This window comes from Notolepis coatsorum (genome assembly GCF_963971535.1).
Source record: "Notolepis coatsorum genome assembly, chromosome: 15".
Classification (NCBI taxonomy): Eukaryota; Metazoa; Chordata; class Actinopteri; order Aulopiformes; family Paralepididae; genus Notolepis; species Notolepis coatsorum.
Genome location: NC_140179.1, coordinates 5,635,154 through 5,779,283, shown reverse-complemented (window position 1 = coordinate 5,779,283; position 144,130 = coordinate 5,635,154). Strand labels below are relative to the sequence as shown.

Genomic DNA, 144,130 nt, shown 5'->3' with positions numbered 1-144,130 from the left:
TTTCTGTGACATGGCGCCTTCGGACAAGTCCGACCAGCCACTGAAAGGATCTCCTAAATGTCATAATGGCACACAAATTCTAAACTTATGACCATTTACGAGCAAGCCTGTCGACCACCAGTCAGCAAACCAACCAGTGATCCTCTCTAAAATATGATTCCAGAGAGTATATAACAGGTCTGTAAAACACTTCTCTGGACCCACTTTGGCAATAATTGAGCTCTCGTGCGTGAGGGCGTACAAGTCGAGGGGGTCCAGATCTGCAATTGGAACTTCTCGTGTGACTTCAGAAACCAGTAAAACATCCTTTTGCTATATTGCTACCAACGCAATCCAACTGACTCCGTCTCAACATCTGTTCAGCCGCCGTTTACAGTCAACTAAATAATTGGTGGTTAGGAGACCCTTATCAGCAGATCTGAGGTTGATCTGAGATACCCTGCCATTGGTATAGGGGGTGAGGAGGTCTGCTAGGTAAAGGGGGGCTTATGTTAGGGTGGCGTCTAGGCTTGAACCCAAGAGCAGAACACAAGGTACAGGAGAATGAGGCGGTTTAGGGTGTTTAATGGGTACCAGGCTTGACAGGGTTGAATTTACTAGAATGTGCTGACCTCTATACAGGTGAAAAGACTCATTTTGGCCGGCCTCACAGCCGCAAAAAAATTGATTGCCTCACGTTGGTTTCACCCAGACAAACTCTGCCCGAAGGTATGGTTTCTCACCTACCTTGATGTGATCTATTTGGAGATATCCACCGCACGTGTTGTAGGGGTTAAGGAATCTAATATCGCAATTTGGTTGGCTGCAGTGGCAAAGTTAAAAGAACGCATATAAGTTTGGGAATTTGTTTTGATTTGTTTTGATTTTAGTTTTTTTCTTTTTCTTTTATTGAATAATGTAATGTGAGTGTGACTCATGTTGAGGTCCTTGGGTGAGCGGGGGGGGGGGGGGGGGCGAGCGAGTGTCCATGTATGTAGGATGATCACTGTACAGTCTGTATCAGTTATTGTCTTGTCATGTGGTGTTAAGTTATTGTCTTGGGAAGTCTTTTTATGTATTATTATTGTATTGTTTGTGATATATGTTTTGTTTCATGTTGGAAAAAAAAAAAAAAAAAACATATTTGATAAAAAGAAATTGAATGTGCAATAAGGGTGAGGAAGGTCACTCCATGTGACCCCAGGCAGTGTCCAGGCTGGAGACGTCCACGGGTGGATCTGAGGGGGTGTGATCCTACACACAGAGAGAGAGAGAAGTTACAACAGGGCAGGTTCAATGACAGAGGAAGCATACAGGTTTAGAGTCCTAGTACCACGGTAGTTTTTTTTTAAACAATATGTTTATAGTTTTTTTTGTTTTTTTTCAGTTTTACAGCATCAGTTCAACAGTTCAACAACCATACAAAAGGAAATACTGCCAACTGCCCCCCCCCTCCCCCCCTCCCCGAGTTACAGAAAAATAGATACAAAATAACCCCCCCACCCCCCCCCCTGAAATAAAAATAAAAAATCAATATAAACAAAAATAAAATCCTCTAGGCCAGACCCCCCCCCTCCCCTCCCCCAGACTAGGACCTCAACAAATTCAGTTTTTTCTTTTGTACACATTTTGAGAATTTTGTAAACCCAGTTACACCCGTCTAACAGGTGCCCATACTTCTACACCAAACAAATAAATATCTAACGTTACATCTTTTCTCTTCAAAGAGCAACTAATAACATTTACAGTATCATTCATTGCAATATATACCCATCAGAAAGACAAAAGGGAGCTTCAATAATCAACCTACTATGTAATCTGTTCTAAGTATTGCCTAAACCCAGCCCAGCATTTAGTACCACGGTAGTTGAAGCAACACTCGGACGGGGAGTTGGCAGGGGCCCACCCTGCAGAAGTCCCTAGATGGGTGCTACACAGTTATGTAGCTGAATGCGTTCAGTGAATGATCGTTCATGAACTCGTTCATATTTTGGGTGAACGTGAACTGAACGACGTACTGTATTTCCGCTAGATGAACGTAAATTGTGAACGTATTCATTCTCTTCTGCACTCTATCACAGTATAACTTCGTTCAAAAGTGTGCCAGATTTGGGACGGGCACGCACGGGCACACACACACACACACACACACACACACACACACACACACACACACACACACACACACACACACACACACACACACACACACACACACACACACACACACACACACACACACACACACACACACACACACACACACACACACACACACACACACACACACACACACACACACACACACACACACACACACACACACACACACACACACACACACACACACACACACACACACACACACACACACACACACACACACACACACACACACACACACACACACACACACACACACACACACACACACACACACACACACACACACACACACACACACACACACACACACACACACACACACACACACACACACACACACACACACACACACACACACACACAATGGTGTAGGGAAACGCTGATGAATAATCACAGTGTGATGGTAATGCCAGTATTCTGATTGCTGTCTGTTGTTCTATATGGGTTGTGTGGCAATCATTTTTACAAATAATAGCTTGCAGCAACGTATTGAAAAAAATAACTATAAACTAGTTCATTTTTTAAACCATGAACTTTAGTTAAACATTTTGAATTATGAACTGTGAACTGAACTAGTTCATGTAGAAAGTGAACTTTCCCAACACTGGTGCTACACCAGAATGATGAGTGTAGCACTCAACATCAACAAGGATGAGCATGTCACCAATGCAAACTTGTATGGGGGGGGGGGGGGGGGGGGGGCGCTAAGGGTGAGCGAGAAAGAGACACCAAGAGCTGCCAGCCAGCAAACTTGTGCTGTGGGAGCCAACATACAGGCATTGATCACGAGGACGTCCCACACTAACATACGTGGACGTACTCTGGAGAGATGCGGGAGCAGGAAGTACCGGCGAGCTAGCCGGGTGCATGGAGGATTGGGATGACTGCGGAAGCACCGATGGGAGGGCCCGTCCGAGGATGACCTAGTAGTAGTACTAGTAGTAACTCGTGTCTGTCCTCTTCGCGGTGAAACACAGAATTTGCCAAGAGCTGCTGCTAATGATGATGCTGTTTTCTCCATGGCTTTTCTCCAGAAATAGAGCCCCTGTCACAGTGTTTATGGAGATCAACTGTCATCGAAACTGTGGACCGAAACTACTTAGCCACTCCCCTCAACAATTGTAGTTCTGCTGCACTATCTAACAATAATTAACATAATTACAAATCGTATTAAGTTGAGCAAATAAGGAGACAGATAGAGAACATTTCAAAGCACTCAAAATTATCTCAATTTCTACCTATTTCTGAATTGTGCAATATTAAGCCATTTTCGGAGGAATCGTGAGCTCCTTAACAAGGCAGGTTAGACGGTGCAGAGTCACATATTAGTCCATAATATCTCCCTTCGTTGATTATATCATAGGCCGTTTACATAGCTTCTATCCCCAGGTCATCAGGATGCTCAATGACTCTATGTAACACCATCAACCCATCCATCTACACTCATTGCACACACATCCACATGCACACACTCACTTTAAACAAACACTCACCTTAACACTATATTATATTCATCTATTTATTAAAGAGATTTGCACTACATTCATACCTCATTTGCATTTGCACCTTGCCTTAAATGTTTTGTACCTCATTGTCTGCATTTGTACCTCATTGTCTGCATTTTTACTCACTGTACTCAGATTGTACTTAGGTTGTACTTTAGCTTATATATTGTATTGTATATTGTATAGTGTTATTCCTCTTTTACTACGTTTTTACTGTATGAAGCACATTCTCAGGGGCTCATACAGAACCAAGCATTTCACTGTAAAGTACATGTACGTTATATGTGACAAATAAAAACAAACTTGAACTTGAACTTATAGTGTCAGAAGCAGATACTGAGCAGAGAGCAGAATGTGTGAATAATCTTTGCTCCTTACAATCCTCTCTTTTCGTGTATTCACACATCCAACCTGTCATCATGTTCTCATAACAAATTAGCAATACATTTCATGTGTTCAAAATACAACCAAGATTATATCTGTGGGTTATTAAGAACTTCTATGGGATAGCTCATTCACAAATTCTGCTCCTCTCAGTCACTATAGAATCAACCAAGATTCCATGTATCAATTCACCAATTCACAGAAGTTGTCAATCCCATGATCTCATAAGACAAACCTCTCCCTCCACACTTGACTAGGATAGAGTAAAAGTACTTATTTATTTTTTACATTGCTTAGTGTGCACATCGTAAGAGCCAGTGGAGAAACATTCCACTGCTCATCTTACTGTTCAAAAGTTGAACCCACACAGATGACAACAGACAGGATAAGTTTAACGAATTCCATATAAATCTATAGTTTATTAACGATGCAGCAGCCTGATGCAGGCGGCTTGGTGAGGATGCAAACTGAGCTGCACGCTCCTGGGCAGCTGCGCTTAGCGCGCGCACACACACACACACACACACACACACACACACACACACACACACACACACACACACACACACACACACACACACACACACACACACACACACACACACACACACACACACACACACACACACACACACACACACACACACACACACACACACACACACACACACACACACACACACACACACACACACACACACACACACACACACACACACACACACACACACACACACACACACACACACACACACACACACACACACACACACACACACACACACACACACACACACACACACACACACACACACACACACACACACACACACACACACACACACACACACACACACACACACACACACACACACACACACACACACACACACACACACACACACACACACACACACACACACACTACTGGAAGCAGTGTTGTAGTCGAGTCACTAAATCTTGAGTCTGAGTCGAGTCTCGAGTCCCCGGTGTTCGAGTCCAAGTCCAAGTCCGAGTCACTAAAGAAGAGCCAGAGTCGAGTCCGAGTCCAAGTCCCCATTACCCTAGTCTGAGTTTAAGTCATCAAGACTCCACTCTGGCAGTCAAAGAGCTGACATACAAATAAAAAAAGGTCTACATTAAACATAAATGACACAGCGGTCACCATTTCAAAGGGAGTTTATTTACTTTGTGACACAATAGCTAAACAAATGGACTAGCCATCAATATATTATGCCAAATGATTAGGGTCTATTACAAAAACTAATTTTATATATGTATTTATCAATGAACAAGTCCTCGTCTGCACCTTCCGAGTCCGAATGCAGTCAATGCTCGAGTCCAAGTCCAAGTCCGAGTCATCAGTGCTCAACTCCAAGTCGAGTCACGAGTCCTGAAAATCAGTCCAGGACTCGGACTTGAGTACTACAACACTGGCTGGAAGATATCACTGATCGTGCACTGAGGAATGAGCGCCAGTATCGTGATCATGCGGACCTAGAGTACCAAGACCTGTGCAATACCCTGGAGCCAGCACTGAGGAGCCGGACCAGACACTCAAACCCTGTGCCACCACACGTCCAGGTACTGTCCACCTTGGGCACGTGCGCATCAAGGCACCCTCTCCAGATGCGTTTCCATATCTCAACAGAAGGCAATACCACTCCATCAACGTTCACATCATCTGCAACACCCCAGAACCACCTGCTCAACGTGGTCTCCCGCTTCCCTGGAGGTGTACATAATAATAATAATAATAAAATGTATTTGTATAGCACCTTTCATACAGAAACTGCAGCGTGCTTCACAACAGAAAAAAGACAGGCATAAAATGAGCACATAAAGTGAAGACATAATCACAGTTTTTCACATTAGGATCTAACATCCCAACAGGTACATCCCTCCTACATCTTACAGAACAGCTCTGTGGGTGTGCACCTCGAGTGAGGAGACGCTGGAGACGCATGGCTAATTGGTACTTATATATCGCTGCTGTCGGGACAAAACCTCATAACTCCATTTTTTAAATTTTCTTTTTGTTATATAAATCAACTCCGTAGATCATCCTCCATGTGCGGGTTTTACAAAGTTTAAACAATGGGAAAGCATTAAACCGATCATCTGTCTAAACCTCCTAACTCTATTCACCCTCAAATCTGTGTTCGTTTTTTTCATCTGCTGAAAAGTTGGGTTTTTGGAGTTATGAGGTTTTGTCCCGACAGCAGCGATATGTGCCTTGTTTTATTCGGAGATTGCAGATATGCGCCGGGCCCCTGGTTGATTATCCCACTCGACAACCCCCAGACGGAGCGGTTGGTGGCCTACAAGGAGAGCCACGCTGGTCCTCCTCCAGTGGCCAGAATCTCTCTCCTGTGTTTTGCAATCCTTTTTTAGGACTCTGATTTCACATGAGCCCATTTCTTTTTCACTTCAGCCACTGTGCGCACTCCTCTCCTGACACCGTGTTAACCTCACCTGTTATCTCGCACTATAGACTCTACTACAAGGGCATCACATTGAAATGACCCTCCCACATGGTGAAGGCAATTAACACAAAACTTTAGACCCATATCCAGCTGGACTTTCAATTCTGGGCCAATCGACACAACAACAACATATGTCAGGTATCTGACCATGGCTGTAAAATGATCATTCAATATGGGATGTAATAGGGAGGTGTAGTGGCTACGTCATTGGTGTTTTCCCGCGCGGTCCACCCTCCTTGAAATGGCAATGTATTTCCAATGGACCCATTTCTAAATTGTCTCGTTTAAAACACATAAAGCATGAACATTGGCATGGTGTACCTTTCTGTGTGTATTCATCCACAATCTATAGCTCAGCATGAAAAAAAATCGCAATTAACCGTAAAAGTAGCAAAATAACAACGTTTATGTTTTCGTTCACTGAGGAACTACACTTCACGTTGGCGCTGCTGACTGACGTCACCACAGAGTAGACTCCATGGCTTTAGCAAAGTATGCTGCCAGGGAACTTATGGACACGACAGTAGACATTGCTAACGTCTAGTACGTTTAGCTAGGTAACGTTAGCTATGGGTAAAGTTAACGTTAACGTGCGTTAGCTTGTTATCAGCGCAACTGTCAATGCCCGTGACGTATATTAGGCGACAGCACTGAACAACAGGTAATTGTAGTTATTTTTTAACAACAAATTAAAAACCTTATAACTAACTTTATTTCAACCAAAAATGCTTAAACAATAATGTTAGTGATAGAAGGGAACTCACTTTGTGCAAAAATGAAAAGCATGCCAATGTTCATGAGGCAGAATTATTACAATAGCCAATAATACATTTCCCCAATAATAAATCCCTATACGGGTGGACCGCGTGGGAAACTAAAGTGATGTCAGACTACACCTCCTAGTGCCAAAACATGTGCTCTAAAACTGCTCCTGTGCATGAAAATGTACAACACTTTGTACACAGGTTCAGTCCCATGCCAAACTGTAACATTTGGGGTTTTGCTCTCACCTGGGAGCAAAAGCCAAAAGCCCTGGCGTTGCCCAATGGTAATTACCTGTCTTTCTGCCCTGATTACCCTAATTAGTACCTAGTGTGTATAGTTTACTCTGCTTTATATGTCCTCCTTGTTTACTATTCAGATTGTCAGTTGTTCACTGAACATTACCGTGAGTAGACTTTCATGAAGAAACGCTTATCGCTCCCGTCTTGGAGGATAAGTTAGTTTGCAGTAGGGCTGTCCCCGACTAAGGATTTGGATAGTCGACTATGATTGGCCAAAATTTGCCGTCAGTCGACTATTAGTTCATTTGGGCTGTGGGGGGTGCTTAATGTCTGAAGGAGTCGACTGAAGGCTTCTTGTCCTCTGCAAAAGCATGCAATTGGTCCACTGATGGATACATCTTGATATTTGTCTGTGTTCATTAGATGGGTGAAATCCTCTTTCAGTGCCTCCGTGCCTGTTTTCGTAGGCAGTTAGCCTCTGGTGGTATGCGTGCCATTAGCATTAGCCACGCTTCTAGGCCTCTTTTCTTTTGGAAAGAATGATACAAAATAATAATAATAAAAAAAAAGGTAATAATTCTTTTTTATTTACATAAAAGTTGGCAGTCGACTACGGCTCCTTTCGACCGATTAGTCAACTAATCGACTAATAGGGGTCAGCCCTAGTTTGCAGTTGATATTATTACCTTGTCTTGCGTTCTCGTTTGGATGCCCTGTTATGTGCTTATGTAGCACCGTCGCCCGACGTGTTTTGTGTTACGATTCCTGGAGCGTTTCGCTGGCATGTCAATGGTAGAGAGAAGTAGAACCCGGTATGCAGATTTAACACGAGGAGAGGTAGTGCAGGAGGAAAACAGATGAAGCACGAGTCGTGGATGAAAGTAAAAAAGCACTTTACTTTAACGTGGCAAACAATACAAAACTGACTCACTGATAAGAACGAAGAAACAAAAGGTTGACAACAGGCAGGACGAGGGTAACATGAACAATGACCGAGCCCAGGAGAGCAGGGCCAGCAACACTATATACACAGACTAATTGACACAAGAGGGTGATTGGAAACAAGACCCAGCTGTGTGGGAAAGACTGAACAGCCTGGGGTAACATACTGAAACATGAGGAGACTAAATAACACATAGATACAAACAGGGGGAGAATACACTAGACTAGTGTGGTAATATTGCCTTGGAATTTCATAATTAATATGTGTGAATAAATTAGAGAACCATAAATGTAAAGCCAGATGTACCTTTCAATAGCAGAGTGGACTCAGTGGCTACAGTCTCAACTGTCAGTTGAGACAGCTGCATCAGATAACAGCTGCAACAGTCATTTCAACCCCCACTCAAGCAATGACTAAATTAAGAGAACAAACAACACCTTCTCGAACTGACTATATGTAAATGCTGATCAGAGAAAGCTGGGTTGACCACAAGGCAGACCAGTTTAGACTTGTTGAAGAATGAACACTAACTCACAGACAAAGTAATCTATTAATCAACTGTTTAGTATCAAAAGGTATAATATGATGTCTGGTATCAGTCTTAGAAAGCACTGACTGTACTTGGATGATATTAGACAGCTATAGCCATATAGAAGGAATGTTAAAGTTATATATTATTCATTTAAGAGGAGATTTCTGTAGGGACAGACCCAATCAGGAAGACACTGACGGGGGCCACTAGCGTCCCCCTCTGGGTATTGAGTCAAGATCCACACGGGAGATCAAAGGGGGGGGCAGCCAGCCTCCCCCCAGAGAAACCCAGAGGGAGGGGCTGCCAGCGCCCACAGGACACCCCCCACAAGAAGACGCTAGGATTGGACCAGCCATATGTATTATTGGCTAGAAATGATAGTATATAGGGCCCTACACAGGGTTATTCAGGAGCTCTCGGACCCAACCGGGGTCTGGGGGCTCCCCCACCGCTTCGAAACCACCCAGAAACAACCGTGAGCTGATGCATTGTACGTGAGTAACTCATGGGAAACACCAAATGGTTGTTTATAGATTAGAGTAATGTTGTACAGATCCCTGATCTGTAAACCAGATTTACTCATGTATAATGTGTACAGTAAACCATGTATGTTCAAATTATGTTAACCAAGTGACTGTTTGATGTGCAGTAGTTAGGTTTGAAGATGCAAACCTGATTGTGATATTTCTGTACAACAGACAGCTGTTAAATATTCTCTGATCATCTGTTGTATGTAGAAGTCAACCTTCTATTCACCTTGAACTCCTGGCTCTGATCAAATAAATCAGCTGAGTTGAACTACAATTCTGGTTTGTCTGGCGTACACGTTTTATTCTTCATCTGCATTAAGCCAGATGTGGAGACCAACCATTCTATCAAGTATGAATCTTTCCTCCTCCTTCCAGATAATCAATCTCATTGTAATTGTGCTACAATAACCTCAAATTATTGTAGAACGTCTGTGGGAATTTACTACAGAAATGGTGCCGTTTTTCCCTACCCTTGGTGTCTCCCCCTGAAAAGGTGCGGTAGGGTCTTGTTATATGTATCATATCTGGACCGTGCGGTGTGTTGGGGACACGGGGCAAAAGAGCTGGGGTGCTGCTGCGTTTGAAGTAATTAACGATGTGCTTGTTGTCTGAATGGGGGAGGGGGAGGTGGAGGTTGGTTGTGTACGCCACTGTTGGGGCCCACGGTGAATATGGTTTCTGCATGCAGGGTTGGGGGTTGCGGTGGGAACAACTGGAGCGGTAAATGCAATATTATTAAAAACAGACTGCTTTGTTTTGTCAGCCAGGACAACAAAGAACTGCTTTATACTGAAAACAGACTATATCAACAACAACAATATTTTAGCTTGTGTGTCCGGAGGTATGACGATCGCGCTTGTTGTGCAGTGAACATGCAAACGTAGGCTTTTTGTGTTTGTGTGTTCATTCAGACACAGGAGGCCGGTCTCGGCCCAGCGGGCCACGGGGGTTAGTTAACTCGTATGGAATGTACGTTATGAACTATACGGGGGAGTTGCACCAAGAAGGGTGGTGGCGCACAGACTATCTGGTCATGTTGTGGGAGCTAGCGTCGCATGACGGCAGGTAAAAGGCTTTTCTTGCTAGGAAGCACGGTTATTCTGTTGTATACGACAGGGGCGCGTTCTGAGTATATGATTGCCCTAAAATTATTCTCAGGAAGAGGGCGCAGGTAAGACGAGGAGATTTGACTGTTCTGAAATGGAAGGGGAGCTGGGTCCAAGGTGCATTGTGTCCCTGCTTGTAGTCACAGATAGCGGGACGGGGACCGTGAGTGGCGGGTCAGTATGGGCATAATTGCGTCGGGCTAAGGGTTCTGTTACTATTTCAGAACATACGAGTCAAGTATGGTGAAAGGTTGTTGACCCTGGCATGATCAGCGCAGGGGTCTGTGCGATTGCAGGATTAAAACGTAGTAGTTAATGGAAATGTAGGGTGCCGGCGTGTTCAGGGTGCGTAGTACGTCCTATAATAGGCTTATAGCATTAATTAAATGTAGAAATATTTGCCGTCCTTAGGCATAGTATCCTTTTTAAGCTTGAGCGAAACCGGCCTGTTGATTAATTGCGTTCGCTGTGATACAAAAACGATTCGGTCGAACTGACTGATAAGTACTTAATGGTTTTGTTATGATATTTTGATGACCAACGGACATATTATGTTTGAGGCGAGTCCTACTGTTGGCTGGGGCTAGCTAGCTTAGCTCTGTGGAAAAGTCCGCGGTGAAACTGGGGACGTTACAATGGCGTTATGAGAGGATTGATTAAACACTGTGGCGGCGATTACAAGTAAGAGGCGGATTGAGACGCAGGGTGGCGAAATTGTGGCCGTTTTGAGGGTTATTATTAATGCGGTAACGATTGTGTACGATATTAAGAAGTCGCTGCTTGATGACGTCATGGTGTTGCGTGGAGAGTGTGAAAGCGCCCATGGAGCCGGAAGAAGAGAAGGGTAGGAGAAAGGATTCGTGTTGACTATATGTGCGGCGTTGGTTGGTGAGAATGTTTTAAAAATTATTCTTCTTTTATAGGGGTTGGTTATTTTAGGCTTGTGTGAGTTGTTTATGCTTTGATTGGTACTGAGCGAATTGCGTGGATGAATGGATCTTGGAAAGCACGGCTTCCGTGAGGGCCTTGAACGTCGCATCAGAGCTGGCTAAGCTAGTTAGCTTGCGGGCTGTTGTTGTGTGGCGTTTGCGGGCGACATATGTTACGTTTCGAGTTTTGAGAATGATGTTTGGGGAGGGGTAGAGAACGTGGCAGGTTATGAATGTCGGGGCATGTTATGAATGTGTGGCGGAATTTGGTTGTCGTAGCAACGTTATGGGGACAGTCGCAACGTTGGCCACTGCGCATGCGCGGTACAGCGTGGATCCATGCATTCGTGATTCATAATTCGCTCGGGGCCAGGGATAACGGGTAATTGTATATTGTACATTATAATGGACTCTGCATTATGTAAGATGGTTGTATTAAGTATATTGTACATTCTGTGGGTTGTAAACAATGTTCTGGGAGTGGGTTTGGTGGTGTTGCTACAAATTATATAGGTGTAAGCATGTGGTGGGATGATTTAAAATACATGCCCTTAACTTACTTGTAATAAATGGGCAGTAAATATGTTACACAGGGGGAGTCTTATCCAAGGCATATCGCTTGCGTCATATTTTGATTAAAGCGTCTACATTATAGTCACATGTCATCTGTATACAGTGGTAGGCGTTCCCAGAATATCCTGTTTACAGTTATCGGACATAGCATGGTGGGAACTTAACTGATAAATAATGTGCTTTTTAGGATGTACAAATGTGATTAGATTATTTTAAGATGTTTGTATGAGGGAAATCTTTAGTACACTGTTATTATGTGGACACAGGTCTCAGTTTTAGGGGAGATTATAATTTGTTGGTGGGGCCTTGTTGTCTGTGTAAGAAAGCAGTTTTGTTAGTACATTGGCGATTTAATACAAGTGCACGGGCTAAGACACATAACATTGTTAGTGGTTGGTTTACGTACGCACATTTTGACACGGGAATATTTTTATCCAAGGGGGGGAGTAGTTGATTGATTAAAAATAGTCACGTTTGTATATAGGAACATTCCTAAACCTGTTTACAACAATTGAGGCTTGGTGCACATTTAGGACTAACCACTATAATGTTATGTTGAGATGAAACATGCTTACATGTATGATAATTAGAGTTGATGGACATTTCCAGTTTTTTTAATTTGTGTAACGTGTACAATGGTAAGCTTGAGGATAATAATGTTGTGTTTTATGTAGCTTGATGTAGGATACTTGTTATAGCTTTAATAACGCTGGAGATTTAAATAGGATAATGTTTATATTATTTACTAAATGTTTTTGTAGTGGAATTTGATACAAGCCCGGTTGTGAAATAGGATAATTTATTGATGGAGGCTTGCTGAAGATGACAAATTTTGACATGAGTGTTTTATTAATCCTTAATAATTTTATATTAATTCAAAAACCTGGGGGCGCTTGCCTTTGGGAAGATGAGAAGTGTGATTAACCGTTTAATGATTTACAGATGAAGGGTTGTATTACCCAGGGGGGTAGGAATCCTTTTGAGGCGGGCCAATAGGCCCAAGGGGGGTCAGGATGTACAGCTGTTGTTTACAATGACTGTTTGTTCTTTTATGACAGGATGAGTGAGATTAGATGCAACAGGAGAGAGAGGTGAAGATGCAGGAGACAGTAGTAGTGTGAGAGAACAGTTATTTTTATGACAGGGGAAATGTTGAGACAGGAAGCGTGCTAATACAGAACACAGCTGATGGAGGAGTGAGCACAGTAATTGAATTAGGATAGCCAGCTCAGATGAGGTTAATTACATTGGGGGGCTACCTGTTTGATTAGAAGGATTAGCTTTGGCTCTCAGGACACTGGGTATGTTTTGGGGTCTATCGCTGAGGGGGTTCCCAGACTTCCTCTGGATGTGAGGAGTAGAAGATACAGTGAGAACTGTATGGTGAGAAAGTGTGTGTTGTATTAGCCAGGGATGAGTGTGTAGCCAGATGAGAGAGTAGAAGAGATGAGCGCAGGGGAACTAACCCATTGTCGGTCTGTGGTTGATTAATGAGTGTATGAGAGAGATATATGTTTATAATATGAATGATTACTGGAGCTCGTAATTTTGGTTGAGCTGGTACAGATGGTATTTTTTATTTAAATTTAATTTTTGTATGTATGTGTGAGATTGAGATGTCCTTTAGTGAATGATTGAGCGGGGGATGGGGGCAAGGAGGCTTGTCTACCCATTCACACACAGGCACACACACACACGCCCATTCACATTCACACACACACACACACACACACACACAGACACGCACACACACACACACACGCGCACACACACAGACACACACACACACACACAGACACACACAGACACACATTCACACAATTTGGTCACACATGTATGCACACACGCAACTTAGCTTTCACTTAAGGTGAGACTAGTCTTAAAAATAACAAAATGTGTTTAGGTAAGGAGTGTATCGAACCACTTGGGTTATACCATTATCATTTGTTTCATATCATTTGTTTTACTGCATTTGATTTGATTTCTGTTGAATGTTTTGTAGGGATGAGGTATTGAATTTAAATTTTTTGATTTCTTTTCTATTTTTATCTATGATTGTGTGGCCTGAATGGGTGTGAATGGAGCCTGTAGAGGGTGACTGTGCTGGCTTGAAAGGTGTCAAAATCACAATGACAGATGTGATGAGGCTGGCTTGGAAGGTTTTAAATTTCTTTTCTTTTCTTTTTAACCATTGAAGTGGTCTGCATGTGACATCTGTTGGAATGTTTTTTTTTGATTATTTGCGTTTTGTTTGTTGTTTCTCTATGATCTGGGGAGAGGACGGTTGGAGCGTGAGATACATTGGATCAGATCAATGGCAGTTAAGGGGTCCCATTACGTTTTGCATAATGATTAAACATTTGGTTTCTCTTGAGGAATATTTGACATGTTGTATAAGGAAAATTTGTTCTGTGTTTTTGTTCCCTTGCAGTTCGGTCGGAGAGGGAGGATGGACCATCACGAGTGGGGGGATCATGGGGAAAATGTGTAGGGATACATTTCATTAGATTATGACACGATGGTGTGACCCGTTCAGTCAGTTCCTGTGGGAGATTGTTGGATTATGAAGAGAGGTCGCTTGGGACTCTACCCCTCCTTCAATATAAGCCCCGAATACAAAGGCCGGAGGTTGAGACATACCTCCAGACTGACGGAGTCGTTCGTCTGTAGATCCATGGAAATACAGTCATGGGACGGAAAGGACGAGGTCCAGGCCTAAAAACAGTGGCTTCAGCTGAGGCTGGCCGGCATGGGGTGGAGGGGGGGGGCGCGAAAACGGTCGGAGACTGTGCAACCAAAGCGTTGAACAAGGGCCTCTGTGTGATTGATTGGTGTGTTGGACGGGAAGTGACTGAACGGTAACGACTGATATAGATTATGACACAACGCAAGAGTACTAAACTAAACACATACACAAAGGTAGAGTAAAAAGTAAGGTGTAGGTTATGGATTACATTGTTTTAATTGTTTTCAACAAATAAGCCTCTGGCTGTGAGCCCAGAGGAACAGAGCCTGATGATAGTAGGTGGTAAACACTGTTTCATCAAAGGCAGAATATGTTAATTGGGGAGCTGGATGAATGGGTCACCAGGATTCCCCGGGAGGGGGCCATAGTCAGGGGAATGTGGGGGAGAAAAGAAGAAGACAAGAAGAAACTAATTGATGATATGTACCAAAGAATAATGAAAAAGAAAAAATATGAGAAAAAAGAAAAATTGAGAAATTCGAAGAAAAAATGATTTTTATTATTATATTGTATGGTTAGTATGTATAGAAAATCAAGTCAATATACAGTATGTGACAATGAGAATTGTCAAAGTGGGGAAATGTGGTAATATTGCCTTGGAATTTCATAATTAATATGTGTGAATAAATTAGAGAACCATAAATGTAAAGCCAGATGTACCTTTCAATAGCAGAGTGGACTCAGTGGCTACAGTCTCAACTGTCAGTTGAGACAGCTGCATCAGATAACAGCTGCAACAGTCATTTCAACCCCCACTCAAGCAATGACTAAATTAAGAGAACAAACAACACCTTCTCGAACTGACTATATGTAAATGCTGATCAGAGAAAGCTGGGTTGACCACAAGGCAGACCAGTTTAGACTTGTTGAAGAATGAACACTAACTCACAGACAAAGTAATCTATTAATCAACTGTTTAGTATCAAAAGGTATAATATGATGTCTGGTATCAGTCTTAGAAAGCACTGACTGTACTTGGATGATATTAGACAGCTATAGCCATATAGAAGGAATGTTAAAGTTATATATTATTCATTTAAGAGGAGATTTCTGTAGGGACAGACCCAATCAGGAAGACACTGACGGGGGCCACTAGCGTCCCCCTCTGGGTATTGAGTCAAGATCCACACGGGAGATCAAAGGGGGGGGCAGCCAGCCTCCCCCCAGAGAAACCCAGAGGGAGGGGCTGCCAGCGCCCACAGGACACCCCCCACAAGAAGACGCTAGGATTGGACCAGCCATATGTATTATTGGCTAGAAATGATAGTATATAGGGCCCTACACAGGGTTATTCAGGAGCTCTCAGGCCGCAAGGGTCTGGGGGCTCCCCCACCGCTTCGAAACCACCCAGAAACAACCGTGAGCTGATGCATTGTACGTGAGTAACTCATGGGAAACACCAAATGGTTGTTTATAGATTAGAGTAATGTTGTACAGATCCCTGATCTGTAAACCAGATTTACTCATGTATAATGTGTACAGTAAACCATGTATGTTCAAATTATGTTAACCAAGTGACTGTTTGATGTGCAGTATTTAGGTTTGGGATGCAAACCTGATTGTGATATTTCTGTACAACAGACAGCTGTTAAATATTCTCTGATCATCTGTTGTATGTAGAAGTCAACCTTCTATTCACCTTGAACTCCTGGCTCTGATCAAATAAATCAGCTGAGTTGAACTACAATTCTGGTTTGTCTGGCGTACACGTTTTATTCTTCATCTGCATTAAGCCAGATGTGGAGACCAACCATTCTATCAAGTATGAATCTTTCCTTCTCCTTCCAGATAATCAATCTCATGGTAATTGTGCTACAATAACCTCAAATTATTGTAGAACGTCTGTGGGAATTTACTACACTAGACAATGGGGCACAACAGATACACAGACAACAAACAAGTGAGCACAACAGATAACAAATTAATAAACATAGATAAACACAAATGCAGTGGTGTAATGTTCATGAGAGGTGCTGCAAGTCCAATGACCGGTCCCTTAGGACCGGGGGCGTGACAGTTTTGTTTTGTACCATGTTTTGGAGACAGTGTTTTCTGCCCCTTGCTTTCCCCGTTTTGAAGTATAGTTTAGTTAACGTGTTGACACGATAACGTGTTTTGGAGACAGTGTTGTCTCTCCCTCGTTTTCTCTGTTTTTGGAGACGAGAGTATCTCCCGTTTTCTTTGTGTGCCGTTATCGGCGTGTATGCCTTTTTTGATATCTTGCAACAGCAAATAAACATTCTTTTGTTTGAGAATCAACACCTGCCTCTCGTCTAGCCGTTCTGTCCTGCACTTGGGTCCAACACACATCTACCCCACTGTAACACAAACTGAAAATGCATTAAAGATCAGCAACAGGTCTGTGACTTTATGAGGTCATCTGCCCAAAGATGAGCAGCCATTTTGGCCACACACTATTGGCAAACCTCCACAAACATAATTCTGATTTAGATTTGACCAAAGATTACATCCACACTGCATGTAAAGTTTAAACACTGTACGTATTTACTGTAACAAATTGTCTTAAATCTTCATAAGAATCTTTATGAATCTTCATAAAAATTCAATATAATGTATTTGAATAATTCATAAAAATACATTACAAATATGTAGATGCGCAGTAGCTCAAGTATGATATGAAACTATGATATCTTTGATAGTAGCTCAGGAGGTAGAGCGGTCGTCTGGTAATCAGGAGGCTCCCGGTTCGATTCCTGCTCCTCCCGGCAGCGTGTTGAAGTGTCCTCTAATCTCCCGATGTGCAGGTTGGCAGTTGGCACCTTGCCTGGTCGCCTCCACCGTCAGTGTGTGAGTGAATGGATGAATGAATGTGAGGAACAAATTGTAAAGCGCTTTGGATAAAAACTGATATGTAAATGAGTCCAACTATAGAGATGTTGAGCAATCTGTAGATACCATGCAATGTGATGGTATAGTTCAAGGGAATCATTGATACTGGCAGCCAGAATATCTAGAATATCTCCAATCAAGAGGAGCAAAGATATGTACAATGCTTGCTTCAATGCCCAATATGCCAATGCTTGGACGCCTGTTAATATGCACTTTTTTTCTTACTGATTTAATCACACTTCTTTTTAATTGTCTTGTGAAGCACTTTAACTGTTATAAAACGTGTTTTATTATTATTGTTACAATTTAATCAATGTCTTATTTACATTTACATTTAGTCATTTAGCTGACGCTTTTATCCAAAGCGACTTACAAGTTCTGTACGACAAGTCATCAGGAAGGGCACAACTCTATCAGCGAGCTGAGTAACAATGTTCATCAAAGTGATGCGTGTTACAGTGTAGGTTATTATTAGGACAAGTGCATGACAGTAAGGTTAGTTAGGGTTAGATAAAAAAATTAAAAATAAAAGAATTTAAATTCCGATAATGGTTGAAGAAGTGCGTCTTTAGTCGACGGCGATATCCTAATGTGAAAATTGTGATTTTATATGTCTGCACTTTATGTGCTCATTTTGTGCCTGTCTTTTTTCTGCTGTGAAGCACTTTGAGCTGCAATTCTTGTATGAAAGGTGCTATACAAATAAAGTGTATTATTATTATTATTATTATTATTATTATTATTATTATTATTATTATTATTATTATTATTATTATTATTATTATTATTATTATTATTATTATTATTATTATTATTATTATTATTATTATTATTATTATTATTATTATTATTATTATTATTATTATTATTATTATTATTATTATTATTATTATTATTATTATTATTATTATTATTATTATTATTATTATTATTATTATTGTTGTCTGTCCGTGTTCTTTTTGGCCTTTGGGCCAAAATGTGTTGGCTGTTTTTTTTTTTTTTTGTGCCGTTATTATAGTTGTTTCTAAACTTTCTTTGTCCGTAACACAAACAAACATCTTACATCCTTTCCCCAAAGAGCACCCTCACTTATTATATAAATCAATTACGTTTTTATGCACCTTTTTACTGATTACTGTGTTTTCCTCAGTGGCTATAGCTATACCAAATGTTAGTCATCTAAACTGTAAGCCAGTTACAGTAGGCCTACATGGATTACTACCCCCAACAATGTCCCAAGAAGCCCATCTACAATGCATACAATTTGATACAAACTCTTCAAGAATGTGTGCAAGTACACTGGTACATTTGGTCAAACAATTCCTTTTGGATTGGTGCTTTAATTTATTAAATGGGGGACCCTGATGTAAACAAGACGAAAGTCTTTCTCTGGTCTGCATCCCCTTAACAATTGTGTGTATTGAGCTACTGTATTGTACCCATTCTGCAATCTGTTAATAACATTTTCAATTAATCAATCAATCAATCAATCAGGTGAGCGTTTCCTTATATAGTTTTAGATGTTTCCGTTTTATTTGACTACGGTTTTCCACTCCGACTCAATAGGCGGCAGTGTGTGTGTTGTTGTAGCGCGGAGGGGGGAGAGGGGGGAGAGGGGGGAGTGTGTCGATGATGCTGGTGCTGATGCTGATGCTGGCGATGCGAATGGCGAGCAGGAGGAGGAGGAGGAGGATGCGATAGAGAAATGGTGGTGGTGCGCGACCACGGGGCGACCCTCTTGAAATGGTGCTGACCGCCAAACAATGCCCCTCGTTAAAGCCTTCAAGGCTTTCATGTCATCTCGACGGAGGAGAATAAGGTAAGAAGAAAAAGCTCTCTGTGTGCTATACGCCCTTCGATATGATGTCAAATGTGTTTTGGAAAACCTATTGTGTTTTCGTGTGCTTGCTTATATATAGGCCCAGCCCGGCCTATATTATAACCGATGTATTCAGGCTGATAGATGAGGCATTGACAATAGTGCGACATGTTATGTTATAATAGTTATGCATTATCGGCTCATCTAGCCGTTTTGCGTGAAACTGCTGACACACTGGAAGCGAGCCGGACGCGGAACGCACTCTCTGGATGGATGGCACCGACTTTACGTGTTATCATGATGAACGGTGTTGTCCATCATCATCACACCGGACGCGCCCACGGTCCACGGAGGAGTCGTGGTGAAATCCGCGTCGACTCGAGGCCATTTTCTCAGCACGCCGGACGCGGACTCCATATATAAATAGGCTACACTTCTGGGAGATTCACTCGTAGTAGCGACTCCATAACATAATACAGTCTGTAGAATACATGCTTGGTGCGTCTCCTCTAGTGCGCGTCTTGTCATGTCGGGGACTGATGCGCGCTCTGGCCGCGCCAGCAGAACTCGTCTCATCCACTATTAACCTGTATGATGATGATTGAGAGCTTATTATAATAACTGTAAACTTCACATAATGCGCCCCCAATCAATATACTCAGTCATCATCGGGAAGAAGACTTTCTGCGAATCATTTCACGTGGTGGTGGGTGTCAACTGCGCCACCTGTCGCCTAGAAGGTGTTAGGAAAAGGTGGGTCTGTACACGCGAGTGTTCGCTGCAGTGCGGACAAACCGGCGGAGTGGGGTGGACTGAGCCATTACGCAGAGCGCAGCCGCTATAGACACAGCAGGCCTGCCGATCCAAACATCTGTGGGCTGCTGATCCAAACATCTGTGGGCTGGAGAGAGAGAGAGAGAGGGAGAGAGAGAGGGAGAGGGAGAGAGCAATGGACTGGAACACGACTCGCTGGGCGTTTTGGGCGTCGACTGTGCATTTTGTAGCTGATCTTCTTCTTCTATGACCGCATGTTTTTAACCAGGAATCTGCGACCTGACATCATTGGTGAAGAAAATGCTAACGCTATATAATGCTAAAAACATAATGCTAACGCTATATAAGCCAGATATTCTCGAGGAGGCAAAAATACTTGAATAGAATATGGAGAATTGGATGAAAAGGTGATTAAAGATGTGCGCTTAGTTAAAAAAATTGCATGATGCGTCCTTCTCCAAAAAGACACCTGCCGCCGCCTGTTCTCCTCGTCATCGGACGTCAGAGTTGAAGTTCATGTATAGGCGGCCATGCATGTATGTTCTTGGTGGTAATGGTTTCTGGCTAATTAACATAGTCGTGGTTTCCTGACCCGAGAAATGGCAGTGTAATCCTGTTCGTTGAGGCCATATCGGCCACATTCATTGGAACAGTGGGCTTTTTGGTCAGAGGACGTTTTATTGTGCCTGCACCCTAAAATCCCAAATGAAGATTCCAAAGAGACGGAAACGGTGCCGCCTCTGCCCCAGGTAGGTGTCCAGTTCAGGCCGAGTGTTGTGTACAGCGCCACACTTCAGAGCTGTTGTAGAAGTTACCTTGCTATGCATTTTATTTAAATATTGTATGTATACTCACACTAACGTTACAGCAGCATTATTGTTCAATAAATTGTTAATTGGATGCGGCATATAACAATTCCTTTGCATTTATAGACTCACTGCAGTCAGCTTTGCCCTATTGTAGAATACAATAAATTATAAATATATGTTAAGCTATATAGTCTTCCTATACTGCTGCAGTTATGCTATGGTTCTGGGGTAAAGAAAAAAGTATTTTCTAAGCATCTAAGCATAATGAACATGTTTATTTGTTCCATTGTTTATGTATAACCATCCCTAATTCACACATTCAAAGTTGTGTGGTAGATTTTCAGTAAGTGGTAATGTGCTGTCAATTGTTGAAACTCACCTAAAATGCCCTCATGTCCCTCTTGAGTCTCAAGCTGGACGCTCTAGAAAATGTGGTTTCTTCCTTAGAAAACATGTGTTCCTTTTCCAGAGAGCATCATATTGATTTACATATAAGTGTGCCAAGTCAAAAAAAAATTGTTTATTAATTAACAGGTGTTCTTAATGTCATTATCATTGGAGTAGAGATGCAATACACGTTTAATTCTGAGGAGTTATTGAATTCAAACATTTTGTTTGCTAAATAGAACTGCCTTGGTGAGAGGCAGTTGCAACAGCTCTTCTGTAATTTTTTTACCTTTTTTTTTTGGCTTGTAGGCTAACAAAGGAAGGGTTTGGCATCGACTTAATTTGACAAACTCAGGATTTGTTCTAAGACCTCAGGTTTTCAAGGAGGTTATAACGATGGTGAGAGTTTATGTACTTGCTGCTAGCTGCTGCACCTTTTGCCCACCGGATTGAACACAAAATGGCTGTGGCAGCTTGTGGGATTTTCAAGGAATTTCATGGTTTCGCCTCAAAGATCCGGGAAACTTGAATGCAAACCCTTGGCTTTTTGCAAAGTATATACCCCCCCTGCCCCAACACTCTTCATTAAGTGATTAGTAGACAACAAACATTGGTTAAAAGAGGATATACTTTGTCAGCCTTTCACTATTATCAGAGTCTGCACTGTTTTGCTTTTTCTTTTTCTAGCTATATGGCAATTGAAGCCTGAATTGATCACAGCTCTGAAGGGCTTGTGAACTTAAGAAGACTGATGTTACAGAGATTTCACTGAGAGGCGGGGGGGCACGTTTGCAGCATTTCCCTACATTACTGTCCATGCAGTGAACAGACACGGAACATGCTTTATAGTAAAGATGACACCAGTCAATTGTGTTGGTATAGAGTTTACGTGAAAGAAAATAACTTTTCCCTCTCAAAACATGGACCTCATTCTCGAACATGTATGTATTTCATAAGTATCTTCGTAACTATCTTCATAAAAAAGTTTGTACAAACAAATGTACGAAAATTCCTCCACCGGATGCCTGAACGTGCGAAACGGTCTTCGCAATTGGGCAAACTTATCGCAGCTATGGGTTCCCAAGAAGAATGAAGAACGTCACTCATTCTTAAACTGTAAGCGCGTTCTCGTACACCTGAATTTGCATACAGACACGCCCCCCCAGCTCCGTATAAGGAGAGGCTAACCTTTGCATCATGGTTCGTGTTGACCCTTATGGGGGAAATATTCATGTCCCCTGCATGTTTTCAGAAGGCAGTTATTGTCCCCTGCACTTTTTTACCGTCCAAAACAATGTTACACGATAATAAACGGAGACGTACGCGGCACTAGGACCACACGGAAAACGGCTGCTTGTTCCCTCTCTGAGCTCAGGTCTCTGACGACCTGAGCTATTGTTATGCAAAGACGAGTAGCCAGGTGAGTACTTGGCGAGGGACGAGTCGCGTTTTTGTGTGCACGTGCCAAGTACCGACCTGGCTGCGTGTATATTTTCCCTAACGGAGTTGCACTTCCGCGTTCGGTTTGCGCGATCTGATTGGCCACTGACGTTTTTTTCAGCGCCAATCGCGTTACTCCTAACAAACTGGTTAAGCTTGGCGACTCTTTCGAAGTTGGTTAAGGTTAGGGTAACTTAAGGTTAGGGTTAGTTGGTTAAGGTTAGGGTTAAGGTTAGGGTTAAGGTTAGGGTTAGGGTTAGTTGGTTAAGGTTAGGGTTAGGGTAACAGCCTGCTGGCACGATTGTTAGGAGTAACGCGATTGGCGCTGAAAAAAACTTCAGTGGCCAATCAGATCGCGCAAACCGAACGCGGAAGTGCAACTCCATTAGGGAAAATATACACGCGACCTGGCTACTTGTCTTTGCATAACAATAGCTCAGGTCGTCAGGTGTGTTAAATACATAGGACGGAACACACAGAGCTCCCTGCCCCCTCCCCTCAAAGTTTGGTGTGAACGATGGTCTGTGTGATTGCCATGAAATGCAACAGCATTGCTTGGTGTCTGTGAAATATCTGTCTATGACCTCGTTGTATTTAAAAGTCTCTCTAGGCTGTTGTTTTATACATACAGTATGTTGTCTACTTGACCCTCAAAGTGCACCAGATTGATGCATTTAAAATTCTAAATGTTCAAAATGTTCCCCGGACAACACCCATTAAAACACAGTGCAACTAGGTATGAAATCACCAACGCACTACTGACCACGCCCCCAAATGTGTCCCCTCCACCATTGAAAACAAAGTTACGCCCTTGAGCACAAGTAGGTACAATACGAAAATAAGTTTGGCATCCAACCAGAGTGCAAATGTAACAGTAACATGCAATAGTAACATACAATGCACAGGTGATTAAACTGGCTTCATTTCGGATAAATCATGGTGATTGCGACATCCTCGGAATTAAATAATTATAATAACCATAAATACAAAGTTTTTGTATCATTACCAATTACGTTTTACATTTATAGTCATGACTCAGCGAACCATGTCCGATAATAAATAAATAAATAAATAAGAACTAAACCCAATCGCGCGGATTATGTAACGGATGGTACCGTGAAGCGCAGTCACGAAGGGCTGGGGTGAGTAGCGGTGCTGTGGGTTAAACTCACTCTCACCCTCAAAAGACACATAGACACGTTACAAAGCAGTGAGTTCACTTCTTGGTATAGCGGTCTGTGCTGTTGTGTTCGAAACTCCCTCGGGGCGTCAAAGTTTGAGGTGACGTTGTCACAACCGTTACATATAGCTATAGTGGAATAGACTGTATTGATATTCCATATACTGTCTTGTTCTCTATGATATTATTTATTGTTGGTTTTATTTATTTATTACATTGCTTGTTATTGCGCACATCTAAGAGCCAGTGGAGAAACGGCTTGGTGAGGATGCATAAGGCAGATGTACGCAGCGCACACACAGACACACGTACTCTATATATTATACGTGCGTAATGAATCGTTCCAGCAACAGTAGGCTTCTATTATTCAAATGACTTGTTTCATTAGGATGTCGCAGATATGCGCTGTCCTCCTGGTTCATGACTGCAGACAGAGCAGGAGGTGACCTAGTAGTATTGACACTACTAAATGTCACGCTAAGATGTCATGTTCTACAGTAGGACTTATAGGGCAGCGCATATTTGCGATTTCCTATAATGAAACAAGTCATTTGAATAATAGAAGCCTACTGTTGTTGGAACGATTCATTACACGCGTATACAGTACGTGTGTGTGTGCGCTGAATGCATCTGCCTTATTATGCATCGTCACCAAGCCGTTTCTCAACTGGCTCTTAGATGTGTGCACTAAGCAATGTAAGAAATAAATAAAACCGACAATAACAACAATAAATAATATCATAGAGAACAAGACGGTATATGGAATATTAATAGTCTATTCCACTATAGCTATATCCGCCCGATTGGGTTTAGTTCTTGTAGGAGCTATTCGATTGTTTTTGTGTTAAGTTTGTTAAGTTCATCCATGGGTGGCAGCGCGGAGCGCATGGGTTTTGAATAAAGGCACAGGTGTAGGCTATGTCAATCAAGGTATCTAGGTATGGGTGACGGAGAGATCTCACGGTTTTTACAGCACAAACACACGCACGTACCCTCGCTCGTTTTCTGTATTATTAACGGCATTATGCAGAAATTATTGTTTGGCTCATCACATGTATTATGTTAAATACTTCAATTAAATGCGAACTTCACCCAACGGCAGGTGACACCGACTCGACATTGTGTTTTTTCTAATTGCGCGTCAAAGACGAGGATTCCCCGCGCCCAACCGAGCGCCTACCAGGACATCAGGATAGTCGCTACAGTTCTTATTTATTTATTTTCGGACACGGTTTGTTGAGTCATGGCTATAAATGTAAAACGTAATTGTTAATGATACAAATATTGTCGTATTTATGATTATTATAATTATTTAATTCCGAGGATGTCTGTAAAATCGAAGTGAACACAATCACCAATGATTTTCCCCAAATGAAGCCATTAAAAACACGGGTGCACACCAGTCTGTCCGACTTACGAGTGACTTTTCGAGTGCGTAATTCCTGTTCATAGCTACGAACGAATCTACGGAAAAAAAGCCGTTCGAGAATGCCAAAAAAAAGTTCGTAAAATCGAGTTACGAAGAATTTTTTTGGGTAACTTTCTCATAAGCCCGTTCGAGAATGAGGTCCAATGGATATCGGAGTCAATATCAAACCTTTTTATACCACTTTTGGTTTTGACTTAATGAGGCCCGTACTTAGGGTTGGGCGATATGGCCAAAGTATACAATATTTATACACATTTTCCTGAATCACACAATATTTAGCACTTTGTGTTTTGTTTTTGTGGCTATTTTGTAAGTTATTGAACAGTACAAACACAGTATAGACCTACACGGTTAAACATCTCATCTTATTAAACACATCAGTACCTACTGTAAGCAGCATTGTGCAGAAATAACATCACCATCTCCACAAGCTGAATGCATATCATGACAACATTTTAACTATAGTGACAATCTAAGATTCTCATAATATGGCTCCTACGGTCCATACTGAGGTGTTATGTTGGAATCAGCAATGTCATTGTAGCAGTCAGGCTGCAGTTATCTGGTTGACATAACAGGTTATTGTTGTGACTGTCAAAAGAAATGACAACATCTCATTTTACATTATGGTTCCATAGCTTTAAGCCCTATAATCAATTCTAAGGTGACTGCTGCCACATAGAAACATATAGTGGGGAAATGCTGCCTGATCTCCTCCCAGCCGTGATGCATAATTGTCCAACACCTTTGCTCGGTCTGTTCACAACACTTATAGCGTATTGCTAGCTCTTGTGAGTTTGCAGCTTGGGTGACCAGGTTTCGACCACACTTGCAGTGTTCAAATCAAATCAAATCAAATGTATTGGTATATAGCCCAATATCACATGGAATTGCCCCCATGGGCTTTTTACAAGTCAAGAAGAAACATCACAATAGATTCAGAAAAAGAAAAACACTGTTAATGGTTACATGTTCGTTGCATGTTTGTGCCATTGATCAGGCTAAAAGAAAGAGATAGATTAGATAGTGTCACATAGGGAGGTGTAGTGGTTACGTCATTATTGTTTCCGGCCGGTCCACCTCGCTTGAAATCGCAATGTATTTCCAATGGACACATTTCTAAATCGTCTCGTTTTAAAACAAATAAAGCATGAACATTGGCACGGTGTACCTTTCTGTGCGTATTCATCCACAATCTATAGCTCAACATGGAACAAATGAGCAATTAATTATAAAATAATTACGTATTTTATTTCAACCAAAAAATGCTTAAACAATAATGTTAGTGATAGAAGGGAACAAAAATGGAAAGCTTGGCAATGTTCATGAGGCAGAATTATTACAATAGCTGATAATACATTTTCCCAATGATAAATCCCTATACGGGTGGACCGCGCAGGGGAAACTAAAGTGACGTCAGACTACACCTCCCTATTGGCTGGTTGACTCAAGTGACACACACACAGACACACACACAACACACAGACACACACACACTGATGATTCATATATACGTATCATTGCAAATGTGGAGAAACCTTCCCTAGGCGAGTGCAGATCCGGCTTCAGAGACATAAGAACTGGCAATACCGTGCTCACATTCTAGCCGGCTTTAAACCCTCACTGGGTGTGTTCTGGTGCGTTTGCCCTTTTTTCCAGATGTGACTAAATTGGAGCGATAATACGCACAGAGACCATTGAAACGGCCTCAGGCCAGGCATGACTGAGTCCACTGTCCCCAGAGCTGTGCATGCATAACTGATAAGCCATGGCATTGCATGCAGAATAGCATGGTTTTTGTACTTACAGTACATGCATCATTTCTACCCTAAAGTTGGCCCCCGAATCGACTGAAAAAACAATAAGGATTCATAGTAAACATTGTTCTAAAAAAGTACAGTCTTAAATACCAAGCAGAAATCCACCCTCCCCCGCCTTTTTATTTACCGTACATTTTCTAGCTGTTAAGCAGATGTTATTATCTACTTATAATGCGATATTATGATGAGAGTTTCTGAGTTACACTGTAGTGATTGAACTGATTGGAGATGATTTTCTGTCATGTTTTTATTTATAAGGTATTGCATCAATTTGACTCAGCAGCACTGCATCCACACATTTCTAATGTTAACTTAATATGTAGTATGTATAGTAATATGTAGTATAGCCTACAATAGTTGTGCTGGCTGTGTGAGAGTAAAAGCAAGACCGTCCATGGCAGCCAAGTAGGATGATACCCCGTGACAAATCATTTTCCATTTCCTGTTTGCTTAAGTGCATTCCCTCCTCGTGTCATGTCTTTTAAGATAAGATAAGATAAGATATTCCTTTATTGATCCCCTTGGGGAAAATTCAGGCATCATAGCAGCATGGGGGAGGGGGGGGGGGTTACAGGTAGTAAAAAGGTGTAAACAATATAACAAATCAATATAATTAACTCTGGACATGTGCATATGGGCAACAAGGTGCGAGATGAGGGTATGTATGCCCTCTCAGTTATATTAGCCCTACAATAAATAGTTACAATATATAATCTAATAATCCAATCATCTAAATCTAATCTAATATATAATCAAAAAATGCTAAATGCTAAAATGCTAAATGCTAGATGTATATAGCCTATATATACAGTATTTAATAGCAAGGCTAGAATGTAGATGGTTGTCTTACAGATATCCATGTGCCGACATTGATCCAAAGGCTCGGAGTGAAAATCCTAAAATCCAAGTCCATCCTGGCTGCATTCTGAATGAACATGATATTTGCTCCAACTATTGTCTGCAAATACCATGTCTTCTCTCCCCCCCGGTGGCCCCAGCTAACAGTGAGAATGGCTTATTCTGATAACCCTGTGACTGTCATCATGCCTGTGTGCTCAGTCTATATCTCCAAGTATAGAAAACCAACGTGTGTCCTTTTTGGAAACCCCCCCCCCTTTCCTTCGGCAGATAAATGGCTCATTTAAATTGGGAGCTGCTCGCGTTCTGTCAAGCTGGCAGATGCAGTGCCTAGTGCCAGCTGGCCTCCAGGACAACGCCAACATGAACGGGGCTGGCGAGGTGGTGGACATACTGCCACCAAACTGCATGGTCAAGGACAGGTGGAAAGTGGTAAGTGTGTGTCAACTGCAACTGTTTTCGTTTTTGAGGACTGCATACTTTCTTTGCAAACCAAAATACTATACTTTATACTTATACCACATGCATGAGCCTGGTCTCTTTTAAAAGATGATATTCTGGAGTGTCTGATAGAATAAGGAAGACTCACCTTTAGTGCTAATGAAATAGAGTAACATAGGTCTGAACTTGAGTTGTAGAAAAACTTGTTACTCACGTTTTTCTGTAGTAGTTAGTAGTCCAGAAGTAGTATTTCCCCAGAATAGCTGGAGGCTTAGGAAACTCCCGGGATCCATAGCCTGAACTCTTATGTAGCACATGTCCAAATTTCATAAAGATCCATTCAGAAATGAGTGATTAGGAGTGATTTTGGTAAACTGTGTACAAAAGAAAAGCGCCGTTTTCTCATAGACTTCAATTCATTCGCCAGTTTTTCTCTTCCTGTTTTTGCTTGTGACTTCTCACCTAGATCCCTGATTTGTACATCCCCAGGTGGGGTATCATTGGAAAGCCACACTCATTGGCTACAACCCTGTCCAATAATCTTTCAGATCGCCAAATGATTGACGGAACTAGAGCCCCATGAGTCAGGAGTAGTATTTGCACAATACTGTGTACTTCGCGCAAGCCTCACATATCGGCATGTAACTTGAGAATGAATGAATGAATGAATGAATGAATGAATGAATGAATGAATGAATGAATGAATGAATGAATGAATGAATGAATGAAAACTTTATTTAACAGATTGCAGAAAGGGTACAATACAGTACGGCCCAAACCACTGAACGGATTTTGTCACCTGAAAGGGCTATCGACAGGCAACAAATGGGGCTTTAATTCGATATATATATATATATAAAACTAAAAGAAGAATACCTTCAAAAGAAAGAAGGGACCGCACACTCCTCAGGACTGGTTTTTGCTTTTTTTTTTTGCACAACGCGTTTCGCTTCTGCTTCCTCAGGTGCTATGCAGCAGGTGTCAATAATAATCATTATATACAGCATACTCCACCCCACATCGTAACAAGCCCATTGGCTACTCAATTATCACGTTTGATTTATCATTTTGCAGGATGTAATGCATATAACTCACATGCATATATACACATAGACTCATTTTGATATATAATAACACAGTATGAGAGAAGTGACAAATACCTAGGTCATTAGATATGACAAACAATTTAAAACAGATTTAAAACCACACCCACATAGGTTACACAGAACCCCTGGGGTAGTGATTACAAAAATGGATTCAGCTCGAGGGATTCATTTAGACCATGGGGTTCCACAGAATTATATATATATTGTATTAAAATATATGCACACCTGAGCCACTAGAGGTCGCCAAAGTGCAGGTGGGCAAATCGTCCTGCTTTACCCACCGACAGGGGTGTAAAAAGTACCCAGAAATTATACTTAAGTGAAAGTATGGGTACCGTCTCAAAATCGTACTCAAGGAAAAGAGTATCTGGCTAAAAACACACTTGAGTAAGAGTAAAAAAGTTTCTACTTTTAAATGTACTTAAGTACTCAAAAGTAAAAGTAAAAACGGCGGCTGGATTGGCGCAGTGGGCAAGGCGCTCGCCTCTAACGCAGGAGACGCTGGGTTCGAGCCCAGCTCTCGGCGTTGCTACCGGCTGGCCGGTCGTTCATAGCAACACAATTGGCAAGTGTTAGAGGGTGGGAAAGCTGGTAGGTGGGGATTTGACGTTGTGGACAGCGACTCCTACAGGTCGGTTTGGTGACGCCGGTGCGACGGAAGCAGGAAGTGACGGGGGCAGCGTGAGCCTCCCACGCGTTACTCCTCGTCACTGAGAGTTCGAGCTGCTGCGGTGAAAAGTTGCAACAGGCTGCCTCCTCGTGTACCGGAGGGGACACGTGATGCAAGGCTTCTGTCCAGGTGTCCGCGGGACCTTAAAAAGTCTTAAAAAGTCTTAAATATGTTTATCAACTATTAAGGCCTTAATTTGTCTTAAAATTTCTTAAATCCGACTTTCGGAGGTCTTAAAAAATGCCATAGACAGGAAAGATAAAATGCCATGTCATCTTATGTTTCATTGTGAAATCTGGGGAAAAACGGTTAACGGGAGATAAAGTCAGACTTTTTTTCTTTCTTTCACGCAATGGAGCGGAACCAATAAAGATGGTCCTTAATGTTTGTCTGGAACTATTTCAGAGCACCGGAGTATACAGTAGGTAACACTGATGTTTAGTTTAGTTTCATTCATTTGTATTTATTTGCACTCGTTAATTTAATATCATGGGAAAGTGCACATTTTATGAGAACTGGCTCGACAACCCTCTGTTTGCACCGTGGGTGATCCCAGTGAAAGACATTTACGAGGCCCACTGCAAACTCTGCAAAAAGGATTTTACGATGGGAGTAAAAGCAATCGAGTCACACATGCAGAGCGCTAAGCATGTTACCTACATCTCAGGTAGGACTATAACATCTGCACCAACAGAAATCCGGATAACGTTCGGCTCCACGCCAACACTTGCAGCTGAGGTACTGTGGTTTCTCAACAGTCGCAAAGCACCAGTCCTACACTGGCAATGAGGGACTAGGAGAGGTATTCCGTGCTATGTTCCCTGACTCGGAAATCGCTGAGACATTAACATGCGGCAAAGACAAAACATTCCTACATAGCCAGGTTTGGATTGGCCTCTTAGTCTTACATCCAAAATAATCTATTCACGGATGTAAACAAGGACACGTTTGTGTTGATGTTCGATGAGAGCTTCACCCCACCGTATGTCTTTTTTTCCTACCACCCACCCACCCCCTCCTAATGTACAGTCTTCCCCATCATATGTATATGTATATATATATACGTTAGGATCTATGGGTAACAGTACTGTATATTTGCATATCATATATGTCACAAATGTAACAGTACTATATACCTGTATGTATGTCATGTATGTCCCTATGCCATAAATGTCATGATGTCATGTATGTTGTGTATGTCATATAAACCCATTGCTCGCCAATGACTTGTTAACACGTCATTCTCCGCCATGCGTAATCTGCCAATGACGCCGTAAGGCGACTTTGAGATCAATATTTCATATTTTCGTCATGGTATTCACATTTCACCCACGGAGTCTTGGCTGGTGCTGTAGGACTCCGCTCAACTCTGCAACGCTTCAATACCGCCACCTCGTGGCCGATCGACGAGTTGCCAAAACCGGAAGTGGCCGGAAGTGCTTAGTCCGTCCCCTATTCCGTCCGGCCACTCGCTAGCGCTCCCGGGACTCTATCCAGACACCGTGGATATCGATCCGTTGCCATAACTCAATAAACAACATGATTTGGACGTATATTAGTATTATACAAACCGGAACTGGATCACCTAGATCAACATCACATAACTGGGATCTGTTTGCGCCAGTGTGATCGCCCAACGGTAAGAGGAAGCTGCCGTGAGTTTCAGCGTTTTTGATTATTATTATCCATACAAACTGCTCTGATCTATATATCACCCATACTACATGAATCATTTAACGTCGGTCATTGAATTATAAACGACCCCCCCCCCCCCCTCCGGTCACCAGCAGATGACCAGTCATGACGTTTAGGATCATGTACAGTTGAAATTTTTTATATAACGTTGATCGGTATCAAACTGCATTTGATCATCTAATATATGCATTTATGGCTATATCTCACATTCTATGAAATACAGCAGAAAACGATAAAAACATATTTATACTCTGGACGGTATTTTAGTATGAATGTGTGAATGAAAAAGTAAAACGTTCCTACATCCTGAACGATAGATAATTGATGTTGAATGGGCCATAGTAATGTCAATTTAGCAATACAATTTAAAAAGTTATAGCCCTGCAAAGAAGGTGAACATCTCCATAGACAAATAGCGCTGGCAGAGAGGCTACAGCGATGGATATAAGCTCCGACAGAGAATGGGTTAAGATTAATTGAAAATGGGGGACCCTGATGTAAACAAGACAAACGTCTTTCTCTGGTCTGCATCCCCTTAACAAGTGTGTATTGAGCCGTACTGTATTGTACCCATTCTGCAATCTGTTAAATAAAGTATTCATTCATTCATTCAACCAAACCACAAAAACAAAACAACTGAATGAATGAATGAAAACTTTATTTAACAGATTGCAGAATGGGTACAATACAGTACGGCTCAATACACACAATTGTTAAGGGGATGCAGACCAGAGAAAGACGTTTGTCTTGTTTACATCAGGGTCCCCCATTTTCAATTCATAGTGACGTACACAACATACATGACATCATGACATTTATGGCATAGGGACATACATGACATACATGCAGGTATATAGTACTGTTACATTTGTGACATATACGATATGCAAATAATATACAGTACTGTTACCCAGAGATCCTAACAGAAAATATTATATACATATGATGGGGATGAGACTACATTAGGAGGAGGGGGGGGGGGGGGTTGGACATTTACGGTGGCCAGTTTCGAATTGCAGCCTCCCGTAGGTGCTCTTTAAGAGCGGTTTTGAATGTGGGCAGGGGTAAAGTGGGTTTTAGGAGTGAGGTTAAGCAGTAGTCTGACCAGTTTGTTTTGTGATGTTTGTAATCTTGTTTTTAGTGCCTTTGAGGTGCTTTGGTACCATGAGGTGCAAGCATAGTCGTAGTACCCTTGAATGAGTGTACTGAGAGTACCCATGATTTTTGCCATTTTGTTATTGTGAAATTGGTATAAAATTTAATTCTGAGTGGCATTAAAAAGTCTTAAAAAGCCTTAAATCTGACTGGGCTAAACCTGCAGATACCCTGTCACTACAACCGATCTGTGGGAGGCATAGTCTAGCAACGTCAAGACAGGGGAGGGAAGAATTGGATATACGAAATTGGGATGGGAGAAAAATAGAAAATGGGGAGAAAAAGTGGATAAAAAAAAAAAGTTAAAGTAAAAAGCCACCCAACTCCTCGTCCAATCAACAGTCATCTCCCGCCTCGACTACTGCAATGCACTGCTCGCTGGCCTCCCGGCCACTGCCACTAAGCCTCTTCAACTCATTCAGAACGCAGCGGCCCGCCTGATCTCAAACCTACCGAAGTCGGCCCATGTCACCCCACTTCTTAGGGACCTGCACTGGCTCCCCATTGCTGCACGAATCCGCTTCAAGGCCCTCGACCTAGCATACCGTGCGGCAAAGGGAACCGCTCCCGCCTACCTCCGGTCAATGGTCTCTAACTACACACCCTCAAGACCCCTACGCTCTGCATCTTCTGGCCGCCTCAGACCTACTCCTATCCAAGCTCCGGGAGGGTCATCAAAGAGAAGTCGCCTATTCTCAGTCCTTGCCCCACAATGGTGGAATGAACTACCCACCCCAATTAGGACAGCCGAATCACGTCCAATCTTTCGCCGTCGACTAAAGACGCACTTCTTCAACCATTATCTGAATTAAAAAAAAAAAACAATAAAAAAAACAAATCTAACCCTAACTAACCGTACTGTCATGCACTTGTCCTAATAAACTAACCTACACTGTAGCACTCAACACTTTGATGAACATTGTTGCTCAGCTGATAGAGTTGTGCCCTTCCTGATGGCTTGTCGTACAGAACTTGTAAGTCGCTTTGGATAAAAGCGTCAGCTAAATTACTAAATGTAAATGTAAAAACTTTTTTTTATTCTGGGGCAATGAAATGTTCCGTTTCATCCTCTTCATCACTCGTACTATCGTTTGTGGCCATCTTCTGTAGCTTGTCACTCTGACTGTCTATTCTTCTGATAGCAGTGTTTAATCAAAAATCCCTGCTTTCTAGTCTTGCACAAGGACCAATCAGCATGGGTATGGGCGTCATTTTCCAGGGTTTGATTGGCTGTTTTTAAATAAAGTGAGGCCGCAGGATAAAATTGTTGGACCTGCGAGATTTGTACTTTGTAGGTCTGCATTTGAAATGTAAGGAGTAAAAAGTATGTTTTTTTTTCTCTGAAATGTAATTGAGTAAAAGTACAAGTATACAAACCTAATAATAGTTGAGTAAAGTACAAATCCCCAAAAACAGTACTTAAGTATTGTAACGAAGTACAATTACTCAAGTACTTTACACCCCTGCATATCATCCACCCCTGTTCCACACGATCTTCTAGTAATGATATACAATAGTTGATTGGTCAATAGGCAGTTCCTTTCTATGTTTGATCTCTTAGCTTCAACATGACTTTAGGTGTGCAGCATAATTTACTAGGGTTATCTACCCCAGTAGTGACAAGTGCCCCACCATTGTGCCATTGAAATCCCTGGGGTAAACTTTAAGTTACCTTGCTAACTCCATAATCTAGCTTCGTATTATACCCCTCTGAAATAAGGATTTGCATAACATCACAGTTACTGTGTCTATTATGGTGACCCCTTGTACTATCCTGTCAGGACCAATACGTAGATGGGGTTCGCACATGAGTGCGCAATTTGTTGTACATAGCTTGGCTGCTATGGTCAAGCTACAATAGGCAGATTCAGAGCACATATGAATATTCATATGTATCACATTACATGCAACAGGATTATAGTGAGCTAGTAAAAAAAAAAAAATCATTACAAACAGTGGTTTAACCCTCTCGTCCTGATAGGTAAAGGAGGTAGGAGATTGCTAAAGAGCACATCATTGGTGTCTTGTAGAAACCTTGAATATCAATTACATTTTCTCTTTCTTTCTTTCTATCTTTCTTTCTTTCTTTCTTTCTTTCTTTCTTTCTTTCTTTCTTTCTTTCTTTCTTTCTTTCTTTCTTTCTTTCTTTCTTTCTTTCTTTCTTTCTTTCTTTCTTTCTTTCTTTCTTTCTTTCTTTCTTTCTTTCTTTCTTTCTTTCTTTCTTTCTTTCTTTCTTTCTTTCTTTCTTTCTTTCTTTCTTTCTTTCTTTCTTTCTTTCTTTCTTTCTTTCTTTCTTTCTTTCTTTCTTTCTTTCTTTCTTTCTTTCTTTCTTTCTTTCCTTCTTTCCTTCTTTCTTTCCTTCTTTCTTTCTTTCTTTCTTTTTTCTTTCTTTCTTTCTTTCTTTCTTCTTTCTTTCTTTCTTTCTTTCTTTCTTTCTTTCTTTCTTTCTTTCTTTCTTTCTTTCTTTCTTTCTTTTAAAATAATTTACAGCTGATGCATTGTAGAGTGTACATGGGCTTAAAAGGAATCTAGCAATATATGCGTATCCACAAAGAAATCCTTAATAAACTGTTGCTGAACTAGGGCCTGGGTGACATTATAAATCTTACTGACGTCATTTTGTACCACTTTGATTCAACGCTGCGACAACCAATGACATGTTGAAAGACAAACGTGTTTACAGACATTTTACATTTACATTTACATTTAGTCATTTAGCTGTCGTTTTTATCCAAAGCGACTTACAAGTTTTGTACAACAAGACAGCAGGAAGGGTACAACTCTATCAGCTGAGTAACAATGTTCATCAAAGTGTTGAGTGCTACAGTGTAGGTTAGTATATTAGGACAAGTGCATGACAGTAAGGTTAGTTAGGGTTAGAGTTTTTCTTTTCTTTTCTTTTTTCATTTCAGATAATGATTGAAGAAGTGCGTGACAGGGGTGTGCTGTATTCTTTTTTGTTTTTGATCCGCTTTTTCTCCCATTTTCTATATTTTCTCCCATCCCAATTTCGTATCATCCAATTCAACCCTCCCCTGTCACGAACGCTGTTTCTTGCCTCCCACAAGCCGGCTGCAATGTGGACTAAGTCATACATAGCACAAGTCCCCTCCGGTACTTGAGGTAACAGCAGTCACATCTTTTCACCTGCGCAGCTCAATCTCTCAGTGGCGAGGAGTAACGCGTGGGAGGCTCACGCTGCCCCCGACACTTCCTGATTCTACTGCGCAGGCGCACCAACCGACCTGTAGGAGTCGCTGTCCACAACGCCCGATCCCCACCCATCAGTTTCCCACCCCCTAATACGGCCAATGTGTATTAGTAATATGAACGACCAGCTAAACTGAAAGCAATGTGGAGCGCTGGGCTCGAACAGGTGAGCCCAGCGTCTCCGCATTCGTGGCGAGCGCCTTGCCCACTACGCCACTGTATTATGGTTTAATCTATACTGAGGCAATTGTGTTAATATTAGGGGTGTAACGGTATAAGCCACGGTTCGGTACGTACCTCGGTATTGGGGTCACAGTTCGGTACGAGTTTGGTACAACAGAAAAAAAATATTAATAATAATTATTATTAATATAATTAAATTTGTGCTGGCATGGGTGTGGAGTAGAGGGTACGCTCATGCACTTGCTGTGGCACTGCCCACTTGTTAGGAAATTTTGGTTGGACATTGCTGAGGACCTGTCAGTTACTCTCCAAATTGACATTAATCCTTGCCCTATAATGTGTATATTGGGTGTAAAAATGGACACTGCTCAAGCAAAGATTGTAAATAATACTGTAGCACTGGCTTTTCTAGCATGCAAACGGATTATTTTAATGAACTGGAAAGAACGCAAACCGAACTGCTTCAGTATGGAGAACTGGCTTTGATTGATTGATTGAAAAGTTTATTAACAGATTGCAGAATGGGTACAGTACAGTACATCTCAATACATACAATTGTTAAGGGGATGCAGACCAGAGAAAGACTTTCGTCTTGTTTCCACCAGGGTCCCCCATTTTCAATTCATCATAACATATATGACATACATGACATACAGATAGACAGTACTGCTACATCTATACATTTATGACATATCAGATTTGCAAATACAGTACTGTTTGTGATACAAAAGTGTCCAGAAAAGGAGTGTATATACATTTGGCGTAGAAACTGTACATTGGAGGAGGTTGGTGGGGTGGGGTTGGGTGGGTTGGGTGAGGGCTGTACATTGGAGGTGGGGGGGGGGGGGGGGGGGTTGGGTAGGGGACACACACACATTTTACACTGTACATTGGAATGTTGACAAAGCCTTACTTGGTCATTTACTGTACAACTAGGTTAGGACATTTGTAGGGGCCAGTTTCGAATTGCAGTCTCACGTAGGTGTTTTTTGAGAGTGTTTTTGAAGGTGGGTAGTGATTCACATTCCTTTACAGCTTTAGGCAGGGCGTTCCACATTGATGTGGCATAATTGCGAAACGTGTTTAGTCCCTTGTTTGAGCCGAATCTGGGTTTTACATGATTTGTGGAGCTCCCTCTGGTGTTGTGATCGTGGTATTCACTGACCTTTGGGAAGTATTTTGACATGTACATGGGTACCTTGGTCGCGTAGTGTATCTTGTAGACCAGGCCCATTGCAAGTTGCTGTACTCTGTCGTCTACTCTAAGCCATCCTAGGTTGTCAAAGTGGGCAGGGGTGAGGTGGGTTCTAGGAGTCAGGTCAAGTAGTAGTCTGACTAGCTTGTTTTGAGATGTTTGTAATTTGTTTTTTAGTGCCTTTGACTAGCGCCAGGACTTCATGGACTTGATGTTATCAACGGAACAGGCTGCTCTGTCTCTTCAAGAGAGTGATAGGCCCGATGGCCTTCAAGGTCCCCTGAACTTTATTAGATCACTATCTGGAATAAGTTTGTCTACTGAACCTTTGTAACGCTCTGCAACCCCCCCCCCCCCCCCTCGCCCCTTGTTGTTATTGTTATTATTATCATTTCTTGTCTTGTTTTGTCGTGTATGTATTGTCTTGTTTGAGAAAAATAAAAAAACTTTAAATATCAAAAAAAATATAATTAAATTTTCTTTTAATTTAAATTTTTTTTTAATTTATATATTATATTTATGATAATAATAATAATAATAATAATTAAATAGAATAATTTTCTATAGGCTTGCCGTGGTAATTAGTGATACTGGTGTCATTCTGTGTTCAGGCATCCACTTGCCTACTGCCCCTTTAAACTTATCCTTGCTAAGTTTCACTTTCACTTCCAGAGATAATTTAACTTCACGACCAGACTGAATACTAGAGAACAGATGACATATTACAACAATGGCAGAGGATTATTTGGATTTAAACACAGTGGAGCTCAGATGATCTGTCCGGAAAAGTATGTTTCTTCTTTTTATTTGATTGTGCCTGTGAGTCCGGCGGGGGAGAATGTTGATGTGTTTGTTGGCGCGTGTGTGTGTGTGTGTGTGTGTCGGAGACGCGTGTGTGTTTCTTTCCATTGGTTTCATTTGGTTAACGTTATTGGGCGAACAAGAAAACGAAAGAAAACTGTAATGACCCTGCAGCTGTTCCAATGTAAATGTGCCTTTCTCCTCCGTGCACTTTCGCCGCTCTGAAGTCTGACTCGGTGTGCCCGGCCACGCGGGGGCGCTGTTCTCGCACGGACCTCGCGAGTGCCTGCATGTGGGTGTGTTTGCGCAGTGGGGCGTATTCGTCGCATGGGTGCGCGTACCGCACCGTGACGGCCGTACCGTAAATCCGCGGGACGAATACACGTACCGTTACACCCCTAGTTAATATACCATGATATAGTGTAGGCTAGTTTTCAGGTTATACTAGACCAGTTTTTGTCAGTTTCAGTAAACATGACCTTTTGGAGATATAAGTTAAGAGAGAGGATGATGGAATAAAATGGGTAGTGACTGGTAGTGACTGGTAGTGACAGGTGACATCTGCCTATAGAATCCAGTTAGAAGAGGAATGACTTAGATAGAAATTGGACTGGGTTGACAGAAAATGAATCTTCAAATTGAGATTATAGTATAGTATAGTATTAGTATAGTATAGTACAGGGGTTCCTAAACTTTTCAGGCAGCGACCCCCTAAATAACAGTCACAGAGAGCCGCGACCCCCACTATTATAGGAGGTAAAAAAAAATTATCATTTACATTTATTTAAAAAATTTTTATTCTTATAATTTTATTTAAAATGGAAATGTATGGTTGAAACATGCAAACGTTCAAAAGCACACTAATAAGCATTGGAGGCTTTTAACCAGGGCCGGACTGGGGAAATCATTCAGGCCAGGAAATATAGTGCAAAATATAGCCCCAGTCGGGCCACTTTTTAAGCAGGGGGTCTGGGGGTCCCCCACCAGGACATTTAGTTAGAAAGACTTCATTTCCTGCATTCTGGTGTAGGCATTTTTTTTATTTGTACCCTTTAAATGCCAGTGTTTGTGATTGCATCACAAATTATTGTTAAAAAACAGGCTATGTATGATTAGCAACAACACTGATTTTGATGGATTTTCAGTTTTTTGTAAGGGTCCCACCTCCACCAATCACATGCGGCTCCCTTTGTGTGTGTGTGTGTGTGTGTGTGTGTGTGTGTGTGTGTGTGTGTGTGTGTGTGTGTGTGTGTGTGTGTGTGTGTGTGTGTGTGTGTGTGTGTGTGTGTGTGTGTGTGTGTGTGTGTGTGTGTGTGTGTGTGTGTGTGTGTGTGTGTGTGTGTGTGTGTGTGTGTGTGTGTGTGTGTGTGTGTGTGTGTGAGCAAGAGAGAGATAGTTCTCCAACTTGTGTGAGTTGCAGTGATCTCCTGGTTGTTCCCCACCTAGGTTATCTAACTATTGGGCTGGCCTGCTTCTAAGTTCAGTGGCCTGACTGCATAAATAAAAAAAAAAATAAAAAAAAATGGATAAAAAGAATATATATTGTTTTATATCATCTGGCGATCCCCCCCCCCCCCCCCCTGACATGAGCTTGTTATCATTTAGGATCTGATATACAGACAACAATGTTACATCATTCATTGCGAATCAAGACTGTTTGCTTTTATAAGCCTTTTTGAAGACATAAGATAAGATAAGATATTCCTTTATTGGAAATTCAGGCGTCATAGCAGCACGGGGGGGGGGGGGGGGAGGTACAGGTAGTAGGAGACATGATACAGGTCATAGATAGGGACGCACCGATCTGACTTTTTCAGTCCCGAACTCCCGATACCGATACCTGGCTTTGGGTATCGGCCGATACCGAGTACCGATCCGATACCAATACCATTATCTGAAATGAAAAAGAAAGAAAAAAAGAAATCTAACCCTAACTAACCTTACTGTCATGCACTTGTCCTAATAAACTAACCTACACTGTGGCACGCAACACTTTGATGAACATTGTTACTCAGCTGATAGAGTTGTGCCCTTCCTGATGACTTGTCGTACAGAACTTGTAAGTTGCTTTGGATAAAAGTGTCAGCTAAATGACTAAATGTAAATGTAAATACCCATTGTTCAATTAATAAACTGTATGCCTCACTGTGTGGAAGAGACTGGGATCATTCTTTTGTGCAAGATATATATATATATTTTTTTCCCGATACCCGATATTATAGAATACATGCAATCTTCCACCATGCGCTCAGACCAATGTTCTCGTCCTCCCCTCAAAACGCCCTTCAGCTGAAGAAGATCGGCGGCGGGGGTTTCGGGGAGATCTACGAGGCCCTGGACCTGCTGACCAGGGAGAACGTGGCCCTGAAGGTGGAGTCGGCGCAGCAGCCCAAGCAGGTCCTGAAGATGGAGGTGGCCGTCCTGAAGAAGCTGCAGGGTGAGCGCTCCTTATTAACCCCTGCACTGCCACACTACAGGAGGTTAACCTTTCACTGCCACACTACAGGAGGTTAACCTCTCACTACCACACTACAGAAGGTTAACCCCTTCACTACCACACTACAGGAGATTTACTCTTTCACTACCACACTACAGAAGGTTAACCTTTCACTACCACACTACAGAAGGTTAACCTTTCACTACCACACTACAGAAGGTTAACCCCTTCACTACCACACTACAGAAGGTTAACCTCTCACTACCACACTACAGAAGGTTAACCCCTTCACTACCACACTACAGGAGGTTAACCTCTCACTACCACACTACAGAAGGTTAACCCCTTCACTACCACACTACAGGAGGTTAACCTCTCACTACCACACTACAGAAGGTTAACCCCTTCACTACCACACTACAGGAGGTTAACCTTTCACTGCCACACTACAGGAGGTTAACCTTTCACTGCCACACTACAGGATGTTAACCCTTTCACTACCACACTACAGGAGGTTAACCTTTCACTACCACACTACAGGAGGTTAACCCTTTCACTACCACACTACAGGAGGTTAACCCCTTCACTACCACACTACAGGAGGTTAACCCCTTCACTACCACTCTACAGGAGGTTAACTCTTTCACTACCACACTACAGGAGGTTAACCTTTCACTGCCACACTACAGAAGGTTAACCTTTCACTGCCACACTACAGGAGGTTAACCCCTGCACTGCCACACTACAGGAGGTTAACTCTTTCACTACCACACTACAGGAGGTTAACCTTTCACTGCCACACTACAGAAGGTTAACCTTTCACTACCACACTACAGAAGGTTAACCTTTCACTACCACAGTACAGAAGGTTAACTCTTTCACTACCACACTACAGGAGGTTAACCTTTCACTGCCACACTACAGAAGGTTAACCTTTCACTACCACACTACAGAAGGTTAACCTTTCACTACCACACTACAGGAGGTTAACCTCTCACTACCACACTACAGAAGGTTAACCTTTCACTGCCACACTACAGAAGGTTAACCTTTCACTACCACACTACAGAAGGTTAACCTTTCACTGCCACACTACAGGAGGTTAACCATTTCACTACCACACTACAGAAGGTTAACCTTTCACTACCACACTACAGAAGGTTAACCCCTTCACTACCACACTACAGGAGGTTAACCTTTCACTGCCACACTACAGAAGGTTAACCTTTCACTACCACACTACAGAAGGTTAACCTTTCACTACCACAGTACAGAAGGTTAACTCTTTCACTACCACACTACAGAAGGTTAACCTTTCACTACCACACTACAGAAGGTTAACCTTTCACTACCACACTACAGAAGGTTAACCCCTTCACTACCACACTACAGAAGGTTAACCTCTCACTACCACACTACAGAAGGTTAACCCCTTCACTACCACACTACAGGAGGTTAACCTCTCACTACCACACTACAGAAGGTTAACCCCTTCACTACCACACTACAGGAGGTTAACCTCTCACTACCACACTACAGAAGGTTAACCCCTTCACTACCACACTACAGGAGGTTAACCTTTCACTGCCACACTACAGGAGGTTAACCTTTCACTGCCACACTACAGGAGGTTAACCCTTTCACTACCACACTACAGGAGGTTAACCTTTCACTACCACACTACAGGAGGTTAACCCTTTCACTACCACACTACAGGAGGTTAACCCCTTCACTACCACACTACAGGAGGTTAACCCCTTCACTACCACTCTACAGGAGGTTAACTCTTTCACTACCACACTACAGGAGGTTAACCTTTCACTGCCACACTACAGAAGGTTAACCTTTCACTGCCACACTACAGGAGGTTAACCCCTGCACTGCCACACTACAGGAGGTTAACTCTTTCACTACCACACTACAGGAGGTTAACCTTTCACTGCCACACTACAGAAGGTTAACCTTTCACTACCACACTACAGAAGGTTAACCTTTCACTACCACAGTACAGAAGGTTAACTCTTTCACTACCACACTACAGGAGGTTAACCTTTCACTGCCACACTACAGAAGGTTAACCTTTCACTACCACACTACAGAAGGTTAACCTTTCACTACCACAGTACAGAAGGTTAACTCTTTCACTACCACACTACAGAAGGTTAACCTTTCACTGCCACACTACAGAAGGTTAACCTTTCACTACCACACTACAGAAGGTTAACCTTTCACTGCCACACTACAGGAGGTTAACCATTTCACTACCACACTACAGAAGGTTAACCTTTCACTACCACACTACAGAAGGTTAACCCCTTCACTACCACACTACAGGAGGTTAACCTTTCACTACCACACTACAGAAGGTTAACCCCTTCACTACCACACTACAGGAGGTTAACCCCTGCACTGCCACACTACAGAAGGTTAACCCTTTCACTACCACACTACAGAAGGTTAACCTTTCACACTACCACACTACAGAAGGTTAACCCTTTCACTACCACACTACAGAAGGTTAACCTTTCACTACCACACTACAGGAGGTTAACCCTTTCACTACCACACTACAGAAGGTTAACACTTTCACTACCACACTACAGAAGGTTAACACTTTCACTACCACACTACAGAAGGTTAACCTTTCACTACCACACTACAGACGGTTAACCCTTTCACTACCACACTACAGAAGGTTAACCCTTTCACGACTGCACTACAGCAGGTTAACCCCTTCACTACCACACTACAGAAGGTTAACCCTTTCACTACCACACTACAGAAGGTTAACCCTTTCACTACCACACTTACTCCCAGGCCCGATACAATGCCCTCCCACAGTGTGTGTGTGTTACTCCCAGGCCCGATACAATGCCCTCCCACAGTGTGTGTGTGTTACTCCCAGGCCCGATACAATGCCCTCCCCCAGTGTGTGTGTGTTACTCCCAGGCCCGATACAATGCCCTCCCACAGTGTGTGTGTGTTACTCCCAGACCCAATACAATGCCCTCCCACAGTGTGTGTGTGTGTTACTCCCAGACCCAATACAATGCCCTCCCACAGTGTGTATGTGTTACTCCCAGGCCCAATACAATATCCTCCCACAGTGTGTGTAAGAAATGGGGGCGGGGGGGCTGCTAGATCCAGCTGTGTGTGTGTGTGTGTGTATGTGTGTGTGTATGTGTGTGTGTGTGTGTCTGTGTGTCTGTGTGTCTGTGTGTTTGTGTGTGTGTGCGTGTGTGTGTGTGTCAGAATCACAATAAAAATCATCATCATCTGTAGTTATTATGTCACCTGTTTCTGATGCGACTGGAAAAGATCAGGGAAGGCTTATACAATTATTTAATGTTTCTGTGGATTATTTCATTATTACTAGGGCAAATGTTTTTTTTTAATAATGTTGTGTTTTATTATAATCCAGATCTAGCCTATAGCTAGTGACTGCTGTGATTTCTTTATATACGTTAAGTTAAGTTAACCTGAGTTATCGATAGCTAACTGCTTTAAGCCTAGGCATATCTATATACCTGCGTTCTGGTTTGGTCTTGCATAGCCAGGTTAGCTGAAGCCTCTCTCTCCTTGGAGCCGTCACTGTCAACAACCGGCAATGCCAGCCCCGGCAAAATAACGTTAGCTGGTGCACTGTTGTCGTCACTCGTTGTCGCTGTCTTTTTTTTTTTTTGGTGAATCCAAATTGTCCGAGGCTTGGTTGTTTTCGTTTTTTGACATTTTCTCCATATAGATATTCAAAAATCCTGAATAAAACCACAGTTTTTTTTTCTAGTTTACCATTCAAATGTTCAAGAGGTGAATGATAGTGAACAGATAGAGCAACTTAGGAAATATGTTGTATAGGGGATAGGACGCATAGAGAGGTCAGGGCTTCCAGGCAAGTTGAAGTTATGGCGTATTGCAGTTTGGTTTATTCTCTAAGTTGATGTGGCCATTGTCAATATATGAAGTGCCAATATCAAAGGTAGACAGGCTTGAGAGACTGGTTCATTTGTCATTGTATGGGAACGGTATTATCCAGCTACCAGTAACTAGTCTAACAGAGGAGTTATTACTGTACTGTGTTATTACTATCATATTACTGTAACGCAGAGGCTGATCGACGTACTTTCTTTTTGCTGCCGGCAGACTATCGTATGATTAAGACGAGACGCCGTGTGTCATTCTAACCCTTCCACAAGCTTTGTAGTCCGGCCGTGAACTTTCCATAAATATGTCTCCATAAATCCATGTTGATCGATCCAATACTGACTGAATGTATCCTGTGATTATTTATACATTTTGATGTCAATGGCGACAACTTACTGTATTAGCCGTTAGCTATACCGGACGTGATGTCACACGGATGCCAGGCGCGCTCAGCCAATAGACGATTTGTTTTGTTAGTGTGAACGTATACATTTATCCAGTGCACATTTGGATAGTATTGTAATATTGTGATATCCCATGGATATATATAGATGTTTTTATACATTTCAACATTTGATTGCTGCATATTATTTGACAATCGACATGGAATGACAAGGATGTCATTGTACAGTTTCTACGTCAATGTACAGTTTCTACGTCTGTACAGTTTCTACGTCAAATGTATATACTCCCTTTTCTTGACTCCTTCTGTATCACAAACAGTACTGTATTTGCAAATCTGGTATGTCATAAATGTATAGATGTAGCAGTACATCTGTATGTCATGTGTGTCATATATGTTAGATGAATTGAAAATGGGGGACCCTGATGTAAACAAGACGAAAGTCTTTCTCTGGTCTGCATCCCCTTAACAATTGTGTGTATTGAGCTGTACTGTACTGTACCCATTCTGCAATCTGTTAATAAAGTTTTCAATCAATCAATCAATCATGTGATGTCACAGAAAGCTAGTGATCGCTAGAATAATCGTCATTCCAGGGCCACAGTGTGACGAGGCCAACTAACTAAAATTAAATGACTTCTATGGCAAAAATGTCAATTGTTTTTTATGTGTATAAGTTAGGACTTAACTTTTTTCCCCTGATTCCTTAGTCTTAATAGAATACATTTGTGGAGACAAACTAGTTAATTATTGTCCTCAATAATCTTTCAATACAATTCTTTGATATATATTTATATATAGTGGTATAACTCGTGTATACCTTGATCTGACAAAACTGAGGCATATATATTCTGATAGCCCAGGTTGTCCTGAAAATAAAGATTCATTTTACAAAACAGGATTGAGGTTTCACATGCATTATTACACAATTAAAGCGAACCTAAAATATCACTAAATTAGCATAGACCCCTGAGGGTCTAGAGTGGATGGAACCCAAGACAGGCAGCACAGGAAGCAGAGGCAGCTCTTAGGCCTACAGACATTGGACCTCATGATCGGAAGTGTACGTAACTATCTTCGTGGCTATCTTTGTAAATAGTTTGTACGAACAAATTTACGAAAGTCCTCATCGCGTGAAAAGGTGTTCGTAGATGGCCAAAATGTTCTCAGTTGCGATCCCCTGAATGAAGAACGTCACGCATTCTTAAACTGAAAGCGCGTTCTTGTACACCTGAATTTGCATACAGAAACGCCCCACCAGCTCCTTATAAGGGAAGGGAGAGGCTAAGCATTGCACTCCGGTTGCGCTGACCCATGTGAATTCCCCATATGTGGGAATCTCGATTGCATAATTTCTCGTAGTGGGGGAAATTATTCAACAGGTAGTGTGAAAGCAATTTGCGACTGATCAAAATTAGATTTAAATGTATTGTCATTATACAGCACATGTACAATACCACAAAAAATTATTTGGCATCTAACCAGAGTACAAATGTAACAGTAAAGTGCAATAGTAACATACAATGCACAGGTCATTAAACTGGGTATACAATATATAAATACTACTGAGTAATAGTGCTCATCATATGTACAGAGTTGTAGTATTAATATGTACAGTAATACAGGTATACAGTAATACAGGTATAAAGACCCTACCACAAGACATCCGAGCAATAGACGACCTCCCCACCTTTGTTTCCCATCTCAAAACACATCTGTTCATTCTGGCATATTCACTTTCATTTTAAGTTTATTATAACTGCTCCCCCTATGTAACTCTGTAATATTGTGTTTTTACTGTGTGCAATTGTATTTGTTTTTAACCCTGTACGGCGACCTTGGGTGCTTTGAGAGGCGCCTTTAAATAAAATGCATTATTATTATTATTATTATTATTATTATTATTATTATTATTATTATTATTATTATTATTATTATTATTATTATTATTATTATTATTATTATTATTATTATAATAATAATAATAATAATAATAATAATAATAATAATAATAATAATAATAATAATAATAATAATAATTATTATTATTATTATTATAGTAGTAAGTAATCTTAGCGTGACATCTTATTTGTGTCAATACGGAGTACAAGGCCACTCAGAAAAAGCGGCATGGGATGAGATAACGGATGAGGCTAACGTGGTGTCAGGAGAGGAGAGATAACGGATGAGGCTAACGTGGTGTCAGGAGAGGAGAGATAACGGATGAGGCTAACGTGGTGTCAGGAGAGGAGAGATAACGGATGAGGCTAACGTGGTGTCAGGAGAGGAGAGATAACGGATGAGGCTAACGTGGTGTCAGGAGAGGAGAGATAACGGATGAGGCTAACGTGGTGTCAGGAGAGGAGAGATAACGGATGAGGCTAACGTCACGTGGTGTCAGGAGAGGAGAGATAACGGATGAGGCTAACGTGGTGTCAGGAGAGGAGAGATAACGGATGAGGCTAACGTGGTGTCAGGAGAGGAGAGATAACGGATGAGGCTAACGTGGTGTCAGGAGAGGAGAGATAACGGATGAGGCTAACGTGGTGTCAGGAGAGGAGAGATAACGGATGAGGCTAACGTGGTGTCAGGAGAGGAGAGATAACGGATGAGGCTAACGTGGTGTCAGGAGAGGAGAGATAACGGATGAGGCTAACGTGGTGTCAGGAGAGGAGAGATAACGGATGAGGCTAACGTGGTGTCAGGAGAGATAACGGATGAGGCTAACGTGGTGTCAGGAGAGATAACGGATGAGGCTAACGTGGTGTCAGGAGAGGAGAGATAACGGATGAGGCTAACGTGGTGTCAGGAGAGATAACGGATGAGGCTAACGTGGTGTCAGGAGAGATAACGGATGAGGCTAACGTGGTGTCAGGAGAGATAACGGATGAGGCTAACGTGGTGTCGGGAGAGATAACGGATGAGGCTAACGTGGTGTCAGGAGAGATAACGGATGAGGCTAACGTGGTGTCAGGAGAGATAACGGATGAGGCTAACGTGGTGTCAGGAGAGATAACGGATGAGGCTAACGTGGTGTCAGGAGAGGAGCGCACCGCGGCTGAAGTGAAAAATAAACGGGCTCGTGTGAAATCAGAGTCCAAAAAAAGATTCAGCAGTGTGATGCTGCGCTCGACTTTGGAACGAGTGCGCGCTTGGCTCTCAATGTAGGCCACCGCCTGCTCCTTCTGGGGGTTGGTAAGTGTGGTCATGAACCAGGGGGGCAGCGCATATCCACAATCTCCTAATAAAACAAGTCCTTAGAATTATAGAAACCTGCTGTTGCTGGAACGATTCATTAAGCACATTATAGACCTGTTCACTGTATACAACCATACCGTGTTCGGCAATACCAACTGAGTCACATGCCTACTGTAAGTTGCCCCCTATCTGCGCGAGCTGCTGCGCTACGATGGGGCTCTATGGAGAAACCATGACACCCCCCTGACTAAAAGTTGTTTCAAACGAAAAAACGGCTGGATGTCATTTTGCCAAATCAGCATGGCTGTGAGTGTGAGTCTTTCACCTTTTACATAATCTAGCTTTGGCATGGGTTGATTGTTTAGATCGCTAGCATGGCTAACAAATGCAAATATATTGTAGTCTGCCCACGTTGTTCTGATCCGGATTATGTTCCTTTTGCCCCACTGATGCGCACGCCTACTGAGTCTGACGTGGACAGCGAACAGGTCTATACAGTACGTACCAATTAGCCACGCGTCTCCAGTGTCTCCTCGCTCGAGGTGCACACCCACAGAGCTGTTCTGTAAGACGTAGGAGTCGTGTACACGTCCTGGGAAGCGGGAGACCACGTTGAGCAGGTGGTTCTGGGCGTCGCAGATTATTTGATGGACTGGTATTGCTTTTTGTTGAGATATGGAAACGCATCTGGGCAGGGTGCCTTGATGCGTATACGTGCCCAAGGTGGACAGTACCTGGACGTGTGGTGGCACAGGGTTTGTGCGTCTGGTCCGGCTCCTCAGTGCTGGCTCCAGGGTATTGCACTGGTCTTGGTACTCATCGCTCTCTGCGAATAATAGGTCCTCTCTCGATCAGCACGATCAGCGATATCTTCCAGCAGCAGTGGATATGCCATGTGTGTGTGTGGATGCCATGTGTGTGTGTGTGTGTGTGTGCGTGCGCGCGCGCGCTGAGCGCAGCTGCCCAGGAGTGCACAGCTCCGTTTGCATCCTCACCAAGCCGCGTGCATCAGGCTGCTGCATCGTTGCTAATAAACTATAGATTTATATGGAATTTGTTAAACTTATCCTTTGTGTCTGTTGTCATCTGTGTGGGTTCAACTCGTGAACAGTAAGATGAGCAGTGGAATGTTTCTCCACTGGCTCTTACGATGTGCACACTAAGCAATGTAATAAAATAAATAAAACCAACAATAAATAATAACAATAGAAAACAAAACGGTATATGTAATATTAATACAGTCTATTCTACTATAGCTATATCCGCACGATTGGGTGCAGATCTTATTTATTTATTTATTCACTGTCATTTGCAGTGTTTTTATTTATTTTCAGACATCACAGTGCCTCGTTTGTTTGTTTTGTTTGTTTGTTTGTTTATTTGACACATACAAAACATTAAAAGATACATTATATAAAGCAGAGGAATGTGAAGGAGAATTGCCTAAAAACCCACCAGGGGCTTGAAAAGCAGCTTCTCCAGTCAGTATATTACAGGACATAGTTTCAGCAACGTAGAAAATACAGCTAGTATGTATGTATCTATCAATAAGTTACAAATAAATACAAATAAAGACATGGGCTAGATCCACAAAGAATGGATTGCACGGTGCTAATGGCACCCTTACTTACAATTCATTATGAATTGAAAATGGGGGACCCTGATGTAAACAAGACGAAAGTCTTTCTCTGGTCTGCATCCCCTTAACAATTGTGTGTATTGAGCCGTACTGTAGTGTACCCATTCTGCAATCTGTTAAATAAGATGTTCATTCAATCAATCACCGCACCGTGCAATCCATTCTTTGTGGATCTAGCCCTATAGTTTACATAATAACATCCATGTGTTTCATAGTTATAAGACACACACACACACACACACACACACACACACACACACACACACACACACACACACACACACACACACACACACACACACACACACACACACACACACACACACACACACACACACACACGCTGTGATATCTAGTCTAGATTTGATCAATAAAACTAGAAAATAGAAACAGATAATGATGAGAACACGGCATATGGATTCGTAGGTTAGGAGAAGTGATTTCAATGCTCTTTTGAACTAATTCAGAAAATGTAAAAGTCTATGAACATGATGAACAGCGGCTCAAACCCGTAGTGAAACAGGGCCTCTGTGCTTCTGCACATGTTGTAGATCAGCTGCTATGACTCAGTTTATGTTGCATGACTTGATGGTTGAGGCGGCACTAACATGGCGAACGTGACCGCAGACACGTGTAGCAAACTGCAGGGAACAACATGGGACACACACGCATGCAAACACACACTGATCATGTGTAGCAAACTGCAGGGGAACAACATGGGACACACACGCATGCAAACACACACTGATCATGTGTAGCAAACTGCAGGGGAACAACATGGGACACACACGCATGCAAACACACACTGATCATGTGTAGCAAACTGCAGGGGAACAACATGGGACACACACGCATGCAAACACACACTGATCATGTGTAGCAAACTGCAGGGAACAACATGGGACACACACACATGCAAACACACACTGATCATGTGTAGCAAACTGCAGGGAACAACATGGGACACACACGCATGCAAACACACACTGATCATGTGTAGCAAACTGCTGGGAACAACATGGGACACACACACATGCAAACACACACTGATCATGTTTTGTGAGTTTTGTGAGTTTTGTGAGCTGAAGTAGAGATCAGTGACATTCACAGCTCCTCTACCCAGGGTTTTGGATTTAAATTGATCTTGAAGATGCTGAGTTGTGAAAGATGAGGTCATTAGGAGGTACATTCACTCAGTCACTCTATCATTGTTCTGAGGGACACAGTTTCTAGCCTACCGGGGTAACGTTTGTTTGATTGGATATTCACATATTTGATTCCCATCTTCAATACCTCTGTTCCTTTTCATGTGGGGAAGTCAAAATCTTTATTTTCATACTCTGGGTGGGTTGGACAACAATATGCAACCATTTTATTTGTATTTGATCACCTTTGGTCATTACTGTGGGATTTGGGTCTGTCTCTTCTCTCTGTTCCAGAGGGGGTTGGTAACAATGTGGGGGCCGGACCTCCATGGGGAGGTTGATTCAGCCTATAACCTTCTCCCTCACCTCTTATCTCTGGGCAGCCGGGACACTTCATACGGGACACTCTATTTTCAAGGCCTTCAGTTGAACCCACAGCCAGGATGTGTGGGGCGTGGGTCAGTCATAAATGCAACTATTTTATTTTAGAACAGACCCATCTGCTTTATCAAAAGAGCTCAAGGAGAGAGAGAGAGAGAAAGAGAGTTGTGTTCTTCTGATGGCAGACTTCCAGGGAGATAGACCTAGATAGGAGCTGGCTTAGGAAGAATGACCATTCATTGAATATTGTACATTTTGTCTTTTGTTCTTTTATTCTTACTAAATAAACGTGGACATCTAAACCCAGAAGGACCCGTGTGGATATTTGATAGATCCTACTGTCTATCTAGAAGCTCATACTGGCTGCATATATTTTCTAGTGTCTATCTAGAAGCTCATTGGTTTGTAAATGTACTAGATTTTCCAGAGATTCTTAGTTTTGAATGTATGTTTTGTATTCTGTATATTGGCCTGGCGAATGATGTGTGTTATCGTTGTATTAATTGTGATACCATGTGATAACCATTAAATATAAGGATCTTGAATGCAAGGTGTAGTGGTTTAAGCCCTATAGTCAATACAATGACGAGAGATCTTTGGACGGGCCATTGTAACACTTGGCAACTCTCACTGATTTACAGTATTTTTAAACTGGTGGCAGTATATATGTATGTATATATTCCCTCCCCGCCGTATGTATATTTCTCTCCCACCCACCCACCCCCTCCTAATGTACAGTCCCCTCCCCATACTCTGTCAGGATCTAGGGGTAACAGTACTGTATATTTGAATACCGTTTATGTCACAAATGTATCAGTACTAAATACCTATATGTCCCTATGCCATAAATGTCATGTTGTGTATGTCATAAATGTCTATATGAATTGAAAATGGGGGACCCTGATGGAAACAAGACAAACGTCTTTCTCAGGTCTGCATCCCCTTAACAATTGTATGTATTGAGCCGTACTGTATTGTACCCATTCTGCAATCTGTTAAATAAAGTTTTCATTCATTCATTCATTCATTCATTCATTCATTCATTCATTCATTCATTCATTCATTCATTCATGTGTAGCAAACTGCTGGGAACAACATGGGACACACACGCATGCAAACACACACTGATCATGTGTAGCAAACTGCAGGGAACAACATGGGACACACACACATGCAAACACACACTGATCATGTGTAGCAAACTGCAGGGAACAACATGGGACACACACACATGCAAACACACACTGATCATGTGTAGCAAACTGCTGGGAACAACATGGGACACACACACATGCAAACACACACTGATCATGTGTAGCAAACTGCTGGGAACAACATGGGACACACACACATGCAAACACACACTGATCATGTGTAGCAAACTGCAGGGAACAACATGGGACACACACACATGCAAACACACACTGATCATGTGTAGCAAACTGCTGGGAACAACATGGGACACACACACATGCAAACACACACTGATTCACATGAACTGTAGATGTGCAAGTGACAAGTGAACCACTGGTTGGAAGTCATCACAATAGATAAAATAGATTAAAAAAAAAAAATATCATAAACTTGCAGCGACTAGTTGACTAATGGCTTGAACTGGCGAGTATTAGTCGACTATCAAAATCTTTAGTCGGGGGCAGAAAATATATCTGAGAGTTGGAGGGGATTAAGATAAGAAAAGATAAGATAAGATAAGATAAAATAAGATATTCCTTTATTGATCCCCTTGGGGAAATTCTGGCATCATAGCAGCATGGGGGAGGGGGAGGGGAGGTACATGGTAATAGTAGAAGACATAATACAGGTCATACAATTATAGTACAGTAGAAAAGTAAAAAGAAAAATAGGCAGTGTAAACAATATAACAATTTATTACATGGCGTTTTTTAACATTCGCAGAAATGCTTGATTGTGATTGGTCAACAGCGCTCGTCAGAGGTCCGTTATTACTCGATAACGGACGTCTGCCGAGCAATAATGGCCGCTGTTCGCAGCTGTAGCAATCAAGCCCACTGACACACACTGCATCAGTGCAGCCAATCAGACACACCTGCCGGCTGCCGGCGAAGCTGCTGGCGATGACAGCGCAGAGCGACAGAACAGAACTGCGTCTGCATTTGATCTCGTCTTGTCGATGGTGTAAAAATGAATTAGGTATATTGTTAGTAAGTTTGCCATGTAATAAGCGGGATAATGTATAGCCTATACTCTGTCATTGTCGCAAAATAATTGACCTTCACTGACGTTTAGAACGTTTATTTTGCGACAATGACCTCATAGCTATACATTATCCCTTACATAATTAACTCTGAGTATACACATATGAGCAGGTATAGGCAGTGTAAATCAATGTGCAGATGGGGGTCTGTATGCCCTCTCAGTTATATTTGTATTACAATAAATATAGTTACAATAGACCCTATAATCTAAATATATGCTATGAGTAAGTAAGTATACACAGGTGCAGTATGCATTAATAGATTCAGTGTTCTGGAAGGTTATTCCTCATGAGGAGTTGTGGACATGGGGTTGGGGATGGGATAGTGAACTGGATGAGATGATGATCTGACAGCGGACATGGGGACCTGGTGGATGTAGAGGAGCCGGTTGACAGAGCAGACCAGGTCGAGGATATATCTCTTCACATGGGTGGGAGGGTGACATGAAATGGTTGAGTGGAGCAATGAATTCAGATGCAAACAGGTGGGTGGGTCAATATGCATGTTTAAATGGCTGAGCAGCAGTGAACGCGGGGATCATTATTCAGTTAAATGAGACTGTGGGAAGAGTGAGTTCTGTGATCCTGGAATTCTGATTGAATACAGAAAGACCTTGAAACGACAAGACCGCCTGAGCGATGAGAGAGACAGTTTACAGATAGGGGTTGCTTGATTAAAAAAAAAAAAAAAAAAAAAAAAATCTGAAAAAAGTAAATTTCCCAGGATAGTTTATGTAGGATGTTGTTTAATGAGAGGGAGGTGTAATGGGGGCGTGCTGCAGAGGTCAGAGGTTATAAGGGTCACCGATGTGAGGAGGTGCAGTGGGAGGGAGGCAGGGAGACCATGTGTGTTCACTTGTTCACTTCCTTTCACTTGTGCTAAGCTAGGCTAGCTGGTCTGTATCCGCTTCCATTCACTTGTGCTAAGCTAGGCTAGCTGGTCTGTATCCGCTTCCATTCACTTCTACTAAGCTAGGCTAGCTGGTCTGTAAAGTTACAAGCAAATTTCATCGTAGCTCCACTTACAAGCTTTTCGGGCCGATTTTGGCATTCACTTCACAATTCACTTCACAATTCATTTCACAATTCATTTAGGAGAAATAATTAAGTTCAACAGTAGCCTGTTGGTTTTATACCTGGCTCTTCCTGTATGCTTCTACTGATTCTGTCATTTTTTATCTCTTGTTTCCAGGTAAAAACCATGTATGTAAGTTTATTGGTTGTGGGAGGAATGACAAATTCAACTACGTGGTCATGCAACTTCAGGTAAGTCAATGACATTGACAATATTGTAATATTATTGATAGTGGTATTGATTAGTGAACTTGGTCATGCATAATCATATACCATCAAGTCCACGTGAAGTGGCCGTGGCTCCACAGAGTTCCACCTGTAGTATCTTTTATATCATAATGCTAGTAAATTAATGCCAGTAATGACATTATGTCAGAGACAGTCTTATGAGGAGATGGATCACTTGGGAGCATGTCTATGTTCCCCGGGTCCTATGTTCCCCGGGTCCTATGTTCCCCGGGTTCTATGTTCCCCGCTTTGATAGATTGATTAATTGAAAATGTTAGACCACCAGCCCTGATTCCAAACTCTAACCTTAACCAGTTCGAAAGAGGGCCTAAGCTTAACCGTTTGAAACAAGGCGGACATTAATAATTAATAAAATAATAAAAATTTATAAAATGTTCAATCTATTAATCAATCAAAGCGGGGAACATAGAACCCGGGGAACATAGGACCCGGGGAACATAGGGATGATCCCGCTTTGAATAGGGAGGTGTAGTCTGACGTCACTTTAGTTTCCCTCATGTCCACCCGTATAGGGATTTATCATTGGGAAAATTATTATCGGCTATTGTAATAATTCTGCCTCATGAACATTGGCAAGCTTTCCATTTTTGCACAAATGGGGTTCCCTTCTATCATTAACATTATCTAACATTATTGTTTCAGCATTTTTGGTTTAAATAAAATTATACGTAATTATTTTACCTTTAATTGCGAATTGTTGTTGAATCTATGTTGAGCTATAGATTGTGGATGAATACGCACAGAAAGGTACACCGTGCCAATGTTCATGCTTTATTTGTTTTAAAACGAGACGATTTAGAAATGTGTCCATTGGAAATACATTGCAATTTCAAGTGAGGTGGACCGGCCGGAAACAACAATGACGTAGCCACTACACCTCCCTATGGGGAAATCCATATCTCAGTTCAGTATTTGGAAGATTTTGTTTTTATATTTTTTATAATAAATGCGAAGCAAGCAGAAGTGTTGTTACTGTTATACTGTTGCTGCCTGTCTTGGCTGTCTCCCACAGTAGACGGGCCATTGAGATTCGCGACAAAACACAAATACACTAATAATAATAACTACACGAATACACTACTAAAAAGCTAATAAAAAGCAAAGGGCGAACTGTGGTGTCAGGCAATAACTATATATATAATTAATATACAATAAAGTTATTAAAATATGCTATAATATGTGCAAAACCGCGGCATGAAAAAACGATAAAAGGATGGCTGTAGATTTCTTTCTGTCATCTACAAGATGCGCTTCATGCCAGCGCTGCCGGCGCACTATCAGTGTTTTTGTGAGATAGGTGGACGCGGGCCCTAAGGCTTGTTTATATATATATATATTTTTTTTAATATTAACCAATGAACTTCAAAAGGCGTGGCTCAGCACATAGATAGATGTAATGTAAGTCAACAACCGTTAGGTCAATTATCACCAAATGTGCGGGGTATGTCCAGATAAGTGCCCAAAACATACCCTGGAAGTCCCATTCAAATCGACCACTAGGGGGCACTACAAATGTACAAAATGCACATGGAATCATCTAAATCGATGTGGCTACATACTGTAGGTGTAACATGAGCACCCCCTACTGGTTGAGTATTGTTATTGTGCGCGCCACCCTGTGACAGATCTGGCCGCCGCGCCTTCCCGGATGCAGCGAAGACCACGCTCTACTTCGCTGCGTCTCTATTGGTTAGTGGGGGAAGCTATACAACCTTCCACTTATTGGTTTGTGTTTATGCTCCCAATTTCAATAATGACACATTTTATGACACATCCTTTTGCCTTCAAACCTGAATCCAGAGTTAGACAGATCTTTTCTTCCTTCTCCCCTGCTCACCATATTCACAGATTGATTGTTTTCTAATAGACCAACATCAAGGAATTTGTCATTAAAAGCCTGACAGAATGCAGCGATGTCTGATTTGTAGCGTTGATAGGATATAGCCACAGCGAGTTCAGAAACAGGCTATAGCCATAGCACACAATGCAGTTGATGAAGTTAAGACAACCTTTCTCTAGGCTGGGGGGCAACAGTGGCATGGGAGGTAGAGCAGCCGCCTGGCAACCCGGAGGCTCCTGGTTCGATTCCCGTTCCTCCCGGGCAGTGTGTCGAAGTGTCCTTGAGCAAGACACCCCTAATTGCTGCCTGATGAGCAGTTTGGCACCTTGAATTGGTTACCTCTGCCATCGATGTGTGAATGGGTAAAATGTGAGGAACGAATTGTAAAGTGCTTTGGATAAACTGTTTTGTTAAAAAATTATAATAATTAAATGCTGATTTATTTGTTTTGGAGGTACAAGGTTTTCAGCATTCAAGTTCAAGTTTCAAGTTTGTTTATTATTTGTCAGAACAAAATACAGAATACTTTATAATGAAATGCTTGTTTCTGCATGAGCCCCTGAGAGTGTGCTACATACAGTAAAAAGAAAGTAAGTAAAACTAAATTAAGAAGTAAAAAGTAGGTAAAGTCAATATACATATATACAATATACAATACAGAGTCAAATGAGTAACAGTGAGGTAGAATGCAGAGGTACAAAACTTGGGGTAGGGTGCAAATGAGGTATGAATGTAGTGCAAATCTCTTTAATAATAGATACATATAAAGTGTGTTAAAGTGTCTAAAGTGAATAAAGTGAGTGTTTGTTTAAAGTGAGTGTGTACGTGTGTGCAGTGTGTGTGTAGATGATGGGTTGTTGTTACATAGTGTCATTGTCATTGAGCGTTCAGCGATAACGGCTGCTTCTCTCTGTGTGGGTTCCAGGGCCGAAACCTGGCCGACCTGCGGAGGAGTCAGCCCAGGGGAACCTTCACCATGAGCACAACGCTCCGTCTGGGCAAACAGATCCTGGAGTCCATAGAAGCCATCCACTCTGTGGGCTTCCTGCATCGTGACATCAAACCAGTATGTAACCTCTTTTATTAAAGGATCGCTCAGGTTATTTAAAAAACTAGACCCTATTTCTTTCGTCTTGGCATTTTTTTACGGATTCATTCTGACCGAAAGACATACCGGTACTTGGCTTATTTTCTGGACATTATTATTTGATGGTGTTTCCCCCAGAATTGTCTCCAGGCCTGGTGGTGTCAGGGCTCCAAAGTAACCTTGGTCACCACCTTCCCAAAAAAAACATTTTAATCGTCCCAATGTATACATGTATATATTTTATTATTTTACATGATCAAAACTCAGATGTAGACATAATCTATGATCATATTCGGATACTCAATAAAGATAAGAAAGATTGAAATTCAATTGAAATTATCGGACTAAATGACCAATGAATTAGCCTAATGAAGGAAAAGATGAGAGTATTGCCTTTCGAAATGTTGAAATATCCAGATAGTTTGGGGCTTGCTGACCACATGTCTAATAGTGCTGGAGCCAGCTGTGTTTGTTGACTGACTCAGTTACAAGCTAAATAGCCAATCTAAGAGATCAAACACAATAAATATAATATCATTGCTTGTGCAAGGCCATGGTCTCCGTCACTGGGCACGCTCTCTCTTGCACACTATCTCTCTTCGCCCGCTCTCTCTCTTTCTCTCTTGCTCTCTCTCATTCACCTTCTTCTAATCAGAGCGTGGACGAGCCCTCCCCTGCCTACACTGATTCACTCTAAAGAACTCCACTACAACAAGGATTTTACCTTATTATATATATAACATATATATTATTATAATATCGGTTTTCAGGTATTGTTCATAAAAGGACAACGTACAGTAGGTAAACTTTTTGAGCGGAGATTCCCTAACATTGTTGGAAGTCCATATAAATCATAAAATGGTTGTTCCCTGTTGGTAACATTATTGCTAGCTTTCAGAATCCTGTTATATATATATAACATGACCTAACTTAATTGATTATCAGGCTATCTAGCTATTAGCAAATGCAACCCTTATAACTATCAAATCAATTGCTTACAGTAGCAGATTCAGATCAGATTTTGAAGAGGCTCATCCTGTACTTCTAGGTTGTGCAAACAAGAGACAAATACTGTGACATTGCGGTTCCACAAGAAAATATGTAAATATAAACGTACTTCAACTTCAAGAAGCCTGGAAGAAGTGCGGCTGGGTGGCGCAGCGGACATTGCGCTCGTCACCAACGCAAGAGACACCGGGTTCGACTCCGGCTGTCGGCGTTGCCTCCGGCTTGGGCCAGCCGTCATACTAACTCAATTGGCAGAGTTAGGGGGTGGAAGTCGATGGGTGGTAATCTGGACGTTGTGGACAGCGACTCCTACAGGTCGGTTGGGGGACGCCTGCACAGCAGAGACAGGAAATGGCGAGGGTAGTGTGAGCCTCCCACACGTTACACCTCGCCAATGAGAGTCCGCGCTGGCAGGTGAAAAGATGTGACGGGCTGCCTCCTCGTGTACCGGAGGGGACACGTGATGCAAGGCTTCTATCCTCCCTACAACCGGCCAGTGGGGGGCATATGCGAGCAACGTTCAAGTCAGGGGAGGGAAGAATTGGCACAGTGGAATTGGGATAGAAAAAGAGGAGAAAAAGTGGATAAAAAAAAGAAGCCTGGAAGAAGAATCAATGACGATGTCAAAAGTCTCCAGTCCACTACATTCCATCATTACCTGCATCTGCATATGCTCACGTTCTCTCTCCTTATATATTATAAAAGTAATTTAAAACAATCTATGAGTGGCACTTGCATCGCGTTTCCCAAACGCCAGTGTTAATATTGGCAGCTATTTTCATTTTAGTTTTAGTCTTAGTCATGTGTCAAGTGCTCCTTTTTTGTTTTCATCATATTTAGTCATCTTCATTTATTTTTCGTTTAGTCAGTTTTAGTCAACTAAATGTCTGAGCATTTTAGCACTTAGCTCTTTAAAAAGCTCTTACCGTGGGCCGGTTGGATCCCTAAAAGGATTTCCCAGTTATCGATCGCCATCTGGTAGATCGATATGTCCATTGGCTGATGATATATTCCTTTACTAGTTTACTGCATAGTGAATTCGGCGTCGCAAAAGGTATTCCAAGCTACAGGCTACACGTATAGAATCCAGCTAACAGTAAACTCCATTGAAAGTAAAAAAAAAATAGTGCACCGTTCTGCCACAGGGAACACTGCATTATCGAGACAGCGCCCCTAAGAGGATCTGGCCGGTAATGCACTTTTCAGAATTCGAAGAGTGGGGTAAATCTGCAGTGCCGCTCTGTGACATTGAGTAGGTTATTAAAATGGAATAAAAACCAAAACAACCTTGCCCTTTAAGCATGGCACCGAAACACGGACATCTCTAAAGTGCAGATTGGCTTAGAGGACGATAATGTCTTGTATGAACTACAAGTAATATAAATCATATTAACAACAAAAATGTGTTAGATGATTTTCAAAAAGGTGCATGAGTCAATGCAAAAAAGAACAGGCAAAGATACTGCAAAGAGAGTTCAGAACGTTGAACATTTTTCACTCCATAGAGACAATTTGGCTTAGTCCTTCTTTACACTTTACCAGTTACTGAGGCATACCAGCAGTCTGTTTACGTTATCAGGGGACAAAGAAGCTCGCTTCTTTTGAACGATGTGGCCTTGTTCAACTTTCAGACTGACATAGAGGTGAGGTGTATGTGTGTGTGTGTGTGTGTGTGTGTATACAGTGTGTGTGTGTGTGTGTGTGTGAGTGTATGTATCTATACAGTATATATGTGTGTGTATCTATACAGTATGTGTGTGTGTATGTATACAGTGTGTGTGTGTATCTATACAGTGTGTGACTGTGTGTGTATCTATACAGTGTGTGTGTATCTATACAGTGTGTGTATGTATCTATACAGTGTGTGTGTGTGTGTATCTATACAGTGTGTGTATCTATACAGTATGTGTATGTATCTATACAGTGTGTGTGTGTGTGTGTGTGTGTGGCGGTCAGTGGAGACTTGTTTCTCCGGATCCGCTTGACCATCTCCAGGGTGGAATTCCATCTTGTTGCAACGTCCTGGGCGAGTGATTCTTGCTTATGTCCGTGTGCAACTTGCTGCTCTTTTAATTCCTGGGCGTTTGATGGACTATGTGTATTCTTGACACTATGGTTCCTCTCGAGGGTGGATTATAAGAAGTATCTCCCGATGCCGCTCGAATAACCTCTCTCAGTCCGTCTTCAACTACGTCAATTGGCCGGCAGTTTTTTGCTATCCACATAACCAAGGAGTCGGTTACCTTCTCACTGGCATGTTTAGTTAGCCCACGAGCACCACACTCCATCAAGCTATTGTCCCAACTGGCGCCTCATATCCATCAGCGTAGATTGGCGATGCCTTCAGCATGTTTTGCTTTTAGACGATACGCCAAAGACGTACTACTCCTATGGTAGTTAAATTCAGCTTTGCAAATTGCGCAAATTGTTTTAGATTTATCCAACGAGCCGTCGGGCAACTTTTTAAACTGAAACTTTCCACCTAAAAGTCCGCCTTTGTCCATCTTCGCGCCAGTGACTGTCCTCTAACCAGGCGGCTCGCTCTATCTAGTTTGGCTGCGTTAACGGCGTTAACGTTTTCGTAACGCGTTACATAATTTAAATTAATCTCCAAAGTTAACGCGTTAATTTTGACTGCACTAGTGGTAACAAAATATCACAGCCCCTAAGACTGGGAGCCTTCTAACTCTACTGAGCATGTACCCAACATTATATGAAAAATAAAAAGTCATTACGATGTTTTGGTGCACTTCAAGCGCTAAAGGGATTCATTAACAACTTATACTAGTAGTAGGGTCCATCTCACTCTGTGTTAGTACTCGTTTGTGTCTTTTCTTTTCATACCAACATTACCTTTTTAAGTGAACGTGGTCTTGTCCTTGTATCCATGTGTAATGTTGATAGTAGTGGGTGTACACAGACGAAGGAGTATCTACGGAGGAAAGCAAGCCTGTGTGATATACAGTAGGTCCCAGGCTATTAGCTCTTCTCGCAGCCTAGCCATCCTCTCAGCCTCCGTCGTCTTAAATGCAATGTTCTTTTGGTAGAACTGTTCGGCTGCCGCAGGAGTGTTGAGAGAATAGCAGATTCCGTTCATGGTTATTGGTATAAGCTGTAGTCACGAGAGACCTGGGATGCGGTTTTTAGCCTCACGTATGTAGCTTGGCTTTTAGTGGGCCATAAACGCTGCAGAGCTTAACCCGGAAACGGGAAATGCTGAAATAATAACGTGAATTATTCTAAAAGTTATAATTATTTTGTCTCATCTTGTTTTAGTCAACATAAATTGTGGTCAACAACTCAGTTGTGGTCAACGATATTTAATTAATAATTTAGTCACGTTAGTGTCACAGGATCAACATTAACGTGACGTCACGTCTCGTTCTTGTCGGGGGAAAAAGCTTTGTTGACGAACATCTTTAGTCATAATTTTCGTTGACAAAATTAACACTCCCAAACGCAAATGATTATTGATTTCCAATTATCTTTTGGCCCTGGTGGCGGTTCTCTGTACAATTACAGGGGAAACACTGGTTGTGTGGTTCATTAGAGTGATCTGCAGCTGTGAGATCTGCAATCAAGTAAAACACAACTTGCTCAGTATTGGTCCTATTGGCGAGATTTTGGAATCTATACCAATGTGATCTACCGGATTCTAGAAAAATTGTGTCTATGTTGAAAATAACCAAAAATCCTTTAATGACTGACACTGAGAAAATGTGTTTGAATGCTTCCAGCTTTTAGGGCGTGTTTGGATGCTTTTAGGGCGTGTTTGGATTCTTTAGGGCGTGTTTGGAGGTTTTTAGGGAGTGTTTGGATGCTTTTAGGGCATGTTTGGATGCTTTTACAGTGTGTTTGGATGCTTTTAGGGCGTGTTTGGATGCTTTTAGGGAGTGATTGGATTATTTTAGGTTGTATTTGTATGCTTTTAGGGTGTGGTTGGATGTATTTAGGGCATGTGTGGATGTTTTTAGGGAGTGATTGGATTCTTTTAGGTTGTATTTGTATGCTTGTAGGGTGTGTTTGGATGCTTTTAGGTTGTATTTGGATTCTTTAGGGTGTGTTTGGATTCTTTAGGGTGTGTTCGGATGGCTTGGTTCTATTCTTGCAATGAGAGGCATGAATTCAGTATTTATTTTATTTGGTCATCATTACTCGTCTAACAGTTTTCTGTGATATAGTAGGCAGCAGCCTAGTCTGATTTCTTCAGTTACACTAAGTAGTATTATTGATTCAAATGATTCAAAACAACCTTTTCTTTCCTCCAGTCAAACTTTGCTATGGGGAGGCTGCCTTCAACGTACAGAAAGTGCTTCATGCTGGACTTCGGCCTGGCGCGGCAATACACCAACACCACGGGGGAAGTCCGACCTGTAAGTCATTTCATTTGGATAACTTTTCAGTCACATTCAAATGGGACATTCACAATAGATAATTTATTTGCATTTTGAGTAGGGATGCACCGATCCGATATTGAAATCGGATATCGGCCCCGATATGACTAAAATAGCTGGATCAGGTATAATTTTTTTTTAAATAAAACGTATTTAAAGAAAATATATATATATTTTTTATAATAAGAAATAAAATAAGAAATAACAATTCAGTACATTTATATCTATGTGTTAAATTGTTACATTTTGTTTCACTAAGTTAGGAAAGTAATGTTTTAAGTCGAGCCTGATGTTGCCTCACACAAAAGAATGATCCCAGTCTCTTCCACACAGTGAGGCATACAGTTTATTAATTGAACAATGGGTATCGGATCGGTACTCGGAATCGGCCGATAACCAAAGCCCAGGTATCGCTATCGGTATTGGGACTGAAAAAGTCTGATCGGTGCATCCCTACTTTTGAGGTTTTGTTCACATTGCCTAGGCATGTATGACCCTAGTTTTTATGCCCTGCCCCCTGGTCTCTCTGCTGCCCCCCCCCCCCCCACACACACACACACACACACACAACACACACACACACACACGTTTGCAAAATGTACTTAATGCCTTTACAGTAAGTGGGTCACAATGCAAATAAGGTAGTAAACCACTGAACCACCATAGTATCTGCTGTTTACACACAGAGAGAGAAACAGACAGAGAGAGAAACAGACAGAGAGGGTGCCTTTGCTGCATTGCAGTACATTATTGAATGTAGAGGATGGACTCATTCTGTATCGTATAGAGACGAGAATGTCTCTCCCCCGTTGGTCATTAGGTAGATTGACAAAACATGACAATATTTGGAATAGTAAATGGTAAATTTATATATATATATATATATTTATATAGCGCTTTTATAGCCTGATACGTCTCTCTTGGTGTTGTCATTCAAAAATACTTTAACCCTTTCACTACCACACTACAGAAGGTTAACCCTTTACTATCACACTACAGACGGTTAACCACCGCCTGTAGTGTGATAGTAAAGGGTTAACCTTCGGTAGTGTGGTAGTGAAAGGGTTAACCCTTTGTCGTGTGGAAGTGAAAGGTTCAACCGTCTGTGTTGTCGTAGTGAAAGGGTTAACCGTTTAGTAGTGCGGCAGTGAAAGGGTTAAAAAAAATTGCCACACTAGCACTTCCTTCCTCAACCCTTGTTTGTGTTCAAGGCCTTAAATGGTCTGGCCCTGCAGCAACTAGCTGAACTCCTCCATGTCTGCACCCCAGCTAGAGCACGGAGGTCTTCCAATAAATTACTTTTAGATGTGCCAAGGTCTGGGCTAAAGACAAAAGGCGACCAAGCTTTTGCGGTGGCTGCCTCTAAACTATGGAACAGTCTTCCACACTGACAATGAGGTCTGCTGCCCAGAGACCCTAGAGATGTTCAAAGCACAGCTGAAGACTTTTTATTGGCTTTTTGATTTTGTGTGTATACTGTATTTTGTATTTTTACTTTAGTATTTCTGTTTTTATATTGTAAAGCACTTTGGTGCAACTTCGGTTGGTTTTAAATGTGCTATATAAATAAATAAAGTTCATTTCAAACCTTTATTTATACTCGTGAAAGCACTGAGGTTTCCCTCATTTACAGTGATGACGAGTTAACAAAGGACACAAATATCATAACAGTTAATAATTACAATGAATTACAATTACTACAATGATGGATTAAAAACAATTACATGATTCAGTACATAGGTCAAGTGCAATTGACCTTGACCTTGTTATATTTAGAATCATATCTGAATCTCTTTCCTTGGGCCATTGCTCTACGTGCGCTGACTCTCACCTGTCATGATACCACTGTACCTTATTGAATTAGTTCAGCCTTAAAATGGAACATCGCCCGCTGGTGATTTTGACATTGAGGAAGGTCAGTGTTGATTTCAGTGAACGGCGTTGGAAAACAGACGCTGTTTGTTATTCATATCATAAGGTAGTAAATCCTTGGCCTTTTGTACTCGGGTTTCATACGAAGCAAACTCACAGCAGGAAGAACACTGGTGGAACTAAGCCCTCTCTGTCTCTCTCTCTCTCTCCCTCTCTCTCACCCTCTCACTATCTCACTCTCTCTCACTCTCTCTCACTCTCTCTCTCCCTTTGTTGGAGAACACGGTCCAGTGTGGATAAACTCACCGGTGCTATATTTTGGAATAAGTGAACAACAGCCTTTGGAGTTTAGAAACGTGGTTGGCAGTGTGTTGTTCTGTGTGAACGCCAAGAGAGGGAATTCAGGAGGAGTGTGCAAGATATAGTGAATTGTGTGTAGTGTTGTGAAAAATGTGTGGTATGGAATGGGAATCTGAGTCTAAGTCAGAAAATGTGTCTAGCAGAATTGGTTTAGCGGTTGGTACATGAGTTGTGGTCAGGTTGTGCACGTTGTTGTGTCTGACGTTCCAAATAATGTGTTTAAACAATTGTGAAAAAAAACTGGAAGCATTAATTGGCTGTATTTTTAGCCTCTAGAATAGCAGCAGGACTGGCGGGATCCTATCAATGTCTATCGAGGCTTAGACTCTTATAGGGTTGTTGTTATTATACAGCTCTTTGGAGGCGAGAAGGACGTATTTCTTGGGGGGGAAAGGATTGGAAAAGGAAGACAGAGTACTTCCTGGGGCCTTGCAGGAGGAGGGTGACACAGAGAATACAGAGTGGGGCTCAGGAGAAGAGCAGCAGCGGCGGCAGCCATTGTTTTAGCTGTTCAGGAAACTGAGGAGATGTTTCTCTTTCTTGCAATATCTTTTTCTTTTTCTTTTTTTGGATTTGTTTTCGGCATTTTATTGCTTTCGGATACAAGTCCAGCAGAGAGGAAGGATGGGAGAGAGATATTGGGGAAGGCATTCGGCAAAGGTTGTTGCCGGGTCCGGGAGTCGAACACCCGGGACGGCCTCGTTACGTGGTGCGCCACCCTGGCACGCCACCCTGGCACCCCTGCCATATCTTTTCTATAGGTTCAAGATGTTGCCATATCTTTTCTATAGGTTCAAGATGTTGCGATATCTTTTCTATAGGTTCAAGATGTTGCGATATCTTTTCTATAGGTTCAAGATGTTGCAATATCTTTTCTATAGGTTCAAGATGTTGCGATATCTTTTCTATAGGTTCAAGATGTTGCGATATCTTTTCTATAGGTTCAAGATGTTGCGATATCTTTTCTATAGGTTCAAGATGTTGCAATATATTTTCTATAGGTTCAAGATGTTGCGATATCTTTTTTCTATAGGTTCAAGATGTTGCGATATCTTTTCTATAGGTTCAAGATGTTGCGATATATATTCTATAGGTTCAAGATGTTGCGATATCTTTTCTATAGGTTCAAGATGTTGCGATATATTTTCTATAGGTTCAAGATGTTGCGATATCTTTTCTATAGGTTCAAGATGTTGCAATATCTTTTCTATAGGTTCAAGATGTTGCGATGTCTTTTCTATAGGTTCAAGATGTTGCGATGTTGCGATACCTTTTCTATAGGTTCAAGATGTTGCGATATCTTTTCTATAGGTTCAAGATGTTGCAATATCTTTTCTATAGGTTCAAGATGTTGCGATATCTTTTCTATAGGTTCAAGATGTTGCGATATCTTTTCTATAGGTTCAAGATGTTGCGATATCTTTTCTATAGGTTCAAGATGTTGCAATATCTTTTCTATAGGTTCAAGATGTTGCGATGTCTTTTCTATAGGTTCAAGATGTTGCGATATCTTTTCTATAGGTTCAAGATGTTGCGATTCTTTTCTATAGGTTCAAGATGTTGCGATATCTTTTCTATAGGTTCAAGATGTTGCAATATCTTTTCTATAGGTTCAAGATGTTGCAATATCTTTTCTATAGGTTCAAGATGTTGCGATTCTTTTCTATAGGTTCAAGATGTTGCGATGTCTTTTCTATAGGTTCAAGATGTTGCGATATCTTTTCTATAGGTTCAAGATGTTGCGATGTTGCGATATCTTTTCTATAGGTTCAAGATGTTGTGATATCTTTTTTCTATAGGTTCAAGATGTTGCGATATCTTTTCTATAAGTTCAAGATGTTGCAATATCTTTTCTATAGGTTCAAGATGTTGCGATATCTTTTCTATAGGTTCAAGATGTTGCGATATCTTTTCTATAGGTTCAAGATGTTGCGATATCTTTTCTATAGGTTCAAGATGTTGCGATATCTTTTCTATAGGTTCAAGATGTTGCGATATCTTTTCTATAGGTTCAAGATGTTGCGATATCTTTTCTATAGGTTCAAGATGTTGCGATATCTTTTCTATAGGTTCAAGATGTTGCGATATCTTTTCTATAGGTTCAAGATGTTGCGATATCTTTTTTCTATAGGTTCAAGATGTTGCGATATCTTTTTTCTATAGGTTCAAGATGTTGCGATATCTTTTCTATAGGTTCAAGATGTTGCGATATCTTTTCTATAGGTTCAAGATGTTGCGATATCTTTTCTATAGGTTCAAGATGTTGCGATATCTTTTCTATAGGTTCAAGATGTTGCGATGTTGATTGCAGGGAACAAGTGTATTGCCATGCTGTGGAAAAGTGCTGAATCCCCCCCCATGTCTATGTGGCTTAGTGAAATCTCTTCGTACATGGCATCAGAGAAAATAATGTTCGATCTTAAGAAAAAACCACATCTCTTTGATAAATGCTGGGCTGGGTTTAGGCAATACTTAGAACAGATTACATAGTAGGTTGACGATGTAGGCTATTATTGAAGCTCCCTTTTGTCTTTCTGATGGGAATATGTTGCAATGAATGATACTGTAAATGTTATTAGTTGCTCTTTGAAGAGAAAAGATGTAACGTTAGATATTTATTTGTTTGGTGTAGAAGTATGGGCACCTGTTAGACGGGTGTAACTGGGTTTACTAAATTCTCAAAATGTGTAAAAAAAAAGAAAAACTGAATTTGTTGAGGTCCTAGTCTGGGGGAGGGGAGGGGGGGTCTGGCCTAGAGGTTTTTATTTTATTTTGTTTATATTGATTTTTTATTTTTATTTCAGGGGGGGGTATTTTGTATCTATTTTTCTGTAACTCGGGGAGGGGGGAAGTTGGCTGCATTTCCTTTTGTATGGTTGTTGAACTGTTGAACTGATGCTGTAAAACTGAAAAAAAATAAAAGAAAATACCAATAAACATATTGTTTAAAAATTTTCTATAAGTTCAAGATGTTGCTATATATTTTCTATAGGTTCAAGATGTTGCTATATATTTTCTATAGGTTCAAGATGTTGCTATATATATTCTATAGGTTCAAGATGTTGCTATATATTTTCTATAGGTTCAAGATGTTGCTATATATATTCTATAGGTTCAAGATGTTGCGATATATTTCACCTCCCCTCTCTTCACTCTCTTCTCTCCTCTCCTCCTCTTCTCTCTCATCTCCTCTTCTCTCCCCTCCTCCTCTAATTTCCTCCCCTCCCCCTCTCGTCTTCTCTCTTCCTCTTCTCTCCTCTCCTCCTCTTCTCTCCCCTCTCTTCTCTCCTCACCTCCCCTCCCCTCTCCCATAGTATCTGCTCTCCTCTTTTCTCCCATCTTCTCTCCTCCCCTCTCCTCTTCTCTCCTCCTCTTCTCTCCTCTCCCCTCTTCTCTCCTCTCCTCCTCTTGTCTCCTCTCCTCCTCTTCTCTCCTCTCCTCTAATCCCCTCACCTCCCCTCTCCTCTTCTCTCCTCCTCTTCTCTCCTCTCCCCTCTTCTCTCCTCTCTTCCTCTTGTCTCCTCTCCTCCTCTTCTCTCCTCACCTCCTCTAATCTCCTCACCTCCCCTCTCCTCTCCCATAGTATCTGCTCTCCTCTTCTATCCCCTCTTCTCCTCTCTTTGTATCTTCACTCCCCTCTCTTATATTACATTCGATTAAAATGTATTGTCATTATACAGCACAAGTACAGTACAATGAAAATAAGTTTGGCATCCAACCAGAGTGTAACAGTAAAGTGCAATAGTAAGATGACAGGTGATGAAACTGGGTATAAAATATATAAATGAGTACTACTGAGTGTAGTGCTAATCAGATGTATGTACAGAGTTGTAATATTAATTCAGATGTATGTACAGTGATACATATATAAAGACACTATAGTAGTAAGTCACACTGGCCAGCAGCATAACTAGTAAGAGTGGTTAAGGGATATGTACAGATATAGATATACTCTACAGAATGCATTATATCCTCCTCTCTTCTCTAATTTCTCTCCTCTCTTCTCTCCCCTCTCTGCTCTCCCCTCTCTCCTATTCACTGCTCTCCTCTTCTCTCCCCTCTTCTTATCGCCTATCTTCTCTTCTTTCCCCTCTCTTCTCCTCTTCTCTCCTCTTCTCTCCTCTTCTCTCCTCTCTTCTCCTCTCCTCTTCTCTCCCCTCTCTTCTCCTCTTCTCCCCTCTCTCCTATTCTCTTCTCTCCTCTCCTCTGCTCCCAGCTCCTCCCTTCTCCTCACCTCTCCCCCCCCTCTCCCTCTCCCTCTCTCACTCTAATGTGATCAGTGTTCTCATGCGCTAGTCCTACACTGCATCGCAGACTGCAGTAGCGGGAGATTAATATTTCATGTGCCTGCATGCAGTACATCACCCCCCCCCCCACCCAGCTAGAACCACTCCCTCCTCCCTTCATTTGTTTTTCCCTTGATCCCCCTCTCTCTCTCTTTCTCTCTCTCCTTCTCTCTCTTGCCAGTACAGCTGAGTCAGCTTTGACCCATTGATCTGTGACGAATGCAAGGCTTTATAGCGCCCTCTCTCTGTCATTCCTTCTCTGACTGTCTATTATCTGTGAGGCTTTTCTCTCCCTTTAATCTGGCTCACCCCCCCCCCCCCCCCCCCTCCCACCCACGCAGAACAGCCTCTGGTGTACTCAGCGTCATAGGGCTCCCAAGGCCACATGACCGTAACCCTTTCACTGCCGCACTACCAAACGGTTAACCCTTTCACTGTGACAATACACAGAAGGTTAACCCTTTCACTGCCACACGACAGCCGGTTAACCCTTTCACTGCCACACTACAGAAGGTTAACCCTTTACTGTCACACTACCATCGGTTACCGTCGGTAGTGTGATAGTAAAGGGTTAACATTCTGTTGTGTGGCAGTGAAAGGGTTAATTTAGCTAACTGCTCGCGCTAAAGCTTTAGATGCATTTGATTATTTTCCTTTTTTATTTGCTGTGTGGCATTATCACAAAAGTAGCACTATGTAGCGGTTAGCATGTGCCATGCGTGTGCCAGAGAAGGGCTCCCCGCTGAGACATACAAGAGAAGGGATCCCAACTGAGACATACAAGAGAAGGGATCCCAACTGAGACATACAGGAGAAGGGCTCCCAGCTGATACATACAGGAGAAGGGCTCCCAGCTGAGACATACAGGAGAAGGGATCCCAGCTGAGACATACAGGAGAAGGTGTTACAGGATCTCACTGCCTCATCCCAGTCACAGAGCCAACTGACTGGATCAGCAACATGGTTATCATCAAAAAACCAGACAAGCTGCGGATATGCATAGATCCAAAGCATCTCAACCAGGCTCTGCGGCGGTCACACTATATCAGGGGTGCCCAACCTTTTTTGAACCAAGATCTACTTTTTTATTTACCACCTAGCCCGAGAGCTACCAGCCAAAATTGTATATTGTAAGCCGTCATTTGAGGCTTTATAAAAGCAGCATAATGAACACAAATCTGTCAGTGCCGAGTCCGACCTCATCTTAAATAACAAACAGCATTGCTTGTTGTAGTTAACAAGGAGAGGAAGAGTTGATTTAGCAAAAAAAAATTAAAAATCGACTGGTTGGGCACCACTGCACTATATCATGCCCACTCTGGAAGACATACTCTACAAGCTCCCCAAGGCTAGGGTCTTCACCCTGGTGGACACGAGGGACGCTTTCCTCCAGTGCAGGCTGGACGAGCCCAGCAGCTACATGACCACGTTTTGGACACCCTGGGGTCGCAAGCGGTGGTTGAAACTCCCCTTCGGCGTCTCGGTGGCACCGGAGGTGTACCAACGGAAACAACACGAGCTCCTGCTGGGACTCAGCGGGGTGGAGCCCATAGCAGACGACATCCTAATCGTGGGCTGTGGAGAGACAGACGAAGAGGCAGGACAAGACCATGACGCCAAGCTGCTGGCTCTCATGGACAGATGCAGACAGGTCAAGCTGCGGCTTGGCATGAAAAAGCTCCAGTTCAAAGTGGCAGAGGTTCATTTTCACGGGCACATCCTGTCATCAAAAGGATTGAAAGCTGATCCGGAGAAAGTGAAGGCAGTCAGAGACATGCCCCCCCCCCACCGACATGAAGGCCGTGCAGCGGTTCGTTGGCTTCGTCACGTACCTGGCCAAGTTTCTGCCACGCCTTTCAGAGGTCTGCGAGCCACTGAGGAGGCTCCTGGATAAGGACGCAGTGTGGCACTGGCTCCCAAAACATGACGCGGCAGTGCAGGAAGTGAAACAGCTGGTGACTACAGCACCTGTGCTGCGTTACTACGACGTGACGAAGGCGGTGACAATCCAGAGTGACTCGAGTCAGCATGGCCTGGGCTGTGTCCTGCTGCAGGAGGGCCAGCCTGTTGCATTCGCCTCAAGAGCGCTCACACCGACGGAGCAGAATTATGCCCAAATCGAGAAGGAATGTCTCAGCATTGTGTTCGCGTGCCAACGCTTTCATCAGTACCTGTATAGGCGCAACAACATCACAGCAGAGACTGACCACAAGCCCCTCGTCGCCATATTCAGCAAGCCCCTACTGAATGCCCCGAAGCGCCTGCAGAGCATGCTGCTGGCACTACAGAGCTACACTCTCACGGTTGTGTACAAGCCCGGGCCGGAGATGTATGTGAGTGACACGCTTAGCAGAGCCACAGTGTCAGACACACCCACAAGCTCCAGGCACGGTGTGCACACAGTCTGCAGTCTGGGAGCAGAACAGATGGATGTAGAGCACATCAACCAGGCCGACTATCTCAATGTCACAGACAAGAGACTCATACAAATCCGACAGCACACAGAGAAAGATGAACAGCTCCGGGCAGTGAAATCAGTGACATTGAGGGGCTGGCCTGACTTCAAAGAAGAGGCTGCACTAGAGGTGAGAGGATATTGGGCTTACAAGGAGGAGCTTAGTGTTAAAAATGGAGTGCTGTTCAAAGGCGACAGGGTTGTTATCCCCAAAGTGCTGCGTCCCGAGATGTTGGCACGGGTTCACTCAAGCCACATAGGGGGCGAGGCCTGCTACAGGCAAGCACGCGACACGCTGTACTGTCCAGGGATGCGAGCTGACATCATAGACTTTGTGGGAAAGTGCACAGTCTGTAACGAGTATGCCATTGAGCAGCAGAAAGAGTCGATGATGTCCCACAAGCTGCCAACACGCCCCTGGCAGATTGTAAGCACGGACCTCTTCCAACATAATGGCAAAGACTTTCTCCTGATAGTCGATCATCACTCTGACTTCTGGGAAATCGATCTACTCCCTGATCTTTCAGCCGAGACCACAATCAAACGCTTCAAAGCCCAGTTCGCTCGCCACGGTCAGCCTGATCGGGTCATCTCTGACAACGGCCCTCAGTTTTCTTGTCACCAGTTCAAGCGGTTTGCAGCAGAGTGGGAGTTTGAACACATCACCTCATCTCCACGTCATCCCAAGGCCAATGGGAAAGCTGAAGCCGCAGTAAAGATAGCAAAGAACTTATGCAGAAAAGCGCACAGAGAAGGTGGCGACACCTGGAAAGCGATCCTGCAGTGGCGCAACACGCCAACGGAAGGCATGGACAGCAGTCCAGCACAGCGGTTAATGTCGAGGCGTCTGAAGACGGCGCTACCGGTGGCCAACAGGCTGTTGGAACCATGTGTGGTGACGGGGGTGTTGGACAAGCTGCATCACAGGAGGCAGGTCTCCAAAGCAAGCTATGACAGCTCAGCAAAGGATTTACCAGAGCTCATGGTAGGTCAAGCAGTGCGGATGAAGCCGTTGCCTGGTGACCGAACAGGCATCTGGAGACGGGGATCCTGCATGCAGAAGGTTGCCCCACGGTCTTACCTGGTCGAGGTGCAGGGATCACTATACCGCCGAAACAGAGTTGATCTTCGTGTGGCAGAGCCAACCACACCACAGAACACGGAATACCGTGTGGAGAGCAGCTTGCTGAGGAATGGGCCCCCCTTGAGCCAGGCGGGACCAGAGATACTGGTCGAAGAGCTGGGTGGTAACGAGGCATGCGCTACCCCACCCAGGCAGGCAGACAGCCCACCTGTTCATCCGATAACCACCCCAGCAAAGCCCCCAGAGATGTCACTCTACGGACGGCAGATCCGGGCTCCTAAAAGACTTGATCTGTAGTCTTTATTGTTTGCTAAAGGATTGTTGTATAAGAAAGAAAAAACAAAGAAAAACAAAAAAAATGGGGATCATATACAACAACTTATAATGTTGCAGGATGTTTATTATTTGTTATTAATTAAGATGGAACATGTTATGTTGTTTCTTGTAGTGGAGCCTAGTCAGTAGGTCTCTGTCTCTGTTTAACTGTTATTAAAGAAAGGGAGATGTTACAGGATCTCACTGCCACCTAGTGGTAGCCTAGGTAAATGTATGTGTTACGTGAATGTTATATGGAGGTTGACCAGTGTACAATGGCGCTGCTTGATGACAACAACGAATAGTCAATTACACCAGACCACCGTCTCATCTTGTTAGGATTCGCCTGTCCCTGGACCTTTTTCCTGTGTTTTCCCTGTCTACTCTCCTCTACTCTTCACCAGCCCCCACCCTTGCGATGATTTACTCTCCTCTACTCTTCACCAGCCCCCACCCTTGGACATCCTTGATCCTCTACCTTCACGCACCTGTTGGGAGTTTACAATCACCTCGGGAGAGTACATAGGTTGCAGACTCCCCTCCAGTCCTGGTCGGGTCGTTCTGTGTTCTGGACTCTGTGTTCGTTCTGTATCTGTATCTGTGTACACTCTGTGTTCATGGAGTTCTGTACGTTACCATCCTGTACGTTACCATCACCTGCCGCGTCAAGCCGGCTCGTCATCGCTCCCGATTCCACGGGAGGAAGGCGTCTCTTCGTGATCCTCGTTCCTGGGGGTGAGGCTCGTCGTCGCTCCCTAGTATTCCACGGGAGGACGGCGTGTGCCCATCCCGTTCCCCTTGGACCCAGGCTCGTTGTCGCTCCCTAGTATTCCACGGGAGGACGGCGTGTTCCCATCCCGGTCCCCTGGGACCCCCTTTGTTCTGCGCTGCCCGTCTGCAGCATCCGAAGAGGAGGAGGAGGATCTCCGTGCCAGGCCCCGCTGTCGGGCCCCTGTTCCCGTGCCAGGCCCCCGCCGTCGGGCCCCTGTCCCCGTGCCAGGCCTCCGCCGTCGGGCCTCTGTTCCCGTGCCAGGCCTCCGCCGTCGGGCCCCTGTCCCCGTGCCAGGCCTCCGCCGTCGGAAACCCTGTCCTCATCCCTGTAAGCAGCTCTGGCCCTCGCCCTGTCCAAGGCCTTAACCCTGTTCTCTGTCCCTGTCTCCAGCCCGCCTCTCCGGGCCTCTGTCCCTGTCCCCCTCTCCAGTTCCCCTGGTCCTGGTCCTTGACATTTAGCCCTGGCCCTGTCCCTTAGCCTTAGTCCCTTAGCCTGTTCGCCTCTTAAAGGCACAGTGCCGCATTTTCCATATTTCTTTGACTCTAGTGTTTTTGTGTTCTCCCTTAAAGGGACTGTGCTGCTTTTTGTTATGTAAGAAATAAATGCCCTGTTTTGGCTTACTCATACCTGTCTTGTGTTGTGCGATTGGGGTCGGTTACAAACCATAACACATCTCGTTATTGAAACAGAAGGGCTCCCAGCTGAGACATACAGGAGAAGGGATCCCAGCTGAGACATACAGGAGAAGGGATCCCAACTGAGACATACAGGAGAAGGGATCCCAGCTGAGACATACAGGAGAAGGGCTCCCAACTGAGACATACAGGAGAAGTCAAGTCAAGTCAAGTCAAGAGTTTTAATTGTCACGGCATACAGGTATACAATGAAATGCGGGTGGTCTTGCCCGCAACGATGTGCAATACAGTGGTACATATAATAGAATCAAAAGAAGAAACAACATTGTGCAGTAACAGGTAGCAGGTAACATGGAGTGACATCTCGGTATCTGTACATAGTTATTTACAGCGCATGTGTGACATGCTAGTTAGCTTTGGTAGTGCAATACACTGTTCCTGTTATTCTAATTTAAAGTGTCCTTTCCTTTGGCCATAAGTGTGCGTGTGTGCGACATGAGTGTGTGCCCGCTCATGTTAAAGTGTTAAGTGGCTGCTCGTGTGTGAGCGTGCACAGTGTGCGTGTCGTGTGTGTGTTCATGTGTGCTTGTGTGTGGACAGTTCAATGTTCTGAGCACTCAATGTACATTGTTCATGGCTCTGATGGCCTGGGGGAAGAAGCTGAGCCTAAGCCGCTCTGTCCTAGTAGCTGGGATTTGCAGGCGTCTGCCTGACCTCAGCAGCTGAAACAGGCTGTTATTGGGGTGGTGAGGGTCTTTCATTATCCTGCAGGCTCTGGATTTGCACCTCTTGTTGTATAGAACCTGCAGGGGGGGTAGTGCAATACCCGTGGTACGCTCGGCTGAGCGCACCACTTTCTGTAGGGCCTTCTTGTCCTGTGCTGTGCTGTTTCCATACAGGAGAAGGGCTCCCAACTGAGACATACAGGAGAAGGGATCCCAACTGATACATACAGGAGAAGGGATCCCAGCTGAGACATACAGGAGAAGGGATCCCAGCTGAGACATACAGGAGAAGGGATCCCAGCTGAGACATACAGGAGAAGGGATCCCAGCTGAGACATACAGGAGAAGGGATCCCAACTGAGACATACAGGAGAAGGGATCCCAACTGAGACATACAGGAGAAGGGATCCCAGCTGAGACATACAGGAGAAGGGCTCCCAGCTGAGACATACAGGAGAAGGGATCCCAGCTGAGACATACAGGAGAAGGGCTCCCAGCTGAGACATACAGGAGAAGGGATCCCAGCTGAGACATACAGGAGAAGGGATCCCAGCTGAGACATACAGGACAAGGGATCCCAACTGAGACATACAGGAGAAGGGATCCCAGCTGAGACATACAGGAGAAGGGATCCCAACTGAGACATACAGGAGAAGGGATCCCAGCTGAGACATACAGGAGAAGGAATCCCAGCTGAGACATACAGGAGAAGGGCTCCCAGCTGAGACATACAGGAGAAGGGATCCCAGCTGAGACATACAGGAGAAGGGCTCCCAGCTGAGACATACAGGAGAAGGGATCCCAGCTGAGACATACAGGAGAAGGGATCCCAGCTGAGACATACAGGAGAAGGGATCCCAGCTGAGACATACAGGAGAAGGGATCCCAGCTGAGACATACAGGAGAAGGGATCCCAACTGAGACATACAGGAGAAGGGCTCAGAGGCAGCAATGCGTTCCCTGACTCACAACGAGCTGAATAAATAATTTGCCTTGCAATAAATAGATGGGGCCATTTTAACCGCAAACATAGCATGCAGATATTTGTCAGAGTTCATGCGTTCCTCAGGGAAGGTTGACTAGGAAGTATAAGGTTGCAAATTGTAAGCACCCTGCACACTTCTAGTTAGCAACACAGCAGTGGTGACTCGCCAGTCCTCGGTGATGTAGTGGCAAGTGACGGTAACATATAGCTTTTGGTCGTCAGGGCAGTCCAGCTGTCTGTCGTCAACGCAACCTTGCGAGCAGCGGTAACGTTAGCTAGCTGCGCGAGCAACTCTGAACTTCGCATCGGTGTAGCTCTCCTCAATGCGCGAGGTGGTTGGGCCTCAGGATGGGATGTGGTACACTGGCTCAAGGGGTGGGAATCACCAGAGGCCTCACGATACGATACTATCACGATACTTGATTCACGATACGATAGTATTGCGATACTAAATATATTGTGATATGCTGAGTATTGCGATATTAATATTGCGATATATTACCTTTTTTCAACTGCAAAGTAAAACTTCAACAAAGTCAACATGTTTTATCTAATAAAATAAAGTTCAGTCTGTTCATCTCACTTCAATAATTTTTATTGCAGAACATGGTATATTCAAGCAGACAGATGTAAACACTGTAATCTGTGTTGCATGTACCTGACAAACTGAACTGTTTGTATTACAGTCATATTCCAACTTAACTGAATGCAATGCACATGTGTGCGTGTGTGGACTACTGTACTATTACAGGTATTGAAATTAACAATGCAACTTCCTTATACAAAAAAAATAAAATACATTTTTTTTTATGAATAATTAAATATCGATACTTGGCGTCCCTGTATCAATACAGTATCGCCACGCAAAGTATCGCGATACTACTACGTATCGTTTTTTCCCCCACCCCTAGGCTCAAGCAGGTGTATCGTTTGCCGAAATCCTTCGCCGTCAACCATATCGATCATGTCGTTTTTGATAAATGGGCAAAATCAACGCTTCTCTTTTTGCAAATTGCCGTCGCTCGTGTTTTTCCCCCTCGCTTATTTTCCAGACACCGAGGTAGTTGCCTCCTCGTCATAGTTATATTGCGCCCTCTATCTGTTCATTGAAACATGCTTTGATATACATGCTTTAATACAGCATTCTACTGAAGGCTACAATGTAATAAGAGACAGACAACATTGTAACATATCATTGTTTGATAGTAGATCGAGTAAATGTCATGTGTTCGAGTACATCCTTAACGATCAATCAATCGATCTTTGATTAATTGTTAACATCCCTACGAGGAAGTGAGCACTATGAAATTAACTTGTGTTTCAATGATGTGCTATACAGTATATGTATTTCCCTAGCTTATTAATGACCATGCTAATGGTATGGTTTGATTTGCTCTTTTAGTGTTTGTTTATTTTATTTCGTGGTATGTTTTTGGATACTGTGTGTGATCAGAAATGTAAAAGGTTACGGTTTCCCCTAAAGAACCAGTACAATGATTAGTTCAGTCAGAAAAAAATGTGGAATGTTAAAGGGGACCTATTCTGAAAATTGTTAGGGTTAGGGTTAACACTGAGAACATGTTAAATATGTGCATTGTGCCTTTTCTGCAGTTCAGCAGTGACAAGAACCCTCCCTCTTGAAACGAGCCATTCAGAATTGCAGCCACAATCGTCGTAGTAAATGACGTGCTTGTGTGTGACTGTGGACATATCTTGATAAAATGTGTACAAGATGGCGGCTTGCATGTAAAAATGTTTTAAGTTGTGTTGGATATTGAGTCATATTTGATCTGCAACGACTAGTCTAAAAGTTGGATCTGAATTTCATTTGGTGCTCACGCACCACTGCTAGATGTATGGTGATTATCACATTTGTATGATCAAAGCAGCTTGTTATAGGCACAGAAACAGCCCATTAAAAACAGGTCTGAAACAGAGAGGTATAGAGGCTGCTAGAATGAGAACAGGACTGAAACAGAGAGGTATAGAGGCTGCTAGAATGAGAACAGGACTGAAACAGAGAGGTATAGAGGCTGCTAGAATGAGAACAGGACTGAAACAGAGAGGTATAGAGGCTGATAGAATGAGAACAGGACTGAAACAGAGAGGTATAGAGGCTGCTAGAATGAGAACAGGACTGAAACAGAGAGGTATAGAGGCTGCTAGAATGAGAACAGGACTGAAACAGAGAGGTATAGAGGCTGCTAGAATGAGAACAGGACTGAAACAGAGAGGTATAGAGGCTGCTAGAATGAGAACAGGACTGAAACAGAGAGGTATAGAGGCTGATAGAATGAGAACAGGACTGAAACAGAGAGGTATAGAGGCTGCTAGAATGAGAACAGGACTGAAACAGAGAGGTATAGAGGCTGCTAGAATGAGAATAGGACTGAAACAGAGAGGTAGAGAGGCTGCTAGAATGAGAACAGGACTGAAACAGAGAGGTATAGAGGCTGCTAGAATGAGAACAGGACTGAAACAGAGAGGTAGAGAGGCTGCTAGAATGAGAACAGGACTGAAACAGAGAGGTATAGAGGCTGCTAGAATGAGAACAGGACTGAAACAGAGAGGTAGAGAGGCTGCTATAATGAGAATAGGACTGAAACAGAGGTATAGAGGCTGCTAGAAGGAGAATAGGACTGAACAGAGAGGTATAGAGGCTGCTATAATGAGAATAGGACTGAAACAGAGAGGTATAGAGGCTGCTAGAATGAGAACAGGACTGAAACAGAGAGGTATAGAGGCTGCTAGAATGAGAACAGGACTGAAACAGAAAGGTAGAGAGGCTGCTAGAATGAGAACAGGACTGAAACAGAGAGGTGTAGAGGCTGCTAGAATGAGAACAGGACTGAAACAGAGAGGTAGAGAGGCTGCTAGAATGAGAACAGGACTGAAACAGAGAGGTAGAGAGGCTGCTAGAATGAGAACAGGACTGAAACAGAGAGGTATAGAGGCTGCTAGAATGAGAACAGGACTGAAACAGAGAGGTATAGAGGCTGCTAGAATGAGAATAGGACTGAAACAGAGAGGTAGAGAGGCTGCTAGAATGAGAACAGGACTGAAACAGAGAGGTATAGAGGCTGCTAGAATGAGAACAGGACTGAAACAGAGAGGTAGAGAGGCTGCTAGAATGAGAACAGGACTGAAACAGAGAGGTATAGAGGCTGCTAGAATGAGAACAGGACTGAAACAGAGAGGTAGAGAGGCTGCTATAATGAGAATAGGACTGAAACAGAGGTATAGAGGCTGCTAGAAGGAGAATAGGACTGAACAGAGAGGTATAGAGGCTGCTATAATGAGAATAGGACTGAAACAGAGAGGTATAGAGGCTGCTAGAATGAGAACAGGACTGAAACAGAGAGGTATAGAGGCTGCTAGAATGAGAACAGGACTGAAACAGAAAGGTAGAGAGGCTGCTAGAATGAGAACAGGACTGAAACAGAGAGGTGTAGAGGCTGCTAGAATGAGAACAGGACTGAAACAGAGAGGTAGAGAGGCTGCTAGAATGAGAACAGGACTGAAACAGAGAGGTAGAGAGGCTGCTAGAATGAGAACAGGACTGAAACAGAGAGGTATAGAGGCTGCTAGAATGAGAACAGGACTGAAACAGAGAGGTATAGAGGCTGCTAGAATGCATAATCAGTTTTCTTTAAGCTAAAACATACATGTTTAGGGACCTATATTAACTTGTTGAAAAGGACTAAAATATGTCCCCTTTAATGTCAGGAGTGTCGTTATTTCAGCGTCAGGTGTATCATTAATAATTTTTTTATTTTGATTTGTTTTGTCCACGGTAAGTGGAGCCTATCCGAGGACATTATGTATTCGGTAGCGTCTGTGTGTGGGTGAGTGTCTGTATGTGTGTGTGTGTGGGTGTGTGAATCTGTGCAATATCTCGTAACTATAGGGCGGCCTTTACTGCCAGGCAGTGGTGCAGTGCTGGGCAACCGCGGTCAAACGGCGTTTGGGCTTCGAAGTGCACGCATCCTATTATTATGCAAAGTCTAGGTGATAAGTGCCTAGACTTTGCATAATAATAGGATACCGTTTGGCCTCCGCCCATATTACGACTGCACCCCTGCTGCCAGAGGGTAACAACAACGGCTTCAAATGCTGCCACTGAGACTACTGCAGGGGGTCAGCACAGAGACTACTGCAGGGGGTCAGCACAGAGACTACTGCAGGGGGTCAGCACAGAGACTACTGCAGGGGGTCAGCACAGAGACTACTGCAGGGGGTCAGCACAGAGACTACTGCAGGGGGTCAGCACAGAGACTACTGCAGGGGGTCAACACAGAGACTACTGCAGGGGGTCAGCACAGAGACTACTGCAGGGGGTCAGCACAGAGACTACTGCAGGGGGTCAACACAGAGACTACTGCAGGGGGTCAGCACAGAGACTACTGCAGGGGGTCAACACAGAGACTACTGCAGGGGGTCAGCACAGAGACTACTGCAGGGGGTCAGCACAGAGACTACTGCAGGGGGTCAACACAGAGACTACTGCAGGGGGTCAACACAGAGACTACTGCAGGGGGTCAACACAGAGACTACTGCAGGGGGTCAACACAGAGACTACTGCAGGGGGTCAGCACAGAGACTACTGCAGGGGGTCAACACAGAGACTACTGCAGGGGGTCAACACAGAGACTACTGCAGGGGGTCAGCACAGAGACTACTGCAGGGGGTCAGCACAGAGACTACTGCAGGGGGTCAACACAGAGACTACTGCAGGGGGTCAGCACAGAGACTACTGCAGGGGGTCAGCACAGAGACTACTGCAGGGGGTCAGCACAGAGACTACTGCAGGGGGTCAGCACAGAGACTACTGCAGGGGGTCAGCACAGAGACTACTGCAGGGGGTCAACACAGAGACTACTGCAGGGGGTCAGCACAGAGACTACTGCAGGGGGTCAACACAGAGACTACTGCAGGGGGTCAGCACAGAGACTACTGCAGGGGGTCAGCACAGAGACTACTGCAGGGGGTCAACACAGAGACTACTGCAGGGGGTCAGCACAGAGACTACTGCAGGGGGTCAGCACAGAGACTACTGCAGGGGGTCAACACAGAGACTACTGCAGGGGGTCAGCACAGAGACTACTGCAGGGGGTCAGCACAGAGACTACTGCAGGGGGTCAGCACAGAGACTACTGCAGGGGGTCAGCACAGAGACTACTGCAGGGGGTCAGTACAGAGACTACTGCAGGGGGTCAGTACAGAGACTACTGCAGGGGGTCAGCACAGAGACTACTGCAGGGGGTCAGTACAGAGACTACTGCAGGGGGTCAGTACAGAGACTACTGCAGGGGGTCAACACAGAGACTACTGCAGGGGGTCAACACAGAGACTACTGCAGGGGGTCAGCACAGAGACTACTGCAGGGGGTCAACAGAGAGACTACTGCAGGGGGTCAACACAGAGACTACTGCAGGGGGTCAGCACAGAGACTACTGCAGGGGGTCAGCACAGAGACTACTGCAGGGGGTCAGCACAGAGACTACTGCAGGGGGTCAGCACAGAGACTACTGCAGGGGGTCAACACAGAGACTACTGCAGGGGGTCAGCACAGAGACTACTGCAGGGGGTCAGCACAGAGACTACTGCAGGGGGTCAACACAGAGACTACTGCAGGGGGTCAACAGAGAGACTACTGCAGGGGGTCAGCACAGAGACTACTGCAGGGGGTCAGCACAGAGAGAGACTACTGCAGGGGGTCAACACAGAGACTACTGCAGAGGGTCAACACAGAGACTACTGCAGGGGGTCAGCACAGAGACTACTGCAGGGGGGCAGCACGGAGACTACTGCAGGGGGTCAACACAGAGACTACTGCAGGGGGTCAACACAGAGACTACTGCAGGGGGTCAGACAGAGACTACTGCAGGGGGTCAACACAGAGACTACTGCAGGGGGTCAGTACAGAGACTACTGCAGGGGGTCAACACAGAGACTACTGCAGGGGGTCAGTACAGAGACTACTGCAGGGGGTCAACACAGAGACTACTGCAGGGGGTCAACACAGAGACTACTGCAGGGGGTCAGCACAGAGACTACTGCAGGGGGTCAGCACAGAGACTACTGCAGGGGGTCAGACAGAGACTACTGCAGGGGGTCAGCACAGAGACTACTGCAGGGGGTCAACACAGAGACTACTGCAGGGGGTCAGCACAGAGACTACTGCAGGGGGTCAGCACAGAGACTACTGCAGGGGGTCAGCACAGAGACTACTGCAGGGGGTCAACACAGAGACTACTGCAGGGGGTCAACACAGAGACTACTGCAGGGGGTCAGCACAGAGACTACTGCAGGGGGTCAGCACAGAGACTACTGCAGGGGGTCAACACAGAGACTACTGCAGGGGGTCAGACAGAGACTACTGCAGGGGGTCAGCACAGAGACTACTGCAGGGGGTCAACACAGAGACTACTGCAGGGGGTCAGCACAGAGACTACTGCAGGGGGTCAGCACAGAGACTACTACAGGGGGTCAACACAGAGACTACTGCAGGGGGTCAACACAGAGACTACTGCAGGGGGTCAACACAGAGACTACTGCAGGGGATCAACACAGAGACTACTGCAGGGGGTCAGCACAGAGACTACTGCAGGGGGTCAACACAGAGACTACTGCAGGGGGTCAGCACAGAGACTACTGCAGGGGGTCAGCACAGAGACTACTGCAGGGGGTCAACACAGAGAGAGACTACTGCAGGGGGTCAGTACAGAGACCCTACAGACAGTTGGCCACTCTTAACATTGGCTAACTTGTGCTAGCAGGTGATAAATAAATGGTCACAATTGCTGTGGATGTTTTTTGAACCACTAAAATTAACAAAATTGTAGCAAACTAGTTTCATTATTTGTTTGTAGACTAACTAGTGTTAGCTGATGTCCTTTACAACTACTGACAACTGACAGACCCAGTGATGGGCCAATCAGGGTAACCGAGTAGATGATGCAATCTTTTCAGGAACTAGATTGGCTATCTGAAATGGTCTTTATGATGACAACCATGAGGATAGTTTCAGTCATAACTCCACAATACTGACATTGATAACATGTTGGGGTAACTTTACATCCCTTCTGTTAAACGATGCAACATGATTGAGAAATGTAATTTTCTGATTTTCATTATACTGGTTCTCAGGTGCAATTAGAGTCATTGTAATTGGGTGTTGTGTACATATTTCAAGTTGTGTTTTTGAGTGTTGTAGTATGTAAGCCAGCAGAAAGATAGCAGTGTTCCCTCAGATTACTGGTCGCTTGAACAGTGTTCCCTCAGATTACTGGTTGCTTGAACAGTGTTCCCTCAGATTACTGGTTGCTTGAACAGTGTTCCCTCAGATTACTGGTTGCTTGAACAGTGTTCCCTCAGATTACTGGTTGCTTGAACAGTGTTCCCTCAGATTACTGGTTGCTTGAACAGTGTTCCCTCAGATTACTGGTTGCTTGAACAGTGTTCCCTCAGATTACTGGTTGCTTGAACAGTGTTCTCTCAGATTACTGGTTGCTTGAACAGTGTTCCCTCCATGGTTGCTTGAACAGTGTTCCCTCAGATTACTGGTTGCTTGAACAGTGTTGCTTGCAATATTATTCCAAATCCACGCAGGGCTCTATTTGCTTCCAAATCACTGAGTTTGCATGACTTGCTATTTTGAATGAATCACTTTTCATTATCACACATGTGTTAAATAAATGTCAATTCATGTTTGTGATGTCTGCTTAATTTGAAACCCTGATTTTGTTGACCTTTGCTGTTTCTCATTCCTTTATGTTTCAGCTTTGTTTTCCTTACAGTTCCTTTGGATTTATGATTTTGAAGTGCATGCCCCAACCCGTTTCCTCCATCAGCTCCTTGCATAATTGTCACATGGTGGCATGAGTGATGTGAGTTGAGGTCACCAAGCTCTCCGTTCTGTTCTCTGTCTCTAGCAGAAGGGTCACACCTGCAGGTTACATTTAGTCTATATCAGTTTAAAAACAAGCAGTCAGCAGGTACAGTAACTGTTGAATACTGTAATAAATATAGTATTGTTTGAAAATTAGGAATATTTTTTCTAATTCATGATGAGCATTTTACAGAGTTCAGTGTCAGGTCTAAGGGAAACAGTGTATCTTTTGCTTCATTTAGATATAGTATGAGACAATATCTTTCTCAATAGCCAACGGACCAAAAATGTCAAACCAATAAGGGTTGCAAAGGTTTGAGCGACTCCTATTTTGCATTTGTTGTATGATAACAGTGTCGAAATGGCTAGTTGAAAGGATTTCACTAATACATGTGAATGTACACATTTTAAACTGCTTCATACACACTCAACTGTACACAGTTATGGCCACATACAAAATTGAAAAGAATTGAACTAAAAGACGTTAAAAGACGTTTTTCAGGGCTGACCTAAATGTGTCTATAGTTTGCTGTGTTAATCCAAACGGGAACTGTTGATCCATGTATGGCTAGTTGGCTACTAATTCCTGTATGGCTCATTCTACCAGTAGCCAACTGGTCACTCGTTGCATTTACACGCAACCATCATTTTGGCTCAAATCCTGGTTAAGAAGGCATTTCCATCAATACTACTTCATCAACCTTAATTTTATACTCAAAAAGACAATTGAGGTCACCCTAATTTTCAATGTCGTCGAGACTTTAGACATTTCAATGCACACATTTCTACAATATAACAATAATAAATATGAATAGCTATCCTATATAGTATAAAATTAACATAGACAGAGAGATAATTCCATGTAGTAGGGGCACTATAATGAAGTTTCTAAACATGACGGTTCTTCTCATCATAGCACTGGAGAATCAAAGAGGAGAGTCATGGAGCACATGGATCATCTTTAGTTTAAGTACAACTGATGTTTTGACGCAACAGTGTCTCCTTCAGAGTCACGTCTTCTAAAGAAGACACTGTTTTGCGCCCAAACATCAGTTACACTCGCACCTAAATACAGAAGATTATATAAAGAGGATCTGTGTCCCCTCCTCTCCTCTTTGGGTCAGAGTTTAGATATAATAGATGTTTTGATAGCCTGTTTTAATTTGAATTCCAATATTTAACCTTTTCACTGTACAAAATATATATATAACACCTTTCTTGGTTAAAACTGATTATGTTATTTCCGTTTTGGGCTTACGACAATTTTAATTAAAATGTACATCCCTCAAACAAGTGGTACAAACAAACAAAAATGTTTACACCAACCTTGGTATGAATACGGCACAAGAAAAATAGTATCGTATTAAAAGGCTGGTTGATTCCAGTCTTAACAAATGGAAAATCTAAATGAGAAAAATCCAATCCTGGAGCAACAGCCGTCTGGATGGCTCAGTCTACTGTACATGTAAATGGGTCGACGCTGTTAGCATGTTAGCATGCTGGTGCAATCTGACACCGGAGCTTTGGCTTAAAGGGACCGTTTGGAATAGTAATGGAATACTTGCTAGTAGGGTAGTTGATGCAATGCCGTTAGCTTAATCAGTGGTAGGAGTTCTGGCCCAACGCCCAGTTCCATGTGAACCGGGAAGCATCAACCAGGAAAGAAATGGGGTCATGATGAGACAAAAAAGTGTTAATCCACACCAACCATGCAGGCAAAAGCTTCAATCATCAACAACAGAACTACATCACACTGGGACTAGTTCAAACACATTGTGTTTACTGTGTAGTTGCCTTCATTTAGGACAGACAACCCCCAACCGCCGAAGCTCTGACAATGCTATGTTACAAGCTATATATTTATTTTGAGAGAACAGCATCATAGTTGTTAGCATTTTCCATCGGACATTCTCTCATATAGTAGGTGTATTTTAAAAATGAATAAAAGATGCTTATACTGCTATCTTCACAATGTTCTCTTATTACAAGCTAGCAAATACTAGCTATTACTGTATATCATGGCCGCGTCTATACTTTCCGTAGCCGCATTTCTGGCAGACACTCTCTGATTGGCCACTGTTGCCCAATCGCGTGACGAGCTGTGTCTTTGCCCATTTCCGCGTCGAACAGCCTGCAAACTACCTGGCGTTCTATCGCCATGCTCTAAGACAAACTCTAACCTTAACCAACTTCGAAAGAGTGCCTAAGCTTAACCAGTGTAGAAACAGGCGTCGGCCAATCAGAGAGCGTCTTGCCAGAAATGCGGCTACGGAAAGTATAGACGCATCATGGCCTGGGTGAACAAAACCCTAATACCTCAAAAACCAAAACACTAACCCCAATCAATACCTCAAAAACCAAAACACTAACACTAACCATAATACCTCAAAAACCAAAACACTAACACTAACCATAATACCTCAAAAACCAAAACACTAACCATAATACCTCAACAACCAAAACACTAACACTAACCCCAATACCTCAAAAACCAAAACACTAACACTAACCATAATACATCAAGAACCAAAACACTAACACTAACCATAATATCTCAAAAACCAAAACACTAACACTAACCATAATACCTCAAAAACCAAAACACTAACCATAATACCTCAAAAACCAAAACACTAACACTAACCCCAATACCTCAAAAACCAAAACCAAAACACTAACCATAATACCTCAAAAACCAAAACCAAAACACTAACCATAATACCTCAAAAACCAAAACCAAAACACTAACCATAATACCTCAAAAAACGAAATACATGTTATTTTTGGCTGGACTAAAATGACTCCCAGGTTAGGGTTGTGTTGGGTTTGGCTTAGGTCAGGTTGTCACAAACTGGATAGGCATCTGAATGGGTTAACATGGGTGGAGTATTCCTTTAGAGATAAATGCACAGGTAAAGGAAGTCTGCTAGTGTCTGAGCTGAACACCCTCCACCCCGTTGCTCCCACAATAGATGTGAGGGAAACCTACCAGCGGAAAAGGGGATTTCCCTGTCAATTTCCCAGTGCTCCGTTCAATGGCGTGCTTGGTGTGCTCACAGCATTACATTACAGTCCACCTGTAGGAGTGAAAGGGAGAGCTGCAGAATGCCATCTCACACTGAATGTGGCTTAAAGGATTATATAGAATCAAAAACCCTGGTGTGACCCTTCTGTGATCTTTCTATTTATGTCATTATCTTTTTTTTTATTATTATTATTATTATTATTTTGGAAATAATGTAAGCTATTTACATTAAAAGTGTTCATTGCACATTGGATGGAATGAACACTTTTTTCAAAGCATCAAATAAACATGATGCAGCGTCTATATCGAGTATAGTTCTGTGTCCTTACACTTTTCAATATGGCAGATGCTTATGTGTATTAATCTTATGCCAATAAAGCAGATATACAGTACTGTTTCTATTCAGTCACATTGGTTCATATGAATCAAACCTTAATCTTCCAGAATTGGTCAATAGGTTGATTGCAAAACTAGTTTTTGATACATACATACATACATACATACATACATACATACATACATACATACATACATACATACATACATACATACATACATACATACATACATACATACATACATACATACATACATACATACATACATACATACATACATAGTATACATTATATGGCTATTATAGGTATATTTGATGCTTATGATACAATATTTTTTGTAAATTACTGCAAGGTTTATAATTTTGGTGTTCAACTTTTTTTTTTATTAATATTATGTAATGTAGAAATATACATAATTATTTTTGTTATATTTGCCATGTAACCAACGAGGCAAAACAGCTGTTTACTAACTCTCCTCTCCTTTGGTTAATTTCAGCCAAGAACAGTTGCAGGATTCAGAGGAACTGTCAGATATGCCTCAGTCAATGCACATAAAAACAAGGTAAATACAATTACTTTTGTGACCAAGTAATTATTTGTTGTAAGTGTTGCCATATTTTCAAATATGAATGTCTAAATATATTGCAAGTCTATACGTTAACTGTAAAGGTAGTGATGGAGTACTTTTGAACTTTCATAGTCCAAATGATTTCCAAAGACAATTGATGTTAGATTTAGTTAAAGACAACACAATGGCCTTAATAAAAGGCAATGGAAGACAGAAGTCATTAAATAATCCTTCTTGGTACTCTCTCCAGGAAATGGGCCGACACGATGACCTGTGGTCTTTGTTCTACATGCTAGTTGAATTTGCGGTCGGTCAGCTGCCATGGAGAAAAATCAAGGATAAGGTAAATCTTTTAAGTCCAACTTAAACTTTTAAGTTTCAGGTAGATGTTTTACTCAATAAACACTGCCGATGTGGGCGGTTAGGTGGCGTAGCGGAGATTGCGTTCGTCACCAACCCCGGAGCTGTGAGCTGGATTCGCCTGTTAGAATCCAGCTCACAGCTCCGGGGTTGTCACCAGCTTGGCTGGCCGTTCACACTAATACAATTGGCTGTATTAGAGGGTGGGAGAAGCTGGCGGGGTGGGTCCGGGTCGTTGTAAACAGCGACTCCTACAGTTCGGTCAGGGCGCCTGCTAAGCGCGGATAGGACTTGAGGGGGATAGTGTGATCCTTCCACACGCTACGCCCTCTCAATGAGAATCCGCGCTGCCAGGTGAAAAGAAGCGGTTGATTGGCTGGACGTGTGTCGGAGGAAGCACGTGATAGCCTCCACTCTCCCAGATGATCTGACTGTGGGGGGTAAGTGCGCAGCGACCAGGAAGGGGATTGGGAATTGGCATACGACTAACATTGGGATGGGAGAAAAATCGGAGGAAAATGGAGGGGGAAAAAGATCAATACAAAAATTATAAAAATAAACACTGCAGATAATGACCATGAAAGTGACTTTCAATACAAGAGAGAAAATAAATCAAGAATATGGAACCTGTTAGAGCAGTACGATGGACCACTTCAGAGGCCCTCTTTAGTAAAGTAGATAGTCTATTATTATATTATTGTCCATGTATGTTATTATGTTATTGTCCATGTATGTGACTATGTTAGCGCAACATACTCACTGCTCCATTCAAACTGTCTTCTCACCAGTTCTACATTAATCTAGTCTAACTAGATTGAATATCCAGTCAGACAGTTTGTTCAAGTTTCAAGTTTCTTTAATAGTTGTCATACAGAAGTACAGAATACTTTCAATATGCCTTCCTCATTCCCTGAATTACCGCAGGGTGGCAATAAAATAGCCCACGGGCAGCAACACAGTTTGCTTCTGTATACTGTAAAACGTCATTACAGTGGTTTGGACAAATAAAGGCCAGGGCCCTCATTCATCAATAGTGTGCGTAGAACATTTCTATTTCCACACGTAAGCACGGAATGTAGAACTAGTGTACGCACAGGGAAGTCGGGATTCATCACACGGTGCGTAAGCAGGCTCTATGCTCCTCCGTGTTGATGAATACCACTTTGTTCTACCGTCAATGCTCGTGCATGATTATCCATATATGGTCATGAAAATGAGGAAACACCCCCCATGGGATGTGAAATAATGGACTGACCCGAGCGGGACTCTGAGAAACTCCACGGAGAATTCACTGCTGTCGAACCAAGAAGACACTATCGCATACTATGGGATAAATAAAAGGCGGATTTGTAAACGGTGATGTCAGATATCAACGGCTCCCTAAGACCATTGCTGCAATTCTGCCTGGACAGCTCAAAATACTAATAAAGACCGTTCGTTGACCACTGTTTGGCGTTGGTTGTGTGTCATTATAACCGTGCTGTAATATGAATGCCTTTATTAGTTGTGTTCGATTGGCTATATGATTTTTAGAGGCATCTATTTTGTTGTCGGCTAATAAAGACCGCGCTGGAATATGACTGCCTTTTCCCGTGTTGTTTGATTAATACCCAGGGATTAAAGTTCTCCTCAATTCTATTCCAAATCGCGATGGATCTCCCGTCAATTTTCTACCTGCTGCATATGATTTCTAGAGGCATACTACAATCTATTTTGATGTCAGTATTGGGTAGCCTATATAAACAATATAATACGAGAGCATATACAAGAACAATGAATCTCACTGCATGTATGATGTAGCCTGTCTTTCAATACATGAACTTGAATTCCATCATGTTTGTGTGCGGGACTCACAAGGCTGTTGTCACAATGGGTGGTACCGGTGTACAGTAATAATAACAGTCCACACAATATCACGATCCATGCCATAGCCTATGTTCTATTAGGACATGATCTGTGACGACAAATGTTCTAGAATGTTTGATTAAGATATCATACTCTGACAGCATGCCTATGAGCAACAAAAACGCGAACTTGAATCCCATCATATAGTCTGTCCACTATCTGCATGGTGTCATTGCAATGCGTTTTCTATTATTTCTTATACAGTAAAAAGGGGGAAGAACACTATATTCATATGACTTATTCTGCTTACAGCTTCGAAATTCCACTTGTTTCGTTTAACGTAAAGCCTTTTAAATATAATCAAAACGTTCCCGTGTTTCGGCGGTCTGTGCGCAAAATAATAACGAGTTGAGCTTTATGATTTATGATGAATTGAAAATGGGGGACCCTGATGTAAACAAGACGAAAGTTGGTCTGCATCCCCAATTAACAATTGTATGTACTGAGCTGTACTGTACTGTACCCATTCTGCAATCTGTTAATAAACTTTTCAATCAATCAATCAATCAAGCTACGCTGAGCGCAGTCAGTCAGTAGCCTACACCTCGTATATTCCGATAACGCTATATAAACCATGCTGCATTCATTCTGAGAGAAAGATCTATTATTCCAAATGCTATTTATAGGGTTTTGACCATAATTACACTACTGTTGCTATTTTACAATGAACTATAATGAACTACGGTTCGTACAGAACATGCCAGTGTTATTATGCACAGAAGCTCATTTCCTTGTTGTAATAATATATTCTACCACTGGGCGTCAGGTAAGTGTGGTCTGACCTGTGCGTAGATGTAAGCACGGAGTCAAGTTCAAATCGAAATTGATGAATCCCACTCTTTGCTTAGAAATGATCGTACGCACAGGGTAAGCACAGATCTGTGCGTAGAACACGTTGATGAATGAGGGCCCAGGTTACCATTAATCATACAAACACACACACACGACCCACAGTATGCAGCAATCATCACATTAGCCCTTTCACTACCACACTACCAGGTTAACCCTTTCACTGCGACAATACAGAAGGTTAACCCTTTCAATGTCACACGACAAATGGTTAACCCTTTCACAACCACACTACAGAAGGTTAATAGTGTCTCTGTGGCAGAAGAAAGAACTTGACCAGGGAGAGGGGGGCTGGAGACGGAAGGCTGGGGGAGGGGACCAGGGAGAGGGGGGCTGGAGACAGAAGGCTGGGGGAAGGGACCAGGGAGAGGGGGGCTGGAGACGGAAGGCTGGGGGAGGGGACCAGGGAGAGGGGGGCTGGAGACAGAAGGCTGGGGGAAGGGACCAGGGAGAGGGGGGCTGGAGACAGAAGGCTGGGGGAGGGGACCAGGGAGAGGGGGGCTGGAGACAGAAGGCTGGGGGAAGGGACCAGGGAGAGGGGGGCTGGAGACGGAAGGCTGGGGGAGGGGACCAGGGAGAGGGGGGCTGGAGACAGAAGGCTGGGGGAAGGGACCAGGGAGAGGGGGGCTGGAGACAGAAGGCTGGGGGAGGGGACCAGGGAGAGGGGGGCTGGAGACAGAAGGCTGGGGGAAGGGACCAGAGAGAGGGGGGCTGGAGACAGAAGGCTGGGGGAAGGGACCAGGGAGAGGGGGGCTGGGGGAGGGGACCAGGGAGAGGGGGGCTGGAGACAGAAGGCTGGGGGAAGGGACCAGGGAGAGGGGGGCTGGGGGAGGGGACCAGGGAGAGGGGGGCTGGAGACAGAAGGCTGGGGGAAGGGACCAGGGAGAGGGGGGCTGGAGACAGAAGGCTGGGGGAAGGGACCAGGGAGAGGGGGGCTGGAGACAGAAGGCTGGGGGAAGGGACCAGGGAGAGGGGGGCTGGAGACAGAAGGCTGGGGGAGGGGACCAGGGAGAATAGTTATTTTTCTTTTAAACAAACGTAACACAACTCAATGATTCAGTGTCCTCCGATGACGTCAAACTCTTGAATAATACATTCATTTAACTACATTTGTAGTTAGGATCGTTTACTCTGTCAGGATATGTGTGAGATTTAAATCAGACATATTTTGTGGCACAGAAAAGTTAGCAGTCCTAAGTTACCGTCTTTACTGTTTACAGGAGCAAGTGGGTCAGATTAAAGAGCGATATGACCATAGGATGCTGCTGAAACACATGCCTTCGGAGTTCAACATCTTCCTTGACCATGTATTGGGCCTTGACTACTATACCAAACCAGATTATCAGGTAATATATCTCTGATGTAATGACATTCTAATATTTTTGGTAATTACAAGTACAATTGTAATTAACCATATGACTCTGTTTAAAATGTTTAGGGGAACAATGTTTTCAAAGATCATTATCTAAATATGCCACGTGAGAGTGTTGTGTTCATTCATAGTTATCGACAGTAGAGGCTAAGTGTTTTCTGGTGATATATCACATTCACAATTGTCTAAAAAAGATTAAAAAAAAATGGGGTGATATGGTTCTTCAACTGAAGGCTTCAATTGACTATTCTCAGTACATTTTGCCTGGTTAATATCTAGTACTTTGGGGGATGTGAAAAGAGAGTCGGGGCAGTTTTCTGCCCTCTATACATTGTGTGAGTTAAAGGATACGGCCAGTGTTTTTTTTTCTTCATAGCCTACGAAAAGACCAAAACCTACAATGCATTTCTCCTACTTAGTTCTATGGTCCATCTAGCAACACCATAATGTAGCTCATATCCAGAAGTCATAGAACACCATTGTTGTCAAAAACAAGACTCGCTACCCCCCATCCAAATTCTAAACAACAGATTGGCTTTTCATAATATGTATGAATTATCTCTTGCAATAATATCCACAGGACTCGACTTTTTGCAGTCGTTGTGTATGTGTGTGTCACCAACACACGCGCCAACTATCTCCTGCGTGCGCACCCGTGGACATTCTCTCACAGCTGATAGAGAGGAGAAAAAAAAGCAATAGCCTACATACTTTTCCGGACTGATCATCTGAGCTCCTCTCCAGTTGAACTGCTACTGTGTTTAAATCCAAAATATTGATAAATCCAAATGCCATTGTGTAACATGTCATCTGTCTTCACGTGCAGTTAAATCCTCTCTACAAGTGAAACTGAAACTTACCAAGCCTATAAGGTGTTAAAGGGGCAGTAGGCAATTCATTTACTCAGTAGGTGCCTGAACACAGAATGACACCAGTATCACTGACTACCACGGCAAGCCTATAGAAAATGATTCTATTTAATAATTATTATTATTATTAGGCGGCTGGGTGGCGCAGCGGACTAAGCGCTCGTCACCAACGCAGGAGACACTGTTATCGAATCCGGCTGTCAGCGTTGCCTCCGGCTTGGCCGGCCGTCATACTGGCTCGATTGGCAGGTTCAGCGGGAGGGAAGTATGACAAAGCCATACTTGGTCATTTACTGTACATTGGAGGGGGTTGGGTTAGGACATTTGTAGGGGCCAGTTTCGAATTGCAGTCTCCCGTAGGTGTTCTTTGAGAGTGGTTTTGAAAGTGGGTAGTGATTCACATTCCTTTACAGCTTTGGGTTGGTCGTGTAGTGTATCTTGTAGACCAGGCCCACCAAATGGGCAGGGGTGAGGTGGGTTCTAGGAGTAAGGTCAAGCAGTAGTCTGACCAGTTTGTTTTGAGATGTTTGTAATTTTGTTTTTAGCGCCTTTGAGGTGCTTTGGTACCATGAGGTGCAAGCATAGTCGTAGTACCCTTGAATGAGTGCTCCTGCCAGAGTCTTCAGGGTATTCTTGTTTACCAGAGAGGAGATTCGGTACAAGAATCGAGAAGAACTCTCCCAGTGAGAGTCCGCGCTGCCAGGTGAAAAGAAGTGGTGGGCTGGGTACACATGTGTCGGAGGAAGCATGTGATAGTCTCCGCCCTCCCAGACCGACGGTAGGGAGTAGATTGCGCAACAACCAGGAAGGGGATTGGGAATTGGCATAACGACTAACGAGGGGAGAAAAACGGAAAAAGAATTTTTATATATATTTTTTTATAATTATTATAAATGTCTCTCTCTCTGTCTATTTCTTTCTTTCTTTCTTTCTTTCTTTCTTTCTTTCTTTCTTTCTTTCTTTCTTTCTTTCTTTCTTTCTTTCTTTCTTTCTTTCTTTCTTTCTTTCTTTCTTTCTTTCTTTCTTTCTTTCTTTCTTTCTTTCTTTCTTTCTCTCTCTCTCTCTCTCTCTCTCTCTCTCTCTCTCTCTCTCTCTCTCTCTCTCTCTCTCTCTCTCTCTCTCTCTCTCTCTCTCTCTCTCTCTCTCTAATAATAGCCCTAATAATATTAGTAATGTATTCAGGTAAACCTGTATATCTAGCGTGTGTACATGGCATCAAATCAAAGTGTGTGTCACTGTAGGCCGCCTGTACAGTCATTGGAATAACAAAGGAACAACAGACTAGAAACTAGGACTTTGTTCCAGGTGTGAATTGGTCTAGTGACATTGATCACATTGCATTCTGGGAGGGAGTGTAGTTCTCTTATCAAATTGCTGAATTCACTGAATCCTTTCAAACCGCTGTACTGCGACTTGATAAGGATTTTACCAGAATGTTTCATAGGACATGTGAAAAAAATAGTGAGAATTCTTAGGGAGGAGGAGCTCATGAGCTCAGACTCTAGAGGGTTAAAACAAGTCACAGCTGTACTGTTGCTTTGCTCTGCATAATTCATCTTTGCAATGAACATGGGCATGGGCATTGTAATTCTTCCTGGACTCAAGTGTAATGCACAACGAGCATGCTCTGTCCTACACTGTTCTGCTTACTACTGTACTGCCTTTTGAAGTACATTTTGTAATAACTACTATGCCCCTGTTTTTCATGACAATACATTATGAGATTTAAAAACTGGAAATATGTATTTGTGAGCTGTATTTAGTGATTTTAACCACAGGAGCATATATCTTCCGGAAGAGTATTCAGAGTAGAAGACTCCATTGTAGGTTTTGGCCTTTGCATAGTCTATCTTTGACAATACAAAACAAAATATAGTTACACTGGTCTTATCCTTTTAAACGTAATTAACAGCTCAATTTTTAATGCAACTCTGAAGATATTTTATTTACAGAATCACATATTCTCAATTATATTATTTTTGTTATTAGGTATCTCAATGTAGATTATTTTCTTTGTTACATTTTCTAGCTCCTGATGTCCGTATTTGAGAACAGCATGAAAGAGCGGATCATCACAGAGAACGAGCCATTTGATTGGGAGAAAGGCGGGACGGACGCCACTCTTTCCACCAGCGCCTCCACGCCACCACAGCAGAACACGCGGCCCACCGCCGCCATGGTGGGGTAAGAACCCACCTCCACTGGTCTCACATCTTGGTTGTTGTTATTCTTCAAATTGCATTCATAAATTAACCACGGTGACTACTGAAACCATTATCAAATGACCAATTAAGCAATAATACACGAGAACCAGTGGCATATCATGAATATTGCCACGGCTGTGATGCGCCCGCAGGCATGAGAGCGTGGGCATCACACAGTGGCAATATTCATGATATCCCACTGGTTCTCGTGTATTATTGCTTTTATACGGCAAGTTGCACCGTCGGGAAAAATATAGGATGAATACAGACAATTCTAGGGTATTTTATATCGATTTCAGTGAACTTGGCGTAGAAAAATAGTTCCTAAAGATGTCTCGTTGAATGGCAGTTGAAACTTTCGACAACATTCTAAAGCCAGCGCAGTGGTATATTCATGGTGATTTAACTGTGACACCCCTTCCTGACAGGCAGCGACGCGAGCGAGCGTGATTGCGAAAATGATTAAAATGTATTCGTTTCAATCAGGCTATCCTGACCTGCCGCGAGCGACAGCGAACTGAGCGGCGATGTCGTCCCCCCCTCAAATATTCGCTCGCTGTGTCTCTAGTTGAGCGATTACGCGGCCGAGTCCCGCCCCTAAACACTTTTTATTGGTCAAGAATAGCAGGCTGCTTTCCCCCAGTGTGCTTCCAGGTAAACACACACACAGACACACTCGGACACGCGGCGCGTCATATCAGGACAGTGTCGCACGCGATTTAATCTCCAGTTCGCTCGCTCGCTGCCTGTCAGGAACCGGTGTGAGTGTATTATGAATATACTCACGGTTTAGAACGCTCTCGACCAATCACAATGCGTGATCGGACCTATGTGGCTTAACCTTTGCTAGCCAGTAACCACCAGCCCCCAAACTGTAGTGCATGCATCAAGTGTTAGACATCGGATATATAGTACACACATAGTTTTTACATTAATCATAGATACTGTATATATATATCCCGATTCCCCACTGGCATGTGTCTGGGTCTTGCCTAGTCCTGTCTCTGGGGTGTGGGGCAGCCAGGCGGGCAAGGGAATAATGCATTAATGCGGATTTAGACTAGTTTATTTGCACACAAAAGGTAAAAATAAATCCCACAAATTCAAGGAAGTCATATAATACACATTATGTCCCCTTGGTGAATAGAGTTCACTCTCTCTCTCTCGCTCTCTCTCTCTCTCTCTCTCTCTCTCTCTCTCTCTCTCTCTCTCTCTCTCTCTCTCTCTCTCTCTCTGTCTCTCTCTTCTCTCTCTCTCTCTCTCTCTCTCTCTTGCTTGCATACTTTGTTGATCACTAACACACACCTTGGAAACCGTCTCCAGAGACATCGTTGTTGTTTTGGTTTCGTCGCAACACTGAGCACACGTCTGAGGAGCCTCTGTGGCCGTCAGTAATACTACATTTAAGATAAGCATGAATTTATATGCAAATACCCAAATGTATTTAATATTTTAAGTGAGGAATGAATGAATGAATGAATTAATTAATTTATATAGCACCCTTCACAGCACGAATGCACAAGGTGCTTTACACTACAGTTTAGTATATAAAAACAAAAACAAAATCAGAAATAAATGACAACAACAACAGACAGCAGTTAAAAAACAGTTCAAAGGGCTTCACAACAGAAAACAGGCAGGAAAATGAGCACATAAAGTGCAGACATATAAAATCATAGTTTTTCACATTAGGATCTAACATCCCAACAGGCCACCTTGTTTATGGTTTAATTCAGTTTTAAAAATAAAAAATAATAAAAAGAGTAAGATAGAATAGACAGAGTAAAATAGTGCAATAAGTAGTAGAATAGAATAGACATGAAATGAGCACATAAAGTGCAGACATATAAAATCTGTTATTTTTTTACAGTGCAAACTAAAGTAGTTCTGGATTACTGTTTAACAGTTCAAAGTCGTCTTTACCTTCTCTGTTTGGCATCCACAGTTTAAAACCTGACAGTCTTCCCTCCTGTTTGATACCCTTCGAACCTTCCATGTTCCATTATACTGACAGCTCTCTCCTTGTGATCAGAGCCATAGTCCCAGGCCCCGGGGACCAGCAGAGGGAGAACACGGACGACGTTCTCCAGGATGAGCACCTGAGTGACCAGGAGAACGCCCCCCCGCCTGCTCCCAGTCGCCCAGCCACTGAGGCGGGCAGCCAGGTGCCTGCGGATGGTGGCGAAGGGTGGGAAGACACCGACTTCAACCGCAACAGACTCAGGATCAGCTTGAGCAAGGTACAGTATGGCAGAACACACATCCAACAGTCTCAGGATCAGCCTAAAAAATAAAAAGTCATTACGATGTTTTAGTGCACTTCAAGCGCTAAAGGGATTCATAACAACTTATAGCACGGTCAATCTCAGTGTTAGTACTCGTCTGTTTCTTTTCTTTTCATACCAACATTACCTTTTTAAGTGAACGTGGTCTTGTCCTTGTTGTATCCATGTGTAATGTTGATAGTAGTGGGTGTACACAGATGAAATATAGGTCCCGACTCCCAGGCTATTAGCCTAGCCATCCTCTCAGCCTCCGTCGTCTTAAATGCTATGTTCTTTTGGTAGAACTGTTCGGCTGCCGCAGGAGTGTTGAGAGAGTAGCAGATTCCGTTCATGGTTATTGGTATAAGCTGTAGTCACGAGAGACCTGGGATGCGGTTTTTAGCCTCACATATGTTATGGAGCTTGGCTTTTAGCCATAAACGCTGCAGAGCTTAACCCGGAAACGGAAATGGGAAATGCTGAAATAATAACGTGAATTATTCTAAAAGTTATAATTATTTTGTCTCATCTTGTTTTAGTCAACATAAATTAAGAGAGAATTCGTCATGGTTTTTGTAAATTACATTTTTGTGTCCTCAGTTGTGGTCAGCGATATTTAATTAACTATTTAGTCACGTTAGCGTCACATGGTCTTCAATAACGTGACGTCACGTCTCGTTGTCGTCATGAAAAAAACCTTCGTTGACGAACATCTTTCGTCCTAATTTTCGTTGACAAAATGAACACTGGTTCAGACTCTTGATATCATGACGTACGGTGCATTATAACATTACTGTGACAGCATTATGTTACATTATTTTACTTTCATATTTAGTTACATTATTAGGGCATTAGGTGGGACCTCACTCCTCAGAGACACTGGGTTAAATGGTTTGAGGATCTATCTCACACACAGTTTGAGAAGACACAACATGAAAATCACAGCGGTATTAATATCAGCGGACCTCGCACACTTCTATAATCTATAATCCACTCTAATGAATTCTGCACTCGTTCGCTGAAAATGTTTATTTTCAGAAAGGGTGTTTTTATATATATATATATTTTTTTTATATATATAATATATAATTTATATATAAAAAAAAACTGTTCCTTTGATGTCTCTTACTCAGTCGATGTTGAACTGGATGTTGTAGGGAAAAAACTAGATGTCTTCTAATTTTTCAAAATCAACTTTATTACAAAAAGGTTCAATTTACAAGTTAAAGAACACATCCAAGTTAGTGTGAAATTGACTCTCAAGTCTGACCTTGACCACCTTGACCACACTAGATCAGAGCTGTGGTGAATGTATGTATATCAAGTCAACCCTGCTCTGTTGGACAGACTGAAGGGACTCCAAGCCAAGCTAACTGGATGACCCTAGTGAACAAAATTTGCCTCTAGTCTCCAGTTGTGGTATTTCAATTATTTCCTTTATAATAATAAAAAAATAAAAGATCTAAACATTGATGACATTTCAATAAAGAAATGTAGTGCCCACTGGAACCAGTGTTCTTATTGACCCAGCAACAAACCTTTCAAAGCTGCTCCAGTAGTTTGCTTCCATATCAGTGACCAAACCCTGGTAACACAGCAACCTTGTCCCTTCACCGTGTTTCCACCTGCAGGGGGCTCAGGAGGAGGAGGCCAGTCGAGGGGCTTGTCCTGTGTCCCCAGGCCGAACCGGGGCCCCGGAGTCGCCCAACGGACAGGTGCGCTCCCTGCGCTACCGCCGCGTCAACAGCCCCGAGTCAGAGCGGCTCTCTGCGGCCGAGGGCAGACTCGACGGCTACGGACCAAGGTGAGGCGAGAGTCGCGCTTTTAGCAGAACGTCACTGCATCCCATGAACACAGAGACACACCATGTCTGTTTATCTCAATGTGTCACGTGGCTCGTATGTTGATTCCTCTGGCATCTCTCTGCCTGTTGTTGCTGCAAATTAAACTATACCGAGTCATTTAGAGATGCTCATATCATAGTTTAAATAAGCCTTTGCAGTATATTTTGTGTTACCAATAACCTTTTGCACTGTATATTACACCACTGAATACAATGCAATCCTTGTAATAACTCCCTAGAGAGGTCTCTAAAGATATCATGTGAAAAGTGAAAAGCTTGCTCTTTACAATACCTGACCCCTATCTCTTTACAAGACCTGGCCCCTATCTCTTTACAAGACCTGACCCCTATCTCTTTACAAGACCTGGCCCCTATCTCTTTACAAGACCTGGCCCCTATCTCTTTACAAGACCTGACCCCTATCTCTTTACAAGACCTGACCCCTATCTCTTTACAAGACCTGACCCCTATCTCTTTACAAGACCTGACACCTATCTCTTTACAAGACCTGACCCCTATCTCTTTACAAGACCTGGCCCCTATCTCTTTACAAGACCTGACCCCTATCTCTTTACAAGACCTGACCCCTATCTCTTTACTTTACAAGACCTGACCCCTATCTCTTTACAAGACATGACCCCTATCTCTTTACAAGACCTGACCCCTATCTCTTTACAAGACCTGACCCCTATCTCTTTACTTTACAAGACCTGACCCCTATCTCTTTACAAGACCTGACCCCTATCTCTTTACAAGACCTGACCCCTATCTCTTTACAAGACCTGACACCTATCTCTTTACAAGACCTGACCCCTATCTCTTTACAAGACCTGACCCCTATCTCTTTACAAGACATGACCCCTATCTCTTTACAAGACCTGACCCCTATCTCTTAACAAGACCTGACCCCTATCTCTTTACAAGACCTGACCCCTATCTCTTTACAAGACCTGACCCCTATCTCTTTACAAGACCTGACCCCTATCTCTTTACAAGACCTGACCCCTATCTCTTTACAAGACCTGACCCCTATCTCTTTACAAGACCTGACCCCTATCTCTTTACAAGACCTGACCCCTATCTCTTTACAAGACCTGACCCCTATCTCTTTACAAGACCTGACTCCTATCTCTTTACAAGACCTGACCCCTATCTCTTTACAAGACCTGACCCCTATCTCTTTACAAGACCTGACCCCTATCTCTTTACAAGACCTGACCCCTATCTCTTTACAAGACCTGACCCCTATCTCTTTACAAGACATGACCCCTATTTTTTTACAAGACCTGACCCCTATCTCTTTACAAGACCTGACCCCTATCTCTTTACAAGACCTGACCCCTATCTCTTTACAAGACCTGACCCCTATCTCTTTACAAGACCTGACCCCTATCTCTTTACAAGACCTGACCCCTATCTCTTTACAAGACCTGACCCCTATCTCTTTACAAGACCTGGCCCCTATCTCTTTACAAGACCTGACACCTATCTCTTTACAAGACCTGACCCCTATCTCTTTACAAGACATGACCCCTATCTCTTTACAAGACCTGACACCTATCTCTTTACAAGACCTGACCCCTATCTCTTTACAAGACCTGACCCCTATCTCTTTACAAGACCTGACCCCTATCTCTTTACAAGACCTGACCCCTATCTCTTCTCTGGTAAGAAAGACGAACAAGAAAACTCACCACAACTTTTGTATTTCCATCCAATGTGTGACTCCTCCACAGCAGCTCTATCAAACAGAACATGAGAAGAAGAACATGGAATTAAACATTTTAACTACAGATGGAGCTATAAAAGTGGACCCCCCCCCCCGAAAATGTCTTTCTTGCCAGACAACATATAAAGTTACAACAATAAAGTAGGTGTGCTTGGTGTGTGAACGCATGTTGCGAGCTCAAGCAAAATACTCGTAACTATTTTCTATGGTCCAGGTATGAACAGGCACCCTGGCACACTGTCGTGCCCACCGACGGTAACCTTCTGAAAAAATAATCAAATGTTTTTATCTGGGTGGTATCTCTCTCTAATATCCCTTTTCCTTTTTAATCCAATCCAAAACGTGTGCGTTTGTGTGTGTTTGTGCACGTCAGGTCGCGCATGGACATCCTGGGCTCGCCGTCGCGCCACGTTTACTCCTCCCAGCCGGCCCAGATGCTGTCCATCGAGGCCGGTTGCCGCGGGGACCGGCAGGCTAGCGGGGGGCGCCAGGAGGGCTCGGTGGCCTCGGTGGACCAGGAGGCACACAGCAACGCCTTCATCCGCTCCGTGCCGCTGGCCGAGGAGGAGGACTTCGACAGCAAGGAGTGGGTGATCATCGATAAGGAGACGGAGCTGAGGGACTTCCAGCCCACCACGTCGGGGACCACGGACGAGGAGCCGGAGGAGCTGCGCCCCCTGGAGGAGCAGGAGGAGAGGAGGAGGCTGCGGGCAGCAGGTGGGCAGTCTAATATGCAGTTTCAAGTTTCAAGTTTCAAGTTTGTTTATTAATTGTCATAGTAAAATACAGAATACTTTACCATGAAATGTTTTTTTCTGTATGAGCCCCTGGGAGTGTGCTTCATACAGTAATAGATAAAATGTATGAAGTAGAAAAAGTCAAAAGTACGTAAAATAAAGTGTTCAGTCAATATACATGATACCGGTATATACAATATACAATACAGAGTAAAAAGAGTAACAGTGAGGTACAATGCAGAAACGGGATGAGGTACAAACTTAAGGGTAAGGTGCAATGAGGTATGCATTGTAGTGCAAATCTATACTAAATATAAAGTGTCTAAAGTGAGTGATACGGTGAGTGTTTATTTAAAGTGAGTGTGTACGTCATCGGCGTATTTAGACCACTATCAGTAGGGCACGTGTGCCCTACTGATGATCATCTGTGCCCCACTGATTAAAAAAAATAAAAATAAAAAATCTTTTTTTTTAACAAATGTTTTTTATTTCCCCTTTTTTAACATGATCAAATGATCATTTAACATGATCAAATAATTATTATAATATTTTTTACTTCACTTTGAAATATTATAGTGAAATATTTTGCAATGTTGTCGCATTTATCTTGTTGAAATCCTCCAACAGGCTCTTTTTTGTAAGTTGACTGGTTTGCACACCAATAATACAGTGCAATAATAGAATAGTAGAATAGATAGTAAAATTATGCAATAGAATGGCCAGAGTAAAATAGTGCTACAGTACAATCAACAGCGGGTGTATTAGAAGGCTATGGTGAAGAGGTACGTTTTTAGCTTATTTCTGAAAATATTAAGAGATCTAGCTTCCCTAATGTCCATAGGTAGTGTGTTGATCCATAACTTTGGTGCATAGTTAGCAAAGGCTGCATCCCCGATTTTCTTTAGACTGTGGCTTGGAACCTTCAATAGTAGATGATCGCAATGTTTATACTTTGTATATAAGGAGGAGGACCTTGAAATCAATTCTAAATGTTACCGGAAGCCAGTGTAGGTTATTTACTTGTAACTTTGGGTTTGATCCAAGGAGTAAGTTGCCCCGTATTGCTCTGTAACATTTCTCTTTTTGTTATAGGACCGACTAGTAGGATTTCAGTTTTGCCCTCATTTAATTTTAGGAAGTTGTTCGTCATCCATTTGCTAAGAGACAGGCGGAAATGGAGTTTATAGCTGTGTGATAATTTGGTTCAGCGGAGATGTACAATTGTGTGTAATCTGCGTAACTATGGAAACATACATTGTGCTTTCTAATGATGTCTCCTCAATGTTCAATGTTCAATGCAATGTTCAATGCAAGTAAAGCACTTTAAACTTTAAGTATGACTAAATGGTTTCTTGACTATATATATAGTAACTGTTCCAAAATGCATAGATTTCTATGTATTTTAGGGGTTTGGGGGGCTAGCTCTTTTTAATATAAATGTCAGATTTTTTTATTTATTTCATAGATTTCTATGCATTTCAGGAGTTTGAGGCGCTGGCTCCCCCAAATAATTAAATAACATAACCCTAACCTAACCCTAAAACCGAAATAAAGTTTAAAAAAAATAGTTACAAAATCCACCCATTTTCGCCCACAAACCGGCCAAAACCGGCAAATTTTTTGGTGCCCTTCTGTGCCCTACTGAAGTGCTGGGTCTAGATACGCCCCTGGTGTACGTGTGGATGTGTGTGCAGTGAGTGTAGATGATGGGTTGTTACATAGTGTCATTGTCATTGAGCATCCTGATAGGCCTGGGGATAGAAGCTCCTTCTGAGTCTCTCTGTACCGGCCATGAGACTCCGGTATCGCTCGCCTGACCGTAGCAGTTTCTGGATTCTCTGCAGTGACTGTAGACTGGATCTTCAACGCATCACCGGCCATGTTCCAGACTGAGGCAGGCTGGGTAACAGCCATGGCTGTCAGTTGAATCCAAACGTCCATCTGGAAGAAAAGCAGAGTTGACAGTGGTCACCAGGAGCAGTAAATCGCTAGCTTACTTGTAGATTCAGTTGGATGGAGACATCCTGTTGAAATCTAGCAATGTTCTGTTATATTTCATTAGCATTTCAAAGTAAATTTTAATCGGTAATATCCTGACCAGCATTGGCCACCCGAACATCCGTCTACCTTCCAGCCAGTCAGTAAACCTGGAACAATGTCTATGACATCAGTAGTTTTTTTTTAAGATTAATATGATATGAACAGTAGAACAAAAACTCCAGATTGGAGTGGGTTTGGGGAAGAACACTAAAGGATGGTAGGATAGTGGTCCAAGAACAGGATAATCAGCATTTGGTTAGGGCTACACGATTAATCATAAAAAGAAATCGTGATCTCGATTCATAGACCTATGCTATCTCATTTCTAAATTATGACGTTTTTAATTTAATTAAATTTTTACATTTTCTTGTACTTTTTTTTTTTTTAACTTTTCAAGCACTTTCATATATGTTATGTTTACGTTTAAGTCAAGCACTGTGATATATGTTATGTTGTCTGTTTAAGGAAGAGTGCGATAAATGATTTCATTGAAAAAATAAGAATCGTGTGAGAGAATCGTGATCTCAATTCTTAGAGAGAAAAATCATGATTCACATTTGATTCACAAGAATCGTGCTGCAGCCCTACTCTTGGTGGTGAAGGATTAGAGAAACACTGTCCTAAACGCGGCCCTCTCTCCAGGGGCTGAGCTGGTGGTGCGGCCTAAGACCCACACGAGGGACAGCAGTCGAGGCATGCTGACCCTGACTGAGGAGGAGGCCTCCAGGAGGAGCAGCGGGAGCCCCGCCCAGTCGCCCTGTCACTCGCTCCCGTCGGGACGGCCCCGCAGGAGGGAGTCGGAGCCCAACGGCCCCCAGAGACCGGTAAGAGACCAGTCTATCTCCTCGCATATTCACGGGAATCAGGGTGGATTTTTGATGCTACAGCCTCAAAAATGGTAATAGGAGATGATCTTGACAATCGATATGATTGTTTATTGTTTATTAAAGAGGATCCCCATTAGCTGATGCCAATGGCACCAGCTAGTCTTCCCGGGGTCCGAAGTCCCACATATCAATATATACACATACAAATATACATACACATGCACACACACACACCCACACGTGCACATATATACATGTATACACATACACACACATACATATACACATACATATAAATATACATACACACACACACACTATACATACATACATATACACATACACACACACATACATACACATATTCAGTATATATATACACAATACAACAACCTAACTTATTACAATCATACAAAAAAAGACATCATAAAAAAAGAATTAAAAAAACAATATTGCAACATTGAGGAGCTGTACAGTGCCTGTTCTGGTTGGGTGTCCCATTAACATGCAGCTTTTATGGTGGCACTTCACTTGAGCCCATCCTCACTTAACAACGTGGTTACTAACATTAAGGGGGGGGGGGGGGTACCATACGCAGTCATGTTATGTCAATGCAACAGATACAATCTAGATTCCGATTCCTGGATTCTTGCTCATTTACCATATAACAGATTAGATCAAAGATACACTCAATGCTAAACGTATGTATTTGATGTGCAGCAGGAATGGTGCGTGTGTTTTTGCAGACATAGTTTTTACTTATGGCAAGTCTGATTGATTGATTGATTGAAAAGTTTATTAACAGATTGCAGAATGGGTACAGTACAGTACAACTCAATACATACAATTGTTAAGAGGATGCAGACCTGAGAAAGACTTTCGTCTTGTTTCCATCAGGGTCCCCCATTTTCAATTCATCATATGAATTGAATACAGCGTACTATACTATATGTAATTGTTGGCTAGATATCTGTTGTTATTATTGGTTGTTATTATTCCTTATTATGCTGTAACATTATAGTGTTGTTGCGTTTGATTCTGCGAGTCGTCTCAAATGGCTGTTTTACATGTAACCAGCCTGAACTGTGCTGTCAGTTGACCAAAGTTGTTCTTTTTCATCTGTTTGTTTTTGCCCATAATTTTGGTTTTGACCATTGTTTTGTAACTGGAAGGTATGAATGAGAAATTGCATATTACTGAATCAGATACAGCGCACACACTGTATAATCACGTGCAGAGTCTTTCTTTGTAAGGATATTCGTGCTGTTTTATTTTGTATCAGATTTCCTTATATTGCATAACATCATTATGACATTTTCTTGTGACCTAAAGGTATTGTTCTCGAACGTTTAAGTATTTAAGTTTAAGTTTATTTTTTTACCCAGGGACAGTGCACATTAATCAACATCTTCAGTTTCCACATCAATGTAAATGTGCCAGAATTAGCTAATGAGCTTGTTTTCGTCTGTAGTCCCTGCCTACCATGAAGACAAACAGACTTCATTGACATGCTCAGTTTGATGTACAACACGCTCTGGTCATATCATGCTGATAAGGTGCATACAAAGGTTCAGAAGTGATAACGTGGTGTGTCTAAGTCTGGCACAAATCATCACCAAAGAAAAACAACAACTTTACTTTTACTGGGGCGGTGCCATTGCCAGAAGGTTAAAACAAAATGGTCATGAGTAAAAGAAAGCTCTAGTCACTCTACTACTGTACTATACTGTACTCTACTGTACTATAATGTACTGTACTACAGTATACTGTACAACAGCATCATTGATGCAGCAGTTTTTGAGGAACAGACCTTTAGTTTTCTTCTCCACCCTCTTCTCCCGTGTTGTTTTCTTCCGCCACACAATGCAAGGAACATGCAACACACACAACAATCGGGTTACAAGCACAAAAAGTCCCAGTTTCTTTCATATTTTACATGTACAAAGTGCTTCTTCACCTGATTGTCTGGTTATCAGAACCTCCCATCATGTTTACACACACAACTGCATTACCTCCACCGCTGGAGTAGATCCAGGCCTCGTCCTGATCGACACACAGCACCAAGGCTCAGTCTCTGTAGAGACCCTCTTACTATTGAGGGTCCATGAACAGTCTCTGTAGAGAGGCTCTCTTAGGGTCCAGGAACAGTCTCTGTAGAGACTCTCTTACTATTGAGGGTCCAGGAACAGTCTCTGTAGAGACTCTCTTAGGGTCCAGGAACAGTCTCTGTAGAGAGGCTCTCTTAGGGTCCAGGAACAGTCTCTGTAGAGACTCTCTTAGGGTCCAGGAACAGTCTCTGTAGAGACTCTCTTAGGGTCCAGGAACAGTCTCTGTAGAGAGGCTCTCTTAGGGTCCAGGAACAGTCTCTGTAGAGACTCTCTTAGGGTCCAGGAACAGTCTCTGTAGAGACTCTCTTAGGGTCCAGGAACAGTCTCTGTAGAGACTCTCTTAGGGTCCAGGAACAGTCTCTGTAGAGACTCTCTTAGGGTCCAGGAACAGTCTCTGTAGAGACTCTCTTAGGGTCCAGGAACAGTCTCTGTAGAGACTCTCTTAGGGTCCAGGAACAGTCTCTGTAGAGGCTCTCTTAGGGTCCAGGAACAGTCTCTGTAGAGACTCTCTTAGGGTCCAGGAACAGTCTCTGTAGAGACTCTCTTAGGGTCCAGGAACAGTCTCTGTAGAGGCTCTCTTAGGGTCCAGGAACAGTCTCTGTAGAGAGGCTCTCTTAGGGTCCAGGAACAGTCTCTGTAGAGGCTCTCTTAGGGTCCAGGAACAGTCTCTGTAGAGGCTCTCTTAAGGTCCAGGAACAGTCTCTGTAGAGACTCTCTTAGGGTCCAGGAACAGTCTCTGTAGAGGCTCTCTTAGGGTCCAGGAACAGTCTCTGTAGAGACTCTCTTAGGGTCCAGGAACAGTCTCTGTAGAGGCTCTCTTAGGGTCCAGGAACAGTCTCTGTAGAGACTCTCTTAGGGTCCAGGAACAGTCTCTGTAGAGACTCTCTTAGGGTCCAGGAACAGTCTCTGTAGAGACTCTCTTAGGGTCCAGGAACAGTCTCTGTAGAGACTCTCTTAGGGTCCAGGAACAGTCTCTGTAGAGACTCTCTTAGGGTCCAGGAACAGTCTCTGTAGAGACTCTCTTAGGGTCCAGGAACAGTCTCTGTAGAGACTCTCTTAGGGTCCAGGAACAGTCTCTGTAGAGACTCTCTTAGGGTCCAGGAACAGTCTCTGTAGAGAGGCTGCCTTAGGGTCCAGGAACAGTCTCAACACCCAACCTATGTTCATGTCAATATAGGTCGCAAATGCATACTTTAAAGGTCCGATCTGTAATCCAAATGTAAACAACAACACTGACTATAACAGATCAAGTCAAGTCAAGAGTCAAGTCAAGAGTTTTATTTGTCACGGCATACAAGTATACAATGAAATGCGGGTGGTCTATGATCTATATTCTGGTTGAAGAAAGTCCGAAAATCGTATTGTTCATTATCTCCAAATCAAGCTCCTCTGGAAATGTAAATACATCCCATATTACATGATAAAACATTTCCAGATTTGGCACCATAAAGTAAAAGAAAATAACAGAGAATTGGAACAAGATAAGATGAGCATATCTCTTGGTCATGGTGACGTTTAACTTAACAAGCATTTGTGAATGGGAGTTTGTCGTGGATTTACTCATAGGTTGTTCCTTGTCTGCACTGTATTTTGAAGAACTGGTGCTCACATTGATAACAAACCAAAAAAAAAACATTACTGAAGCCACACTTTTCGGACAATTTATTCTGACAAACCCTTTTAAGTTTTTGCCAATCCAAGGCATGCAGCCACTGTATCCGTCAGCAGTGATGGCAAAAGCATGACACAGCTAATCTGCAATTTATGTCTAATTTTGAACGAAAGACGATCACAAACCAATAAAGGATGACGTGGTATGACAAGTAATACCAAAACCTGCATAGATACTGCACAATATACTCATTTGAAAATGATCATGCATTTAGCACCCTTTTGTGTAAAATATAGTGAGCCCAGAGTTTAGTAACAGTTGAAATCAGTTTATATTTAATACATTTCTTGTTAACATTTGCCAGTCTCTCATGGTAGGAATGCTAAAGTAGCACTGCTTAACTGTGGTTTCAATTCATGTACAACGTAAATTCGAGTTCGAGTTCTTTGATGCCTTTCGGACACGGCCTGATTCTACTTCATAGCACTTTGGTTATACATCTTTGATGGGCACATATCGAAGTCTTGAACAAGCAAAACAGCTCAAAGTATAGGAGGTAGTACCCCACTAATGAAATAGCCATTATCAACTTGAATTACAGCAGCAGTAGGTTGTACTTTTACTTTTAGTTTTGCTTGCTCTGTTCAGGGCCTTTAAGGAGTCATTGAGCCCAATATTATGCCATACTGGCCACTGCAGTGCTGAAAGTCCATCCTCTGGAGGAGTTCAAGTCCTGTACTGCCTCTCTGTTAGGGATGAGTTCAAGTCCTGTCCTGCCTCTCTGTTAGGGATGAGTTCAAGTCCTGTCCTGCCTCTCTGTTAGGGATGAGTTCAAGTCCTGTACTGCCTCTCTGTTAGGGATGAGTTCGAATTTTTTAATTTTCCAATAGTCGTGGCAGTCTCCACATTCGATTTTCATGTCGGAGTCGAAAAATATATATATAAATTAAAAAAGAAATTCCAATATTTAAATTTTAAATTTAAATTTAAATTTTTTCTGTATTTTTCTAACCATCCCAATTTAGTCGTTATGCCAATTCCCTTCCTGGTCGTTGCGTGCATTTCCCCCCCACCTGCCGGTCTAGGGAGGGTTGATAGATACTATCACATGTCTCCTCCGATACATGCAGAGTCAGCCGGCCGCTTCTTTTCACCTGACAGCGAGGACTCTCACTGGGGGAGCGTAACGCGTGGGAGGCTCACACTACTTCCCCCAGTTCCCTCCCTCGCTGAGCAGGCGCCCCGACCGACCTGTAGGAGTCGCTGTTTACAACGACCAGGATACACACCCCACCGGCTTCCCACCCGCTAACACTGCCAATTGTGTTAGTATGGACCGCTGACAGCTGGATTCGATACCAGTGTCTCTGCGGTGGTAGGCAGGCGCTTAGTCCGCTGCGCTACCCAGCCGCCCTCGAATATTTTTTTTTAATACATTTCTATATTTAGAGGCAGCCTAATTTTCGTAGCCTAATTGATCTAAAAGATGCACATGCTACTGTTTCTGTTTGTTTATTAAAACCGGTTGATGTTATTATAGGCTACGATGGTGAATGGTGTCATTTAGATTTATTGTCGGTCAGCTGAGCCGATCAACGTTCTGAAGGATTATCTGAAGTGCCTATTTTTGTGCAATACCGTTTGATTTTAATGATCCATTATATTAAAAAGAATAACTGAATTTAACTGAAACTGAAAATTTTAACTGAATTTAAAATGAAACAGAAAATAACAACTCCGTTGGGGGGGGGGGGGGGTAGGATTTTCGAATATTCGGTCTTAAGAACAGTAGACTATTCTAAAATGATTTTGGTCAGTCATACACATCCCTACTCTCTATTCCTATGCCACAAAACAAACTACCGGTACAAATACAAGAATACACATTTCTGTGAAATTGACAGGGGTCCTTTATGTGTGGAGTTTGCATGTTCTCCCTGTGTTTGCTATAGGTACATACAGTACTCCTGCCATTGCCTTTGACCAAACTACTGGCATTAGAACTGGAGTTTGTGGGCGGCCGGGTAGTGCAGCGGACTAAGCGTCTGTCTACCACCACAGAGACAGTGGGATCGAATCCAGCTGTGGTGCTTCCGGGTTGGCCGACCGTCCACACTAACACAATTGGCAGTGTTAGAGGGTGGGAAACCCGGCGAGGGTGGGTCCTGGTCGTTGTAAACAGCGACTCCTACAGTTCGGTCGGGGGGCCTGCACAGCGAGGGAAGGATCTAAGAGAGGTAGTGCAGGGCTCCAGACTAACTTTTTACATTGGTTGCACCAGTGCGCCTAACTTTTTCATTTAGGTGCACCAGCACATAATTTAGGCGCACCCAAACATTTTCACCGCGCCTCTTGCCGCTGCAATAATAAATTTAAGCGTTACCGTTACCTTTTTTGTCAGTTCCCATACACATTAGTAATTTCTTAATATGTAATGTAAATTATTGTAAACAGGAATAAAAGGTACAGATAAATGTTTTTTCTCAAGCCATTTGTCTGAACTTTAAGACCTGATGTGTGTCATATGACAATTTCTTGTTTGAGAAGCGCTTTTTCTATTTGCCGCCGTCTGGCGCTGAAATGCTTCGTGGAGAGGCACTGTTGATGTGCTGGCAACACACCTGTCACGACACAGTATGTGTTTTTTGGAGACACTATGCTTTTTTAATGTTTCTATTCTGAATGTTGATGATCTGACAGCAAACGCAGTACTGCCAGCCATATTAGGACCACACTCCTTGCAATACATGCAAACCATACTGTTTGTTGCTTTATCGTAGCGGAGCCAGGGAAATTGAACCAGCCATTCCTTCCGAAAGGTATATATTTTGGTTTCAGGTTTCACAGTGGCGCAGTGGCGTCATTCAGTGAATAACGATCAGAGGCAGATCAGAGCTGGTCTTTGCATAATGCACGTGTTAACTTAGAACCAATCAAAGGCAGAGATTTTTTTATTTTTTATTTTTTTTGAGAACGTACATGGCCGGGAAAAAGATGCTACACACACACACACACACACACACACACACACACACACACACACACACACACACACACACACACACACACACACACACACACACACACACAAAGAAGCGGTGGGCTGGGTACACATGTGTCGGAGGAAGCATTATGATTATTTTGGTAAATTATGTTTCCCAACCAAGTGCATCTCTTTGAAATAATGTTAGTTCAGAAAGATGAGATCCTTATTCATGACCACAAGGTAAATAAATATTAGATACAGTAAGAAGAGATCCTTATTCATGGCCACAAGGTAAATAAATATTAGATACAGTAAGAAGAGATCCTTATTCATGGCCACAAGGTAAATAAATATTAGATACAGTAAGAAGAGATCCTTATTCATGGCCACAAGGTAAATAAATATTAGATACAGTAAGAAGAGATCCTTATTCATGGCCACAAGGTAAATAAATATTAGATACAGTAAGAAGAGATCCTTATTCATGGCCACAAGGTAAATAAATATTAGATACAGTAAGAAGAGATCCTTATTCATGGCCACAAGGTAAATAAATATTAGATACAGTAAGAAGAGATCCTTATTCATGGCCACAAGGTAAATAAATATTAGATACAGTAAGAAGAGATCCTTATTCATGGCCACAAGGTAAATACATATTAGATACAGTAAGAAGAGATCCTTATTCATGGCCACAAGGTAAATAAATATTAGATACAGTAAGAAGAGATCCTTATTCATGGCCACAAGGTAAATACATATTAGATACAGTAAGAAGAGATCCTTATTCATGGCCACAAGGTAAATAAATATTAGATACAGTAAGAAGAGATCCTTATTCATGGCCACAAGGTAAATAAATATTAGATACAGTAAGAAGAGATCCTTATTCATGGCCACAAGGTAAATAAATATTAGATACAGTAAGAACAGATCCTTATTCATGGCCACAAGGTAAATACATATTAGATACACTAAGATGAGATTCTCATTCGTGGCCACAAGGTAAATATATAAAATAAAAGTGCTACTGTAGGAATAGTGCCTCTAGGCTAAGTGTAAACTGGAGCTAACATCAGAGGAATATAAAGGTACAACTTACCTTGGTCTTGATAAAAAGAACAAGGACTTGTTGGCCACTTTCCAGAGCTTGTGACTAGGGGTGTAACAATGCATCGATCCTAAGGTGACGATTCAACTGCATCGATTTGAAAATGTAACAATCGATTATGCTGAGTGAATCAGTTCCCCCAGCCACATTTGTGTATAATTCTGTTTGGGGGGAATTAACTGATCGAAAAATTTATCGAATCGCATCGAATCGAATCGTGGTCAAATGAAGATATTTCATGATGCATTGAATCGTTGCCTGAGGAATCGTAATAGAATCGAATCGTTGTGGGGTCGAATCGTTACACCCTTACTTGTGACTATTAAATGCTTTCTTCCCAGTGAAGAAGTTGTCATAGTTGTTGTGCTAATATGCTGTGTCAGGCTGTCTGGCAGTTATGTATTTGGCCAAAGCGTGGTTTGAGGGCAAAGGATCCTGCACTCCAACAATCAAACCCTTTGCAACATATCATAGAGTAGTCTGTTTCTTTCTTTCTTAAAAAGCCCTTCATAGGATCTAGGATCATAGCCAAAACAGGGCGCAGTTGTAAAGACCCCTTAAGTGTCTACGGTGAAAATTAACAGTGTTTTTTTCACAGTAATCTTTTCCAGTTTAAAAGATCACAGATCAAATTGTGTGTCTTTTTTTGTGTCATGGGATGATTTAATAAGTCTTGTAATATACATGTGTTAAATAAATATTGAAAAAGGCAGGTGTAGCATATTTGCTGATTATTTGATTCAATTTACCAAGCACCTAATTTTCTCACGGTTACAAAACCTTGTTGTCACTGTTCACTACATGGTTGTGTGAAGCCTAGACAAAGGTACAATGAAACATTACAGTATGTCATAAGATGGTATGGTATTACTTGATGATTACCAGCATGGTTTCACATAGCATGTACTAAATGTATGAAATGCTATTTCTATTATGTAAGGGATAATGTATAGCTACGAGGTCATTGTCGCAAAATAATTGACCGACACGGAGTTTAAAATACCGAGGCGCAGCGCCGAGGTGTTTTAAACGTCAGTGAAGGTCAATTATTTTGCGACAATGATCGAGTATAGCTATACATTATCCCGCTTATTACATGGCTAACTTACTAACAATATACCTAATTCATCGACAAGACTAGATTAAATGCAGACGCAGTTGTTCTGTGGCTCTGTCAGCCCAAATAAAGTGATTATTATTATCGGCAGTCGGCAGGTCTGTGGTCTGATTGCATGACTGAGTGCAGCTGTGCATATGCTGAGCTGCACTGAGGCAGTGTGTCAGTGGGGCTTGATTGCGAACAGCTGCGCACAGCGGTCATTATTGTCCCACAGCGGTCATTATTGTGTGATAACGGACCTCTGACGCACGCTATTGACCAATCACAAGCAAGCATTTCGGCGAATGTGAAAACGCCATGTAATAACTTTGGTTAACTACCACTTTAGCAGAGGCATCATCTGATATGTCCTTGCAGCAATGGAAGGTACAACCCATTTGGCAAGAGTAGTTTGACATGTGGGTTTCAAGTCATTCTTGCCTTGATATAAAAAAAAATCAAAAGACGCCATTCTTATTTCATAGGCTTTTTAATCATTACTGAAAATGTTCAAGTTCTTTTCTGACGACGTACCGTTGCCATTGGCTTCCGTTGGTGTATCTGAAACATTGTGTTTTAAACACCACATGAACCCAGAAAAACCACCCCATCTCATTAATGCCAGAGACACACACAAGGACACCAAAGCCTGCATACCTCTGTGCTGGTCAACAAGAGATTCTGCTCCAATCACACGTAGAGGAGCTGGCGGAGACGATGGACCAGATCACTAAAGAGCTGCTGAGCTCCATGGCCAGTCTGAACCATCTGTTAACATAGGCACCATGTCCTACTCATCAATCATATAGTTGTACGCAGGGGTGTAAAGTACTTGAGTAATTGTACTTCGTTACAATACTTAAGTACTGTTTTGGGGGATTTGTACTTTACTCAAGTATTATTAGGTTTGTATAGTTGCACTTTTACTCAATTACATTTCAGAGAAAAAAAAACATACTTTTTACTCCTTACATTTAAAATGCAGACCTACAAAGTACAAAGTACAAATCTCACAGGTCCAACCATTTTAATTAGTACATTTGTTTCTCTGGCCGAACTAACGTTAACGTTATTAATCCTGCGGCCACACTTTATTTAAAAACAGCCAATCAAATCCCCATCAATGGAAAATGAACCCGCCCATACCCATGTTGATTGGTCCTTGTGCAAGACTAGAAAGCGGGGATCTTTGATTAAACACCTGCTATCAGAAGAATAGACAGTCAGAAATAAAGTTTTTACTTTAACTTTTTAGTACTTGAGTACATTTAAAAGTAGACGCTTTTTGACTTTTACTCAAGTGTGTTTTTAGCCAGATACTCTGACTTTTACTTGAGTACGATTTTGAGACGGTACCCATACTTTCACTTAATTAAGTATAATTTCTGGGTACTTTTTACACCCCTTATCAATCATATAGTTGTTCAGTAGAGTCCTTTCTTACAATCCATGCTGTTCTTCATACTTGATACCTGGAGCTCCGGCTAGTCGGACACAGTAATGGAGGCCACTCTTCAGTCTGTACAAGCCCTGAAGTAATAATAATAATAATAATAATTCATTACATTTATATAGCGCTTTTCTCAGACTCAAAACGCTTTACAACGTAGGGTTAGGGAAATGGCCTCCTTCAGCACCACTGGTAGCACCCAACCTTGGGCTACAGGCTCAATGACTACCATACACTGGCACCAGGCACACATCACACTACACAATGGCTGAACGGCTCAGGAGACAGGGATTGATATCAGCCAATTAAGGGGAAGGGATGATTACTGTAGGTGGCTTTGATGTCAGAGACCTGATTGGGAATTTGGGTAACAGTGGACCCAAAGCAACGTTTGTTTTCAAGTGTGAAGTGCTTTAATGCAATGGCCCCATTAACTTTACATGAATCTTGTGTCTAACTAAAGGAGGATCTGGGCCTCCAGTATGAAGCACAGGATGGATTGTGGTGAGAAACCCTTCAACAACACCAGGGCTCCAAACCCTCTTAAGTAAACCCATCAGGAATTTACTGTAGTGAAAAAAGAAAAAGAAGGAAAAGATCCAAATCGGTTCAGTGATGTAATCTTTGTACGAGTAACATGTCAGTGAGCTCTGTTGATTTGATCACCTTCAGAAGTTATTCCCCCCATACCGTTTAGATTTCTACCTTGCGTCACCCACCAGTCTTGCGAGATTACACAATTACCATCCAGGAATTCCATTTGATCTCCTCGGCAATTTCCTCCCCCCTCTTGACATAACGATGCCTTTGCCCAACCTACCGCTTAAAAGTACAGTATGTCAAGTGTCACTCAGCTGAGGAGAAAAAGAGAAAGCCAGGCTGCCATGGGAACAACACAAGAAGACATAAAGTGGTGTTTTGGGGTAAGCACAGTTTAGGACAGTCCTTTACTCTGTTTCTGAGTTTCTTGTTCATATCTGCCCCTCCCTCCCCTTTCTCCTTGTTGTGCGTCTGTGTTCTGTGTGCCTGATGAGTCCATCTATCTTTTGTGTTCCCCGTTTTATTTTTACTTTCTTTTTTGCATTTCCAAATGGTAATTTCCTACCAAAATCTTAAAAAAACAAAATGTCAGTTCGCCAGGTGCAAGGTGTTGTAGTTAAATGTGTGCAGTGCTGGTGACTCGTGTGTTTTATTTGTTTGCCTGTTGGGGAAATGTTTGCAATGCCCTTTTTTCAAGATAGAGGGATTGCTAGTCTTGACTTTGACCAATCTGGCAACCCACAGAGATAACATTCTTCTGCACTGGGTGTTTGTCTTGCAAAGTACTTTTATTTTCTCTGAACATTTTGTGCTGCTAAGCCTTTGCTATTAAGGCAACCCAAACATGCTATAGACAGTAGACAGTGTACCTCCTCTGGGCCAGAGAACTGTTTTAACATGTGGCCTCTAGATCAAACATACACCAACACTCCTTCAGGTTCGTTTCCTAGTCTCCTTTCCTCATCACCTTTATCCCAAACCTCTGAAAGGCACTAGACAAGTCGGAGCAAAATACAAACTCTCGCCTGTCTAGTCCTTCCTGAACGGGATGGGGAGGGACAAGGAGACTAATATGATACCAGGAGTGTTGGAACGTAGTTATAATAAATAATATAGCTATAGTCCCGCCCCACCCGCCGGCCTTCACTCTTAACGTTGTCCCTTTTCTCTGATTGGTCTGTTTTTGCAGTTGGAGGAAGACAGACACCACCCAAGGCCCAATCAGCTGAGGAGGCTGGCCTCCTATGTCTTCTCTTCGTCCACTCTGGAGACGGAGCAGTACCCCCACGGCGGAGGCAGCTTCATCCAGCGCAGCCGCTCGGCCGAGAGCAGCCCCGCCCACATGAACAACAGCAGCAGCTGCTCCGGCCGCAGCCGCCGTCACGGCCCCCTGCAGGCGCCGGGGAGCCCGCGAAGCAGACACTCCGTTTTGAACGTGTCCCGCACACAGCTCCAGCAGATGCTTGCGAAGCTAATGAGCAAGAATACAAGTTGAGGGGCACCTTCGCATGCAGAGATGTACTCACACACAAGTACACACATATACACACACACACAGTACACACACAAAGAGAGACCGCGCAGCACAAAAGACAAAAAAAACAACACATATACAACGTTGCCCGTAAGCCATATCATTGGTCGGGGCAGAGTAGAACACATGCACTAATGTGCTGGATAAGAAAGACATACAGTCATGCGTTTCTGTACAAACATGCACACACGCAAACACACGCAAACACACACGCACACACACACACACACACACACACACACACACACACACACACACTGCTTCACCGACTACTTTTTGAATTGAGTAAAAGAAAAAGAGTGCTGACAGAGGGAAATATTTTCCATGCAATAAACTCTTGAAAGCTGCTCTTTGCAAATTCAGTGTTGCACATGCCAGAAAATTGGCACCATTTTGAGTAAACTTGTGGAGATGGTAACCTGATGTTTGCTTCTTGTTTCAATGTGGGTGTGCGAAGAGAAGAGATCAAAATACCTTGGACTGCTGTGAGACTGTTGAGCTTCATCGCGTTTCTCGCTTCGTCATTTTCTGCTTTACGCTCCTGACCTGAGGTTGTCGTCGTATGCAGGCCATGCCGGCGATGGTTTTAGCAGCCTCCCCCCCCCCCCCCCCCCTGAACCATCTGGTACCATAATATGTTGAGCATTATCATCACCATAACTTCATGGACAAAACAATAATAATAGACCTTCTATTAAAAGGTATTCATCGATGCAGAACAAAATGATCCGTACGAAAATCTCATGTTGTGGTGTAGCAAGCGACCATCGACATTTTGTTGCAAGTCAAATGCACAGGAGGAACGTGGCTTCTGATAAATGATTGATTAGTGAAGCCTAGAGAGGTTTTTAATAAAGGTGTTAGACACATTCTAACGACAAGATGGCGTTGTTCTCCCGTAGTCATCTAGAGAGTGATCACTGAAAGCAGATAATACATTGTTCCTTAGTAATGACAGTCACTCTTATTTTGCTGTGTGATCCATCTGGATAGAAAGTACTGTACGTGCAATTAACCCCCAGGGTTGTTTTAGCTTGGTTTGGACTACCAGGTGGGTGGGATTTGCCACACACAAAAAAAACAATTCACTGAGTGCCAGAAAGTGTAGCTATTTGGAACGTCGATTAACTTCCCTGACATTACCCTCTTGATGTGGTAGATCGCACCCCATCTGGAACTCCACAAAGTTGAAATTAAATGGCAAGGATTACTTGCACATTGTATGTGATGCAGGCCTGGAAAAAGAAGCTATGTGCAAGTCCCTTTTATCTTAATGAGAGTGATGGATACGAGGTGCAATAATATGCAAGGTGTGATGTCACAGGCTATGTGTAATGCTATGGCACGGTGTTACAACAGTGGCAGTTGAGGAGGTGGTATTGTATGCTAACATGATGTAAGATTGTAGTATAGGCTATAAGTCAATGTTAATAAGGTTGATAGGAGAGTATATAGGTGTGCGGCAAGTGGGTATGTATGCTGTTTGGCTTGTGTGAATACTTGTCTAACACATTACCGATCCCTTGAAATTCCTCTAGATGGGAGTAAAGCATTTAAATTAGCCTACAATATTCTCAGTGACCTGGCTGCATGTTTCATTCAGCTGTGACTTTATTTCCTATTTAAGCGTTAGCTAGTTACAATGTTGCATTACTTGTTGATAAAAAAATAACTGCACTTGAGCCCCTTTTCCCTAACTAGTTGCAACAATAAATACTCACTATGAAACTGTCAAGTGTTGAAAAGGGCATATGTTTGGGCGGCTGAGTGGCACAGTGGGCAAGGCGCTCGCCACTAACGCAGGATATGCTGGGTTCGAGCCCAGCTCTCGGCGTTGCTACCGGCTTGGCCAGTCGTCATACTAACACAATTGGCAGTGTTAGAGGGTGGGAAAGTTGGTGGGTGGGGATCGTACGTTGTGGACAGCGACTCCTACAGGTCGGTTGGTGCGCCTGTACAGCAGAATCAGGAAGTATCGGGGGCAGCGTGAGCCTCCCACGCGTTACTCCTCGCCACTGAGAGATCTGTGGAGGTGAAAAGATGCGACAGCTGCCTCCTCGTGTACCGGAGGGGACACACGTGATGCAAGGCTTGGTCCTCACTGCAGCCGACCAGTGGGAGGCATGGTCTAGCAACGTTCGAGACAGGGGAGGGGAGAATTGAAGGGAGAATTGGAGAGGCGAAATTGGGATGGGAGAAAAATAGAAAAATAAGGAGAAAAAGTGGATAAAAAAAAATAAAGGGCATATGTTTGTTTTTTATTATTACATCGTTTTCAATACAGCATTCCGCAAGTTAGAGTAACTTTACTTAAAAACAACTTAAAATGGCTGTCCCGGCTACATTGGGTGAATGCCAAGTATCCACCAATCAGGAGCATCCTAACGTTGTGACCGATATGCCTTACACCCTCGGAAGAGATGGATGGCGCTGCGCGCCTCAGTGGGTTGATACCCTGCATTCACCCACTGAAGTAGCAGAAGAAGAGCGAACATGGCCGTTTTAAATAGTTTTTTATGGAATGCTGTATTTTAAACTACGGAATAATTTTTATTTTTTTTAAACATATGCACTTTTCAACTGTCAACACTGGTAGCTTCATGTTCAGTAGTAATGTCCTTGTTGCAACTAGTTAGGGAAGGGAGTCATGGGGTTAGAGTGCAGTGGTCCCTTCCCGCTGCGAGCTCTACTCCCGAAGCTAATATGTGCAATATGTATTTTGTTTTCATAATTATGTTTTACATTGAAATGCTGTTGTATAAGTAGGATAATGAACTTGGGTTCGGGTGTCATTTAAACTGTGCAACGCGCAGCCCCTCGTTCATTATCCCTTACGTATATACCCTCAACTCGTTCATTATCTCTTACGTATATACCCTCAACTCGTTCATTATCCCTTACGTATATACCCTCAACTCGTTCATTATCCCTTACATATATAACATCAACTCATTCATTATCCCTTACGTATATACCCTCAACTCGTTCATTATCCCTTACGTATGTACCCTCAACTCATTCATCATCCCTTACATATATACCCTCAACTCATTCATTATCCCTTACATATATACCCTCAACTCGTTCATTATCCCTTACGTATGTACCCTCAACTTGTTCATTATCCCTTACGTATATACCCTCAACTCGTTCATTATCCCTTACGTATATACCCTCAACTCGTTCATTATCCCCTACGTATGTACCCTCAACTTGTTCATTATCCCTTACATATATACCCTCAACTCGTTCATTATCCCCTACGTATATACCCTCAACTCGTTCATTATCCCTTACGTATGTACCCTCAACCCCGCTACCATAAACGATGTTGTTGTGTGAGCCCCCTGGCAGTGTGTGAGTAGTCACCTACTGTAGAATGCATACCAGGAGCGTTAAAACAGGATTATTAAAGTCCAACTGAAGTTGGCATTAACACTTTCATTGCCAACCATGCGGTGCACCTTACCCCACTTGAATGCCACCACCCACTTCAATGATAGAGCTCTCATATTTGCAAACGCATAAACTATGTCTTAAATTATGGCTATGTGTCTAATCTGGCCGTCGCTTGTCAATGACTTGTTTGCAATCAACATTGTCGAAACGGATTGTTTTTTAATCGGTTCATTTCCGTTTTATACCATTTTGAAGTTTCAGGAAAATATTAAGATTCTGTGATAATTGCCCTTTACTGGAATATTCTGGAATACACAAAAAACGTTGTCATTTTTCGGCCTATTTATGAATCGTTTTCAAATAAACGCTAGATTATCCATAGTATATGTGTACGTATGCACGCTATAGAAGCGAGCTGAAAAATCGATTCTCTCATTTCCTGATCAGCACACACACACACATAGGGCACACGTTGATATCTCTGTGAAAAAAGGTCTGATTATCCTAAGACTGGTAAAATAGATTCCTTACCTCAGATCAGATGTTCTCCAAAAAGATTATTCCAATTCCTGATCGCCATTCCAAATATCGATCGCGTTTATTGATACAACACTGGGTACTTGAAATATGTATTCCACGCAGTTCTGATGGTCCACAATGAATCCGATCCTCTCGGGTGACTTGCCCGAGAAGTAAAATGAGGAAGCAGGATTTCTTTTTTACCATGTGTTTCATTCAATCCATTCCAAAGGGGTGCAGTACAACAGGGAGAGACGATAGGGGGCGGTATTTTCCCAATGGAGCTCAGAGAGAGTTTGCAGCACTAACGTGAGATTAGATTGATGAAATATGAATTCAAATCGCTAATAAATAAAAAAGCGAGATCTCTCGTCGTTGGCAATGAACGGTCGGCATGAACAAATGAGATATCTCGTCGTTGGCATTGAAAGTGTTAATATACCTTTTTACCAGTTTGAAGCCATATTAAATAGTTTTTGGAACCATATTTAATTGGTGAAAAGTAAATACAGTAACGTTGTTTTTATGGATCTAATCAGATTATCCTTGGACTTGACAAACTGCTGGGGGGGGGGGGGGGGGGTGCAGAGAGATCATAATATTTATGAGTGAAACTTGAGTGACAGGTGATAGCTGGCTGGGCTGTGATGCCGTTCTCTCAAATAAATAAGCCATTTTGCATAACATTAGTGTGTAACGTATCATTGCACTACACACGTTGGCTCTACACACTGCTATGATTGAAAGATGGACACGGGACGATCCGTCCCAAATAAAGGCAGTTACAGTCAATCTCAAGCACCTGGGCCCAAATGAACAATTTACAGTTTCTCATGCAGGGCGGCTCCCTCTTTGTGTTGCATGGAAAGGAACATACTGGACAATCCCACCTCCGGTACAGCGCTGTCCCCAGTTGTAGTACCGTACTTTCACCACCAGATGTCATCTGTGCACACTGACTCATTTTCACTATTCAGGGGGAAAGGGTTTCTAATAATATTCAGCTACTACTAAGAGCCAAGTCACAGGCTCATTGATGGGCAACTTGCATTACATGCTTTGCCTTCGTGTACACGGGCACCACTCCCCACACATTCTGTTTGGGTGAGCCTAAGTGATGTGCACTACCAGCTGTTGATGCTGTAGCCCTGAGGACTGCTGTCTGTCTTGATGCTGTTGCTGCAGTCTTGAGGACTGCTGTCTTAATGTTGCTGCAGTCTTGAGGACTTCTGTCTTAATGTTGTTGCTGCAGTCTTGAGGACTTCTGTCTTGAGGACTGCTGTCTTAATGTTGCTGCAGCAGTCTTGAGGACTTCTGTCTTAATGCTGCTGCAGCAGTCTTGAGGACTTCTGTCTTAATGTTGCTGCAGTCTTGAGGACTTCTGTCTTAATGTTGCTGCAGCAGTCTTGAGGACTTCTGTCTTAATGTTGCTGCAGTCTTGAGGACTTCTGTCTTAATGTTGCTACAGTCTTGAGGACTTCTGTCTTAATGTTGCTGCAGTCTTGAGGACTTCTGTCTTAATGTTGCTGCAGTCTTGAGGACTTCTGTCTTAATGTTGCTGCTGCAGTCTTGAGGACTTCTGTCTTAATGTTGCTGCAGCAGTCTTGAGGACTTCTGTCTTAATGTTGCTGCTGTCTTGAGGACTTCTGTCTTAATGTTGCTGCAGCAGTCTTGAGGACTTCTGTCTTAATGTTGCTGCAGTCTTGAGGACTTCTGTCTTAATGTTGCTGCTGTCTTGAGGACTTCTGTCTTGATGTTGTTGCTGCTGTCTTGAGGACTTCTGTCTTAATGTTGCTGCAGCAGTCTTGAGGACTTCTGTCTTAATGTTGCTGCAGTCTTGAAGACTTCTGTCTTAATGTTGCTGCTGCTGTCTTGAGGACTTCTGTCTTAATGTTGCTGCTGCAGTCTTGAGGACTTCTGTCTTAATGTTGCTGCTGCAGTCTTGAGGACTTCTGTCTTAATGTTGCTGCTGCAGTCTTGAGGACTTCTGTCTTAATGCTGCTGCAGTCTTGAGGACTTCTGTCTTAATGTTGCTACAGTCTTGAAGACTTCTGTCTTAATGCTGCTGCAGTCTTGAAGACTTCTGTCTTAATGTTGCTGCTGCAGTCTTGAGGACTTCTGTCTTAATGTTGCTGCAGTCTTGAGGACTTCTGTCTTAATGTTGCTGCTGCAGTCTTGAGGACTTCTGTCTTAATGTTGCTGCTGTCTTGAGGACTTCTGTCTTAATGCTGCTGCAGTCTTGATGACTTCTGTCTTAATGTTGCTGCTGTCTTGAGGACTTCTGTCTTAATGTTGCTGCAGTCTTGAGGACTTCTGTCTTAATGTTGCTGCAGTCTTGAGGACTTCTGTCTTAATGTTGCTGCAGTCTTGAGGACTTCTGTCTTAATGTTGCTGCAGTCTTGAGGACTTCTGTCTTAATGTTGCTGCAGTCTTGAGGACTTCTGTCTTAATGTTGCTGCTGTCTTGAGGACTTCTGTCTTAATGTTGCTGCAGTCTTGAGGACTTCTGTCTTGAGGACTTCTGTCTTAATGTTGCTGCTGCTGTCTTGAGGACTTCTGTCTTGATGTTGTTGCTGCAGTCTTGAGGACTTCTGTCTTAATGTTGCTACAGTCTTGAGGACTTCTGTCTTAATGTTGCTGCTGCAGTCTTGAGGACTTCTGTCTTAATGTTGCTACAGTCTTGAGGACTTCTGTCTTAATGTTGCTGCTGTCTTGAGGACTTCTGTCTTAATGTTGCTGCTGCAGTCTTGAGGACTTCTGTCTTAATGTTGCTGCTGCAGTCTTGAGGACTTCTGTCTTAATGCTGCTGCAGTCTTGAGGACTTCTGTCTTAATGTTGCTGCAGTCTTGAGGACTTCTGTCTTAATGTTGCTGCTGTCTTGAGGACTTCTGTCTTAATGTTGCTGCAGTCTTGAGGACTTCTGTCTTAATGTTGCTGCTGCAGTCTTGAGGACTTCTGTCTTAATGTTGCTGCAGCAGTCTTGAGGACTTCTGTCTTAATGTTGCTGCTGCAGTCTTGAGGACTTCTGTCTTAATGTTGCTGCAGTCTTGAGGACTTCTGTCTTAATGTTGCTACAGTCTTGAGGACTTCTGTCTTAATGTTGCTGCAGTCTTGAGGACTTCTGTCTTAATGTTGCTGCAGTCTTGAGGACTTCTGTCTTAATGCTGCTGCAGTCTTGAGGACTTCTGTCTTAATGTTGCTGCTGTCTTGAGGACTTCTGTCTTAATGTTGCTGCAGTCTTGAGGACTTCTGTCTTAATGTTGCTGCTGCAGTCTTGAGGACTTCTGTCTTGAGGACTTCTGTCTTAATGTTGCTGCAGTCTTGAGGACTTCTGTCTTAATGTTGTTGCTGCAGTCTTGAGGACTTCTGTCTTAATGTTGCTGCAGTCTTGAGGACTTCTGTCTTAATGTTGCTGCAGTCTTGAGGACTTCTGTCTTAATGTTGCTGCTGTCTTGAGGACTTCTGTCTTAATGTTGCTGCAGTCTTGAGGACTTCTGTCTTAATGTTGCTGCAGTCTTGAGGACTTCTGTCTTAATGTTGCTACAGTCTTGAGGACTTCTGTCTTAATGTTGCTGCAGTCTTGAGGACTTCTGTCTTAATGTTGCTACAGTCTTGAGGACTTCTGTCTTAATGCTGCTGCAGTCTTGAGGACTTCTGTCTTAATGTTGCTACAGTCTTGAGGACTTCTGTCTTAATGTTGCTGCAGTCTTGAGGACTTCTGTCTTAATGCTGCTGCAGTCTTGAAGACTTCTGTCTTAATGTTGCTGCAGTCTTGAGGACTTCTGTCTTAATGTTGCTGCAGTCTTGAAGACTTCTGTCTTAATGTTGCTGCAGTCTTGAGGACTTCTGTCTTAATGTTGCTGCAGTCTTGAGGACTTCTGTCTTAATGTTGCTGCTGTCTTGAGGACTTCTGTCTTAATGTTGCTGCAGTCTTGAAGACTTCTGTCTTAATGTTGCTGCAGTCTTGAGGACTTCTGTCTTAATGTTGCTGCAGTCTTGAAGACTTCTGTCTTAATGTTGCTGCAGTCTTGAAGACTTCTGTCTTAATGTTGCTGCAGTCTTGAGGACTTCTGTCTTAATGCTGCTGCAGTCTTGAGGACTTCTGTCTTAATGTTGCTGCTGCAGTCTTGAGGACTTCTGTCTTAATGTTGCTGCAGTCTTGAGGACTTCTGTCTTAATGTTGCTGCTGTCTTGAGGACTTCTGTCTTAATGTTGCTGCAGTCTTGAGGACTTCTGTCTTAATGTTGCTGCAGTCTTGAGGACTTCTGTCTTAATGTTGCTGCTGTCTTGAGGACTTCTGTCTTAATGTTGCTGCTGCAGTCTTGAGGACTTCTGTCTTGAGGACTTCTGTCTTAATGTTGCTGCAGTCTTGAGGACTTCTGTCTTAATGTTGCTGCTGCAGTCTTGAGGACTTCTGTCTTAATGTTGCTGCTGCAGTCTTGAGGACTTCTGTCTTAATGTTGCTGCAGTCTTGAGGACTTCTGTCTTGAGGACTTCTGTCTTAATGTTGCTGCAGTCTTGAGGACTTCTGTCTTAATGTTGCTGCTGCAGTCTTGAGGACTTCTGTCTTAATGTTGCTGCAGTCTTGAGGACTTCTGTCTTGAGGACTTCTGTCTTAATGTTGCTGCAGTCTTGAGGACTTCTGTCTTGAGGACTTCTGTCTTAATGTTGTTGCTGCAGTCTTGAGGACTTCTGTCTTAATGTTGCTGCTGCAGTCTTGAGGACTTCTGTCTTAATGTTGCTGCAGTCTTGAGGACTTCTGTCTTGAGGACTTCTGTCTTAATGTTGCTGCTGCAGTCTTGAGGACTTCTGTCTTAATGTTGCTGCAGTCTTGAGGACTTCTGTCTTAATGTTGCTGCTGCAGTCTTGAGGACTTCTGTCTTAATGTTGCTGCAGTCTTGAGGACTTCTGTCTTAATGTTGCTGCAGTCTTGAGGACTTCTGTCTTAATGTTGCTGCAGTCTTGAGGACTTCTGTCTTAATGTTGCTGCTGCAGTCTTGAGGACTTCTGTCTTAATGTTGCTGCAGTCTTGAGGACTTCTGTCTTAATGTTGATGCAGTCTTGAGGACTTCTGTCTTAATGTTGCTGCAGTCTTGAGGACTTCTGTCTTAATGTTGCTGCAGTCTTGAGGACTTCTGTCTTAATGTTGCTACAGTCTTGAGGACTTCTGTCTTAATGTTGCTGCAGTCTTGAGGACTTCTGTCTTAATGTTGCTGCAGTCTTGAAGACTTCTGTCTTAATGTTGCTGCAGTCTTGAGGACTTCTGTCTTAATGTTGCTGCAGTCTTGAGGACTTCTGTCTTAATGTTGCTGCAGTCTTGAGGACTTCTGTCTTAATGTTGCTGCAGTCTTGAGGACTTCTGTCTTAATGTTGCTGCTGCAGTCTTGAAGACTTCTGTCTTAATGCTGCTGCAGTCTTGAGGACTTCTGTCTTAATGCTGCTGCAGTCTTGAGGACTTCTGTCTTAATGTTGCTGCAGTCTTGAGGACTTCTGTCTTAATGTTGCTGCTGCAGTCTTGAGGACTTCTGTCTTAATGTTGCTGCAGTCTTGAGGACTTCTGTCTTAATGTTGCTGCTGCAGTCTTGAGGACTTCTGTCTTAATGTTGCTGCTGCAGTCTTGAAGACTTCTGTCTTAATGTTGCTGCAGTCTTGAGGACTTCTGTCTTAATGTTGCTGCTGCAGTCTTGAGGACTTCTGTCTTAATGTTGCTGCTGCAGTCTTGAAGACTTCTGTCTTAATGTTGCTGCTGCAGTCTTGAAGACTTCTGTCTTAATGTTGCTGCTGCAGTCTTGAGGACTTCTGTCTTAATGTTGCTGCTGCAGTCTTGAAGACTTCTGTCTTAATGTTGTTGCTGCAGTCTTGAGGACTTCTGTCTTAATGTTGCTGCTGCAGTCTTGAGGACTTCTGTCTTAATGTTGCTGCTGCAGTCTTGAAGACTTCTGTCTTAATGTTGCTGCTGCAGTCTTGAGGACTTCTGTCTTAATGTTGCTGCAGTCTTGAGGACTTCTGTCTTAATGTTGCTGCAGTCTTGAGGGCTTCTGTCTTAATGTTGCTACAGTCTTGAGGACTTCTGTCTTAATGTTGCTGCAGTCTTGAGGACTTCTGTCTTAATGTTGCTGCAGTCTTGAGGACTTCTGTCTTAATGCTGCTGCTGCAGTCTTGAGGACTTCTGTCTTAATGTTGCTGCAGTCTTGAGGACTTCTGTCTTAATGTTGCTGCTGCAGTCTTGAGGACTTCTGTCTTAATGTTGCTGCAGTCTTGAAGACTTCTGTCTTAATGTTGCTGCTGCAGTCTTGAGGACTTCTGTCTTAATGTTGCTGCAGTCTTGAAGACTTCTGTCTTAATGTTGCTGCTGCAGTCTTGAGGACTTCTGTCTTAATGTTGCTGCTGCAGTCTTGAGGACTTCTGTCTTAATGCTGCTGCTGCAGTCTTGAGGACTTCTGTCTTAATGTTGCTACAGTCTTGAGGACTTCTGTCTTAATGCTGCTGCAGTCTTGAGGACTTCTGTCTTAATGTTGCTACAGTCTTGAGGGCTTCTGTCTTAATGTTGCTACAGTCTTGAGGGCTTCTGTCTTAATGTTGCTACAGTCTTGAGGACTTCTGTCTTAATGTTGCTGCAGTCTTGAGGACTTCTGTCTTAATGTTGTTGCTACAGTCTTGAGGACTTCTGTCTTAATGTTGTTGCAGTCTTGAAGACTTCTGTCTTAATGTTGCTGCAGTCTTGAGGACTTCTGTCTTAATGCTGTTGCAGTCTTGAGGACTTCTGTCTTAATGCTGTTGCTGTCTTGAGGACTTCTGTCTTAATGCTGTTGCTGTCTTGAGGACTTCTGTCTTAATGCTGTTGCTGTCTTGAGGACTTCTGTCTTAATGCTGTTGCTGTCTTGAGGACTTCTGTCTTAATGCTGTTGCTGTCTTGAGGACTTCTGTCTTAATGCTGTTGCTGCAAAACTGCAAAGGTTGGACTTGGGTGTGGAGAGAAGGGAGGCTGAGGTGGATCTGAGGGACCAAGAAAGTTGGTAAGGAGAGAACAGGTCAGTGAGATATTGGGGGGAGGGCGGGAAGTTGGTGAAGGGCTTTGTAGGTGAAGACCAATATTATGTAGTTGAACCGGTGGGGGACAGGAAGCCAATGGAGGTATTTTAGGACTGGTGTGAGTTAGAAGTTACGCAAATGCGTTGGACCAGTTGGAGTCTATTGATGGAGCAGCACTGATGCCATAGAGGAGTGGGTTGCAGTAGTCAAGACAGGAGAAGAGGAACCAGTGGATCAGTAGCAGCAGGGCATGAGAGAGAGAGAGGGCCTGATCTTTGCAATATTGCGAAGGAAGGAAGGAAGAGGTTTTGACAATTCAGCATGCAAATGCTTTTTCATTGTGTTGAGTGGCACTGCAGCCAGCCAGCTAGCTTGTTGCAATAGACCACTGCAACACTTCCGGGATTCTGAAATCATGGGGGAGAGAGCGGGGGGGGAGAAAATGAATGAATGTGGATGAGAGCCATGACATTAAGTGGTTGTAGCTACGGCTGTGGGGGTGCTGGAGACATGATCCAATAGACTCGTATACGCCCGAGTCTCCTGAACACGGAGAGACCAATTCCAGTCGATCAGCACTTTCTCGGCCGAGCTATAGTCACTTGTCCGCACCTACTCCCGAACTACGCACGCGCAGATTGCCCACGGAGTCTAGGTTCAGCAATCTGCGCATGCGTAGTTCGGGAGTAGGTGCGGACAAGTGACTGTAGCACAAGTATGTCCTCTCTTGTTTGGGTTAACTGTTTTAGTTGATACACCAGTGGCTCTCAGTTTCAGACATGGTGCTGCTAGTTAGTTAGCTGCTCTCTGTAGCACTGTACCCCCCCCCCCTCCCCCACACCCTGGCTCTGTAGCACTGTACCCCCTCCCCCACACCCTGGCTCCGTAGCACTGTACCCCGCCCTCCTTCTCCCACACTATGGCTCTGTAGCACTGTACCCCCCTCCCCCACACCCTGGCTCTGTAGCACTGTACCCCCCTCCCCCACACCCTGGCTCTGTAGCACTGTACCCCGCCCTCCTTCTCCACACCCTGGCTCTGTAGCACTGTACCCCCCCCCCTCCCTCCCCCACACTCTGGCTCTGTAGCACTGTACCCCCCCCCTCCCTCCCCCACACTCTGGCTCTGTAGCACTGTACCCCCCCCCCCCCTCCCTCCTCCCCCACACTCTGGCTCTGTAGCACTGTACCCCCCCCCCCCTCCCTCCTCCCCCACACTCTGGCTCTGTAGCACTGTACCCCCCCCCCCCTCCCTCCCCCACACTCTGGCTCTGTAGCACTGTACCCCCCCCCTCCCTCCCCCACACTCTGGCTCTGTAGCACTGTACCCCCCCCCCCCCTCCCTCCTCCCCCACACTCTGGCTCTGTAGCACTGTACCCCCCCCCTCCCTCCCCCACACTCTGGCTCTGTAGCACTGTACCCCCCCCCCCCCTCCCTCCTCCCCCACACTCTGGCTCTGTAGCACTGTACCCCCCCCTCCCTCCCCCACACTCTGGCTCTGTAGCACTGTACCCCCCCCTCCCTCCCCCACACTCTGGCTCTGTAGCACTGTACCCCCCCCTCCCTCCCCCACACTCTGGCTCTGTAGCACTGTACCCCCCCCCTCCCTCCCCCACACTCTGGCTCTGTAGCACTGTACCCCCCCCTCCCCCCCTCCCTCCCCCACACTCTGGCTCTGTAGCACTGTACCCCCCCCCCCCCTCCCTCCCCCACACCCTGGCTCCCCCCACACTCTGGCTCTGTAGCACTGTACCCCCCCCCCCCCCCCCTCCCCCACACCCTGGCTCCCCCCACACTCTGGCTCTGTAGCACTGTTACCCCCCCCCCCCCCCCTCCCCCACACCCTGGCTCCCCCCACACTCTGGCTCTGTAGCACTGTACCCCCCCCCCCCCCCCCTCCCCCACACCCTGGCTCCCCCACACTCTGGCTCTGTAGCACTGTACCCCCCCCCCCCCCCCCCCACACTCTGGCTTGAGAAGAGACGCAACAGCCGTGGCTAAACAGTTATGATTGGCTGTTATGATTGTTTATGCAACATGTAATTATGGCTGACATAGCTAGTACTAGACCCACACTATAAAGCAAAAGGGGGCGCTTCTGTTAGTTTAAAAAAAAAATAAATGCAAGAAATATATTTTTCATAGGAAGAGACAACACAGTGTACATGGGGAGCAGTGGTATTAATTGCGGACACAAACTAAACTTAAACTTTAAAGTGTTTTCTGTGGCCGACACTCGGCCCTCCTCGATGCCAGTTTTACTTGTTGTGTTTTCTGTCTTCCCTGTGTCATATAGTGTTTTCATGTGCGCATATTGCTTGCTTTGCCCAATCTTAGGAATTCAAACAAATCTCATATAATTTCTTTCATCTCAATGTGCTATTCATAGTATTCTCATTATCTTTTCTGCCCTACAATATAGATGTGTTTCTCGTCCACGTCAGACTCGGTGTACGCGTGCATCAAGGGGGCAAAAATAACGTAATCCTGGTCAGAACAACGGGGCAGACTACAATATTATTTGCATTTGTTAGCCATGCTAGCGATGTAAACAATCAACCCATGCCAAAACTAGATTATGTAAAAGGTTAAAAGGTGAAAGACTCACACTCACAGCCATGCTGATTTGGCTAAATGACATCCAGCCGTTTTCGTTTGAAACTACTTTTAGTCAGGGGAGTGCCATGGTTTCTCCATAGAGCCCCATCGTACTCTTTTAGCGCAGCAGCTCGCGCAGGTCCGGGGCAACTTAGTCACGTGACTCAGTTGGTATTGCTGATTGGCTCAAACACGGTATGTTTATAAACAAGAAACACATCTATGGGGCACTGGGCATTGCCACAACTCATTGGCCATTGTTGTCATGTTAATGATGATCACCTGCTGTTTGATTACAATCACCTGTTGTTTGCGACCCAAGATGTCTGTGATCAAATCATCTGAATAGCAGCGCCTGGTCATGATGACACTTACAGCAAAGCTAGAAAGAGTGTCGTGTTGCCGTCAGCATTTCATCCATGCAATTTCTGCCACACGGCTACCGATTACAAAGCAGCATCACTAGGGAGATAGCGTTTGACGGTGATCATTTTTTCTTTGTTGTCATCTGCCATTTCTAGTCAATCATCATGCTTAGCTAAGTAATAGCGTCTATTTGTAGGCTTGCTTCTTAGAGTGATAAAGGTTAGTAGGCTAATATATTTGTCAGTAACTTAATGAGACCATTATTGGCCTACAGTGAACGGGGGCGTATTCATGCTAGCTAGATCAATTCAACACCGGGACACAGGGGACTGAAACTGCTTTTGCCAATGTAGCTATTATTTTATGGGAATATAATATCCCATATTTCATTTGGATTTCCAGCTTCTGTTATCCAATACGAGCTGGTTTTATTAGGCTTTTAAAAAAAATTGGTAGGCTAACTAACTACATCTTTCAGCACCACCACCATCATGATAGTCCACAACTGCAACTCAGGATCTACTGATTACTACGATCTACTAGCATCCGCGGAGCTAATGATGCTAATGATGGAGCATCGCCGTCGGTTGTGTGATAGTAAAGGGCTAACCTTCTGTATTGTCACAGTGGAAGGGTTAACCGGCTGCCGTGTGGCAGTGAAAGGGTTAACTGCAGGTTCATAGGCAGCCTGCTTGCTTTCTGACGCTGTCCGTGGTCCTGAACATGCCCACTGTGATTGGTCATGGTCTACCATGTGGCTGTGGCAACTCCCCCCCTAAGCAAAAATGTGTGGATGTTTTTTTTGTTTTGGGGTTGCTCTCCAATCATTGTCAATTGTCTTTCTCATATTGCAGATTTTTTGTCAAAGTAGCTAAACAACATTGTTTTAAGTGATAAACATTCCCCTATAGTTGTGCTCAACAACTTAACAAAACCATCACATCAGATAATTAAAAATCCAGCACTAATGCATTGTTGATGTGATCATTTCTTATGATTTTAATTAGGTTACAACGGAAAGTGGGAGTTTATTCCTATAACGGCATTGGTGGCCTGATATTTATTTGTTAGGGGTTTTCAATCAGAAACACTAGGCCTATGATAGTCTAACAACTACCCAACAAATATGAAGAAGAAATTAAACCCAGCAGGCAAAAGAAGTAGCTATAGTCAGTCAGTGGCGTATCAAGAACATCCAATAAATGCACAAAACGGAGACAGAAAATGTATAGATAGGCTATAGCCTGCTCAAACAATGGTGCAAGGTTATACAGATTTAAGATTATATAACACTGGCAGGCCCTATTCCCTGTTTATCCCATTCACAATGCTAAACATGTGCCATAGTTAGGCTATGTTCAACAAACAGCTTTTGAGGTCATATGGCTAGCAAGCAATGACGCTGGACTTGTGAATGCAAGGGATGATATAAAACAAAAACAAAACAACATCAGTGGTAACTGTGTAAACAATTAAGTTAAACCCGGCTTTATTTGTCAAATGTGTATACCCATTGAATAAAAGAGACTTGGCTTTTAATACACATATATGTTTGAGATTAAGGGTATATTAGTGAGTCAACTTTATATTTTTGTTTAAATGTTCCTTTAAATCATTGAGCGCCAAAAACGAGATTTCTCGGTTTTTTTATTTATTTTTTTGATTATTATTATTATTCTAAACAGTCACGCGGACCTTGGTGTGTGTTCCTGGGACCTCTGAGTAAATTAGAATTGAAATGTCGATCGAATCCCAACAATAATATAGAATATACGATGGGTCTGCAAACATCGTGAAAATGGTCAAAAAAGCTGGCTCCAGGGAGTAAAGATGGAAAAACAGCATGGCAGTCAAAGAGTTAAGCAGAGATGTCCCTTAGAACTCAGCATTGGCCCACGACCTCTGACCTCTGTGTGAGATACACTATCCAAGCTGCTACTGAGGCCAGGAAGTCACTGGGCTGAATGCTTGCATTGTGTTCACAGCCGTATGGAAGTGACTGGACTGAATGTCCTGCTTGCATTGTGTTCACAGCCGTATGGAAGTGACTGGACTGAATGTCCTGCTTGCATTGTGTTCACAGCCGTATGGAAGTGACTGGACTGAATGTCCTGCTTGCATTGTGTTCACAGCCGTATGGAAGTGACTGGACTGAATGTCCTGCTTGCATTGTGTTCACAGCCGTATGGAAGTGACTGGACTGAATGTCCTGCTTGCATTGCGTTCACAGCCGTATTGGAAGTGACTGGACTGAATGTCCTGCTTGCATTGTGTCCACAGCCGTATGGAAGTGACTGTGCTCATTACATAATAGTGCATGTCTTCCATTGCTCTCTCCCTTGATACTGGGACCCCACCTGCACTTTATCAGCAACTGGCTTGGAGGGTTGTTGTAGGGTTGTTGTAGTGAGTACTGATGCAAAACACAAATGCAATAAGATACATGTGGGATGCGTATTTGAAGACAAAAATAACAGAATTAAAAGTTATTTAAAGAAACTGTTGTAAAAGGAAAGGTAAAGGCACATCCATGCTGTTGTATTTCTTCATGCTTAGCCAAACGGGAATTATATTTTCAGTGGGCAGTAAGGCAGGGCATGCGTAGTACATGCAGCCAGTATGAATGGTTAAACGCTAGCACTCATTATACAGAATTGCATCTCAGTTTAAGGAGACTTGACCGTGTCATCACAGCCGTGACGGCTCACTTGTCAATAAGCTTGCTGTTATTGCACCAATGTATTTTTGGGTCATATTCATTATTGATGAACTTCTCTTGCCATTTCATTTAGTCCCTTCAGGATAAAGTGTACACTGTGCTTATGTGATGCCAAATATATATATATATACAGTACTGTATATATTTTGGGCAATTCTCTTGGTCAAATCAAAAGTCAAAGTTGCGGTGATGTGCTTTACCAATCTTTACATTTTTTATTTATTAAACTGTTCATTGCATCAAAATAGCAATGCTTTGTTTAAGTTGTCTTGTTTGCTGTGAGCATGTTGTGAGGGGCTGCTTACTAAGACTGTTCTTCCCTGTTTTTCTGAAATCATTGTAGAGATAATTGTCCTCTGAAATGGCATCAGAACACAGCCTTTTTCACATGGTGTTTTATATTGTTTCTTTATTCAAGCATTTTAAGGGCTATGTTAAAATGTGCACCACTTATCCTTTCATCAAGTGTATATAATGCATTAGCATATTATTTAAGTATGACCAGGTTGCCTCTGTCAGAATGTTGTCGCTTGCAAATCTGATTTGAAGAAGATAAGCTTTCTCCTCTTACGTGAGAGAGAGTATGAAATCCTGCTTAACACTTGACAGTTCTATTGCTTTATGACCTCTATTGTTTGTTTAAGGGGTCACCTAGGGTCATAAAGTAATACAACTGTCAATAATAAAATTGATGATCTATAGAGAGAGTGATTTGTATTAGTTTACTACCCTAGGTGACCCCTTAAACAAACAATAGAGGTCATAAAGCAATAAAACTGTCAAGTTTGATGAAAGCAGGATTTCATACTCTCTCTCACGTGTTATAGGTTACTGCTGCTCACGTGATGACGTTGGGAACGTTGGGTTGTATTAATCAGCATTACCAACACTTGTCAGAGAATGTATGAAGTGGACTTAGCTGCTGACTAAAAACTTTATTTTGCACGTCTGCAAAATTATGAATTTACTGCTCCCATTGTCTCGTTTTAAATAAGAAAGCATAAGAAAGCAATGCCATATCTGTCTCACTGAAAACAGGTGGCAGGAAGTCCTCAAGTGTACTCACTCTTTCAAGAACATTGTGACTTTTGTAACTGGTTTGCAACAGAAATGACAGTAATATTGTACAAATAGACTGTTTATCAACCACTGACACTATTTGCATGATGTATACTGTAAGTAAGATACACCTCTTGACTGTAAAATGTCAGACCTTTGTATATAATAATCACACTGGTAGAAGGGATACTCTCACGGATCAAACTGTACTGTCACGCTGCAGAGGCAGAACACCTGTGTTGTTATTGATTATCCCATTGTTTGTGTTGGTTTGTTTCGAGCCAACGTTAAGTGATATGATTGATTAGCAATAGCCAATTTGACCAGATAACGATGTAAGTCTAGGGAGACCAGATCTTCCACACATAACATGTCCTGGAGTATGAAAATACTAGGTGTTGTTATGCATAATTTGTATCCACTGTTTTCTATGTCACTGGAGTATGTCCACATATATATATATTAAAAGATCAAGAATTATACATTTGTATGTAATAGTCACATTGGTGTTTAATGTTAGTCAGTAGTATATTAGAATAGGTTATGTTTGAATGCATGCTTAGGTCCACTGGTTATAGCCATATTGCCATAATGTTAATGTTCAAGCAGAGTAAACAGGTCACGATGACATTATGATTTCTGGACACGTAAATTCTAAGGTTTGGTCTTGATTTCTGTTCATTCAAGGAGCTTCTTGGAACGAAGAATCCTGGAACATTGATGTATTCATTAGCAGAGTCTTAATTCTAGAATAGAATAGAATATAAATACTTTATTCATCCAGAGGGAAATTTGGCCAAATTCGACTTGCGTGGCGATTACCAGAGAACCAAAGCGGGCATTGGGGGGGGGGGGGGGGCGGGGGGGTGGGGGGGGCATTCCAGTTTAACTTTTTACCTACTCTCTACTTTCAAACTAGGAAGAAGTATTTGGTATCAAATGAAAAAGTGTATATATTCTTTAATTCAAATGGCCTATAACTTGTGGTGTTGGGGAGGATTCTCTTTGATGTGTAGATGAGCCTTTTGAATTAGTCAATTATGAAAGTGATGGATTTAGCTCTTATAGCTTTGAATTCAGCTCCAGATCACCACAGTCACAGCACTGAATTCAGCTCCAGATCACCACAGTCACATCACTGAATTAATCTCCAGATCACCACAGTCACGGCACTGAATTCAGCTCCAGATCACCACAGTCACAGCACTGAATTCAGCTCCAGATCACCACAGTCATCACAGCACTGAATTCAGCTCAGATCACCACAGTCACAGCACTGAATTCAGCCCCAGATCACCACAGTCACAGCACTGAATTCAGCCCCAGATCACCACAGTCACAGCACTGAATTCATCTCCAGATCACCACAGTCACAGCACTGAATTCAGCTCAGATCACCACAGTCACAGCACTGAATTCATCTCCAGATCACCACAGTCACAGCACTGAATTCAGCTCCAGATCACCACAGTCACAGTACAGTATGTTGAAAAGCCCTTTACTCAGTGATTCCTAATTACAACTAAGTGAAGGTTAATGGAATTAACAAGAGTTATATATCCATGGAGTCCATGCTGTTTCTGTCACACAATTACTAGTCTAGAGAGTTTAGAAAATACAAGTCTGTTGAAGACAAATAATGACTTTTAATAACCTCACACGTGTTGTACAAAATGCAATATATTATACATTTCCCCCGAAAGATGCTTTCTATTTATCAGATGCAATGATCATAATGTAAGCGTTGACCTTTATGGAATGACAGGGTAACAGTATACAGTAGAAGTGTCGGTAGAGATGAGACATGTTTTGCATCTATTCCATGGTGACCATTGTGGATTTGAAGTTTAGTTATGTGTCTGCGGTGATTGTTGTCCGAGAAACACAGATCCATGTTCTTTTCATGGTGCGCAAAGTTTACAACTGCATTCTGCTGCACCAGAACGTTTGTTTGTCAGACGACCCCATGTGTATAACAAGCACTGTTAAGTCGTTTTTTCTTTTGTTGATTTCTTTTTACACTTGCAATAAAAGCAAAGAAGGCTTGCGTGGCAGTAGAACAGGAGAAGGACCCGTGCTGAGTAGAACAGTTTGCAGTATTTGTCAAGTGTGATCTGTGTCTTTTACATGTATGACATAATGTAGGCTTTTTTTGTATCACAATATAATTGTACAGTCTGCTTGTATAATCTACAGGTAAAGCATGTATTTTAAACCTTTTGTAAATCAACAACACCTATGTACATATATACAGACATTTAGAGAGTGATTCGCTTTTCATTTAATCTATAATAGCATGCAAATTGGTTGGTTTTAGTATGTACATATTGTATGTCAGATCTCTGCGAAGGAAAACACTTGAAAATTCACAAGATATCGGGGCTGCGTGCTGTCATAGGAAAAACTCTGCAATGCATTTTTGTGCCTTTTATATCAATGTATGTAATCTAGACAATCTTCAAAAGCTTGTGAACAACCAAAATTACATTAAATGGTTTGGGGGCAAATACTTATGTCAATGTTGTCTGTCTTATTCAAAGTTTGGACATAATTAACATTCTGAACTTATTGCACACATACACACACACACACACACACACAGACAGACAGACAGACAGACAGACAGACAGACAGACAGACAGACAGACAGACAGACAGACAGACAGACAGACAGACAGACAGACAGACAGACAGACAGACAGACAGACAGACAGACAGACAGACAGACAGACAGACAGACAGACAGACAGACAGACAGACAGACAGACAGACAGACAGACAGACAGACACTCTGCATGTGCTGCATTACATATCTGTGTACACACTTTGAAGAACGCAATGTCCTGAAATGTATCATGTTGAAAATAAAAGCTATGTTGTGTATTGTGTACTACTGTAGGTGTTAAGTGAATGCATGGTGATATGTGAACCTTAAATTAAAAGGAACGTAACTTTTTTTAAAGTTGGTCCAGTTCAAAGAAATGAAAGTAAAAGCAAGGTTTTGCTGTGTCTTTTACAGGTGATGTCCCCGACAGAGCAGAATGACCCGCCGCCCCCCTCTCCTGATTATCGAACCAAGGGGCAGATGGATGAGAAGAAGGAGCATTTCCACATCCTCCCTCAGCTCGGAGTGAAGAGGGCGGACTTCCTCCCGGTCATGCTGACGGGGACCCTGCCGCAGCGCCTGCACTTCGCCACGACGACGCTGCCTCCGGAGGACCCAGAGCCCCAGGGACCCAGGGACGACGACGTGACCAAGAGCGAGTCCAACAGCGAGGCCAGTCAGAAGAGCACTGAGCGCAGCCAAGACGCCGCCCCGTCCACCCTCATGGCGGAGGACCAGAAGGGCCCGAGGGGAGGGGAGCCCGCCTCGGTCGCCGATGACGCAGATCCCGATCTGGAAGACGCCTCGAAGACTTTGGTCCTTTTCTCCCCCGGAGACAACCGCAAGTCTCCCTGTGGTGGGGACCAGAATCTCGAGGGGGACTTGGCTACACCGTCCGCCGTGACCCCCCGAAACGAGAGACTCCCGATGGGGGAGGCCGTCCAATCTGAATGGTCTGAAACCGGCCGGTTGTCCCCCGCGCTGCGGTCGGACCTGAGGCCGTCTCCCCCTATAGCTCCCGCGTCGCCTCCCTTCACCAAGGTGGAGCGCACTTTCATCCACATCGCAGAGACGTCACACCTCAATGTTATGTCTTCCAATGGTCAGTCTGTCAAAGAAAGTGGCCGCGAACCCTTGGCTCTTACTAAGCAGGCCTCTGTAGAAGAGGGCACCCGTGAGAAGACGGGAGTGGTTGAACAATCTGACGTGTTGCCAAGTCCATCATCACATCTCCCAGAGCAGCCTGTACCGGACGAGCCCCCAGAGAATGACCCAAAAACTGAAGATCGTCCACTTGTTGTCTTTACTGAGTCTTTGGAGACTGAAGTCCCTGAAGCTATGTCAGCAGTTCAGGAGGTTTCAAAGGAACCCAAAAAGGAGCCATTATCCTGTGACGAAGAGGCTGTAGAACCGCAAAGAAACGGGGCAGAGCCGACAATGGCGGCCAAGCCCAGGATCAAAAGCCGCATCCCTGTGCTCGTCTCTGAAGACACCGGCTCGGAGAAGTCCTCTTCCATCTCCGCCAGGGCGCACCTCCAGAAGCGCTCCAGGCAGCTGGACCTGGCGCGCCTCGTCGTGGAGAAGCAGCAGGGCCGATGGATGAGGAGGAGGATGCTCTCTGGGACCTCGTCCTCTCTCTCGTCCGGGGACGACGAGCTGCGTAGGGCGTCCGAAACTCTGTCCACCACGGGCTCAGAGGAAGACACCACGCATACCTCGGACGAGTCGCTGGCGAGGAGGAGCTTTCGTCTGAAGCCGACGGAGGAGCAAGGCTCTAAGGAGTGGCGAAGTAGGATCCCCAGGCCTGTCACCCCCGTAAAGAGGCCCTCGGGGGGGCTCATTGCTGCAGTTCCTTCCCCTCTCTCCCTGCCAGGAGCCAGCAATAACAACGGAGCATCATCCACCAATAATGGGTATGTGTGCTTCACTTGCCCCAGAGACTAGGGTTGAAAATGAGCCGCTAACCTGGCTAAACTGGCATATTTACAGTAATGTTCCTTAATACGCACTGTCTCTGTATTTTAAACCAATAAATACAAATACCTGGAGGAGAGGCGTGACGCGTAATGACAAAACATTTATCATGTGATTATTTCCTACCCCATGGGTATAATCAACTATGCTAAATAGCAAGCAATAGCCTATTCTTTGAGTTACATAAATGTAAGTTCTGTATTATTTTGTCACAGTTTGATGCACCGTTACACACTGATGGATTAAACAATATTAAATGTTCTCTTCTCAGGCTCCAGAAAGCTGGATTGAGAACTCTCAACGGCCAACGGAAAACCAAACCTTTGTTGTCTAGGTCTTCTTCCTCTTCCGGTCCCCGCCCCTCCTATGGCCCCGCCCCCCAGCCCTGTGGTAGCCCCCCCCTACGCATCGTCTTCGGGACCCGACGCAGCCTTAGCACCTCCCACTGCAGGACAGACAGCCCCTCCCCTCAGCGAGTCTGTCCAACCAGGCGGCCCCTCTCCGTCCGATCCTCCACCGCCCCGACGCTACGGCCTAGAACTACAAACACCATCCAACGTAGTGCCTCGCAGGAAGCGGCCACGCAGTCGTCGTCCTCCACCGCCGTGCACGCTCGAGTCAGGCCCAAACCAGCCGGTCCTTCTAAGGGGAAACAAAACTCTTTGGATAAGGCAGGGGCCGCTAGCACGGGGGATAAGGCAGGGGCCGCTAGCACAGGGGATAAGTCGAGGGCCGCTAGATAATACAAAGAGACTCATCAACGAGACATGTTTGTGGATACATCTCTCCCTTCAGGCTGCAGATAAACTATATGCCTCAAAAAGGTTCCGGCCCAACTGCATATTTAACTGTGTCTTTGATCTTACAATGGCCTCCTTGGCCATTCAATCTGTATGAAACCATCCGTTGCAGGGACACCATATACAGGTCTATCTATCTCCATGAGCTTCCAGTAATCTGAGTAAATGTCATGAGGAGCGATGCTATCATGGTGCTACGGATGTTTCTGCTGTTCTCCGGTCAGTTTCTACTTCACTGCAGTTTTGGAGCTGCTGCAGCAGAATCCTTGGATTGTCAATTATATAAAGGAAATAATACGTACAGGTAGTCATTCGTTACCAGGTAAACAGGTCAACAGGTCAAGTTCTCAAGAGTGTCTCAACCTTTCCACATTACACTACTTTATCAATATCCTGCTTGGTTCACATTGCATGGTGAAGATATATCACACACACGTTTCATAGGTCAAGGGGGAAACATTGTAATGAAAGGAAAATCTGTCTTTCAGTAGATTGATGTCTGACTCCCATTCCGATGGGGGCTGCATAGGCCAAACATTATTCCACATTTTGTGGTTTGAATGAATGCTTCAGCTATGCTAACACGGTAAGAGATTCCTAATTATATCCTGTTATTAATATGGTCTTGGGGTAAAGAAGATGGTTGGATGTGAACGCAAATAATACCGCCCGCCTACTTGTTATTGTGTGACAATGGGCATGCTTTTATCATTCTATTTTCTGGGTGTTTCGTTTTATTTATGCTCAAACATGTATATATAATCATTCCTCATAAAGACATCTTTATTTTTTATCTCGTTAAGCAATGTACATTTCCAGTCTTTAACCTTTTGTTCCAATGTGTTGGCACTATGCCTGTTTTTTTTAACGCATGAGAAAAAACAGGGTTGACACGGAGAGAGAAAGTGGTACCTGCCTTGATATTCTGACGGTGTAATGGTTTGCTGGTCATTGGAGCCCATGTTACGTGTATTTGTATGGGGTACATGAATACTAAAGTTACAGGGCACCAAGGTATAAAGTAAAGTCTTAGTCATGTGGAAGGACTGTCTCTTGATTCTTTTCTCGCCTGTTTTCCAAATGCCAGTATGGAAGATCTCATAAGGGAAATAAGTGGTCTAGTGCTCTCCTAGCCAAACGGGGAAATGGGATATTTTAAAGAAAACCTATGCAGCCGAGTACACAACAGGTACCATATCAGTTGTGTAGTTAAATTTAACTTCAACTATGGTTAAAGTTCAACATGTTCATAATGCGTGGGTGAAAGTTAAAGCAATATTGAACTTTAGCAAGCAGATCTTGCTAATGTCTGAAACAAACCTTTTTGGAAGCCGACTGGTTCTGTTGTAAATAAGACACGCTTTCTCCTTAGCCAATACATCCTCTGACAGAAATCTTTTACTTGTTTTTCTCTTTTTCTTTTTTTTTTGCCTTTATTTAACCAGGTTTGTCCCAATTGAGATCCAGGATCTCTTTTACAAGGGAGACCTGGCCAAGAATAGCAGCAACACAAAGTTTTAACATACACACAGACATTACAGATAAAAGTAACGTTACAAAATGGTCAAATAAAACATTTGCACACAGAAAACGTGGTTACAATAGGCTTCACCATAGCCTTAAATACATTCAGTGTTACCAAGCTTTGAATCTTCAGATCGGACTGGAGATTGTTCCATGCAGTAGGTGCGGAAAACCTAAAAGCTTTCTTTCCCATTTCTGTTCGGACTTTGGGAACAGCAAAGTGCATAAAATCCTTCGAATGGAGATTGTAATTTCCACCATTCAACTTTAAAAGATACGATAAATAAATCGGAACCATACCAAGAATGGCCTTGTAAATCAAAACATACCAATGACTGAGCCGACATGCATATAAGGAAGTCCAGTTTACTTTTGAATATAATACACAATGGTGAGTACGAGATCCACAGTTTGTAATAAATCTCAGAGCCCCATGATACACGCTATCCAGCATGTGGAGACAGTGAGCAGAGGCGTTCATATATAACACATCACCATAATCAATCACATCACATCTGCCAAGGCAGTAGTCTCCTATTGCTGGAGTTGGGCATCAGTGAAGGCATCCTCTCAATAGTCATAGAGACACCCTCTTGCATGTGGGGAAGTAAAAAAAAGTACATGTGCTTATTTAAAAGACACACTGAACTAAACTCACCAGAAAATCTGGCACAGCTCTTTGAACACAGTTGTCATTTTCTCCTTAATTGTATCGCTACAGAAACACCTAAGTCCAACATTATTTGACGTCATTATGTACCCATTGTACATAGGGAGTTATGTGCAACAAATGTCCATATTGTGTAAAACAGCATTGCTTCTGGTTCAGGTCCTCTGTACCGTTTCACTTAAGATGCCTTAAGGAGCTACCTGTAACGTTCCCAGGCCCAGCCCTTGGTGGGCCGGTTATGATAATGACATTGGACATTCCCTACCTCCTGACAGTGGTCTCCTACCTGGTCCCCTACCTCCCTCTAGTGGCCAGAGGAGCCAGATGGTGCAGGCGGCCATCTTGGTCTGGTTCAAGATAATAGAGTTAATCTCTAATTATTTATTATCTTGGGTCATC

At 43.1% G+C, this 144,130-nt stretch overlaps 1 protein-coding gene across 1 annotated transcript; it reads left to right on the top strand.

The window, feature by feature from the left end:
- Positions 1 to 28,555: 28,555 nt before the first annotated feature.
- On the top strand, positions 28,556 to 141,480 carry LOC311241646 (tau-tubulin kinase 1-like; the record flags this gene model as incomplete). The annotated part of the gene is made up of 15 exons (XM_084330523.1): positions 28,556 to 28,681; positions 40,995 to 41,142; positions 55,258 to 55,331; positions 58,154 to 58,294; positions 63,592 to 63,696; positions 88,957 to 89,022; positions 89,279 to 89,371; positions 93,363 to 93,488; positions 96,413 to 96,567; positions 98,620 to 98,827; positions 100,483 to 100,655; positions 102,797 to 103,140; positions 105,843 to 106,024; positions 139,178 to 140,676; positions 141,009 to 141,480. The coding sequence occupies exons 1-15, from the start codon at positions 28,571 to 28,573 to the stop codon at positions 141,478 to 141,480; spliced, it is 3,897 nt and encodes a 1,298-aa protein (XP_084186649.1). The 5' UTR covers positions 28,556 to 28,570.
- Between the last annotated feature and the right edge of the window lie 2,650 nt (positions 141,481 to 144,130).